The sequence below is a fragment of the Microcaecilia unicolor genome, chromosome 6 (assembly GCF_901765095.1).
Source record: "Microcaecilia unicolor chromosome 6, aMicUni1.1, whole genome shotgun sequence".
Taxonomy (NCBI): Eukaryota; Metazoa; Chordata; class Amphibia; order Gymnophiona; family Siphonopidae; genus Microcaecilia; species Microcaecilia unicolor.
Window position 1 is genome coordinate 330,257,804 of NC_044036.1, and position 103,449 is coordinate 330,361,252.

Genomic DNA, 103,449 nt, shown 5'->3' on the forward strand with positions numbered 1-103,449 from the left:
TTCAAATTAGCTTTGTTTTATGTTTAAAATTTTAAATGGTTTGGCCCTAGAAAATATATCTTAACTAGTAACTTTTCCTATTACTAGAGATTTCTTCAGGACAAGAGATTCTTGCATGTTGATATTTCCATCCTTTAAGGCTGTTCGATTTAAAAAGATCCTGGAATCAACTTTTTCTTATAGAGCATTGGAATGTGAAATGATATTCCTTTATCTGTGAAGAAGCAATTTTCGTAAGATTCTTTTCACAAATGCCTTAAGACCTATTTATTTCAAAACTTCTTGATTAATTGTTAATACTGTATATACTATCGGTGTAGTTTTTTTTATTGTAAAACACTCTGGACCTTTGAGGGATACAGCGGTCTATCGGTGCAGGGTTAGCTTAGAAAATGAGGACAAGACAAAATATGCAAATTGTATGTAATGGTTAACCTTAATTTTTAATTTGCATATGTGTGAGCCTTCTTTTACTTCTGTGTAGCGTTGTCTTTAACATTTTTCTGTTTGGGACATTGTTTCAATTACCAGAAATGTTACATTAATATTTTTCTTGTAATTTTGCTTTTACCTATTGTTTCCTCTGAAGTTGAAGTGCCTAAGTGGTTTGAATCATATTTTTTTTTTATTGATATAGGCTACTTGCCCTTGTTTTTAACAAAAGACTTGTTTCGGGGCAAGCTGCATGGGAGAGACCTGGATCTAACCCTAGTATCAATGAGCACAAGGAGGTTAGATGTTTCAGTTGTTAACCTTGCTAGTTTTGGTAGATGTTTGGGGAATTAATTACTGAGCTTTGAGATAAGACGTGGGAGAGGGTCTGTTGGATTAAGTATGAGCATTGTAAGAAGCAGCAGATGAGCTAGAGAGCTCCACTGTAAAAAAAAATTTAAACATGCTTGGGAGACACATAGAATAAGGTTGAGAGGCTGAGTAAATGATATGGGAGAGCTCATGTTGGTTAAGTATAGGAGGGTTACTTTAAGTCATCTATCCAAAGTGATAGAGACCTAGAGAGGAAGACAAGTGAGCACACTAGCTGGGTTGTTGCAAGGGTATTGGTATTGGTCATCTGAGGCAGACCTTCAATCTTATACCCTCCCTCCATTAACCTTCAGCCCCTTAATCCTTTTTTTTGTTTTTTTTTGTTACATTTGTACCCCGCGCTTTCCCACTCATGGCAGGCTCAATGCGGCTTACATGGGGCAATGGAGGGTTAAGTGACTTGCCCAGAGTCACAAGGAGTGGGAATTCAACTCAGTTCCTCAGGACCAGAGTCCACCACCCTAACCACTAGGCCACTCCTCCACTGTTGCTACTATTTGAGATTCTACATGGAATGTTGCTACTATTGGAGATTCTACATGGAATGTTGCTATTCCACTAGCAACATTCCATGTAGAAGTCAGCCCTTGCAGATCACCAATATGGCCGCGCAGGCTTCTTCATGGAATGTTGCTAGTGGAATAGCAACATTCCATGTAGAATCTCCAATAGTATCTATTTTATTTTTGTTACATTTGTACCCTGCGCTTTCCCACTCATGGCAGGCTCAATGCGGCTTACATGGGGCAATGGAGGGTTAAGTGACTTGCCCAGAGTCACAAGGAGCTGCCTGTGCCTGAAGTGGGAATCGAACTCAGTTCCTCAGTTCCCCAGGACCAAAGTCCACCACCCTAACCACTAGGCCACTCCTCCACTCCAATGCCCCCATCAATCTGTTCCCATATGGCTTATTACGGGAACATTGGACACTAAAGGGGTTTTAATCTGCTCCCCCCCCCCCCCCCCCCACAAGACATCATACTTATATATCACATTCGCACAAATAAAAAGGACAGTTTTCAAAAGTCATTTACCTAAGTAAATGGGCTATTTGAAAATTGCTGCATTTTTGCTGTAGTCCTCTTCCCCCCCCCCCCCATGTTGTTGCCCTAAGAGACTGCCTAGTCTTGCCTAATGATTGGGCCAGCCCTGCACACTGGATGAGCCAGTTCATCTGCTGTGCTACTATTTAAGCATGTTTATGGTTCTTCTGTTCCAATCATAATGTAGTTAAAATCAGGAGTGTTACTTTGCATGTCCAAAAAAAAGATCTGGAGGATTCAGTATTAGAGGCTGACTGAAACTGCTTTTTTCAGTTTCAGCCAAACCGAAACTGCAGCCAAAACTCATCACCTTGTTTCAGCTGAAGCCAGGCCCGAAACAAAAAACTCAAGTTTGGTTGTGTGAATGTGAACCAAAGAGGTCCACTGGGGATTGTCAGAGCTTGTAGTCTGCATTCCTCTGCTAAACCCACAGAATCCAAGCCAGAATATAATATTGTAAGTAAGGAAAGACTGTATTTTGCCTCCAAGAAAAATACCCTGTATACAATAAATGTAAACCATTTTGGGTGTACCACAGAAAGGCAATATATCAAATCAATGACCTTTTACATGGATCGCAGTTAATGAAAACTGAAACTAAAAACCACGGTGCCTTTATGGTGGCTGATTTTGTACCACACTTGGAATGACAGCTGACATAACTCCACAAAAAAAGCTAATTCTTAAGAATTTTATTATCCCAAATTTACGGACTTAAATTTCTGCTAAAATTTTATATCAAAAATATTTATTTGGAGTATTCTGCTTACCATATTGTGCAAGACTATAACTATATCACTTGCAATTGCGTTACCAAAAAAAAACCAAATCAAAACACACACCCCAAGGCTACCTTAAGTTCCATAGTGGTCTAGTAGTATAGTCAGAGCAGGAGCAATGCCTCAAGACCACTAGGGCTTGTAAGCTAGGCCCAGATTGACTCATGGACTGGGGGGTAGGTACTTGTAGAGGGTCCAGGAGGAGGGACAACTCCTGGGGGGTGGGAGACAAATGGAACAAAGCACAAATTTTCGGCTTCTACCGAAAATATATGGTCATTTTTGGCCAAAACAGAAACCAGGCAGAAAATGGATTTTGGGCCAGTTTTGGTGCCATAATCGAAACTAAAAATGCAATTTGGTCGGCCTCTATTCAATATATTCTATTGAAGACAACAAGGATATACAGTTTGGAGTGGTAAACACCATAAAATTCTTGCATATGATGGGCTTTGTTTGGTTCTCCTAAGATATGCAAGCCCCCAGAGTTAACTGATCACTATTATTTGGGAAAAATTGACAAGTAACATTCAACTAGAAGTTTTTCCAAGTTCTGATTTTGGGTGAATTGAGCCCTAAGTGTGGCTATGGTGCTCCGTAAGCCTGACAAATCCTGCCATTCTCTTTTTGGTGCCTGAGGGTAATATTTCTTTAAGAGTTCAGGTTCTTTTGCATTTTATAATAAAGGTCAAGTCTAGAAAATGGGTAATAGCTTATAAACTTTGTCTTTTTTCCCTAACGGAAAAGGATTAGTTGACATGGACTGCTACTTTTGGTCTAAAATAGCATTTTGTTTGTTGGTGCTTTGTAATAGCATTCAAATCCACAAATCTAATACTTCTTAAATTCATGGCTTTTGGTAGTATGTTCTTACCTGCCGTCCATGGCCTGGCTGGCTTGATTTTACACTTTAAAATGCTGTTGCATATGTTTTGGAAATAATCAAGTGGCTCATGATTCTTGATTAGGTAGCCCAAACTGATGATTTTATTTTGTAAAATAAGTGGATTGTAGAGGCCTTAAAATGCATGTAGAAAGTGGCAAAGTTTTTTTTTAAATCAATATAAAAACTAATTCTTATATTTAATAGAAAATAAAACCAGCCTCCCATACAAGTACAGTGCAACTGTCCATAATCATTCCATTTTTTGCGAAGATGTGTCTTTTGGAAAAAGTGTTGCAACCTTCAGTCGTTCCAGTGAACAGATTAGCTAGACACCCCAACCTCTTTTATAATTAAACCTCCGTTAATTTTGTGAAACGTCTTGTTGCACTCCTTTTTAAAAGATTAATAGTAACAGTAAACGTATTCTACTGTACTTAAACTGTATTTATAATAAACAGATGCCTTTTTAAAGAAATTAATAAAATTAACTGTTATATTTACACTGCATCATTGCTGGATGTATCGCTGAAGGCAATGTAACTTCATTTAAATTATGCTTTTATTTTGTTAGGAAAAACGTTGATCATGCATTATAGAGAAGAAAAACTAAATAATTGAATATATAATAGAAACTATTTAATGGCATTTTTCCTTTAAGTTAAAGCTGTGTTTGAAATCTCCAGAAAGGAACAACAGTAATAAAAGTACCTACGTAATCCGTAACTTTTTTCTTAAAACTAAAAGCCCCACCCCACATGCACATTCAGACATGGGAAGCATTTCTTTCGATCTGTAAGCAAGGTAGAATTCCTAATTCTGTTATTGGAAAGGAAGCTAGTCCAGCTTCACTCACTGGAAACCTGCAAGGCTTAGGGTGGTCTCGGGGCTACACTGACCCTGTTTGACACAGTTGTTCTAGTTCACAAGGACCCATACAAATCTCTGTGAGTATGGATCTGAGCCTGATCAGTAAAGTACTTATGGGGTCCATTGCACACGTAAAAAGGGCACTTCTGTAAGCTTGGTGCTAGCATTCATGTGCCCATTGCACATGAAAACGTTTAAAATAGTCCCCAATTCAAATCACTTTAACCAAAGACCTCAGCGGTGCACCATTAGCTTATACCAGTAAGACTTACGCGCCAGCCTCCCCACTGGCCGATTAGTATAAAGCTCAAACACTCTAAACTTTTTTTTTCCTTTCTTTTTAAATTTTTATATATAAACTTTCAATCGTTTATTTAACTCTTAAATATTGATTCCAGTTGGGTTTAAAACACCAGATACTCATCGTAGAGATGATGTCTGTATCAGCCAGGGTTTTTTAAAGCCGACGTAGGCTGTATTTCGCTCTTCAGGTGTATCAAGGCATTCCCCTGCTTAGAACGGTGCCAGTATTTATTACTACTACTTAACATTTCTAAAGTGCTACTAGGGTTACGCAGCGCTGTACAATTTAACATGGAAGGACAGTCCCTGCTCGAAGAGCTTACAATTTCTCAGCCAACATCTCTCCCGGCCTGTGAAATACAGCCTACGTCTGCTTTAAAATCCCCACCAGATAGAGAGAATACTAAGATGAGTATTTGGTGTTTTAAAACCAATTGAAATCAATATTTACGAGGTAAATGAATGATTGAAAGTTTATATATAAACATTTTTAAAAGAAAGGAAAAGAATTTAGAGCGTTTGAACTTTATACCAAATGGCCAATGAGGAGATGGGTGCGTAAGTCTTACTGGTATAAAGCTAATGGTGCACGGCTGAGGTGTTTGGTTAAAGCAATTTGAATTTGAGGTTATTGCATATATTGGAGGATCTCTAATAAAAAAAATTCTTTTGGTGCGTTATTAGAATGTTTAAAGTCGTAGCATATACACACGTACAAGCCAGTATGCGAGTATCTTGTAAGCGTGTATTTGCAAGGGAAGGGCGAAAACATAACTTACAAAGCACTGTAAGTTAGGAGCATCCTTCAACAATTAGGTGCCTGCTCTTAAGCCAGTTCTATGGCTGGTGCAGCTGCTTAAATCTTAGGTGCACTGATACCGGGTTATGCTAGTGTTCTAGAACGGAACCCCGGGGGGGGGGGGCCTAGATTGCGTTCTAGAATCGGAAAGTACTGCGTGGCCTCGGGGCACATAAATGGAGGCACCCAGTTATAGACTTGCCCACAAAGTGCCTATGTGCTGGCTGAATGTCCAGTTCAAATTAAGTAGCCTGGTTGCTTGGCAGCTACACAGGATAGTTTGCATGTAGGGAAAATGAAACAATTAGATTGCCAGGTTTTTGTACAATATTAATCATCCAGAGTGGCTAATATCTGGCCTAAATAGTTTCTGCTGTTGAATTTGGTCTCTTTATGTAAATGATATTTTGTAGTTTGTTGGCATCTCCTATCCTATATCTCTCCAAGAGCAAAATTAACTTAAAAACAAACATCTTAGTATGTGGATAGATGCATCTTTTTATAAAGATGTTTAAAGATGTGAGTTTTTAGGGCTCCAGAGGCCCTCAGGCATTGACAATTTAGGGGCCCTTTTACTAAGTAACATAAGCGTCTACCGCGTGGCTCTTGTGGTAATTTCATTTTTTGGCGCGCATCTGAAAAATAATTCTTATTTTCGGACGCGTGCCAACTGGCACTTGACGCGTATAGGTCATTACTGCCCAGTTACTGTGTGAGTCTTTACGGCTAGGTCAATGGCTGGTGGTAAGGTCTCAGACCCAAAATGGATGCGCAGCAATTTTGATTTTGCCACACGTCCATTTCTGGCAAAAATTTTAAAAAGGCCTTTTTTTTTTACAGGCACGCTGAAAAATGGATCGGCGCACGCCCAAAACCCGCGCCTACACTACCACAATCCATTTTTTCAGCGCACCTTAGTAAAAGGACCCCTTAAATCCATTGACATTATTTGCTTTAGCATATAGCTGGGCTTCCCAAACCTGTCCTGGGGACCCCACTCGGTTGGCTTTTCAGGATATCTGCAATGAATATGCATGAGATTAATTTGCATGCATGCGTTTGAGAGTCAGTATATGCAAATTGATTTTATGCATACTCATTGTAGATTTTGTATATAGTGAGTCTCTAGTGTCCTCTTGCATCTTTGCAGAAATACTGAAAATCTGACTGACCGGAAGCCCTGGTATATGGGAAGAAATGCAGAGGGAAATTTTGATATCATGAGCTGTGCCACACTTACATACTGTGACATGGTATGGTGGAAGTATAATATCATGCAACCTGTGCTTTTCCTGCATACGATGACATCATTGGGTACTTGTGTGAAGTCACAGGCATTGAATCTAGGAATGTATTACAAACTACTATAAAAGCAGCATAGAGACTGTCTCATACCATCAAGTCCTCACAGACAGAATTTGCCCTCATTGTGAAATGTTATTAAAAGTTTTTTTTTGTACTATAAAACTGTCTTAAATGTACAAAATTTTCTGTGAATAAAAATGGGAATTAAATTATAATGAAACAGGTTAGTGTACAGTAGTTATACTGGAATTATTCTTTCAGGAGGTCACAGCTTAAACTTCTGGATTTTTCTTTTTGCAGTGTATATATTGTATTTGGTGTTGCAAATGCTGAAATCATATTTATGGTCACTAGTAATGTTACATCCACTAGTCATGATTAGAAACACCCATTTTAATTCTTAGGTAATGGTTAAACAAATGCTTACTGTTGGAAAATACTTTTTCTATTTAAATTTTTGGTTTATTTTGAAAATAGATTATTTGTAATGTGCATCATTTGCTTCTCAACAGTTTGTTACAAAGTTTCATTTAATTTATGTTTGATAAAGTTTTATGTTTTGTGTGCTTTTTTTAACTGACTTGTTTTCCATTCCTTGCCATAATGCTTGTTAATAGCCGGTGATAACTAATCTGCTGGTTATTTTTGTAAGTTTTTTTTTTCTCATTTGTTACTCTGAGTATTCCAGAGGATACAAAGCAATTTTCTGCTCTGCTTCTTTTCCATTTCCTCCCCGTGGCCTCTTTATTAAAGTATTTTATTGCAATTTCTCTGTTGGTGCTCTTTTTAGTAGGGGTGGGAAAGAAGATAGAAGAATCAGAGAGGTCTTGAGGCAGTTCAGTAACGTCTTTCTTACACTTGATCTTTTCCGAGCAATCCTGGGTTTTGATCAGATAACAGGACTGTCATTTCTACAGTAGTTTTGCAGTGAAATTGTGGAAATGAAATTATTTCAGTGAAAATAGCATTTAAAGGACAATTTCCAAGTCCCTTTTTATGGGTAAAACAGGCCTGTCTGAAAATCGCCTTTCTCTGCCTAGCTAAAAGTCTGTGCAGGTTTCCTTCCAATGTGGACTTTTTAGCTAGGTTAAGAAGAGGCTTCTCTGTGAGTGTGCAGAAGTCACAGAAGTAAAACAGCGGGTGTGTGCATGCTGTTTTCAAATGCCTGGATGCCCGTTTGCTTCCCTTCAGCTGCCCATACAAACAGCAGTTTCAGAGGGCTTTGCAGCTGGTGCTTTCACTTTCAAAATTATCTGCAATGTATATGGGCGAAAATTGCCAGTATACATTGCAAACAATGCAGGTCATATTTTAGAAATATTAACCACACCCAAGCAATCTTGGACATGGAGCTGTGCCTTGTCTACCTGCCTCACGGTAACTGTGACTTCGATCTAGTGCAGAATTAAAACCAGTGATTGGTACTGTTCTCTCCAGTCATGGCAGAATATCTGCATGCACCATAAAACCCCTACCTGGGAAGAATCAGTGAGTACATGTAGCAGAAACTACTCCCATTTCGATACCATTAGGGTTGCTCATTTGTAGCTATTTTCTCGTGCCTCCTATATTCTTTAAAACATAAACCAGAGTGGTTCTTGCCTGGTTAATTTTGGAGCCCTTTTACTAAGCTGGGTTAAGTGCTAGTGTGTGATTAACACAGGAAAAATGGCCTAATGCATGTCACACTAAAACACACTGCATTAGTTTTGCCATTTGCATGTGGTGTGTGTTTATTTTGGGGGGGGGGGGGGGGGGGGGGAGGAGACATGTCAGGGACAGAATTGGCATAGAAGCACTATTTGGTTAGCACGCTGACATCACTGCGTTAACTGATTAGCACGTCCTTAGCATGGGAACCCTCAGCGCCTCTTAAATAGGAGGCAGTAAGTGCTCCCGCATTAGTTTTTCATTGGTCGCAGGCTAATATTACATTAGCACATAGCAGGGACGGACTGAGGGTGGTCTGAGCCCCCCGCCCGGCCCCTGCCCCAGTCCTGCCTGAGGGGTCCTGGTAGTCTGGTGGCCTCTGGGGGGGGGGGGGGGGATGTTCTTTCCTGCCTGCTGCGCTGCCGCTATTCCTCTGCTGGCATTGCCGTGTTTTCAAAATGGCAGTCGAGACTCTCCATGGTAGTTTCGCAAGACTTCCACAGGGAGATTCGGCGCCATTTTTAAATAACAGGAGGGGGGAATAGGCCGTGCAGGAAAGAACATGTCCCCCATCCCCTCCCCCCACCCGCTGAGGCCACTAGATCACCAGTGGCGCAACGGGCATCCGGGCCTCCTAGAGCCTCTGGGCCCTTGGGCACTGCCTGGTTGCCTGAATGGTCAGTCCTCCCCTGGCATATGACCAGAACAAGATCTAACTGAAAAATGCCTGTGTGAAAGCCAAGAGCTATGTGCTTTAAATACATTATTTAATGTTTGAGTATATCACAGTGAGAATCAATAATATTGGAAATAGTTTGGCGTGCACAATAGAGAAAAATTATAATAAACAGTTTTAAAGGAGGCTTTTTAGACCAATGAGAAAACTGGAGTCCACTGAATGATGGCACTAAGAATTTATCGCTTGCTGCAAAGCTGGGATATTTGAGGTCTTTCCCCTCCTTTTTAAAGAACTTTAAGTGAGAAATAGATAGCGATTGTAAGATTTGCAAACGTCTATGAGCTTTCAGCTTCTACAATTGTTTTACGGCTGCACCAGAAATGGGCTTAACATGCAGGGAAAGTCCCATATTGGAATGCACCAAGTTAATTTCCTAGCACAGCTTAGTAAAAGGACCCCTTTTCGGGTCCTTTTGTAGCACTTAACACTGAGTGCGGGCAGTGAGTTTGTGAGTCTTCGTGGGGCACTCGTATATCACACAGGAAATACTGCACCAGGTATCCAGGGCTGCTTTAACCACTTATGGGGCACTGGGCAAATTTTTCTGGATGCCCCAATCCAGTAGTGCCTTCCTCCCCTCCCCCCAGCCCAGTGTCACTGTTTTTGTACCCTTTATCAGCCAAGATGTTTCCCAGCAAAAAAAATAAATGGGTATTAAGGCATGAAGCTGCTGTCAGCCCGTGTCACTGATGGCTTTGTTGGTTCTGTGGTTGCCAGATGGGAAAAATTTCCCCCCCCCCCCCCCCCCCAAAATCAGCCTTAAACCAGCCCAAAACCCGCCCAATGTCAAACCCCGCCTCCAACGTCACCGCCCCTGACGTCACCTCTGATGTCATTTCCCCGCCCCCAACGACACCTCTGGCGTCATAAACCCCGCCCCCGATGTCAACCCCGCCCCGGAAAAGCTTCTATTGGACCAATAGAAGCCCCGGAAAAGCTTCTATTGGACCAAATTAGACCAATAGAAGCCCCGAAAAAAGAGCCCACACCCTGCACAGCTGCAGTGAAAAAGAAGCCCAATTTCCCGCAGCCCGCAACCTTCGATAATTTCCCGCATCCAGGCTTAAAAACCAGCCCAATTGGGTGGGAAACCAGCCCACCTGGCAACTTTGGTTCTGCCTCTCAGAAACCGGAAGGCCGTGTCAGAAGAGGTGGAACCAGTACAGCCATTAGCAGCTGCCTCCTTATGCCACTTTTTTTCACTGGGAAGTGGTAGGGCTGGTGTGGGTGGGAAGGTCAGGAAGCTGCTGGACCAGAGAAGGGGGGGGGGGGGGAGTGAGGGAAGGAAGATACTGGCCTGGGATGAGCCCTGTGCTCTGGGTTGTTTTTACCAATGGACCTCTTTTTTTTTTTTTAATCTGGGCCTGGGGCAGCTCCCCACCCCCCTTTCCTCATAGGTAGAAGTGGCCCTGCAGTATCTTCAGAGATTCTCCTTATTGTGTACACCTTTGCCGGCAGATAAGCAACTGTGTGCTCAGTCAGGTCTCCAGCTGAAAAAATAAATGTTGAATTTCAGCAGTATGTGACTGTTGGCACAGAATTGCCATTTTCTTATATAGACATGAAATACACTAGAACTTGTGGTCTTTGTATTAATAGTGGATTTCATCTTCAGCTAAAGTTTTGATGAAATATTGATACAGAAATAAAACCCATCATTAGGTGTTCCCAAAACACATCACAAATATGTTTTTTTACAGCAAATCATTTATAGGTGAGTGAATTGAGTTCACAGCATCCTCAGAGCAACATCACAGCTGATTTTTTTTTTTTATGTTATATTTTTCACCCGGCAATTTCCTCCTCCTTTGAACTTCACATTCAGTTGGAAGGAGGGTTGGGATCTAACAGCATGAACCTACATTTATAATAAAACCCAGGGATTTCTACCCTGTTCTGTTCTTCCAACTCACTCAATCCAGTCATTTCAAGGACAATCTTGGGCTTGAGTCAGTTTTCCAGGACACCCTCAGGAACTCTGTCTTGGACCCTAAAAGTCTGGCCACTGAATACCATTCTACAGTCACTAGAGTGCCCTCCTACCTTAGGGGGCTATGAACACTGGCTTCATAATTCCTGCAGCTGGTTCAGGGAACAAAGTCATGACTTGGAAATTGAAACCATGGAGCCCTGCCACCAACTGGCCTAATGCAATTGTTATGTCTGGGAACATTTTGGAGGACAAAAGCCCTGGTTTCTGTAAACTTCACAGTGGGAATTTCAAAGCCCTTAAATCTTTCATCCCATAAAGCAAATAGGAATCTGAGAGGAAAAGTGGCAAGTGGACCAATTTACAAGCACGCTAATGAATCATTAAAAAGAGTAAAACTTGCTGCTGGTTTTTCATAAGTGTTCCCTTTGGAGGTGAGCGAGTTGGTTGTCTTTACAACTTTATACATGCTTTTCAGTTTCTCTTTGAAGTGTCCATTCTTAAAGAAGTATATAGTGTGAGGGATGAAAGCTATTGTTTTAAGTTTCTTCTGATGTTATCTTGTTTTCCCTGAACATTATTACTTATTAAAGGATCTGACAGCACATTATCACCTCCACTCTATTTCCTGGTTTCTTGCAAGTTGTTAAAAGCAGTGAACAGTAAAAGCCATTTCTAGCAAACAAGTTGCAGTGTCACATGGCCGAAAGGCTGATTAAAAGGGCAGAGTAAATTTGCTGAAAGCAAAACAGGTCACATTGATGACTTTGAACATTCTAAGGGAAACAAATGAGGGGAAAATGAGTTAGAAAACATCTATAGAACACCAGAAAACTGTGATATTGGGTACCAGAAAGAATCTGGTTGGTTACTGTTGGAAATACATTTATTGTCTTTATACAGTGCTTCTCGTGGAGTCATATCTAAGCAGTCATGTTTACAAGATTATTGCAATAGATATGCATAACATACATTTGTATATATTTAAGATCCGTTGTATGCATTTGCAATTCTTTCTCGTGCATATTCATTGCAAGTAATCTTGAAACCTCTGCCTGGTTAGGTGGTACGTCTAGGACAGTAGTTCTCAACTGAGTCTTTGACACACCTAGCTGATTTAGTTTTGAGGCTATCCTCAATAAGTATGCATGAGATTGATTTGCTAGAATGGAGGCAGTGGATGCAAAATTATCATGCATATTTATTGGGGGATATCCTGAAAGCCAGACTGACTAGGTGTGTCCTGAGGACTGGGCTGAGAACCCATGTTGCAGGAGATTGAGGAACATTGTCTTAAAGGCAGTACTTTATTTCTGTGAACGCACCCTAGAGTTGTAATAGAAATGACAATTATCTGTAGAGATGACAGATAATTTGTTGTAGATCTGACATGGGTATAGCTTGGTTCACACTTAGCTATAATAAGGTTCCTCCCCACCCCATACCCACGCACTGTCAGTTTTGTGGCGCTTCCATTATTTGTTCAAATATGCCCCTTACCTATCCTGTCTTCTGAATGATAGATGAATGAGGCACCTGTCAACATCCAATTGACTTCACACATTTGTACTGAAAAAGCTAACTGTTCATATAAAATGAATAATCTACTGCTCTAATCTGTGCTACAGCACTGAAGATAAATCGTACACATTTGTGTGCAGGGGTTTCTAATTAAGCAATATACCACATGTCAACGTAGCAAGGCTTATACTAGGAGACAAGAAAATATATTTTGTTATGCTGTATCACATTTATCTAGGATGGGGGTTCTCAACCCAGTCCTCGGGGCATACCAAACCAGTCTTGGTTTTCAAGATACCCACAATGAATATGCATGAGATAAATTTGCATGCACTGCGTCCATAGGATGCAATTCAATCTCACACATCTTTATGGCAGGGGGAAGAGGGGTTGGTGGTTGAGAGGCTAGGATGGGGGAGGGCAGATTTTTATACGGGGTCTGTGCCGGAGCCGGTGATGGGAGGCGGGACTGGTGGTTGGGAGGCGGGAAATACTGCTGCACAGATTTATATGGTCTGTGCCCTGAAAAAGACAGGTACAAATCAAGGTAAGGTATACACATATGAGTTTATCGTGGGCAGACTAGATGGACCGTGCAGGTCTTTTTCTGCCGTCATCTACTATGTTACTATGTTATTGTGGATAGCCTCATCCCAAGGACTCAGTTGAGAACTACTGTCCTAGAGGTACCACCTAACTAGTCAGTTTCAGTGCTTCTCAAACCTGTGCATGGGCCACATCCAGCCAACTGGGTGTTCAGGGTATCCACAATGGATATGCAAGAGAGAGATTTGCATGCACAGCGTCCATTGTGTGCAATTCTCTATCATTCATATGCGTTGTGGGTATCCAAGGATTGGGTTCAGAATCCCTGATCAAGAAGATATATATCCATTCATAAAGGTGATTTTTTTCCATCAAAAGCTTTTCTAATCTTATTTTTAAAGAAGCCCTATGGATAAGAGTTTTACAGATAAGGCTCTTCTGTGCCTTACAAGCTATACCTGTTCAGCTCACTAGTTAAAATAGCAGTCATAGGAGCCAACTTTTCAAAATTATTGGGGGTTCTAATCCCAATGAAAATAACCCCTCCCTGCACACACACAAGGAATTTTCTCAACACTGGGGATGCTCAAGCACCCACAGCACCGGCTCCAATGATAGCAGTTACTGAGGCACTGGAACTCAGCATGATTCTTTCAAGAGTGACATCATTAGACAAGGAATTCTTATTGTTTTCAATGAACCGGGATTCAGAATCATTTTCAGCTTTGCCTTGTCTTGCAGTTACATTTGTTGCATGGAGTAAAAGAATCATGGAAAGTGTCAACAGAAGGACCAGTTGGTCTACCCCATTGCCCACTTCTGCTTGCCTACTGTGCTGTCCCAGGTCTGTCTTAATCTGCTGTCTTCGCTCTCTATCTGCCACTAAGGCCCTATTTGTCTGTGTCCTGGGCATGCTTAAAGTCTGCCACTGTTGTGACATCTATATGTTGCTCTGAAAGTTTGTTCCTAGATGTCTGCTAGTCTCTTGAGATAAAGTATTAACTCGCATTCCTTTGAGCCTCTCTCCGTTCAGCTTTTTATCATGGCCCCATGTCCATACATTTTCCACTTCTAAGGTCAGATGTTTCAGGCCAGTCTGGTGACTTGCAGTGGTGCTGCCATGTGAGAGGACATGAGTTTGATTCCTGAGTCGGGTATTCAACTCCCTGAGCCGAAAACAGCTAGTGGCTGGATTTAAGGCCCATGATTGTAGGGTGCTAGAAGGAAGCCTGGTGTGTGACCCTTAGTGGATGAATGTGGCTGCAATTACTGGACTAGATAAACTCAGAAGGGATATAAAATGTAGGAAAACGTCTGGGTAGATGGGCGTAAAGGTTCATGGTACCTCACAATCTCCATTCCTGTTCTGATTCAGTTGGTAATTTAGAGTTCTGCTGCTCGGCTTCATCCTGGAGAAAACTGGAATTGTGGTAGGTGCTCAAGGCTTTTATTGAATTAAGAAAAAAAAGATAGTGTGATACAAGAGTAGTCAAGGTAACCTTTTAATCCCCATCAACCTGGCAGTGACAGCTGAAGAAAGAACTTACTTACATATGGTCTTCAATGCCCGAATATATCATCATCTTTGTTAGGCCAATAAACATTCTTTTCTGTCAGCAGGTTGATGGTTGATGAGCTGTTTACCACCTTTGTTTTACACTAAAACAGGATAGGACTACCCAATGAGCTCATATAAACCAGGTTTAAGTAGTATTGAACACCTTTAATTTGGTTACATGGGGGATGATGTTTTCAGTGTGTTGATCGTCTCTGAAAACTTGTGTGTGTAATGTGCACATAGGGTAGCAATCTTGAGTTCATCTTTTATTTCTTACACATTCTTAGTTTAAAAAAGATTTTTTTATTTTTACAAAATTCAGAAAATTGAGCAGAGTACTTAGCAGAAGATTAGCTGCTGAGTATGTCAACCAAATCAGCATCTTTAATTTGCTGCTCTAACTGCCATTGTTTTATCCATTAATGAAAAGCCTTTAGAAATATACTATGCAAACATTCTTGCTAGTGCAGGGTACATTTACGTAACTCTGGACGAATTCTCTGATACTACTTTGTTTTATAGCAACAGAAAATGTGTATTTTTTATGCTTAGAGTTTATAATAGGCAGACTTCTTCCCCCTTTTCTTCAGTAAAAAGTGTCCTGTTCTTAAATGCCTCTGAAAAATGTTAGCACTGAGTCTACGTGTGAACAGCTCCCTTTATATCTTGAGAAGGGTCAGTCAGTATTTCAGTAGCACAAGTTAAGGCAAAATGTGTAGCCTAGAATGTTTGGGGGGGTGAACAACCTGTGCACAGATGCAGGTTTGTGAGTTTATGACCACTGGTTGGTATTGAAACTGTTAGCTCAGTCATCTGGTTAAATTACGAAAACTTAGGACTTCTGTGTTGCCATCCAGTTATCTTTCTTCCTGGAGTGCTTCAGCAGCATCCCTGAGTGGAACGTTTTAGTTCTCTGGTTCTGCATCCATGCAAGTCTCCCATGGGTTCCTGGGCATGCGAGGCAAGGAGATTAAGAGGAGAGCAATGCCACAGATGAACAGTAGGGCGAAGGCTGAACAGGCACAGGAAAAAGACCAAGAATAATAATATTCAATCCAGACCGTGTCCTCGCTAGCCACCATCCTCTTCACCGATTGTCTGATAACTTCAACAGCAATGATGATGCAAAGGCCTGTGACAGAAGAGACGACAAACGGTAACATATGGGCATGGAAAGAGTTCATCTGATCTTTGTTTATTGCTGTGCCCCTCGCACAAGATGAGAGTCTGTGCATGGACTGCTGAGAGAGATGATGAAATTACTCATTGAGGGGCCCCTTTTCCAAAAGTGTGCTAGCATTTTTAGTGCATGCTAAAAATAAGCGTGTGCTAAACCCCCTTATATTCCATTAGGTAGCTCTAGCATTTAGCGTGCACAAAAAATGCTAGCATGTCTTTCTAAAAGACCTAAGTGCAAAAAGGATAGAAAAATAAAAGGGAGGCTAGCATCTGAGCACAAACTGACCACTACCTTATGTCTTTTGTAAATGTCCATACAATCAATGATCTGGTGGCTAATTTTTGGAGCTCAGAGACAGTAACTTTAGTTTGGGGCCTGGACTTCTATTGATTCTCTAACGCACTTTGAACAAGGTGCTTTAGTAGTAGAAAGATGAACCAAAACAGACCAGAAAAACCATAGGGAGTAAGAGCACCAGAAAAGTTTAATAGGACCCTACACGGTCCGTGTTTCGGCCAACAGGCCTTCCTCAGGGGTCTAAAATAAAACAAACCAAACAAATCAACATGTACAACTTAAATATAAAAATACAAATATTTCAAATACAGAATTAAAAAACATAAAGAATATGAAATAAAAAAAGAGTTAAAAACAGATTAAAAACAAATTAGATTAAAAACTAATCCAAAAATATCAAGAAAATACCGAAACATATAAGCATACATCACAAACTTACTAAAAGTATCAGAACCATGTGATAAAAACAATACAATAAAGATAAATTATGCCATGTAAAATGTAAAAAAATAGGTTATATACTAAAAAGACAGTAACGATACTAGTATGTAATGGCATAATTTGTCATTACATACATAGTTTTTAATCTAATTTGTTTTTAACTCTGTTTTTATTTCGTATTCTTTATGTTTTTAAATTCTGTATTTGAAATATTTGTATTTTTATATTTAAGTTGTACATATGTTGATTTGTTTGTTTTATTTTAGACCCCTGAGGAAGGCCTGTTGGCCGAAACACGGACCGTGTAGGGTCCTATTAAACTTTTCTGGTGCTCTTACTCCCTATGGTTTTTCTGGTCTGTTTTGGTTCATCTTCCGCCTTTTTTGTGGTTTGTGTCTTACTTTACGGGAGATTTGGGCCTTCCTTTTGTTTGTTTGGCTTTAGTAGTAGATACATTAATATACCCAACTTTAGTGTTTGGGATTGGTTATGTGAGGGTGAGGGTGGTATTGTATTTGCTATAGGATCTATTTTTATGAATGTTTGTTTTACCCAACTTGGGTGGGCTAAAACTGAAATAAATATATTGCTCTTTGCAAGTGTAATACACAAGGTGGATTACATAAAGATATGAAATAAAATGTGCAGAGAAATAATGCAGGCATAATACAGGAGTAAATTGAGAATTCAAGGCACAATGATTGTCACTCCTCATTCTAAGATGCTCTATCAGGCCTTCGCACTCTGTGGCAAACCTTTGTGCTGTGCACAAAAAGACAACCTCTCCCTTCTGCAATATTATGCATTAAGATACTGAACAGAAGCAGAACTGCCCCTAGGCTCACAGCCTCTGAGGCACTGCACTAATCTTGCCTTTCTTAGTATGCAGAGTGAATACCGTTCACCACTTCCCTTTATCATCCATCACTCAACCAGTTTCTAATCCAGTCCACCAGTTTGGTCCCCCCTCCCCCCCCCCCCCCCCCCATCACCTGCTAAGGTTATTTATGAGCCTCCTAAGCTTTACTGAAAGGCAAGTGTGATTGGATGCTTGTTCCCTTCTGAGTCAGGGTTACCAGAGTCCTGCCTAAAGTGTCTTTTACCCTCTGACATCATACTGCAAAGATCCATATTGACAGATGGTTCTAAACCGGAGGTTAGATTGAGAACAGGAGAGGGTACGAGGCTATCTAGCCCATTATATAGGTTGAAGCCAGTAGGCGGAGTGGCAAGTACACCCAAAATAATAGCAAACGTTATTTAAAGCAATGGTAAAAGATTATTAGCAATAATGGACTGCCTATGTGTGGTCCATCTGTAAAAAGTCAAAAGCTGTTCCAGTTGGATAGGCAGTGCCTTAAAAGGTGGACAAAAGATTTTTTTTTTTACATATTTGTAGATATAAATATCATGAAATCAAAACCGAATATCATTAAAATAGCTTCAAAAATTATTGTAGCTGGTGGAAACGTTACTAATAAATGCAGTATTTTGTGCTAATTGTTCTACATTGTTCTATATAATACAATAAAACATGGCCAAATTTCAGTGAGGATATCCTGTTTATTGATGGGTTCATCTTAACTGTTGTTGTAATCTGCCTTGGGAAGCCTGGTGTTATAAAGATTGGAAGTAAAATAAAACTCTTCTTTCATTGGGACACATGGAATCACATCTTCACCTCATCTCTTTTGTACAAATGGATTATTCTGTTTTGAGCATGTTTCAAGGACAAGTCAAGTGGTTTTCATAAGTAAAATGATAAAAAACAAACATTTTATTTCATGCAGATCTCTCATAACTAAATGGGCTATAAGTCCCTAATGCAGTCCATTAGTTTTCTTATATTTTGTTCTTGTGATGACTGCTACTGTGCCAAAACTGGAAATACAGTGAGACAGAATAATAAAATCCACAAACATCCAAAACGTATTAATTAGCATTATAATTGTGTTTGCGTTGGGGTAACAGCTGAGAAAATGCTGTTGAAAACTGACTTGAAGAAATTTATCAGAGAACTGGAAAATGTTGGCACTTTTAGACTTGACTCTGGACTTCTGCATGAAGGTAGCTCTGCCCTCATTATTTAATATGTTTCTTTTAAATAGTGATAATAAACAATATTTTATAATTTACCACTGCATTCCATAAACCAAAGGAGCAAATTCCCACAAACCATCTTTGTCTTTTGATCTAGGCACAGGAAAAATAAAGATTTTAAATGCTCCCAGGTTTCAACCTAATTCATTTTTAATGTGGGACATAACTGCTATAAATAAGTACATAAATAAATAGATATAAACTCAGAATGTTGAGCACCTAATTCTCTTAATATAATGTCTGTTTTAGTGGCCCTTTACCAGGAGAAAAGAAATCTCTAAAATTCTGTAAATAAATAGATCTGCAAACCCAATTTCAGCATGGGCTCATGAAACAGTCTCTATACAAGCAATTAGCACATTAGTGGTAAAAATAATGTAAGAAATATAATTGATACACTAGTCTTATGCAAGGAAACCTGAATATTCACTGAGGCCACGCCCACTAGTGCAGGGGGTGGAAAACTTCTGTCCCTGAGGGCTGTATTCAGTGGATTTTTCAGGATTTCCCCAATGAATATCCATGAGATTATTTGCATGCACTGCTTCCATTGTATGCAAATTGATCCAATGCTTATTCATTGGGGAAATCCTGAAAACCCAACTAGGTTGTGGACCTGGAGGACCTGGAGGACCGAGGTTGCCCACCCCTGAACCAGCGGGAGCATACTAAATTGGAACAAGCTCAGTTCTATTTTCATCTTGGTCCCCCATGTTAGTTCCTAGAGGAATATAACTAAGCCTAGGATATGGATGTTGCTGAATAGTGCAGGGAGTGGCAAGGAGGTCAAAAGAAAACTGACATGACTGTGTGTTTAATACCAAGGAGAAAGGATTGAAAACAGGAGACGGCATGACATCAAGAAGTTGAAGCCACTTGTGTTTCCCCGTTCTGTGTACACTCAAAACAAAGCAAACCTATGAGCTGCTGCATCCATGTTGTTCGGTTGTCGTTCTTTATTGCTGGTAGCATTTTTATTTAATCTCATTTGTATTTTGTGCAGCATACGGATGTACACAGAGGAAGTATAATAGTGGAATAACTTTTCATAGGTAGCGTAGTAATCAGTGTGTCATTTGGAGGGGCTGGTTATAGGGATGCCCACACAAAGTTATTTGTGGCCATACTAGGGGAAAAGATAATGTGTTATTGTATAGGGTCTCTACTGTTGTTTTTTCTCTTCCCTTTGGAAAATATCTTGGACTTAGTGTTATAAACCTGGGGCCCTGTTTACTAAGCTGCGCTGTAGGCAGGTTAGTGTTTTTAGCATTTGCTAAAACCTAGTGCTCGCTAATGCTAGAGACACCCATAGGAATATATTGGTGTCTAGCATTAGCACACGCTAAATTTTAACACATGCTAAAAACGCTAGTGCGCCTTAGTAAACAGGGTCCCCGGTAATATATCTCAGAGGGGATTACATGCATATTTGGATGAAAGGTACCATATAAATCCATAGGTACATACGTATTGCCACACTGGGACAGACCAAAGGTCCATCAAGGCCAGCATCCTGTTTCCAGCAGTGGCCAATCCAGGTCACAAGTACCTGGCAGAAACCCAAACAGTAGCAACATTCCATGTAGAACCCCAAAGAGTAGCAAGATTCTAGAATTCTAAAGAATAACAAGAATTCCATGCAGAATTTCAAAGTGTACAGCAACATTCCATTTAGAACCCTAAAGAGTAGCAAGATTCCATTCAGAATCCCAAGTACGTAAGTGTTGCCATCAAGCCCAGTATCCTGTTTCCAACAGTGGCCAATCCAGGTCATAAGTACCTGGCAAGATCCCAAAAAAGTACAGCACATGTTATACCTGCTTATCCCAGTCTCACAGTGCATATATAATTTGAAAGCCATTAACTTTGAGTATTGGAGGTCTATTTTTTTGTGCTGTTCCTGCAGTATGGGGCGGACGCTGTTCACTTTAGTGCCAGAGCTTTGATCATCAGGGCCTTAGATATGTAAGCCAATTTGGGCAGGGGAATAATTCATGTACCTCAATCAGTTACTCACCTTGACCTCAGATTTGAAAAAGTTGATTAAATAACCATAAAGTCATCCATAGTTATTTTCAGCACCAAGTACTTAGCTTAGGGCCCTTTTTACTTGTAGCGTGCAAAGTCACTGTTGACTCTTAAGTACTTAAGTATTGCCACAATGGGACAGACCAAAGGTCCATCAAACCCAGTATGGTGTTTCCAACAGTGGCCAATCCAGGTCACAAATACCTGGCAAGATCCCAGAAAAGCTCAATACGTTTTATGACGCTTATCCCAGAAATAAGCAGTGGATTTTCCCAAGTCAATTTAATAATAATGGTCTATGAACTTTTCCTTTAGGAAGCCATCCAGACCGTTTTTAAACCCTGCTAAGCTAACCGCCTTTACCACATTCTCTGGCAAAGAGGTCCAGAGTTTTTAATCCAAATTATGACTATGCAAACACTTTTATTCTCATTCATATCTATTACAAAGATTAGACAAAAGTCTCACCTGCAAATGTATAGAACATTGCTGCCGGCTTCAGCAAATAGTTCCTCTTTGGATTGAAGGCTAAGATGGTGCAGACGGTTCCCATTGCCATGAAACCAACTCCAATGATAGCAAGAGCTGCTGCTGAGATGCTGTATTCTAACAAGACATAAAATGCAGAAGAAAGGCTTTAATTAAGAATTATGATTTTATTTATTTATTTATTGCATTTCTATCCCACATTTTCCCACCTCTTTGCAGGCTCAATGTGACTTACAATACATCATGGATAGTGGAAATATAATAGAAAAATAGGCATTTAGTGTTACAGAAAATTTTTGGTAACATGATAATGATAAGACATGATAGTAGTATGACAAGCAGATATTATAAGACATTTCTAACTACCTGGAGTATTGTGTTCAGTTTTGGAGGCCGTACCTTGCGAAGGATGTTAAAAAAATGGAAGCGGTACAAAGAAAAGCTACGAGGATGGTATGGGAGTTGCGTTCCAAGACGTATGAAGAGAGACTTGCTGACCTGAACATGTATACTCTGGAGGAGAGGAGGAACAGGGGTGATATGATACAGACGTTCAAATATTTGAAAGGTATTAATCCGCAAACGAATCTTTTCTGGAGATGGGAAGGCGGTAGAACGAGAGGACATGAAATGAGATTGAAGGGGGGCAGCCTCAGGAAAGATGTCAGGAAGTATTTCTTCACGGAGAGGGTGGTGAACGCTTGGAATGCCCTCCCGCGGGAGGTGGTGGAGATGAAAACGGTAACGGAATTCAAACATGCATGAGATAGGCATAAAGGAATCCTGTACAGAAGGAATGGATCCACAGACGCTTAGCTGAAATTGGGTGGCGGGGGGAAGAGGGGTTGGTGGTTGAGAGGCTAGGATAGGGGAGGGCAGACTTACACGGGGTCTGTGCCAGAGCCGGTGATGGGAGGCGGGACTGGTGGTTGGGAGGCGGGAAATACTGCTGGACAGACTTATATGGTCTGTGCCCTGAAAAAGACAGGTACAAATCAAGGTAAGGTATACACATATGAGTTTATCGTGGGCAGACTAGATGGACCGTGCAGGTCTTTTTCTGCCGTCATCTACTATGTTACTATGTTACTATGTATGTATATTCACATTGGTTGATCTTTGTGGTAAGCCTTGTTAAAGAGATGGGTCTTCAGTAGTTTGCGGAAGTTCGTTAGTTCGTAGGTCATTTTTAAGTTGCGCGGCAGTGCGTTCCATAACTGTGTGCTTAAGTAGGTGAAGTTTGACGCGTGCATTAATTTGTACTTTAGACCTTTGCAGTTAGGGAAGTGCAGATCAAGGAATGTGCGGGATGATCTTTTGGCACTCCTGGGTGGTAAGTCTATCAGGTCTGACATGTAGGGCTGGTGCATCTCCGTGAATGATTTTGTGAACTAGGGAGCAAATTTTGAACGTGATGCGTTCTTTGAGTGGGAGCCAGTGTAGTTTTTCTCGTAGGGGCTTAGCACTTTCATATTTTGTTTTGCCGAATATGAGTCTAGCTGCAGTGGTGTGCTACGATCATACTTTGCAAGAATTACTTTTCCAAGTAAATATAGGAAATTATGGCTGATAATGACCACCAGGTCCATCCAACCAGGGCCGACGTTAGGGGCGACAGGGGCGGTCGCACAGGCCCCCGCATTTCTGGCACATCTGTCCTCCTGTCTCAGAACACCTCCCTGTTCCATACCTTAATGCGCACATCCACATTTCAGTAGAGAGCATCAGGCAGCGATTTTTATATCCAGTCAGCCGCTGAGCCCCGAGCCTCCTCGTTGCTGCATCCCCGCCCCCTTTTGATGCCACTGCCCACTTCTGCAAGGGCAGGATGCAGCAGTTAGGAGGCCCTGGGCTCGGCAGCTGACGGGATATGAAAATTGCTGCCGCTGTCTACTGAAACGTGGTGGATGCATATCAAGGTATGGGTGAGGTGGGGTTCCGAGAGCTCTAAACCTCCTTTTAAACTGATAAATTATGGCTTATTATTATTCTACATGGAATGTTAATGTTGCTATTCCACTAGCAACATTCCATGTAGAAGCCTGCCCTTGCAGATCAGCAGTGCGGCCACACAGGCTTCTGTTTCTGTGAGTCTGACGTCCTGCACGTACATGCAGGTCGTCAGACTCAAAGAAACAGAAGTCTGTGCGGCCATGTTGCTGATCTGCAAGGGCAGGCTTCTACATGGACTGTTGCTACTGGAATGGCAACATTCCATGTAGAATCTCTAATAGTAGCAACAGAGTCTCAATAGTAGCAACATTCCATGTAGAATCTACAAATAGTTTCAACATTCCACAGGAACAGAAGTCTGCGTGGCTGCGTTGCTGATCTGCAAGGGCAGGCTTCTACATGGACTGTTGCTACTGGAATAGCAACATTTCATGTAGAATCTCAAATAATAGCAACATTCCATGTAGAATCTACAAATAGTTTCAACATTCCACAGGAACAGAAGTCTGCGCGGCTGCGTTGCTGATCTGCAAGGGCAGGCTTCTACATGGAATGTTGCTAGTGGGGGAGTAGCCTCGTGGTTAGTGCAGTGGACTTTGATCCTGGGGAACTGAGCTCGTAGGTACAGGTGGTCGCAGGTGAGGGGGTGGGCACGGGCGGGGGGGGGGGCCCACTGAACTGGTCTGCACAGGGTCCCGCAATTGCTAAGACTGGCCCTGCATCCAACTGCTTTCCATGTTCCCCTTACCACCTCATTGACAGAGGATAATCTGTCTGACTCATCTTTTCTTGAATTCTGATAAAGTTTTGCCTCTCTTCCATTTCTCAACTCCACTTTCTGTGAAGAAATGCTTTCTTATTATTGAGACTGATGTCATGGACATGTACAGTATAGAAGATACTGGATCGAAGCAGCTGAAAAATTGGCATGCATCTGAGTATAAGAAAAATCCATCAGGCAGGACAGCAGATGAATGTGATGTCGATTGGTTTGATGCTACAAATAAGCCCTTGACCTTCCAATGGGAGATTAAAAGAAATTGATACCCAATGCATGCGTCAAACTTTAGCTACCTGAGCACACAGTTATGGAACGCATTGCCGCGCAGCTTAAAATTGATCTACGAAAGAACAAACTTCCGCATATCACTGAAGACCCATCTCTTTAATAAAGCATACCACAAAGATCAACAACTGTGAATATGCACAACTCGCCTATATTTGTTTAGAACTGTTTCTCAATTATCTGCTTGCATACTATAACTTAGTTTAATTTATCATTATGATGGCTAATACTTTGTAATACTAAATGTTTATTTACTAACATTCTTCCACTACTCAAGATGTATTGTAAGCCACTTTGAGCCTGCAAAGAGGTGGGATAAGGTGAGATACAAATGCAATAAATAATAATAATAATATTAAAAAAATATTCTTATGATCCTGAGAGGAAAAGTAAAACCACAAAACTGTAAAAAAGGGTTTTCATTTTATTATATGAAGCCCTTCATAATTATAGGAACATAAATCAGTCCTAACCAAAGGGGACTTGAACACAGATTGGTAGGTAGCCGGTGAATGAAAGAAGACCACAGAAATAGAAATTGGACCAAACTGGAAACAGAGTGGCTAGACAGTGGGTTACAGTAGCGCTTCCCAAATCTGTCATGGGATCCCACAACCAGTCAGGTTTTCTGGATATCCACAATGAAAAATGCATGAGAAATAGGCATACATTGGAAATTAAGTCAGTACTAATTTATTTCATGCATATATACTGAGGATTTCCTGAAAACCTGATTGGCTGTGGACGCCCCATGACAGGTTGGGAAGCTCTAAGTTGTTGAAGTAACCAAATCAGAGCTTTCTCTTTATGAACTTTCACAATTCACTTGTCTAACTTTGTTCGAAGCAAAGACCATAAAATTCGTTAGCTCCAAATCTGATAGATATGGAGGGGCATTTTCGATATGGCACCTAAATCCGATTTTGGACATTTTGTGAAAAACGTTCAAAAATCCAGTAGCGAACATGGCTATTTTCAAGCCAGAAAAACGTCCACATTTTTTGTTTTTCAAATGGGCATTTGCTAGACACTTTTGTGCTCAGCGCGTCTATATTTTAGGACCATTTTGGGGGGAAAAAAACGTCCAAGAGAAAAATGCACGAGAAAAAGCCATTTTGGGGGGGGGGGGGTAACATTCTTAGTAAACATGGAGGGGCATAATCGAACGGGGCGTCCAAGTTTTCCTGAGGGCGTCCTCGCAGGACGTCCCAGCGAAGGGGCGGGGAAACCCGTATTATCGAAACAAGCTGGGAGGCCATCTTTTGTTTCGATAATACGGTCGGGGACACCCAAATCGCCACATTTAGGTCGACCTTAGAGATGGTTGTCCCTAGAGATGGTCATCCCCGATTTTCGGCGATAATGGAACCCGAGGACGCCCATCTCAGAAATGACCAAATCCAAGCCCTTTGGTCGTGGCAGGAGCCAGCATTCGTAGTACACTGGTGCCCCTGACATGCCAGGACACCAACCGGGCACCCTAGGGGGCACTGCAGTGGACTTCAGAAAAAGCTCCTAGGTGCATAGCTCCCTTACCTTGTGTGCTGAGCCCCCCCCCCCCAAACCCACTCCCCACAACTGTACACCACTACCATAGCCCTTAGGGAACTGTGGAGCAAAAGGTCTAAAACCGGAGTGCCAAAAATCACAACTTGAACATAAAATATCCTTCTGCCACCTTATGATGTTTGTCCTGTTTGTCTGTCCTAATTAGATTGTAAGCTGTCGAGCAGGGACTGTCTCTTCGTGTTCAAGTGTACAGCGCTGCGTACATCTAGTAGTGCTATAGACATGATACGTAGTAGTAGTAGTTTGCGTAACACTGTATATGTTGCTATGCTGAAGCACATTTTTAAAAAGCACCTTAAAGAGCAGACATTCTAGAACCTGCTGAGACATGTGACAATCCTTAACTTGTACCCTAAGTTTGTTATACGAGGCTTCTCCATCCTGCTGCTGTGCACATTCATCAGGATTTATTTTAATTGTTCTGCACCATTGAGAGTTCAGGAACTAAATCAGAAACAACTGAAGAAGTCAGTCTTATGCTCTGGTTTGCTTGGCTTTCTGGCTCAAGAGTTATTGGTTAGGCCTGTACAATAGGACCAATAGCCTTCCTCCTTGGGCATCCAGGTCAGGTAGAGGGTGCAGCAGACCTGAACACCTGCTGATGTCAGAGAGATGTACAAACAGCACTCAGGGCTGCCGAGAGACTGAGCCGGGCCCCCCCTGACCATTGCTGCCGGACCCCCCTTGGACCGCCGCATAGCCAGACCACAAAAAGTTTTTGGGGGGTCCATATCCCAAAGTATGTGTGGGGGTACATTTTGCCCCACCTCCCTGCGCCCCGCTACAACTCCACATGCCTTGGCTGGCGGGGGTCCCCAAGCTCCGCCAGGAGAAGCCTTCCTCCAGCGCTGTTCTCCGCTGCACTGCCTGCCCTGTGGCTGTGACATGAGGGGAAAAGCAGCCGCGTGGCAGAGAACAGCGCTGAAGTAAGGCCTCTGCTGCCGGGGCTTGGAGACACCCACCAGCCAAACCAGAGGCCCCGAAGCTCTGTGTCTGTTCCTCCTGAGCCTCTAAAGGGCAGTGGCGATCCTAGGTTGGCTGCCACCCGGGGTGGATCGCCGCTGCACCCCCCCCCCCGGGTGCAGCGGCATCTGTCCCACCAGGATGCAGCAGCAGCATGACACCCCCCCTGGCGCATCAAGGCCCCCCCCCCCGGGTGCATTCTTAGCTGCTGGGAGCAGCCGCACGTCTGTCGGCTCCACTAGCTCCTTGCTCCCTCTGCCCCGGAACAGGAAGTAACCTGTTTCGGGGCAGAGGGAGCAGGGAACCAGCAGAGCCGACAGGCGCGCGGCTGCTCTCTGCACCCTCCAGCAGCGTGCACCCGGGACGGACCACCCCCACCGCCCTGCCCTTGGTACGCCACTGCTAAAGGGGGCCCGGCGCTAGAGTTTTATCTCTCCTGCTCTTGTCGGTAACAGGACAGAGACTGACCCTGGCACCGGGTGCCCCTCGGAGCCTGGGCCCGGGGGAATCTTGCCCCCTGTCCCCACTCTCGGTGGCCCTGGCAGTACTACCACCAAGTCTTCAGAAGGCTCTTTAAAAGAAACACATAGTAGTACACTGGCATGCAAAAGACCTGAATTCGATTTCCATGGCAGGTTTAGGCTCCCTGGGTGAGAAGATGTAAAGCCCATCACTCATCTGTGACACCCACCTGCCAGACTTCGGATCTATATTAGCCAGGCTTGGGAGAAAGTGATGGCTGGCCCTAGAGGTGGGTATTAAAATGTAGGGAAAGGAGGGTGGAAATTCTTAGATAGTTGTGAAAACAAACTAATGTCACTGAAGAGCAGCAAAACCACCTCCTCTCCTCCTGCTCCCAACTCCACAAATCTGATTCTCTTCCACTAATGAAAGCAAAGGTGCTTGTTGCTTATTGATCAGATGGGTGAATCTGTGGATCAGGGGCGTATCTGCGTGGGGCCACAGGGGCCTGGGCCTCCGCAGATTTCGCCCTGGACCCCCCTACCACCGACCCTCTCCACCTCCCCCTCCCGCCCGCCCGCCTCCAACCCGTCGCCGATCTTTGCTGGCAGGGGACCCCAAGCCCCCGCCAGCCGAAGTCCTCTCTTCCATGCAGGATGCAAGTTGCAACGCTTCCTGTTCTTCTGAGTCTGACGTTGTACGTGCAGGACGTCAGACTCAGAATTTGGAACTCAGTCTGACATCCTGCGTGTTGTATGTGCAGGACGTCAGACTCAGAAGAACAGGAAGCATTGCAACTTGCAGCCTGCATGGAAGAGAGGACCTCGGCTGGCGGGGGGTTGGGGTCCCCCGCCAGCAAAGGTAAGTGACAGCAGCGGGGGAGGGTTGGCGGGGCGGGAGGGGGTGGAGAGTGTCATTGGTGGCGAGGGGGGGGTCTGGCAGTGGCGGGGGGGGGGGGTCCGGAAATGGCGGGGGGGGGGGGGGGGATCGGTGGTGCCGGGGGGGGGGGGGCTAAAATGTGCGCTCTCCCTTTGGCTCTGGCCCCCCCCTACCGCCAGAGTCCAGATACGCCCCTGCTGTGGATACAGCTGTTTTGTTCACTCTGAGCTTCCTTTGGAGGCTCTGAATTGTTCTAGATGGATGTACCTTTGGTCTTACACAGATGGTCCTTCCGTGAGCATTTACAAAGCTGCCAGTCTTACAAATTAAAATAAATCCTGATGAATGTGCACAGCAGCAGGATGGAGAAGCCTCGTATAACAAACTTAGGGTACAAGTTAAGGATTGTCACATGTCTCAGCAGGTTCTAGAATGTCTGCTCTTTAAGGTGCTTTTTAAAAATGTACTTCAGCATAGCAACATATACAGTGTTACGCAAACTACTACTACTACGTATCATTTCTATAGCGCTACTAGACGTACGCAGCGCTGTACACTTGAACACGAAGAGTCAGTCCCTGCTCGACAGAGCTTACAATCTAATTAGGACAGACAAACAGGACAAACAAGAGATAAGGGAATATTAATGTGAGGATGATAAAATAAGGGTTCTGAACAAATGAATAAGGGTTAGGAGTTAAAAGCAGCATCAAAAAGGTGGGCTTTTAGCTTAGATTTGAAGACGGCCAGAGATGGAGCTTGACGTACCGGCTCAGAAAGTCTATTCCAGGCATATGGTGCAGCAAGATAAAAGGAACGGAGTCTGGAGTTGGCAGTGGAGGAGACTGGGGTACAAGATAAGAGAGATTTACCCAATGAATGGAGTTCCCGGGGAGGAGTGTAGCCAGGGAGAGATAAGAGTGGAGAGGTACTGAGGAGCTGCAGAGTGAATGCACTTGTAGGTCAATAAGAGGAGTTTGAATTGTATGATTTATGGAGGCTGCCACGAGTGACAGTTTCTTTGTAGACTGTTAAGTAGATAATGACACGGGGGCAATGCGGGAATGTCCCCGTGTCATTTTCTACTTTGAAGCCTGTTAATGAACTGGACTGTTATTTATGTTTGATTGATGCTGAAGGCCTCATCTCCCAAATTTCTGTTGCATCCTGTCCTACTACAACAGGGGTTCTCAGCCCAGTCCTCAGGACACACAAAGCCAGTCTGGTTTTCAAGATCTTCACAACAAAATATTCAGGAGATAAATTTGCATGCGCTGTCTCCGTTGTATGCAAATATATTTCATGCATATTCGTTGTGGGTCTTCTGAAACCCTGACTAGCTTGGTGTGTTCTGAGGACTTGGTTTGAGAGACCCCTGTACCACAACGTGCAAAACACCTTTGCAACAGTTCAGCTCAGAGACCAAAGGGACCATTGTATGGTAAAGGCAAAGCATTGATGAAGGCAAGAATGAAAATAACTTATCCCTGATGAAGAATGTCATTTACTGACAGGCTCATGTTTGTGTTGTTCCAAATGTAGACAGCATTTTCCTGCTACTCACTGAATAAAAAGCTCAGGAATAGTCATTGACCAGGATTCAGAAGGGATACCATCGATGAACTGACAATTCCATGTGAGCAGAGGGTTCATTTTACACCACTGACTGTTGAATCCAGGGGCGTAGCCAGACCTCGGCGGCAGGGGGGTCCAGAGCACAAAGTGTGGAGGGGGGGCACATTTTAGCCTGCCTCCCCCACCGCTTCCGACCCCCCCCCCCCCCGCCACCGCTGCTGACAATGCCCCTCCCCCCCGCTGCCACCGCCACAAGGTACCTTTGCTGGTGGGGGTCCCCAACCCCCGCCAGCTGAAACGTTTATTGTCCCGCGCTGGTCTTGCACTTGCTTCCTCTCCTGTTTCATTAAAACGAGAGCATGCACGGCGCGACTCGAAACAGGAGAGGAGGCAAGCGCGAGACCAGCGCGGGACAGATAAACGCTTCAGCTGGCGGGGGTTAGGGTCGGGGACTCCCCACCAGCCAAAATGGCGGCACCAGAGCCAATTTGGGGGGGCCCAGGCCACCGTGCCCCCCCCCATAGCTACACCACTGGTTGAATCATCCTGTCCCTTGCTTCTCACTCACAGTCTGCAAGGGTCAGGTTTTCAGGCTATTCTTAGTGAATATGCATGAGTTAAATTTTAGTATGCGAATTTGTTATGCATATTTATGAGGGATATCCTGAAAACCAGCCCTGTTGGCAGCCCTCAAGGAGTGAATACTTATCTTCTCTGAATCTATCAGACTTGAGGAGAATAAATAAGAAAAAATAACCCCCTCCCCCCAAATAAATTCCCTGTTTTTTCTTTTTTTTTTTTTCTGTGCAGAAAAAAATGATGTGAATTAGAAGGGAGAAAAAACTCTTGGGTGGTCCAATCTCCCCATCAATTTAGAGCCATATTTTCAGAAAATGTACACTGAAACTCAACATACAAATCTTCTGCAAATTCTTACCCTTTTGGGTGGTCACTTCAAATATCTCTTCATTCTCCCCTGAGGTGAAATGTTTGAAGTATGAGCAGTTGTGATCTGAAAAAAAAAAATAATTTGGACAGCTTTAGCTTCAGATTACAGTACGATAAGTTACCCAATAGAAAGATGAGCCAGGAAAACGAAGGGTGCATTTGAAACAGGTGGAAGCGCGGTTACAGCTCTGTTTTATTGGATGAGGCTTTGAGAATCTTAATGGAAGGAAGTATTGGACAGCTGGTGAGAGAAATGTTTTCACTTCAGCCAGATCCAGAAGTGAAGGACAAGGTTTCTTTATACCACACTCAAAGGACATCAACAAAAGCAACAGCAAGGAGACAGTCAATGTTTCCTTGTATGACACACACAGCTCAAGAGAACAGTAACAGGCGATAGTAAACGAACCCTTAAATACAAGTACTGTCAGCGAATGATAGGATGAAGCCCTCAGACTTTCTAAAAAGCATCTATAGCAATGAGACCAGATCAAAATCTGAGTATCACTATATGCCAAGGGTGGACAACCACGATCCTTGAGGGCCACAAGTTCAAGCATGTACATACATGCCACTGTTCTGCCAATGTGCATGTCTTGGATAGCACATATTTGCAAGGGGCTCTATTGAGGGTCAGAGCCAGGGTGAACAGGGGCAGGCCCACGGGTGACGCTAGGGAGGGCTTGCAGGCCATCTCTCTTTCAACTTCAGGCAGGTATGAGGCCCCCTTTAACATGGGGGTCCAGGGCAATTGCCCTGTTTTCCCACCCCTAACGCCAATCCTGGGCAGGCCACCTACTTATAGGCATAATCTATAGTCAATGGTGTGCTGGAGCCGGTTCACGAGAGCCGTCTGTTAAGTTTTTAAGAATTTGGGGAGGTGGTTGTTACAATAGGCCCCCTCCCCCCAGGGCTACTTCAACAACTAGCTCCCAAAATTAGGGCTTGGGGCCCCCTTCTGAACTCCTTTTTACTTTGCTGGTGGGGATGCTGAGCCCTGCCAGCCAAATAAATAGATTGCCACTGCGAGAACATAGTAACATAGTAGATGACGGCAGAAAAATACCTGTACGGTCCACCCAGTCTGCCCAACAAGACAACTCATATGTGCCACTTTTTGTGTATACCGTACCTTGATTTGTACCTGTGCTCTTCAGGGCACAGACCGTATAAGTCTGCCCAGCACTATCCCCGCCTCCCAACCACCAGCCCCGCCTCCCACCACCGGCTCTGGCACAGATTGTATAAGTCTGCCCAGCATTATCCCCGCCTCCCAACCACCAGTCCCGCCTCTCACCACCGGCTCTGGCACAGACCGTATAACTCTGCCCAGCATTATCCCCGCCTCCCAACCACCAGTCCCGCCTCTCACCACCGGCTCTGGCACAGACCGTATAAGTCTGCCCAGCACTATCCCCGCCTCCCAACCACCAGCCCCGCCTCCCACCACCGGCTCTGGCACAGACCATATAAGTCTGCCCAGCACTATCCCCACCTCCCAACCACCAGCTCCGCCTCCCAACCACCGGCTCTGGCACAGACCGTATAAGTCTGCCCAGCACTATCCCCGCCTCCCAACCACCAGCCCCGCCTCCCACCACCGGCTCTGGCACAGACTGTATAAGTCTGCCCAGCACTATCCCCGCCTCCCAACCACCAGCCCCGCCTCCCGATCTCAACTAAGCTCCTGAGAAGTCCCTGCATGCTGCTCAGAGCCAGAAACAAACAGCAAGGAGTGGCAGCCGTTCATTTGTTTGACTGGTGAGGCTTGGCATCCCTGCCAGCAAAGGTATGCCTAGCGCATGGGGGACAGAGAGAGAGGAATGCGTTGCCCTCCCAGTCCAACCCTGGGCCCCCCTCAAATTGCAGGGCTGGCTGCACCCAGAGAGAAAGAGCCTGTTGTTAAAAATTTACCAGCACACCACTGGGCCCACAACCCAGTCTGGTTTTCAAGATTTCCATAACAACTATGCAAGAGATGGAAGCAGTCCATGCAAATCAATTATTTGCAAATAGATGCCATGCATATGTGACCCGCTCAGCGAAAAGGTACCAAAAGTGAGGTTATAAATAACAGAGATAAAGGCTATAAAGTTGGAGGGGTAGATTTGGGCAACTTTCATTTTTGAAAGTTTTGTGTACTATAGGGTCCGTAGAAAGAGATGATACAAGTTTTCAGCTGGCGGAGCTTGGGATTCCCCACTTGCTACTGCTAAACGTGCGCTACTGTTGGGTGGGCCTGAGCCCTAAATGGGTGGGCCCCAGTCCACCCTGGCACACCTGTGGCTACGCCACTGTCAGACACAGGTTTCATGCAGCAGAGCAGGACACAGGACTTGTTAAGCCTTGGGGCTAGGCCCGGCGTCTGCTCTCTTGCATCTTGTAATGGGTGCAAATGGACAGAAAATTCTGGCTCTCTTTTGGGAGCAAGTTGTGTAGCTAATGCAGGAGCAAGAGGGCTGTAGAATGTAAAAAAACTGAGAACTGCATTATCACTGCGTGAGTTTCTTTCATCTAATTAAAAGAAAGTTGGGAGAAAGGGTGCGGATGTTGGAAAAGATGGAAGAAAGTGGACTGACCTAACAAGCGAGTTAAGGTAAGAAAGCTCGGGCTCATTTAAAAATAAAAAAAGGATCCTGAGCTATAAATACTGCAGCTCAGTTCACCACCTGCTTCTCATTTACAGGCTTGACGGCCACCCCTCAAAGAGGAATTAGGTTTAGTAATGACTATAGCAAATAGAGGTCCAGCATATTAGCCAGAGCTAGTTATTACCCTAGGACAGGTCACAGCTCAGACCAGGGGCGTAGGCAGACCTGCCATTTTGAGTGGGCCCAGCGTTAACCTGGGTGGGCCCTTCTCACCCCCAATGCTACCCCTGTACATACATGCAATAGAGTGTGTGTGTGTGTGTGGGCGGGGGGGGGGGGGGGTTAATGACCCAACGTCTGCCCGTTTTTCTCTGAACCCCCTCCCCCGGTCCTACATCAGAGCCATTGTCCGTCGCAATTCCTAAAGGCATCGTGCGCCGGCTCTGCAGGCTTCTCTCTACCACATTCCCACCAAAAAAACAAGAAGTGACATCGTTGAGGGCGGGACATGATAGAGAGAAGCCTGCTGGGCCGGCGCAGGATGCTGCTAGCAGTAGCTCTGAGATAGACTGGGAGGGGGGTAGAGAGACGGGCAGATGCCAGGCCACAAGTGAAGAGGGAGAGAGCGTAGTGAGGTGCTGCCACTGGAGAGTTTTGGGGGGCCTCATGGGCTGCTGACTGGGTGTGCCTGAGGCAAGAATGGGTGGTCCTGTGCCCACCCAGGCCCACCCTTAGCTACGCCACTGGCTCGGACGCTGGAATAGGAGTGATGGAAAACATGACAAACTGGGTTCGTGTACCCTCCATAGGGCTCCAAGCAAACCCCCTTCCTAAGGAGACCTTACTCATTTTTAAATTCAGTAAAGTACACGTAAACTTTGATTTCCACGTGTTTTATCGTGCAGTTTTCCATTTGGAAACGAAACGGGCAAGGAGAAACGGAAAAAAAAGGCTTCTGACAATTAGGTTTATATCATATATTTTTCTCTTTTTTTTTTTTTTTTAGTTCAAATCGTTTTTATAATTTTTTTTTTAAAGTAAAGTAACAAAACATGTATGCAAAATGATGTTTCATCAGAGATATGTTAGGATACGTCAGGCAGTTAGAGCCACAAGTGCTGTCAGTACAAAGAAACCCCGCCATCCGGGACCCTGAAGCAACTGAGCGAAACGTTGGCCATCGTTGGCCTGGGGGTGAGGAGACTTTGAAGACTTGTTTCATTCCATATCCTACAAGTGCCTTATAAAGAAAAGTGCTTTTACTTTTGCATTAGCAGCAATGGATGGACTTTGAAAGCTAGAAGTAGCTAAGAACAACACCATAAGAGATTTTCTTTTCTGACTGACATAAAATAACAAAATAAAAGAAGATTAAAAAAAAGATTTAAAGAATAGACAGAAGTATTTATTTATTTATTTGGTTCACTTGTATCCCACATTTTCACAGCTTTTGCAGGCTCAATGTGGCTAACAAAGTTACTAGAAAATTACATAATACAACAGGATAAAATTGTTCCAGAAAAAAGTGACAAATACAAGTTCAGAAGCAGCGGAAAAAGAGAAATGGATGGGAATACAGGAGCAACAAAAGGGAAGCAGACAGAAGGGAAAAAGCGGGAAAAAAAAGGGGTTTAAAGAGCATTGTGGACGTCGGGGTAGGCTTTTCTAAACAAATACGTTTTTAGTAATTTTTTAAATGTTTGATGATCCGGAGTCTCTTTCAGGAGTCTCGGCAAAGCATTCCAGGTTCGCGGGCTGATGAACGAAAAGGAAGAAGCGTAGATCATCTAGTATTTTAGATTCCTGCAAGAAGGATAGTGCAGATTAAGATAAGTTCGAGATGACGCCAATGAATTTCTAGGTGGTAAATCAAGCAAATCACACATGTAAACTGGTGCTTCTCTGTAAATGATCATATGAGTTAAGGCGCAGATCTTGAAATCAATACGGTCTTTAATGGGAAGCCAGCGAAGAGTCTCACGGAGAGGCTGCGCACTGTCGAGACAAGATTTTCAAAAGAATAGTCTGGCTGCGGTTTTTTGAACCGTCTGAAACTTCTTCAGAATATAGTGTGTACAACCAGCGTAAATTCCACTGCAGTAATCGATGTGGCTGAGGATCATGGAATGTATCAGGGTTCGAAATATATCTTTTGGCAGGAGTTGTTTGATGCGTTTAAGCTTCCACAAAGAAAAAAACATTTTTTTTCAAAATCTGCTTAACATGACAATCAAGTGACAGATGGTTGTTCAGCGTGACCCCAAGAATTTTCAAACTGTATTGGGAAGGTTTTTTTTTGCCGATGAAGTGAAGATCGTTTGATCAAATTAGCTCTTTAAATCTGTATGATTTTGAGCTCTTTGAGGCTTTTCCTTCCCTTTATGAATATCTTGATATAAGTAACATTTTCGTGCCATGGATTTTTTTATTTTATTTTTTTTATTTATAAATTTTACAAACATTTATTCAAGATACAACTTGAAGGATAGTATTACATCATAGGAACAAAAAAAAAATCAACAGAACAAAATAAGTATGATCATTATTTCCAAAATAAAATATTTCTGAGATAATACTCAAGTCCTAACAATAAAAGGATCCAAGATTCTAATTTATGAGGAGATTCAGGAAAATACAAAATAAGAAATCGTACACTTATGAAGAGAATGCTAACTTTCTTTAAAGCTACTAGAAGTTCTTTTAGACACGATAAAGGCCGAGAGCTGAGAAGGATCTAGAAAGACATACTTAACAGACAGGCCCGTGCCAAGGGTCTATGCCGCCCCCCCGCAGACGAAATGTTGGCGCCCCCCCCCCCCCGCAGAAGAACAGTTGGCGCGCGCCCCTCTCCCCCCCTTCCCCCCGTGAAGATGATCGCTGCGCGCCCTGGGGGCCTTTAAATCTTTTACTTGCAGTCGCAGCAGCATCTGTGAAAACGGAGCGCTGCCAACGTCTCCCTTCCCTTGCACTCGTTGGTTCCCTCAGTGTCCCGCCTTCTTCTGACGTCAGAAGAAGGCGGGACACTGAGGGAACCAAGAGCGCGAAGGGAAGGGAGACGTCGGCAGCGCTCCGTTTTCACAGACGCTGCTGTGACTGCAAGTAAAAGTTTAAAGGCCTCGGCGTCGCGGGGCGAGGGTAAGCACTGCGGCGGCGCCCTCCAGAGGTGGGCGCCCTCCTGCGGTGCTTACCCCGCTTACCACATCGGCATGGGCCTGTTAACAGAGTCAATCCCCACAATACATTTGCATGAGTATCTCAGAAAGAAAACACCTCCCAACTGTTGAATCGCCATGCCGTGGATTTTTTAAATGTTGCTTTATTCTAGCGAATGTGTAATTCCACACCCATTTTTTTTGTTGTTTTAGTTGATTCTCATCAGAGAGAAATACATTACATGCTCAAATGAATAGAACTATAAAAAAACAATTATAGAAAGAAAACAGTACTAAAATACTAAGGGGGCCTTTTACTAAGCTGCAGTAAAAAGGGCCCTGCGGTAGCGACGGGAGCCATTTTTGCCATGCGCTGAGGCTCTTTGTACTGCAGTGGGTAAAAAGGCCGAAAAAAAAAAAAACATGTAGAGAATACAAAAGCAGATAATAATATAAAACCAAGTTTATTTAAACAGAACCCAGAGGTAAATAAAACAATACCCGACGTGGCCACGTTTTGCCCTCAGGCTGCGTCAGGGGTAAAACTATAAAATAAAAAAACAATAAACACATATAGATCAAATCATTATATGAAAATATACATTGATAAAAATCATCCATATAAAAAAATTATTTTTAAAAGAAATTATAAAAGACATAAAATCAACATTTGTGAATCATATACATATATATAAAAAATCAATAGAACGTATCATTACTTCAAAAACATCCATAACATAATTTAAAACAGAAGATCAAATATCAAAATACTCAGCCATAGACGTAAGTACATAAGTAATGCCAAACTGGGAAAAGACCAAGGGTCCATCGAGCCCAGCAGCCTGTCCACGACAGCGGCCAATCCAGGCCAAGGGTACCTGGCAAGCTTCCCAAACGTACAAACATTCTATACAATCAAGCCATTGTGACATCACTAATGAGGTTGGCTCTTATTGGTGGAATGAGCCACTATGACATCACAATAGGTTAAATCACTGCTCTATGTAATAAAAGTGAGCCAAGTAGAGGACATAAGTACATAAGTAATGCCACACTGGGAAAAGACCAAGGGTCCATCGAGCCCAGCATCGTGTCCACGACAGCAGCCAATCCAGGCCAAAGGCACCTGGCGAGCTTCCCAAACGTACAAACATTCTATACATGTTATTCCTGGAATTGTGGATTTTTCCCAAGTCCATTTAGTAGTGGTTTATGGACTTGTCCTTTAGAAAACCGTCTAACCCCTTTTTAAACTCTGCTAAGCTAACCGCCTTCACCACGTTCTCCGGCAAAGAATTACAGAGTTTAATTATGCGTTGGGTGAAGAAAACGTTTCTCCGATTTGTTTTAAATTTACTACACTGTAGTTTCATCGCATGCCCCCTAGTCCTAGTATTTTTGGAAAGCGTGAACAGACGCTTCACATCCACCTGTTCCACTATTAGCAGATAAATATGACTCTAAATAAAGTCAAGACATATAAAAGGAGAGGTGAATACGGTATGCTCTGTGTGGCATGCAAATTAAAATGAAGTGTATACATACCTAAAAAAAAAGGGGGTTTTCATAATTGTACCCCCCAAAAAAGACATGGCCATGTGGTAAGATTGCTCACAGTGTGGCCATGTGGGGTGGGGGTGGGGGAGCACTTACTGAGATGGCAGTAAGGGCTCCCGCGCTAACCCGGCAGTAACCTGTTAACCAGGATCGACCCTACAGGTGTCCCGGGGAAAAAATGGCGCCGATGCTAGCATGAATATGCATGAGAGATTTCTGTACAATACAGGTGGTATGTATGCAAATCTCCGTCATGCATGTTTATTAGAGAGATGCTGAAAACCTGATCCTCTGGTAGCCCTTGAGATCTGGGGATGAAGACCACCAACCCATTTTAACATTCTCTCCCCATACCTCCCATGTAGGTAGTCTGGTTAACGCAGTGACTGTCCTGGGCCAAGGTCCATGGGCCAGTGGCGTAGCCAAGGGTGGGCTTGAGTAGTGTGTATTAGTTGCTCCTCACTTGCGGTGAAAATCTGAAATTTAAAAGGTGTGCAGGAGAAGGGGAATATTTGAGAGACCATATGGCATGCAGGCGAGAGGAGAGACCAAATCACCTATGGGATGGGGTGGGGTTCTTCTGCCCACCCATCTTGGGCCCAGGCCCACCCAAAATTGGGTGTCTGGCTATGCCCCTGCCATGGGCTCTGAATTTAGCTACTAGATTTCATTCTTAAGCCATGACCATCTCCCCTCCAACTACCCCAAGGCCTCTAATGCTGTCTCTGCGGATGCCAACTCTAGATGACGCTGACCGTGGAAGCCCCTGACCCGGGGGGGCTGTTTGCAGAATGGTTCACAGGACTGCTGCTGAGCCCCTGAGCTGCCTTAGGTCTAATGATTTTAAATTTGCTATCAGGGTGTTTAGTATTGACTTTAAAAGAAACTTCCAAGGCGGTGTAAGCTTGTATGTAATGCTGTGAACTGTGCGGTCTTGTTCCTTTGGTGATTGTGTGGGTTTTGTTTTACAGTTGGCATTTCAACCATGATGTGAAAGTGGGAGGGAAGATCTCAGCCAAATGGGGGTCATATATCACTAGCTGAGGGATATTAATGCATCCCCTAAACAGGGATCAACAAGTCATTTATAATAGGTCGGGAAAAACTGGGGTAGATATTTGGCTGGCGTTAGTCTGTGTACTTTCTTTTTTTTTTGGATGCCACAATACTGAATGCCAGGCCATGTCCAGACACCGGCAATAAATAGCCAAGCCTATGGGGATGGGGACGTGAGTGTGAGGAGTGAGTGATCGATATGAGTGATCTGGGGTGCGAGTGGGTGAAAAGGAACTGTAGATGTTCTATGTAACACATAATATCCAAGCCTACACAGCCAGATAAAACTTAGCCAGTTAATTGCGATATTTGGCGCTTAACCGGCTAAGGTGAACACATAAAGATAAGACTGCCGAGTGCCAGGGCCCTTTTTACGCAGTGGGTAAAATGCCCCCCTCGCCAAAATGGCCATGTGGCAAGATAACTTTTACTTAGGGCTGCGGGGGGGGGGGGGGGGGGGGGGGGGGGGGGGGCAAAATTTCCCTGGCCCAGGCCTCCAAGGGGGGCCCGGCGCCCAGGGTCAGGCCGCAAGCGCTGCAGTCCCCGGTCTCACTTGCCTGCCTCCTTGGCTCCGGGCCCCCTGCATTTGAAGCGGCAGTCACAGATCGCCTCCCTTCGGGTCTTCCCTCCCTGTGTCGTGCCCTCATGGAAACCGGAAGTTACATCAGACGAGGGCAGGACACAGGGAGGGAAGGCCAAAAGAGATGCAATCTGCGACTGCCGCTTTGAATGCAGGGGGCCCGGAGCCGTGGAGGCAGGCAGGTGAGACTGCGGACTGCAGCGGCGGGGGGAGCGACGGGGAGGGGGGCGACAGTGGCAGGGGGGGGGCAGAGGCGGAGCGGCCTTGCCCCGGGCCCGACCTTGTCTCTCGGCGGCTCTTACTGTATGACCATGTGGTGGGGAGCACTTACGCCACCTATTGAGGTGACGGTAAGGGCTCCCGCGGTAACCGGGCAGCACGCACTGATGCCCGATGACTGCCGGGTTAGTGTAATGCTAGAAAAAAAGATTTTTTCCAGTGTGCTGAAAATGGCGTGCACTCGAGTCAGAACTACCGCCAGTGATCACGTTGGGCCCAGCAGTTGTTCTGATTAAGCCTCTGACAAGCCCGCAATTGGGCTTACTGATGCCTTGTAAAAGGGGCCCTAAATGCTTAATATCAGTACCTGAGCACATAAAAGCCAACTCCGTCATAAGACATAAGACATAAGCATCGCCACACTGGGACAGACCAAAGGTCCATCTAGCCCAGCACCCTGTCTCCAACAGTGGCCAATCCAAGGTCACAATCACCCGACAAGATCCACGGAGCAAAGCATTTTGTACTGCTTGTCCCAGGAATAGTGGATTTTTCCCTACGTCCATTTAATAACATTCTATGGCCTTTTCCTTCAGGAAGCTGTCCAAGCCTTTTGACTCGTAACCACTTGTAACCACTCGCCTCCACCTACCCCCTCCTCTCTTCCTTCCCGTTCACATTAATTGATTTGATTTGCTTACTTTATTTATTTTTTGTCTATTAGATTGTAAGCTCTTTGAGCAGGGACTGTCTTTCTTCTATGTTTGTACAGCGCTGCGTATGCCTTGTAGCGCTATAGAAATGCTAAATAGTAGTAGTAGTAGTAGTTCTTAAACTCTGCTAAGCTAACCGCCTTAACCATATTCTCTGGCAACGAATTCCAGAGTCGAATTACGCGCTGAGTAAAGAAAAATTTTCTCTTATTTGTTTTAAACTTACTGCACTCCAGCTTCATCGCATGCCCCCTTGTCCTAGTATTTTTGGAAAGCGTAAACAGACGCTCCATATCTATCTTTTCCACTCCAGGCCTCCCACAAAATGTTTAGGCAGTAACCAGGCATTTTCAGCAGTACTGAAAACCAGGGCCAGTCTTAGGCAGGGGCAACACGGGTGTTCGCACAGGGCCTCGCCCTCCCAGAGGCCCCACGGTGGCCTTGGCATCTCCCTCCTGCTCCCTGCTATTGCCTTCTTCTCTCCAGCTTAGAGGGCTGCACAGAACCGGGGGGGAATGCACGGCGATCTAAGCTTTGTCTCTCCTCCGCGAGCTGCAGGAGCCCTCCTGGCACATACCTCAAGCCAACCTGGTAGACTCGTGGATTCTTCGGGACAGGAAAGATCCCCAGTCTTTCCTGACCGCTACTGCTGACCTTCTTGCTGCCGTATCGCTTTTTTAAAATGGCTGCCGAGACTTCCAGCGGTGGCCTCGTGAGACTTCCGCTGAAGTCTTGTGAGACCGCCGTTGGAAGTCTCATGCTCAGTTAGCCCAAAACAAGCAATTTCAATTGCCAGGAGCCTCTCCTGGGTGTTTTAATCATTTCGAATATTGACCCCACTGTCTTCTGAGTTATGCCTCTATCTTGTAACATAGTAACATAGTAACATAGTAGATGACGGCAGAAAAAGACCTGCATGGTCCATCTAGTCTGCCCAAGATAAACTCATATCTTGAATTTGTACCTGTCTTTTTCAGGGCACAAACCGTATAAGTCTGCCCAGCAGTATTTCCCACCTCCCAACCACCAGTCCCGTCTCCCATCACTGGCTCTGGTACAGACAGTATAAGTCTGCCCTCCCCTATCCTAGCCTCCCAACCACCAACCCCTCTTCCCCCCACCTGCTCCGTGGGAAGCAGCCTGGCATAATCAGCATTTGATACTAGCAGGATAAGCTTTGCTAACACAACATTGCCTCATTTTGTGCATGGAACTATAGTTCCATGATATTCTGCAAAATATCATTTCACAAAGTACGATGCACTGTTTTGGGGCTGAGGAAGGCGAAGCTGCCTTCGTGCCATAACAGTGAGCTTGCATCTTCTAGTTTTCAGGTATTCTGATAGGGAGGGCAGCTCATACTGGCAGTGAAAGACAGTAATGATCCTAGGTTGGCTGCCACCCGGGGCGGATCGCCGATGTGCACCCCCCCCGGGTGCAGCACGACACCCCCGCTTGGCGCAATGACCCCCCCCCCCCCAGTGCATTAACTCCTCCCCCCCCCCCCCCCCCGGGTGCATTCTTGGCTGCTGGGAGCAGCCGCACGGCTTTTGGCTCCGCTGGCTGCCTGCTCCCTCTGCCCCGGAACAGGAAGTAACCTGTTCTGGGGCAGAGGGAGCAGGGAAACAGCGGAGTCAACAGGCGTGCGGCACCTCTCTGCACACCTCCAGCGGCGAGCACCTGGGGCGGACCGCCCCCACCACCCCACCCTCGCAACGCCGCTGGTGAAATGAGATATAGTGCTCATGTAAATTAATTTTCATTTGTATCAAAAATGTCTGGTGATGTGCTTTTTTTTGAAGTATTGATTTTACTTATTCCCAAGTTAGTGACTTAGAAGCGCATCTTTCCATCTGTTTGTGCCATTTGGCGTCAGATTTCTAGGGGGTCCTTTTACTAAGGCGCGTAGGCACTTACGTGCATCCAACACACGTCAATTTGGAACTGTCGCCCAGCTACAGTGAGCCCTGGGTGGCAGTGGCTTAGGTACGTGGGGCCACGGGGGCCTGGGCCCCCATAGATTTGGCTCTGGGCCACCCTGCCGACAACCCTCTCGACTCCCCCTCCCGCCGCCAACCCGCCGTCGCCTACCTTTGCTGGCGGGGGACCCCAACCCCCGCCAGCCGAGGTCCTCTTCTTCCGGCACAAGGCTTCATTCTGTTTCTGACGTCCTGCATGTGCAATGTGCAGGACATCAGACTCAGAAACAGAATGAAGCCTTGCACCGGAAGGACCTCGGCTGGAGGGGGTTGGGGTCAACGTTGGTGGTGGTGGTGGTGGCGGCGGGGGGGGGGGGGGGGTCAGCAATGGCGAGGGGGGGCTAAAAGTGCCCCCTCACCTCAGGCTCTGGACCCCCCCCCCACCGGTCTGGCTACGCCCCTGCCAGGTGGTAATTCCATTTTTTAAGGACGTCCGATACGCGTGGAAGAAAATATTTTTTATTTTCTACCGCGTGGTGCTAACTGGGCGGTAACTGGCAGTGGACGTCCATTGACAATTACCGCCCGGTTAACGAGTGAGACCTTACCGCTAAGTCAATGGGTGGTGGTAAGGTCTCAGGCTCAAAACGGATGCGCACCAGTTTTTTTATTTTGCTTCATGTTGAATGGGGGCAGACTCAAGAAAAATGTCAGGATGTATTTTTTCACGGAGAGAGTGGTGGATACTTGGAATGCCCTCCCGCGGGAGGTGGTGGAGATGAAAAGGGTAACAGAATTCTAGAATGCTTGGGATAAACATAAAGGAATCCTGTTCAGAAGGAATGGATCCTCAGAAGCTTAGCAGAGATTGGGTGGCAGCACCACTGTTTGGGAGGCGGGGCAAGTACTGGGCAGACTTCTACGGTCTGTGCCGTGAAAATGGCAAGGATAAATCAAGGTCAGGTATAGATACAAAGAAGCACATATGAGTTTATCTTGTTGGACAGACTGGATGGACCGTACAGGTCTTTATCTGCCGTCACCTACTATGTTACTATGTTCATTTTTGACCCCCCAAAAAGGCATTTTTTGAAGGTGTGCGGAAAATGGACCTGCGCACGTCCAATACACGCGCCTACAACAGCGCAGGCCATTTACAGCTCACCTTAGTAAAAGGACCCCTACATAAGTACATAAGTAATGCCATACTGGGAAAAGACCAAAGGCCCATCAAGCCCAGCATCCTGTCCCCGACAGCGGCCAATCCAGGTCAAGGGCACCTGGCAGCTTCCCAAACATACAAACATTCCCTTAGGTGTGTCTATGCCAAAGAGAAAGTTACTTGTGCATCCATTTGGCTTTTCCTAGAGCTCGATACAGAGGAAGCCTGGGGGTAATATGATAATTGAAGATTCAGAAAAATTTGAATCGTGTATGTGTCTTTTTTTTTTTTTTGTATGTGGCAGGGAGTGAGAAAGAAGATGCTAACCAGAAAAACAAATCAGCTAGTCAATGTTTAAACAAATCTTATTACCTTGAGGCATCATATGAGGGGAGAGGGGGAGGGGTGTTGGAAAATTCCCACAGGAAATTTTACACTGGAACAGATGGTTAAGGTGAATTTGGGAAATTGTCTTTTCTGAGTTTGTTCTGATAAGGCAGGGGTGGACTGATAGTGATCTGCCCCCCCCCCCTGGGCACTAAGGGTCATGGGCCCCTAGCCACCTATCAATAGGGTTACCATATGGCTCCAGAAAAAGGAGGACAGATTGAGTCAGTCTGGGTGTTACTTTCATTGCTTTCAATGGAAGCAAAACCCGGATTGGATCAACCCACCTATCAACAGCGGTTACATTAGATGGAAGGTAGGGGAGAGGGGGCCCCTTACTGCTGTGGACCCCTCGGGCACTGTTTATTGTTACAACGGTCAGTCCACCCCTGTGATAAGAGCTAAAATCATGTTAAGAAAAAGTGATTTTTTTAAAACATGGATCTGAAATGGACTAAGAGGTATGATGGTTCTGTGAATTATATGACCTAATGTATGTTACAATCCAATCTATCACTTGGGAACCAATATGCATTACCATAACGGATTCTTCTTTACCATGTATGTATGCACATGGTATATATATATATATATATATATATATATATATATATATATATATATATATATATATATATATATATATATATATATAAAATTACTAATTAGGGGATAACTCTTTTAATTCCAGAGTCACTTTTAATATCTAATACACAAAGACTCCAGTATTTTTTTCATATCACAAAAACGTTTTATTGTATTGCAATGCCCACTAACCTCACCAGCACTGCTACCTATTGTTAAAACCTCACACATTCATTCCTCCACTCACCTTGCACCACCTGTATTTGAGTGGACTGTTGGTGGACTGTTGAGTTAGTCACCGAGCACACAGCACTTGTATTGTGATGCATACAGATGATTGGAGGTGGCGTATTTAATCAGCCAACGGAGGGTCAACAGACATACAGTGTTTTTCCATGAAGAGCAGTCATCTAGCGTTTACGTGGAAACACTTTTACAGCGTCCAAGCGGAAGGCGTGGCGTCTGTAGGAAAAGGACTATCTAGCTGGCAGGACTGAGTTTTGATCATTTGTGCATGATATAATGTATGGTAAAACATATGTAAAATAAGAAACAGCATAATGTATGCAGTTTAAAATGTAAAACCAGTTGTTTTGTTTTTAAATGCAGGTGGTGCAAGGTGAGTGGAGGAATGAATGTGTGAGGTTTTAACATTAGGTAGCAGTGCTGGTGAGGTTAGTGGGCATTGCAATACAATAAAACGTTTTTGTGATATGAAAAAAATACTGGAGTCTTTGTGTATTATATATATATATATATACATACATGATCTGTTCCATATATGCCATGTTCCATGTATGTTACCATGTATGTATGCACCTTAACGCAATACCATTTGTAATTCTGTTACCCGGAAATGGCAACCGCCATTACAGCAAATGTAAGCCACATTGAGCCTGCAAATTGGTGGGAAAATGTGGGATACAAATGCTACAAATAAATAAATAAATAAATATGCTCAAGTTTGGCAAAAATGCATTAATATCTGATAGAGGGTCTGGTGTTATTTGATGTGTCTTTAGTCAAAATGTGTGCTTTTTGCTCTCTCAAAGGTGTGGACAGAGATTAATTGCATGTTTTCTGGAAAGGTGAAAATGAGATGGGATTCTGGTGTTCAGTGAATAAAACAAAAACCTGACATGGACTTGTTATCAGGAGATCATGAGCCACTTATTTCAGAAACTCTGTTTGAAGCTGCTTTTTCTACTTCAATTTTGTGGAAAATCTGGTGCTTACTGTAGGATGGTACTGTGTTTTAGTTGTACATTTGACTATATAGCATTGTATTTTGTGTGTACTGCTGGAAACCACCTCGCACCCTTTTTTTTTTTTTTTAGTGGTTAGGGTGGTGGACTTTGGTCCTGGGGAACTGAGTTCGATTCCCACTTCAGGCACAGGCAGCTCCTTGTGACTCTGGGCAAGTCGCTTAACCCTCCATTGCCCCATGTAAGCCGCATTGAGCCTGCCATGAGTGGGAAAGCGCAGGGTACAAATGTAACAAAAATAAAATAGATACTATTGGAGATTCTACATGGAATGTTGCTATTCCACTAGCGACTTGGGTGATAAATTGATCACCGGAATGTCGGTGGTCTGTTGTGCTACTGATTGAAGCTGGACGTTCTCTGTCCTCGGCCCCTCCATATTCCTCCTCTCCCTCTGCCTCGTCCCCTTCCACGGTAGGGATAAGTCGGATACTGATATTTTCTGTTGTTTGTTGTTGAATATCGGTTCTCTCTGTTGTTCTTCACAGGTTGGTTCATGTCCCAAATCTTGTCTAAAAAATGATCTTGCTGACTCTCCTCAATTCTTCTGTTAATAACAGTTGAATTCTGTCTTGGAGTTGAACAAGGAGATGTAAATAGTTCGTCTGAGTCATTTCTAATTCTTTTCCTTGATTTTTCTGGGGGCATCCTGGAAGTCCCTTCATCAGCTTGTATGTTATCTTGATGTGATGTCAGATCCACCCTGTGACTCAGTTTACGTCTATTGGCTTTACTAGTGTATTTAGGAACAGCCCACGGGTATATATTACCACTCTTGTAATCGTTCTCATCACGTTTAAATTTGTCATATTTGTGACGTTTAATATCTTTTCGAAAAGTGTCAATCTTCTTTTGTAAAGAAGACATGTGTTGATCGAAGTTTGAATCTTCAACAGACAACACATCAGTTCTAATTTGAATTTCCTTTTTCAAAATGTCAACTCTTTCTTTGGATGTTTCTATAAGTAAAATCATTAGATCTAGCGAACATTTATTCAAAATTGCACACCACTTGTCCAAGAAAATTTTATTGTCTCTAAACATCTGTGGTTCTTTCTTAATTCTTAAACCACGTGGTATGCGTTGTACCCTACAATATTGTATCAGGGTTGCATAATGTAATTCGTTTCTTATCAAATTTTGTTTATGATTAATAACATCATGCCACTTATCAGATAACGTTTCATCCTCATTCTCATCGAAAATTGGTGGTTCCTGAAATAAATTATTTAGTCGATCCTCAGAATAACTGAGTACATTGTCCCAATTTTTAAAGGCCATCCCTCACTCGTGACTTGGGTACAGAAAGTGAAGGTGCCTTGGTGCTTTATAACTTTTGCTACGTGAGACGTGGGGTAAGGAATATTGTAGATGAAAATATTCGAGTTATTCCCCAAGTTTTCCACGTCATCACTGTGACCCCTGACGCAGGTGCTAGTCACCGAAACACGGCCCGTGTCGGGTCAAGGCTCATTCATTAAAGAACTTTGTTCCATTTTAAAGGCCCGTGGTGCTGTTTTTTTGTTTGCTATTCCACTAGCAACATTCCATGTAGAAGGCTGCGCAGGCTTCTGTTTCTGTGAGTCTTTTTTTTTTTTTGAAAATTTCTTTATTGCATCATGAAGACAAATACAAACATCTGCTGTCACCTGCAGCTCAGCATCACTCAAAACATTACAATCAGGAAAAAAAAAAAAAAAAAAACATTACAGGTTTTGCACCTACAAACCTATACATTTGATCTCCATGTGCTTTTTCTTATTTTTTCCCCCCCCCCCCCCCCTTACTAAACCCTACCCTTGTGTGTGAGACTTCCCCCCCTCCCCCCATGTACCCTCCCTCCTCTTCCCCTTTCTGGCTATCCATTACTTTGCAAATCAGGGTCTGGTGTCATGAGCAAGTCCCGTGCTCTCCCCCATATATCTTTGTACTGGCGGTTACTGAGCACTGTTGTAAATTTTAATGTCATATGCACCCATTGGGCCATTTCCTTCATATGAGCCTTCCACCGTTCCAGAGATGGAGGCGACGCATCAACCCAAGTTTGTAAAATGCATTTCTTAACTAATAATGTAGCCAACAGCACAAATTTACACTGAGCTACACCCAGTCTTTGCTGTCCAAGAGACTCCCCACATCCCATCAGAATAGCCGAATATTTCCACTCCATTTCGCGCTGCAGCGTCTTTTCAATGACTTCCAGTGCACCTACCCACAGTTTATGTAGGCACGGGCACTCCATGAATGAGTGCAGGAAGCCTCCCACACTCTTCCCACACTTATTACAAGTATCGTCCTCCCACATCCCCATAATCTTGCCTCTCTCTTTAGTGATGTGTATCCTGTATAAAATCCTGTATTGTATGTCCTGCAGAGCTGCGTTCGGGGTAATTTTGCTTAATCCCCCAAAAACCGCTCCCAGTCGTTTCACCGATATCTCCTCACCTGTGTCCCTACTCCAAATCTCTGCTAATTGTGGAATATGTAGCGCCTCCTGGGAGTCCCGAATTAGCTGGCACCATTGTGACAGTCTGTTAAGTTTGGGCGGAATTTGCAAAAACAACTTGTCTAGCTGCGTGAAATGCACTCGCCCCCGGCTCCTGCGTTCCACGCTCAGCACATAGTCTCTAATTTGAAGGTATGCAAAGAACTGCGAGCCCGGTAATTGTAATTCATCCCTAACTTCAGTGAACGCTGGGAAAGCCTCCTCGTCCGTTGCCCTAAATTGTCCTATAAATCTACAACCCTTTTCGCGCCATTCCCTAAATACTGACACTCCCTGACCTGCCGGAAAGGCCATGTTGCCCGTTAATGGCAGGAATGGGCTAGCTCCTCTCACTATACCTCCATGCCCCCTCCACCATCTCCAGGCCCGCTGTAGGGCTGCCACATATGGGTTATTTACTATCTTTTTGGCTCCTTTCACTACCCATGATTCTAACACTGCGAACGGATCGTTCTGACCACACCAACTCTCCCAGAAGCCCCTAGTGGCATAAAAACTCTCTCCCGACTGCAGCTCATGAATCCACCGCAGCAATGCTGCCACATTATATGTTCTTAAATCTGGTAACTTTAGACCTCCCTGCTTGCGAGTATGAGTAAGTTTCACATAGGAGATCCGTGCACGCTTCGCTCGCCAAATAAAGGTACTTATCACACTTCTATACAAACAATCCTCCCTTTTCTGTACCCAAAGGGGAAGCATTTGTAAAGGATATATTAATTTAGGCAGCATTACCATCTTGACCAAAGCGATCCTACCCATAAAATTTATAGGCAAGTCTTTCCACCTGCTACAAAGTCGTTTTACTTCCTCCACTCGGTCTGTCACATTCTTTTTATAGATCCAGCTCTGATCTGCACTTAAGAACACCCCTAAATATTTAATGCCCCTTTGGGCCCACATCAGAGGAAACTCTACGCGTGTCCTACATGTGCAGGGATCGCTGATGGGCAACGCTTCTGATTTCCCAAAGTTAATGCTAAGCCCTGAAAATTCCCCGTATTCCTTAATAATATCCATCACCAGAGGTAGCGTTTGAGACGCCTTATCTAACATCAGAAGCATGTCGTCAGCAAACAAATTTATTCTATGTTCTGCACCCCCTACTCTTAACCCTGTTAATCTGGATTCTTGCCGTATTTTTGCCGCCAGGGGTTCCAATGTCAGGATAAATAATAACGGTGACAGCGGGCACCCCTGTCGGGTACCACCCCGTAATGGGAAAGCATCCGTGAGGGAGTCATTTATGATAATCTGCGCGGTTGGGTTGCTATACAGAGCTCTAATCCATTGTAAGAATTCTCCCTGTATGCCAAAGCGCCTCAGGACCCAAAACAGATACTCCCACACTACTTTATCGAATGCTTTCTCAGCATCCAGGCTGGCCAGAATGGCATCTCCTGCTCTCCCCCTGCCTTCAATTAGCACTCGACTTACTTTCAGTATATTGGCCGACGCGTATCTTCCCTTAACAAAACCCACTTGATCGGGGTGAACTAGACAGGGGACTACCTGACTCAATCGATCTGCCAACACTGCCGCCAACAATTTAAGATCTTGATTGAGCAATGAAATGGGTCTATAAGACCCAACTTGTTCCCTATCTTTCCCTGGTTTAGGTATGACTGTGATATGGGCATGGTTCAGTACAGGTCCCATCCCGCCCGTTTCCTTCACCTCATTGCACATATGTATGAGGGGTTCGATAAGTAGATCCTGCAATATTTTATAATATTCCGTCCCTAGGCCGTCCGGTCCTGGGGCTTTGGCCAGCTGCAAGCGTTTAATTACTCGTTGCACCTCTTTCCCTTGCAGTGGTGCTTCCAGCATCTCTTTCTGACTTTCAGTTAGCGTGGGGAGATCTACATCTCTATGGAATTCTATACACTTTTCCTCTGAAAAAGGGCCCTCTTTGTAAAGTGCTGCGTAATAGCGCACAAATTCCCTTTCTACTGCCCTTTGGTCTGTTGTTACCGTTCCCCCCGTTTCTCGGATCTTACCTATATACTGCTTCCCTGATCTCTGCCTCACCAAAGCCGCCAAAAGCTTGCCTGTTTTATTCCCCCATTGATGCAGCTTATACTTGTATAGCTTGATATTGTATAACGCTCCTGCATCCAGTATATCTTGCATTGCTTTCCTACACTCAGCATATGCTTGTCTATTATTTTCTGTGGGAGAGACAATAACGTTTCTGTGAGTCTGACGTCCTGCATGTACGTGCAGGACGTCAGACTCACAGAAGCAGAAGCCTGCGCGGCCACATTGGTGATCTGCAAGGGCCGACATCTACATGGAATGTTGCTAGTGGAATAGCAACATTCCATGTAGAATCTCAAATAGTAGCAACAGTGGAGGAGTGGCCTAGTGGTTAGGGTGGTGGACTTTGGTCCTGAGGAACTGAGTTTGATTCCCACTTCCGGCACAGGCAGCTCCTTGTGACTCTGGGCAAGTCACTTAACCCTCCATTGCCATATTAAGCCTGCCATGAGTGGGAAAGCACAGGGTACAAATGTAACAAAAACAAAACATTTGACTATATAGTATTGTATTTTGTGTGTACTGCTGTAAACCACCTCACACCCTTTGAGAGGGCAGTGAAAGAATTAGGTAAATGAAAAGCACTTTCTGAGCATTGCCAAAACACGGGGGTTCCCCTGCGCTTCTTGGTGGAGTGGAAATGGATCAGGATTTAGATTTAAATGTTTGCTTTTTTAAAAATTTGAGTTCCAGCTGAGATACAGTTGGTAGGTCCCTGCCTCAGAGGGCTTACATCTGATGCCTGTTTTCCAAGCTGTGCTAGGGATCCATTGAGATGTCCTGGGTAAAAATGCCGTAGTAAATTTTGCTTTGTGTGGCTCTTGATGGGAAGATTGTGTGATAGGAGGACCAGTAAGGGCCATTTTTTTTTAAAGATGTCTGTTTTTCATTAAATAAAAGCCTCTATCCCCTCATCCCAAGCATTAATCCCTAATGATGTAGCATGCATGAGTCATGTCTCCTCCCTGTTCTGCACACCATTTTTCAAAATGAAGCTGCTTGGGCAGGAGTGCCCAGAGGTTTAAGCATGTGTTCCCAAAAGGAGATGGCCTGGAAAGCAATAAAGATTTGGTAATTTGAATCACTTGCAGTAGAAAGGAATCTATAGAAAACGATATCTTAGGATTCCTTTTATTAAGGAGTGCTGAAAAATGGCCTGCGGTAGTGTAGGTGCGTGTTTTGAGCATGCGCAGAACCACTTTTCAGCGCTCCTGCAAAAAAATGCCTTTTTAAAATTTTTTGCCAAAAATGGACGTGCGGCAAAATCAAAATTGGTGCGCGTCCAGTTTGCCATTGATCTAGCAGTAAAGACTCACGCGGTAACCAGGCGGTAATGACCTACGTGCGTGAAATGCCACTTGGTGCGTGTCCGATACGTGCATCCGAAAATAATTTTTCAGATGCGCATATCAGACACGCACCAAAAATGAAATTATCGCAAGAGCCATGTGGTAGCCGGGCAGTAACTCCGTTTTGGCGCACGTAGATGCTTACGCGGCGTAGTAAAAGATCCCCTTAATGTATGTTGTGTTGACGTTGTAAGTAGCGCAGTCTGCCATAATGTGTGGAGTCTGAATACGTTTTCCACTGCAATTGGCTCTTGCCTAGGTTCAGCTGATTCTCGGCTGTAAACCACTTCGGGTGAATTTCTTCAAAAAGGTGGGATATACATTTTAATATATAGCACCAAGGGGGTAGACTATGGAGAAATGTTGGGAAGTTTATATAAACCGAAGAAGTGGTGGATATGTGAAACACCCTCCTGGAGCAGGTGATACAGCCTAAAATGGTGACAGACTGCAAGACGGCAGGGGATAGACACAGAGGCAGTGCATTTGAGTACTGGCAAAAAAGGTGCCGGTACTCAAATGCTAGGCCACTCTTCAGGGGTGGGGTGATCACTGAGGGACCCACCCCACAATAGCCAGGTCCCCTGCAACCAGTCACAGAATCTATGACAAGGCAGAATTGGTGTGTAGAGCCTGAGCTCTTTCATTAAAACGTGGGGTCCATGCAGGCCCGTGCCGATGCGGTAAGCGGGGTAAGCACAGCAGGAGGGCGCCCACCTCTGGAGGGCGCCGCCGCAGTGCTTACCCTCGCCCCGCGACGCCGAGGCCTTTAAATCTTTTACTTGCAGTCGCAGCAGCGTCTGTGAAAACGGAGAGCTGCCGACGTCTCCCTTCCCTTGCACTCGTTGGTTCCCTCAGTGTCCCGCCTTCTTCTGACATCAGAAGAAGGCGGGACACTGAGGGAACTAAAAGCGCGAAGGGAAGGGAGATGTCGGCAGCGCTCCATTTTCACAGACGCTGCTGCGACTGCAAGTAAAAGATTTAAAGGCCCCCAGGGCGCGCAGCGATCATCTTCACGGGGGGAAGGGGGGGGGGAGAGGGGCACGCGCGCGTGCCAACTGTTCTTCGGGGGGGGGGGGGGGGGGCGCCAACATTTCATCTGCGGGGGGGGGGGGGGGGGCGGCGGCATAGACCCTTGGCATGGGCCTGGGTCCATGGGTCAATTTTAGCAGACAATGGAAAAGGTGAACTTGCGGAGCTACTGTTAGAAATATGCAATCTGTCCCTAAAATCGAGTGTAGTACCGGAAGACTGGAGGGTAGCCAATGTTACTCCGATTTTTAAGAAGGGTTCCAGAGGAGATCCGGGAAATTATAGACCGGTGAGTCTAACGTCGGTGCCGGGCAAGATGGTGGAGGCTATTATTAAGAATAAAATTGCAGAGCATATACAAAAACATGGACTGATGAGACAAAGTCAGCACGGATTTAGTGAAGGGAAGTCTTGCCTCACCAATCTAATGCATTTTTTTTGAGGGGGTAAGCAAACATGTGGACAATGGGGAGCCGGTTGATATTGTATATCTGGATTTTCAGAAGGCGTTTGACAAAGTGCCGCACGAAAGACTCCTGAAGAAATTGCAGAGTCATGGAATCGGAGGTAGGGTATTATTATGGATTAAGAACTGGTTGAAAGATAGGAAGCAGAGAGTAGGATTGCGTGGCCAGTATTCTCAGTGGAGGAGGGTAGTTAGTGGGGTCCCGCAGGGGTCTGTGCTGGGTCCGTTGCTTTTTAATGTATTTATAAATGACCTAGAGATGGGAATAACTAGTGAGGTAATTAAATTCGCCGATGACACAAAATTATTCAGGGTCGTCAAGTCGCAGGAGGAATGTGAACGATTACAGGAGGACCTTGCGAGACTGGGAGAATGGGCGTGCAAGTGGCAGATGAAGTTCAATGTTGACAAGTGCAAAGTGATGCATGTGGGTAAGAGGAACCCGAATTATAGCTACGTCTTGCAAGGTTCCGCGTTAGGAGTTACGGATCAAGAAAGGGATCTGGGTGTCGTCGTCGATGATACGCTGAAACCTTCTGCTCAGTGTGCTGCTGCGGCTAGGAAAGCGAATAGAATGTTGGGTGTTATTAGGAAGGGTATGGAGTCCAGGTGTGCGGATGTTATAATGCGTTGTATCGCTCCATGGTGCGACCGCACCTGGAGTATTGTGTTCAGTACTGGTCTCCGTATCTCAAAAAAGATATAGTAGAATTGGAAAAGGTACAGCGAAGGGCGACGAAAATGATAGTGGGGATGGGACGACTTTCCTATGAAGAGAGGCTGAGAAGGCTAGGGCTTTTCAGCTTGGAGAAGAGACGGCTGAGGGGAGATATGATAGAAGTGTATAAATAATGAGTGGAATGGATCGGGTGGATGTGAAGCGACTGTTCACGCTATCCAAAAATACTAGGACTAGAGGGCATGAATTGAAGCTACAGTGTGGTAAATTTAAAACGAATCGGAGAAAATTTTTCTTCACCCAACGTGTAATTAGACTCTGGAATTCGTTGCCGGAGAACGTGGTACGGGCGGTTAGCTTGACGGAGTTTAAAAAGGGGTTAGATAGATTCCTAAAAGACAAGTCCATAGACCGCTATTAAATGGACTTGGAAAAATTCCGCATTTTTAGGTATAACTTGTCTGGAATGTTTTTACGTTTGGGGAGCGTGCCAGGTGCCCTTGACCTGGATTGGCCACTGTCGGTGACAGGATGCTGGGCTAGATGGACCTTTGGTCTTTCCCAGTATGGCACTACTTATGTACTTATGTACTTATGTACTCAGTTCCCCCAAGTACCCCCTCAAAAAAAGCCCTTAGTTCCAAACTAGCAAATAGAGTGCAAAAAATAAGAATGAAAGAAATATGTACTGGTCTTTTTCTAAATTTTAATTTCAGAAATGGAATAGTCTGAAGCTGGCGAGAGAGCAGCTGATAGATTCCACCAGGTCTGAAAATCCTCTAAGTACATCAGCGTCAGACAGCCAGTAATATGCCAGTTGCATGATTCATTCTAGACATCCTGAGCCAGCTGAGCTGGGAGCACCAGTATGATGGCAGCTGTCTCCTGAAACCAGAATATTAATTTCCGTACTAGCAGGAGGGGGAGGGGTGGAAGTGTAGCGACTGTTAAAAAGTTATTAGTAAATAAGGCTTCAGAAAATTGCAAATTAATTTATGTAAAAGCCAAGTGTTCGAGGAGTATCATTTTCTTGTTTTAAAGGCATGGATGGACTGTACAGGTCTTTTTTATCTGCCGTCATTTACTATGTTACTATCCTAGGTAGCTCTAAAAATGGCTGTGTCTGTTAACATGGGAAACCCCCTACCCCGAACTGTTGTCTTCTCTTGGCTGTGGTCCACCGTCACTGCCACAAACAAGAAAGCAAGTCACTGCACAGTTTCTATAGACAGTGATTTTTGTGAATAGGTTTGAACAGCTTGTTTGGAAAACTTGGACAGAAAATAAGCAAAAAACGGGAGCAATCTTGTCGCACTGATCTTAGGTTTTGATGTAGAGACGATGTGGTTTTACTCTGTGGGTTCCATGATCTTTGTCAAAGGTTTGTAATGACAACCAGCTGTGGTTTTCTTCTATTACTGTGTAGCTTAATGGAAGATTATCAACCTAACAATTTTTACAGTATTTCTTTTTATCGGTTTTTTTTAGAAGTTTTAAAATTTGTATTATTTTTATTTTTTTATATATTATTTTGTTGTTAGGAAATGAGATTTAAAAGAGGGAAAACGCCTCGGTATGTCGGCGGTCTGAATATTTTTCTAAAATGGATGTTTAAACTGCAGCACCCGGTGTATAAACGTCCATTTATCTTGTATTTTAGAACGGGCTCTACTTTGGCAGATTCTGTTCTAAAATATTGTTGAAATACGACAAACTGGCTTGTACATCTCAATTTCTACTTCTACAATGGGGCTGCCCATACATTGGCATCTATAACTTACTTGACTTTTTATTTCTTCAAGTCCTAGTGGTATAAACACAGTAACCATAGTAACCCAGTAAATGATGGCAGGTGAAGACCTGTAGGGTCCATTCAGTGTGCCTAATCAGAGCACAGAGAGATGCGGCCCTCGCAAAGTGTGAAAGTCGTTTGATTGTGCTTTGATTCCATGTTCTTTCTCTATAGAGAGCGGCTTTTCTCAAACGCCGAGGGAGACGTGTCGATGGGTAAAAGCCTTTATTACAAAACATCAAATGCGACTCGACACAGCAGCTGTGTTTCGGCGCCTAAGCGCCTGCCTCAGGAGTCCTATGATGTAATGCTGATATTAAAAGAAGATATTCTTATCAAATTTTGTATTCGAAATGGGTATGGACAAAACCCCAACAACTGCTTTGGCAGTCCACGAAGATTCCTTCCTAGTTTTGGGGTTTTGAAAATTTTGTTCCGTTCAGCTGAAACCCACTGATTATTTTTGGCGGTGGCCAAAATCTTCCTCCCACCTGAAATAGGAGTAGCCAGCCTCCCTCCCTCCCTCTCCCAAACAAGAGTAGCCCCCTTTCCCCGACCCATCTTACAATCCTTGGTCTAGGGCTGTAGTTGTGTCAGAAGCGATTCCCGGTTGCTCCTTCCCATGTCAGCTCTGCTCTCAAAATGGCTGCCGTGACCTCTAGTGGGGAGTTTTGCAGCCTGAGAAGTCACATAAATTCTCTATAGCTGCTTGAGTCACACATGTCCTCCTCAAACTGCTCAAACTTCATCGCCAAAATTTGGATAGAGCGATAGACAAAAAACTGAAGGCCCATCCTTCTGCATTTTGAGCCTGACATTTTTGCTGTTATCTGATGTGATGTGTGTAATAGGTTTAAGAACCTTATCAAACACATTTGAAGAAATCTCTCTTCACCCCATGGTCATTGACCCTGTCCGGAGGTCCTGGAGAACTGTTGGAGTGGATTTATCTAGACACTGCTGTGCAATACCATATGGGAGGTGTTTCAAAGATTAGCATGACTGACTAACGAATTCTAAAACATTTTATTAGCAAGAACATCCCAAACTGAAATCGTGCCCTGTGTGATACACCCTTTAGCATCTCCACCACAGTGGAGGAGACGATGGATGGGGAGCAGTTCTTTTGCTCCATGTGCCCCATGTGGCCACACCACTTGCACCAACTGCCCTGGGGGCAGTGGCATAGCCAGACAGCTGATTTAGGGTGGGCCCAAGACTAAAGCGGGAATCTCCACCAGCCACAGTAAGAGAGAAAAAGTTTTGGGTGGGCCTGAGCCTAAAGTGGGTGGGCCCAGGCCCACCCATGGCTACACCACAGCCTGTGGGTTAGGGCAGGAAATGAGGAATTTTCCATTTCAGAGATAATATTTCTTCAAGAATCAAAATTATTTATTATTTATTGCATTTGTATCCCACTTTTCCCCACCTATTTGCAGGCTCAATGTGGCTTACATAGTTTTGCTAACAATGTCATTCCAAGATATCAGATAGAGTTAGTATCGTGCAGAGATTACGTAGGGAAGAGAGAAGAAGGAAGGGAGTGATTAGGGTAATTATAGAGGTGGATTTTCATAACTGAGTGGGTTGGTGAGGTGAATTAGTGAGGTTATCGGTTATCGGTTTTCATTGTAGGCTTTGTTGAAGTATGTCTTCAGAAATTTGCGAAAGATAGTTATGTGGCCCAGATCAATAAATACCCTCGGGGTGGTGCTTATAAGAACTAGTAACTTGGTGTCTTGTGTGTTAAGGTTAAGGTAAGAATGGCTCCTCCCATGAGTTTGCCAACGCAGACCCTGCTTGGGGCAGCATTCTAGTAATCATTGTGTCCTCTGAAGGAGGGACCTTGGTGGCCTCATTAGCTCTTAAATTATTATTCCAGCTTATCCAGTGCATGTAGGCAGTGAGACTCTGAGCTAAAACCAGGCGACTAGATGCTGTCATCAGACAATAGGATGACACCTAAATGAGGTCATACAAGAACACATTCTGGGCTTCATCCTTTACTTTCTCTTTGCAGTAACTGATCACAAGATTGGGATTTTTGTCCAGTAAATTGACAAACAGCAGCACTATACAGGCAAACCAGGGTCATTGTTCTTCTCTGTGTGCAGGGACATTTTAAAGCATGGAAGTACCCTGGTGGTAATTTTATTTTTTCCTGGTCATTTGCTGTAAGCCCTTATGATCATGTTGTGTAATATAGCATCCAGCACCAATTAAGAGAGAGGAAAACACAGACTAAAACCATTAGGGTCTGGAACAGCTCTCTGAGCAAAGATAAAACAAAATGATTGGAGAAATGGTCCAGCTGAGGTCACAGAAACCTGGAAAGGCAGGTTCTTTGAAAGTGCTGTGATATACCGCCAAAATAATGCCTTTTATTTATCGGTAGAGGAATTACAAATCTCATTTACTGTCTGTCTGACAAACGACTCCATCTGGCAGCGAAGAAATTAGAGACAAACATATGGTCTTCAACCACAGATAGTAAACTACAGCTAGGAAAGAAACCCCTGTGACTTTAAACTTTGCTTAAAATTGAGGAGCAACTCTGCAGCCATCTAGAAACCAGGCACGTTACAAGAAAATGCTGTAAAGGAACCCACATCCCCGCTGCAAGTCTTGCTCTATTGTTTTAGGGGCCCCCTTTTATTAAGCTGCGGTAAAAAGCTCCCTGTGCTAGCAGCAAGGGCTGTTTTTGCTGCACGCTGAGGCCCTTTTTTACCTCAGTGGGTAAAAAGGCTGAAAAAAGACACGGCCGTGCAGTAAAATTGCTCTTACCATGGAGCCATGTTGGGGGGAGACCTTACTGCCACCTATTGAGGTGGTGGCAAGAGCTCCCGTGCTAACCCAGCGGCAGGGGCGTGTCCAGACTTCGGTGGGAGGGGGGTCCAGAGCCCGAGGTGAGGGGGCACATTTTAGCCCCCCCCGGCGCCGCTGACCCCCCTGCCATTGTCGACCCCCCCGCTATTGCCGACCGCCGCTGCTGCCGCCACCATCACCAACAACTTTGACCCTCCCCCCGCCGTTGACCCTCTCGACCCCCCTGCCACCCCAACCCTCCCCCGCCGCCGCCGTCACCTACCTTTGCTGGTGGGGGACCCCAACCCCCACCAGCCGAGGTCCTCTTCTTCCAGCGCAAGGCTTTCTTTCTGTTTTTGCAGGACGTCAGACTCAGAAACAGAACGTAGCCTTGCATCGGAAGAAGAGGTCCTCGGCTGGCGGGGGTTGGGGTCCCCCGCCAGCAAAGGTAGGTGATGGCGACAGCGGGTTGGCGGCGGGAGGGGGGTAGAGAGGGTCATTGGCAGGGGGATCCAAGGCCAAGTCTACGGGGGCCAAGGCCCCCGTGGCCCCACATAGCTACGCCACTGCCCAGCGGTAACTGGGTAGTGCACGGCACTGCCTGATTACCGCTGGTTAACCCCCTGGAAATATTTTTTTCACTACTCCCACTAGTGCTGGAGCCGCTGCACTGAGAGTGGAACTTCCGCCAATGCCCGCGGAGGGCCGGCGGTAGCTCCAGATTGGCATGCGGAAACCCCACAATGGGCTTACTGCCGCTTACTAAATGTGAAGTGGAATGGATAGTGCACGGCTCAATGTCCGTTCTGTTACCCGGCAGCTGACCGCTCTGCTCCATTACAGGGGTACAAAACACCGGCCTGCAAACATCAGTGGAATCTACAAAACCAGGACTGTTTGAGGTCTGTTATGCACCAGTAAAGTCCAGCATTTGGTGGGTGAGGTGAACCAGTCTAATTATCCATGCTCTGCATGTTCTGAAGTTGAGAACTCTGATGTCCTTGTGAGACGGGTTGTGTAGCTGAGACCATTGACATCACTGTACGTAAGTATTGCCATGCTGGGACAGACCAAAGGTCCTTCAAGCCCAGCATCCTGTTTCCAACAGTGGCCAATCCAGGTCACAAGTACCTGGCAGAAACCCAAAGAATAACAAGATTCCATGCAGAATTTCTAAGTGTAGCAACATTCCATGTAGAACCCCAAAGAGTAGCAAGATTCCATTCAGAATCCTAAGTACATAAGTATTGCCGTACTGGGACAGACCAAAGGTCCATCAAGCCCAGCATCCTGTTTCCAACAGTGGCCAAACCAGGTCACAAGTACCTGGCAGAAACCCAAAGAGTAGCAACATTCCATGTAGAACCCCAAAGAGTAGCAAGATTCCATTCAGAATCCCAAGTACATAAGTGTTGCCGTACTGGGACAGACCAAAGGTCCATCAAGCCCAGCATCTTGTTTCCAACAGTGGCCAATCCAGGTCACAAATACTTGGCAAGATCCCCAAAAAGTACAATACGTTTTATGCTGCTTAACCCAGAAATAGTGAATTTCCCCCAAGTCCAATTTAATAATGGTCTCAATGGACTTTTCCTTTAGGAAGCCGCCAAAACCTTTTTTTTTTTAAGTCTGTAAGCTAACTGCCTTTACCACATTTTCTGGCAATGAATTCCAGAGTTGAATTACACGTTGAGTGAAGAAAACTTTTTCTCAGATTCGTTTTAAATGTACTACTTTGTAGCTTCATCGCATGCCCCCTAGTCCTAGTATTTTTGGAAAGCGTAAATAGACGCTTCTCGTCTACCCGTTCCACTCCACTCCACTGTGCCGGAGTGGACAGGACTATAGGGCTCCTGTCCTTTCCTCTCTTGATAGGAGGGGGCTGCTGCCTTCTCTCAAGCTGGTGTCTGCATATTCTTGATTTCCAGGGAGATAACAGGCTCTCTGTCCAGGATGTGTCCCTGGGACTTACGGTACAGTAGCTCATGGTTAATTTAAGAAAAGGAGGTGATTTTCTACTCGCCTTGCCATATGTTTCCGTCAGAACAAAAGACTGAAAAACTGCTCCAGCTGTGAGACATTTAGTGCCAATTAAGCCAGTTCTGAGGCTGACATGGTAAAAAAAAAAAAAAGGGGGGTCCTTAAGTTGCAGGAAGTAATTTCTTTGTGACATATTCCGGAATTATCCCAGTGCTTCTTCATGTATTAAGTACGGAAGCAATCTATTCCCAGAATTGGTAGGAACTGAACATTATCACAGCCTGGTTTACATGGAAATGGTTGATGTTACCTGTCTGCAGGTGCCTGTAATACCACACGCTGCTCCCATAGAGAGCTGGCATTTCGTAGTTGAGAGGTTATCAATAGAAATCAAACAAAATAAAACATGGAAAAGAAAATAAGATGATACCTTTTTTATTGGACATAACTTAATACATTTCTTGATTAGCTTTCGAAGGTTGCCCTTCTTCGTCAGATCGGAAATAAGCAAATGTGGTAGCAGATAGTATATATGAGAGAAACATCAAAGCATTACTTTGACAGTCTGACAGAGTGGGAGGGTGGGGGTATGGATGGGGACATCAAAGCATTTCATTGATATTCTAACAGGATGGGTGTTGGTAGGTGAGAGGAGGGTAATAAACAGAGAAATAAACAGAGAAATACAGCTTTATGTTTTATAATGAGTTAGAAAACCCAGATCCTTATTAAGTCCTGTTTGTTGGGTGTCAAAATATTCAATCATTCTTATTTCAAAGGTCTTACGTTCCTGTATTGTTTTAAAATTACCTTTCAGTATTCTTACTGTGAAATCACTGGTGCAGTGTTCTGGTCTTGTGAAGTGTTGGCCCACAGGGGTGGGGGCTTGACTGGCACCGGCTATTTTCATGTGATGTCTGTGCAGATTGAATCTTGTCTTAAGCATCTGGCCTGTTTCTCCAATATAGCATCCTTCGTTACATTTCTTACACTGAATGATATATACCACATTGGAAGATGAGCATGTAAAATAGTCCTTTATGTTGAATATTTTTCCTTTGTGAATGACTGTGGGGTCTTGTGAAATGTTTTGGCATAGTTTGCAGCTGGTTGTGTTACACGGAAACGTGCCCTTTTGAGAGGTGAAGGTAGGGTAGCGTGTCCCTCAGGTGGTTCTGCTCTGGTTGAGTTGTGCAGTTCTACTCTGGCACTTAAGAGAAGTGATTTTAAGGCTTCCCTTCCCTTTTTGTTTTCTCTTAAAACGTTAGGGGTCCTTTTACGAAGGCGCGCTGAAAAATGGCCTGCGGTAGTGTAAGCTTGGGTTTGGGGTGTGCGCAGAATCATTTTTCAGTGCACCTGTAAAGAAGGCCTTTTTTTTTTTTGCTGAAAATGGACGTGCGGGAAAATCAAAATTTCCACGCATCCATTTTGGGTCTTAGACCTTACCGCCAGCCATAGACCTAGCGGTAAAAAATTTGGATGGTAATGACATGTGCGCGTCAGATGCCACTTGGCGCCAGAAAATAAAAAAAATATTTTTCAGACGCGCATAGCGGATGCGCGCCAAAAAATGAAATTCTCCGAGGACAAGCAGGCTGCTTGTTCTCACAAATGGGTCGACGTCCGCGTCGGCCCAGGAAAGGGCAAATTTTCCACAGTAAAATTTTAAAAGTTTTGTCAGAGTCTTCTGGCACGTGAGCAGTGTGCACCGCGCATGCACGGATGACTTCCCTCCCGTCGCGTGAGCGTGGCTCTTCAGTTTAATCATAAAGCATAGAAACAAACTAACAACAACTCCAAAGGGAAGGTGGGCGGGTTGGTGAGAACAATCAGCCTGCTGTCCTCGGAGAATGCCTGCTACAGGTAAGTATCTTCGCTTTACCGAAAGAGTCACGCGGTAGTCAGGCAGTAACTCCATTTTGGCACGCGTTGGGTGTGCGTAGACGCTTACGTGGCTTAATAAAATGACCCCTTAGTTTCTCTGACTTTATTTCCACTTTTCTACCTCTTTTCTTACATGAATGTTATTTGGGCACATATGTGTAATCCGGGCAAGTAACATAGTAACATAGTAGATGACGGCAGAAAAAGACCTGCATGGTCCATCCAGTCTGCCTAACAAGATAAACTCACATGTGCTACTTTTTGTGTATACCTTACCTTGATTTGTACCTGTCCTTTTCAGGGCACAGACCGTATAAGTCTGCCCAGCACTATCCCCGCCTCGCAACCACCAGTCCCGCCTCCCACCACCGGCTCTGGCACAGACCGTATAAGTCTGCCCAGCACTATCCCCGCCTCCCGCCACCGGCTCTGACACTAATCCGGGCAAGTGGTTCCTGTCTTCAACTAAAATCCACCTACTTAGGAATTATCACTTTCTCTTCCCAAAAGCCTGATTTCTCTTGTGAATCTGTCTTGAATAGACTGTATGATCTCTCATGTGTTTCTGTACGGCACAGGAAAGCTCTTATATAAGCCCAGAGATTGGCTATTAAAATGGTCAGTAGTCTTCTTTAAGTCTGCCCCCATAGGCTTTATGATGATCTCAGGGGCATAGCCAGATTTTGGAGGGAGGGGGGTCTAGAGCCCGAGGTAAGGGGGCACATTTTAGCCCCCTCCAGTGCTGCTGAACCCCCGCCGCCGCCAACTTTGACGATCCTCTCGACCCCCCTCCCGCCGCCAACCATCCCCCGCCGTCAACTACCTTTGCTGGTGGGGGACCCCAATCCCCGCCAGCTGAAAAGGTTCTCTTCTTCCCGCGAAGGCTTTGTTCTGTTTCTGACGTCCTGCACGTTGTACGTGCAGAACGTCAGACTCACAGAAACAGAACGAAGCCTGGCTGATCTGCAAATTGGAGTTACCGCCTGGTTACCGCATGGCCCTTGTGGTAATTTCAATTTTGGCGTGCGTCCACTATGCGCATCTGAAAAATATTTTTGTATTTTCCGGTGCGCGGCAGCTACGCATGTCAAGTGGCATTTTGATGTGCATAGACCATTACCGCCTGGTTACCGCGTGAGACCTTACCGCTAGGTCAATGGCTTGCGGTAAGGTCACAGACCCAAAATGGCTGCGCGGCAATTTTCATGTTGCCGCATGTCCGTTTTCGGCAAAAAATTTTTAAAAAGGCATTTTTTTTGTGGGTGCGCTAAAAAATAATTCTGCGTGCACTCCCAAAACACGCGTCTACACTACCGCAGACCATTTTTCAGCGCACCTTAGTAAAAGGACCCCTTAATCATGAGGTGGAAGCTATGTAGATTCAACTCTGGCCACCTTGATGGGCAGATTGGATGGACCATACGGGTCTTTATCTGCCGACATTTACTATGTTGCTATTGGCATCTGTTTTCCTAGTATTGGCAGTGGCCATCAGTCCTTTTTTTTAATTGCTGAACTCCAGTGGCTGAATTATGCCTGGATTTCAGTGCTAGGTATTGGCACTGAACAGCTGGGCAGTTGGTGGCCTGCCAGGAGATATCCAGGTACCCAAGAAACTGTCACGCAAGTGGCAGCTCCCATAAGTCATTCACAACTGGTACTTGCATACAGGGTTCTGTTTTTATCCACGTAGTACATAAGTACATAAGTATTGCCACACTGGGAAAGACCAAAGGTCCATCGAGCCCAGCATCCTGTTTCCAACAGTGGCCAATCCAGGTCACAAATACCCGGCAAGATCCCAAAAATGTACAAAACATTTTATACTGCTTATCCCAGAAATAGTGGGTTTTCCCCAAGTCCATTTAATAACGGTCTATGGACTTTTCCTTTAGGAAGCCGTCCAAACCTTTTTTAAACTCCGCTTAGCTAACCGCCTTTACCACATTCTCTGACAACGAATTCCAGAGTTTAATTACACGTTGAGTGAAGAAAAATTTTCTCCGATTCGTTTTAAATTTACTACATTGTAGCTTCATCGCATGCCCCCTAGTCCTAGTATTTTTTGAAAGCGTTAACTTAGGACAACCTTTATGCTGTCCTAAATTCACTGGAGAGTTAGCCAGGTAAAGATGGTCCCCCTGTATGCAAATACCAAGTAGTGAATGACATTGGGGGCTGCTTCTTGCGATGACGGTTTCTTGGAAGATAAGCAGCAGGGTGGTTTTACCATTGCCTTTACCGTCCGAGTACCACTGCTGAATTTCGGCAGTACGTGGGTATCTCCTTCCCAGATCACTCTGGCACTAGCCGGATAGAGTCTCAATGGTCTCGCTGTCTTTTTAGTAGCACTATACAGTTTTCTACTACTGAATATCTGTGACTAAGATGCTATTTAAAATTTACCATTGACTTAAAAAAACGAGTAAATATTTCTCCCCTTCCCACCTACCTTCTCGATCCAAGGTTTAACAGATAAGTAGGGTTTAATTTGTCATATAAATCAAAGCTTTAAAATTAAATATCCTCTATATGGTTTCCAAAGTTAAAGCTGAGTCCAGTGTAATTCCCCAAATTTTTACTGGTCAATATTCAGCCGGCAACGGGTTAGCATTTTATTTTTAGAAAAAGCTTACTGGGCGGACACCAGCATTGAATATCCCTGTCTGTTCTGCCAGAAAGCAGCTGCAGGGACCTATGTGGATCCCAACTGATTATTTCTTTATTTAACCAGACAACTGCATAAGACACTTAGGGCTAGGTTTACGTGGAGGGGCATAATCAAACGGGGACGACCATCTCTAAGGATGCCCATCTCTGAGGACGTCCCCGCGAATGGGCGGGGCATCCCATATTATCGAAACAAGATGGGTGTCCATCTTTCGTTTCGATAATACGGTCGGGGACCCCAAATCTCAACATTTAGGTCGACCTTAGAGACGGTCGACATAAATGTTGAGATGGTCGACCTTAGAGATTGGCGACCTCGATTTTCGCCGATAATGGAAACCGAGGACGCCCATCTCAAAAATGACCAAATCCGAGGCATTTGGTTGTGGGAGGAGCCAGCATTCGTAGTGCACTGGTCCCCCTCACATGCCAGGACACCAACCGGGCACCCTAGGGGGCACTGCAGTGGACTTCACAAATTGCTCCCAGGTGCATAGCTCCCTTACCTTCGGTGCTGAGCCCCCCAAACCCACTCCCCACAACTGTACACCACTACCATAGCCCTTAGAGGTGAAGGGGGGCACCTACATGTGGGTACAGTGGTTTTTGGGTGGGTTTTGGAGGGCTCACATTTACCACCACAAGTGTAACAGGTTGGGGGGGATGGGCCTGGGTTCGCCTGCCTGAAGTGTACTGCATCCACTAAAAACTGCTTCAGGGACCTGCATACTGCTGTGATGGAGCTGGGTATGACATTTGATGCTGGCATAGAGGCTGTCAAAAATGTTTTTAAATTTTTTTGGGGGGGTGGGAGGGGGTTGGTGACCACTGGGGGAGTAAGGGGAGGTCATCCCTGATTCCCTCTGGTGGTCATCTTCACTACGCTGCCTCCCTCCCTCCCTCCGAGTTTCAGGGTCCCTTCCTCCCTCCCAGTTCCAGGATCAGCGTCCCTCCCTTCCTCCCCTCATACGTGCTCCCGTTACGTGCTGGTGGGTCGTGTGCTCTTGTTAGCGGGAAAGGGCTTCCTTGCTTACAGTGGACTTCGCCATCCCCCCTCCCCCCCCCCGAGTTTTTAGAAAAAATGGTGCCTATGCGCCTCCCCTGCCTGCTCTCCCCGTCCGCATGGTCACCTTACTGCCCTGAAGTGCTGTTATCTCTCCGGCACCAGCGATTCCCATAGTCAGTGCTGTTTCAGGGTCCCTCTCTCCGAGTGTTCTTCCGGCGGCGGGTGCGGCTCCTGATCGCCGCTGCCTGGCTGCTGCTGCCCGCCCTGCTCTTTCCCATCGCCATCCCCGCCCCGCCCACTCCCAGGACAGCCCCGCCCCCCAGGGGTGTGGCCACAATGGCTACGGTGACTTCAGCCTGTGCTACGGAGCCTAGCAGACCAACTCCGAAGAAGTCACGGACACAGGCAGCAAGACGCATAGAACGTTGGAGGTGAGAATTATTATATAGGATGTTATATGTATGTTTTTATACTTGTTTTTATTTTGTAGTTTTTACCCCTGATGCAGCCTTAGGGCAAAACGTGGCCACGCTGGGTAACCGTTTCAATAAATCACTTATTATTTTAATTGATCTGCCATTTTTTGTCACTTGTATCTGAGCAGATTTTGTTGTTTTAGTATCATGAAAATCTGACTGGCTGGGAAACCTCCAGGACCAGGTTTGGGAATCACTGCCTTAGATATTTATTTATTTATTTATTTATTGCATGTGTATCCCACATTTTCCCACCTTTTTGCGGGCTCAGTGTGGCTTACAATATGATATAAATGATGGAAATACAATATGTTACAACTTGGTTATGGATTACATTGTGCAGAGTTATGCGAGACAATCGAAGTAACGTTAAGGAATATAACAATGGAACACAAACATTGAAACATTGGAAGGAGACAATGGGAAGCTTACAGGGCAATGTTAAGGTATGAAGACATATGGTATATATATTTCTGTGAGTAGAGGTATAAGTGATGTGAGATTACGGGGATGAGAGTTCAGAAGTGGATGTATGATGCATTAGTGAACAGTGAGTGTGGACTTTATGTGTTTCGGCTCTTTCCGTAGATTTTTTCAAAAAGATGGGTCTTCAATAATTTGCGGAAGGAAGCTTGCTCGGGGATCGTTCTTAGGTTGCGCGGCAGTGTATTCCAGAACTGCGTGCCCATGTGAGAAAAGGTTGACGCGTGTAGCGTCTTATATTTCAAGCCCTTGCAATTGGGGAAGTGGAGGTTGAGGAAGGTTCGGGATGATCTTTTGGCGTTTCTGGGTGGTAAGTCTATTAACTCAGACATGTAGGCTGGGGCTTCGCCGTGAATGATTTTGTGGACTAATGTGCATACTTTAAAAGTGACGCGTTCCTTGAGTGGAAGCCAGTGTAGTTTCTCTCGTAATGGCTTTGCACTTTCATATTTTGGTTTTCCGAAGATGAGTCTGGCTGCTGTATTCTGGGCTGTTTGAAGTTTCTTCAGTATTTGCTCTTTGCAACCTGCTTATAGTGAGTTGCAGTAATCCAGATGGCTGAGTACGAGGGATTGCACTAGGCTGCGAAAGACGGATCTTGGGAAGAATGGTTCTTGCCCCCTGATAACAGGCATAAGCTGAAACATGGCCATATCAGGCACTATTAAATAGTGACTCTTTCTATACTGCTGTGGATTGTGTTCTGATATTCAACTCCTTCTCGGCTTTTGCCACTATTTTTCTATCTCATACAATTACCCTGGAGCCTGTATCATGGAAATCATTGCTGGGTTTTTTTTTTAAAAAGTACATAAGTATTGCCATACTGGGAAAGACCAAAGGTCCATCGAGCCCAGTGGAGGAGTGGCCTAGTGGTTACGGTGGTGGATTTGGTCCCGGGGAACTGAGGACGTGAGTTAAATTCTCACTTCAGGTACAGGCAGCTCCTTGTGACTCTGGGCAAGTCACTTAACCCTCCATTGCCCCATGTAAGCTGCATTGAGCCTGCCATGAGTGGGAAAGCGCAGTGTACAAATGTAACAAAAATAAAATAGATACTATTGGAGATTCTACATGGAATGTTGCTACTATTGGAGATTCTACATGGAATGTTGCTATTCCACTAGCAACATTCCATGTAGAAGGCTGCACAGGCTTCTGTTTCTGTGAGTCTGACGTCCTGCACGTATGTGCAGGACGTCAGACTCACAGAAGCAGAAGCCTGCGCGGCCACATTGGTGATCTGCAAGGGCCGACTTCTACATGGAATGTTGCTAGTGGAATAGCAACATTCCATGTAGAATCTCAAATAGTAGCAACAGTGGAGGAGTGGCCTAGTGGTTAGGGTGGTGGACTTTGGAACTGAGGAACTGAATTCGATTCCCACTTCAGGCACAGGCAGCTAGCTCCTTGTGACTCTGGGCAAGTCACTTAACCCTCCATTGCCCCATGTAAGCCATACTGAGCCTGCCATGAGTGGGAAAGCACGGGGTACAAATGTAACAAAAATAAAAAAAATCCTGTTTCCAACAGTGGCCAATCCAGGTCACAAATACCTGGCAGAAATCCCAAAAAGTACAAAACATTTTATACCGCTTATCCCAGAAATAGCAGTGGATTTTCCTCGTCCATTTAATAACGGTCTATGGACTTGTCCTTTAGGAAGACGTCCAAACCTTTTTTAAACTCCGCTAAGCTAACCGCCTTTACCACATTCTCTGGCAACGAATTCCAGAGTTTAATTACACGTTGAGTGAAGAAACATTTTCTCTGATTCGTTTTAAATTTACTACATTGTAGCTTCATCGCATGCCCCCTAGTCCCAGTATTTTTGGAAAGCGTATACAGACGCTTCACATCTACCCTTTCAACTCCACTCATTATTTTATAGACCTCTATCATATCTCCCCTCAGCCGCCTTGTCTCCAAGCTGAAGAGCCCTAGTCGCTTTAGCCTTTCCTCATAGGGAAGTCGTTCCATCCCCGCTATCATTTTAGTCGCCCTTCTCTGCATCTTTTCTAATTCCACTATATATCTTTTTTGAGATGTGGCGACCAGAATTGAACACAATATTCGAGGTGCGGTCGCACCATGGAGCGATACAAAGGCATCATAACAGCCTCATTTTTGTTTTCCATTCCTTTCCTAATAATACCTAACATTTTATTTGCTTTCTTAGCCGCAGCAGCACACTGAGCAGAAGGTTTCAATGTATCATCAACGACGACACCTAGATCTCTTTCTTGATCCGTGACTCCTAACGTGGAACCTTGCATGACGTAGCTATAATTCGGGTTCCTCTTTCCCACATGCATCATTTTGCACTTGCTCACATTAGACGCCCAGTCTCCCAGTCTCGTAAGGTCCTCTTGTAATTTTTCACAATCCTTCCGCGATTTAACGACTTTGAATAACTTTGTGTCATCAGCAAATTTAATTACCTCACTAGTTACTCCCATCTCTAGGTCATTTATAAATATGTTAAAAAGCAGCGGTCCCAGCACAGAGCCCTGGGGAACCCCACTAACTACCCTTCTCCATTGAGAATACTGACCATTTAGCCCTACTCTCTGTTTTCTATCTTTTAACCAGTTTTTAATCCACAATAGAACACTACCTCCTATCCCATGACTCTCCAATTTGTCTCTGGAGTCTTTCATGAGGTACTTTGTCAACCGGCTCCCCTTTATCCACATGTTTGTTCACCCCTTCAAAGAAATGTAGTAGATTGGTGAGGCAAGATTTCCCTTCACTAAATCCATGTTGACTTTGTCTCATTAATCCATGCTTTTGAATATGCTCTGTAATTTTGTTCTTAATAATAGTCTCTCCCATTTTGCCCGGCACCTACGTCAGACTCACCGGTCTATAATTTCCCGGATCTCCTTTGGAACCTTTTAAAAAAATCGGGGTTCCATTGGCCACCCTCCAACTTCCGGTACCACGCTCGATTTTAAGGATTAATTTCTTTATTTTGAGATGTTGGCATGGAAAGCATGTATTTAAATATAATTGGGAAAGAATCCACTTTACGATATCCTGCTTTCGGAGGCTTGTCTAGATAAAATGGTCAGATCACGACATCTTAAATGACGCAACATCAAGAAAACACGGCAAAAATCAAAACACAAGAGAAGCTGTAAAGAAGAAGAAAACTTCAAAATGTAGTTGCTATGATTTCCAAAACTCATAACTTGTAAACTACAAATGAAAGCTGGTTTATATATATATCGTATCACACTGGTGATCCTTATGAAAAATGCAACAAGAACGTTGTGAGGTCTGAATTAGGTTTTCTCTCAAGACATGTGAAAAAAATCCTTTAAGGGTGAGGCCCATGACTGTACGTCACATTGGCCTTCACATGAAAATGAATCTGTTGGTGAAAGGCGAGGGGGGGAATGTACAGTACTCATACACACAGACTCCAATTAAATCATTTACTTGGGCAGCTGCTAAGTTTCTGTGCCAAGAAAAGAAAACACAGTTGGTGGAGTTTAACTTCTGCTCGACCATAAATCTTGGATGCATGGCCCCTGTGCACTTGGGTGTAAGATTTGAGTAAAGCCTATATACTGTGACCTGCCAGTTAATTCAGCTTCTTGCTACTTAGATGTAATTAGGCAAGAAAAATGCATCCTTAAATGCATGGCTGTTTGGCTAAGGGCTGCTGCTTCTTCCTGGAGTGGGAAGGTCGCAACAGTCTCCACAGCCCCTGGAGAAGAAATTGCTGTGCAACGTTGACACCTAGTGGACGCACTTAGGGCCCATGACTGTAGGATTCTAGAAGAGGGACCCTGGTGTGGGATCCATTAACGCGTATCAAAGTAGGGGAAAAAAAATCCGTGGACGGTTACAGATGGGGCCAGATCCTACTCTTGGTTCAAATTGGTCAAGAAAATAACGACCGACTTTGTCACCGCAGCACAGTTGCCAGGTTTAATCCATGGTGTCCCTGCAAGATGGTTTCTGATCCTGTAAAGAGGGCACTAGTTAAGAACTTTGGGGCCCTTTTTTTTTAAAAGCTTAGGGGTCTTTTTACCAAGCTGCGGTCGTGAGGACATGTGTCTTCAGGGCCGCCAAGAGGGGGGGGACAGGGGGGACAAAATTCCCTGGGCCCAGGCCTCCAGGGGGGGCCTGGCCCGCCCGCCCTCCGTCGCTCCCTGGCATTGAACTTAAGCGCCTCACCTTCGAAAGCGCAGCAAGCAGCGGCAGACCACTCCTTCCTGCCGTGTCCCTCCCTCGCCTCATGTAACTTCCGCAAGGGCGGGACACGGAAGGAAGGAGTGGTCTGCCGCTGCTGGCTGCACTTTCGAAGGTGAGGCGCTTAAGGTCTGTGCAGTGGGTCCGGGATTGGAGAGAGGGCCCGGTGGCGGGTGGAGGGGGGCCCAGTGACCTCAGGTGGGGGGCCCCGGGGGCAGCCTTGTCCCGGGCCTGGCCCAGTCTCTTGGCGGCCCTGTGTGTCTTTGGCATGCGCTAGGCCATTTTTTGTTTACCGTGGCTGGGAAAAAAGGCATTTTTCAATGGAGCGGTAAATGGCCGTGCGCTAAAATGAAAGGCATTGCATGGCTATTTACTGCCCTGAGCCCTTACCGCCACCCAATGACCTAGCAGTAAGGGGTCACGTACTACTTGCGTGGTAATCGTGCAGCTCACACCAATGTGGGCACGCTGCCGATTACCGCTGGGAACACCCCCCCCCCTCCCCACGGTAGAAAATATAAAACTATTTTCTACCGTGGGAACCGGCACGTGCCAACTTTGGAATTACCACCGGACACCCTGGCAGTATTGCTGATTTGGCACGTGCTACCTGCGCATTCGCCCTACCGCTGCTTTGTAAAAGGACCCCTAACTGCGTTCTAAGAAACCCATTTTATACCTATGGGCTTCTTGGCGTTGTGCACATTAATTCCGTTGGAGCGCACTAACCTTTATTAAAAGGGACCCTTTGCGTTGGCAGCATCGTTGAAATGGTTGTCTAACACTAACTTTACCAGTTTGAACTCTGGTTTTATGTCCCAATCGGTTTGTTACCATGCTGTATCAGTAAAAGCCATAGAGATGAGGATTAGAATGTCCTTCCTCGGTCGCCAGTGTTTTCGCTTACTGTGCACATTCAGGAGATGTAGTGGGCAGTGTGGAGGTGTAAGTATTTCAGGTATGTGATCTACACACACATGCTAGTGTCTGTCAGAAAGGGGAGAGCAGAGTCGTGCTGTGCTTTTCTACAGAGATAGCTTTCTAGTCCAGCCATTCACATTTTCTAAAGCTATATTTCAGAAGATTTTTATGTACTTTAGGCAGAAACCTCTAAAGTTTCACCTTGGTTAGATGGCAGAGACCTCTAGTGGTGGTACTGAAATATTATATTGTGACCTGTTTGTACACTGGCAAGAGGGTTCTCCTGACCAGTGAGGTAATGGTAGGAGGAAACCTGTCTTTGGAGGGAAACTGGGTTATATATAAATACCAAGTCCATCACACATTGCCTATCTTTGGTTCACCAAGCATTGTATCATACAGCCAGTGGTAAAGGGTCTTTGGCAGGCCCTATCCATGGAACCACAATGCCTGGGTGATCTGGTGCAAAATAAAGTAACAGGAGAGAAAAAGAGAGAGTGAGCGTCTGTTGCATGCAGGGGAGCAGCAGGGAACCTCTGATCCTCGAAAAGGTCAGCAGACAATATAGCAGAGGTCCAGGGCCGGTCTTAGGGTCTCTGGCGCCCCCTGCAGGTGATGAGTTGGCGCCTGCGGGCCTCCCCTCCGGTGCCCGCGTGCCCCTGCCCCCCCAGCATCTCCTTTCTCTCTTCTCCCACCCTGCCCCTGTCCAGCGATTCTCCTTCGCCCGAATCGTCCCCATCCCCCGCCGCCCTTGGCGCTTTAAATCTTTAATTTACCTCCTTTCCAGCAGCCGCGTCATTTGAAAGCCCTGCCCCGTCTCTAGCCTTCCCTCCCTTCGTGAGTTCGTTCTGCAGTCCCGCCCTCGAGGAAATGACGTCAGAAGGCGGGACTGCGGAACGAACTCACGAAGGGAGGGAAGGCTAGAGACGGGGCAGGGCTTTCAAATGACGCGGCTGCTGGAACGGAGGTAAATTAAAAGATTTAAAGCACCAAGGGCGGCGCGGTATGGCGGCGCAGCACCGCAGCGGCACCCTTGAAGGCAGGCGCCCCCCTGCAGCGCTTACCCCGCTTACCGGGTTTGACCGGCCCTGCAGAGGTCCTCCGGATTTGAGCAAAGAGGACCAGGCAGTTGGAAGAAACACCATCTGCGTCGGCATCTGAATTCAGTCCAGTTCTGCAAGAACTTGGGAAAAGGAGATGGAGGAGAGGAATTCTTTGAGCTAAGATTGAGAGTCCAGGACTAAAAAGGGCCGTAACTGATCATTTTTTTCTAATCTGCTGTTGAATTTTTTTTTTTTTAATTCACCCCTTAAGACTTTGAGAAAGCCCTTGATTGAGAACAATATCAGGCCTGGACTATGCCATTTGGGGAAGGGGGTGAAGAGAGTATGGATTTTTTTTTTTTTAGCCAATGGTCTCCTAGTTTTACTGGTCTGATCTGGAGCCCTAAACTCCCAGAGTTAAACCTTCAACAGCTATGTTTACCTCCCTAAAGCTGTGTCCCCAGCAGTCAACCAGCCAGGTTAACGGCATAAATAGAACCAAATAAGTCAGGCTTATCTTTTAACCTACAGATGGCCCTGGAAACCTGGAAATTCACTGCTGGTGCCCAGAGATGGCTCGGCAATGAATTTCCAGGTTTAACACTGATTGCCGCTGGCTGAATACCAGACTTTCAGTTTCTTTTATCAGTGAATAATATAATCTGATGTTTCAGATGACTTTGTAAACACCTCTTCATTGCAATGTTTGTGTGGCTGACTAGGTTCTAATAAGCTTGCTAGATGGATTAATTGTGTTCAGCATTATTGTCAGTGAAGCACCCCCAGGGGTCTGTACTGGGACTGGTGCTTTTCTTTAAATACATATAAATGATCTGGAAATGGGAATAATGATGAAACCAAATAGTTAAATTGTACGCAGATTATGAGGAACTGCAGGAGGACTTGAGGAGATTGGGAGACCTGGGCATCCAAACAGCAGATGAGTTTTAATGTGGACAAGTGCCAAGTAATGAACATTGGAAAGACTAGCCTGAGTCACAGCTACACGATGCTAGGTTCCACATTGTTTATTTATTATGATTTATTCACCGCCTTTTTGAAATTAGAAGTCACTATCCAGAAAAAAGATCTAGGCGTCGTTATAGGCCATATGTTAATTTTCTGCCCAACAATGTCAGGGCCACCGAGAGACTAGGCCAGGCCCGGGGCAAGGCTGCCCCATTCTCCACCCCCCCCCCCCCCCCGCCGCTGCCATCCCCCCATCGCTCCCCCCGCCGCTGCAGTCCCCAGTCTCACCTGCCTCCACAGCTCCGGGACCCCTGCATTCAAACCAGCAGTTGCAGATCGCCTCTCTTCTGGCCTTCCCTCCCTGTGTCCCGCCCTCGTCTGATGTAACTTCCGGTTTCCGCGAGGGCGGGACACAGGGAGAGAAGGCCTGAAGGGAGGCGAACTGTGACTGCCGCTTCGAATGCAGGGGGCCCGGAGCCAAGGAGGCAGGCAGGTGAGACCGGGGACTGCAGTGCCAGCAGCCTGACCCTGGCGCCGGGCCCCCCTTGGAGGCCCGGGCCTGCGGAATTTTGTCCCCCCTGCCCCCCCTCTCGGCGGCCCTGAACAATGTTAAGAATTATTAGGAAAGGAATAGAAAAGAAAACAAAGAATATTATAATGGACTCTGCATCACTCCATGAGTATTGTGTGCAATTCTGGTCGCTGCTTCTCAAAAAAGATATAGCAGACTTAGAAAAGGTAGAGAGAAGAGTGACCAAACCTTCCCCCACCGTTGCCTACCTTTGCTGGCGGGGGACCCCAACCCCCACCAGCCGAGGTCCTCTTCTTCCTTCGTTCTGTTTCTGAGTTTGACGTCCTGCACCAGCAAAGGTAGGCGAAGGTGGGTTGATGGCAGGTTGGCGGCGGGAGGGGGGTCGAGAGTGTCGTCGGCAAGGAGGTCCAGGGCCAAATCTACGGGGGCCCAGGCCCCCGTGGCCCCACGTAGCTTCGCCCCTGCTTCACAGTTAATGCTTGTAGTGGCAGAAACCTCCATTTAGTTCAGCCTTAGGTTATTGAGCCCACCCAGGACACCCCCTCTCTGCACGGGTCCTGGTGGGGGTAGAAGCAACCAAAGACCATGTGCTCAGTGCAACCATAACTTTTGTAAATTCCAAACTCCACCCCTAGAGTCGTTCAATAACCAGAAACATTTCCCTCAGCAGCTTTCTCATAAACAGTCCCCTTGGGGCTGGGCCTCTTGCCCTAAGATCACTCCCTCCCCCTAGTGACTCTGAAGGAGGGGTCTCTCATCAGTTTAGTAATTCTCCATTATAATGGGGGATTACAAGGGGATAGACCAGGGGCGTAGCCAGCCTTCCGTGGGTGAGGGGTCCAGAGCCCGGGGGGAGGGGGCACATTTTAGCCCTCCCCCCGGCGCCGCCCCCCCACCGGCAACATTGCCGCCCCCCCTCCCGCCACGAACCCGCCGCCGCTGCAGCCTACCTTTACTTTTGCTGGCGGGGGATACCACTCCCCGCCAGCCGACGTCTTCTTCTCAGTCGCTTCCTGCTCTTCAATTACGTGTGCAGGACGTCAGCAAACAAATTGAAGAGCAGGAAGGACTGAGAAGACGTCGGCTGGCAGGGAGTGGGATCCCCCGCCAGCAAAAGTAAAGGTAGGCGGCGGCGGGGGCGGGTTTGCCGGGAGGGGGGTCCTGGGGTGAATCTGCGGGGGCCCCGGCCCCCTCAGGCCCCACGTAGCTACGCCACTGGGATAGACTGAATCTATACTATACTATAAAAACTACGCACGACTTGACAACCTTCCGGAAGTTACTGAAGACGTACCTGTTCAAAGAGACTTACAAAAAGAATCCTCCTTAATGACTTGTTTCCTAATCTATACCAGAACCAACCAATATTGATCCCTTCTGATTTGATTATTTTATCATATTATCATTATTGAACATTACACTTTTTCCTACTCTCACTTGTATGTTATATATTATCATTTTATTTACCCTACCTACCTGTTATTCTTGTACATTAACTGTGACAATATGCTGAACCTCTTACTCTGTTAATGCTGATGCCATTGCTATACAATGTAAGCCACATTGAGCCAAAGACACACAGGGCCGCCGAGAGACTGGGCCAGGCCCGGGACAAGGCCGCCCTCGGGCCCCCCCCCCCCCACCCAAGGTCACTGGGCCTCCCTCCACCCACCACCGGGCCCTCTCTCCACCTACGCGTTGCTGAATTGTTGACATATTGAGATTGAGCCATCATTTAATTGAGCAGCGGCGTGCAGTTGGGCGTTCTCTCCCTGATGAAGCTTGACCCAGCGAAACGGGACCGTTGGGGAGGCCCTCAGTATAAGCTGCAACAAAGCTAAGTGGCTTTGCTCTATATGTTTGGCTGCTTTTTTTGTATCACATTATATTCATGTATTTACATTTGTGTGAACACCATGGAAGGAGGTTGGTATGGACCTATGATTAAAATATGGTGGCATTATATGTAATCTTATTAAGTGAGATCAAGATTAAGTTGTCACCAGTCTGAGGTCCTGTCCTCCGGATACAAATGCAGCAAATAAATAAATAAATAAATATCTCCTATGAGAAAAAACTAGAGAAATTGGAACCAGCTTAGAGAGGAGATGGCTGAGGGGGGGGGGGGGGGGGGAGACGATAAAGATGTATAAAATCCTTAGTAGACTGAAACTGATAAATGCATATCAAATTGCTTATTCTTTCAAAAAATACAAAGACTAGGGGACATACCACAAGGTTACTAAGTACATTTAAAACAAATCAGGACAGCTTTTTTATTTTAATCACTCTGTATAATTTAAGCTCTGGAATCCATTGCTGGAGGATGCGTAAAAAAGATGGACAAGTTCTCAGAGGAAACGTCCATAAACTGTTAAATTGGAGAGTCATTGCATAATATATCAAGTTTCTGTCTTTAAGTTTTCTTTTCATTTTATTCTAATATTTGTTCCAAATGCTTTTGCTTGGAAGTGGATAATTGCATACAAAAAAAATAAAGGGGGAAAAAAATTCTCCCTGTAGATAAACGGTTACCCTTTGAGAAAAATGAACTTGGAGTGAGCCAGCCATGTGGCTTGGTGGCAGTAGCCCAGTTCATTTCTTGACTCTTGCCCCTTCGCAACCTGGTCTGTATGGAGAAGTCTTGGCCGTCGCCAAGGGTGGCACTGAGATAGAAGGTTCTGGAAGAAGCCCTGCTGGTGGTGTATGGCTCCCAATCTCAGGATTATTGCTGCCGTAAGCAGACAATGAACAGCGTCAGGGAGAGTATGTTAAAAATTATTCATGACCATCTAAACTCCAGGCGATCATTAAAGACCTATCTGTTTTGCAAGTCTACCCTACTGACCCAACTTAAATGCCTCAACTCTGCAATGCATCAAAACCTTACATCGTATTGGACATTATATATTCCTTATTTCCTTGACCCTTATTGTACTTGTATACCCTTACCTTACCCTTATTTTATACTGTATTTGTTTAACATCTTACATCTTACGGTATTATGTAAGCCACATTGAGCCTGCTATACCCTCCCAGTGCTCAGAACAGTGCACAAACAAATCCTGATCTTACCACTGGAAACATACTACAAGCTTCAGAGCTTTTTTGTGGGGGTACTTGGGGGTACTCAGTACCGGCAACTTTTCCATTGTCTGTTAAAATTGATCCATGGACCCCAAGTTTTAATGAAAGAGCTCAGGCTCTACACACCAATTCTGCCTTGCCATAGATTCTGTGACTGGTTGCAGGGGGCCTGGCTATTGTGAGGTGGGTCCCTCAATGATCTAGTGGGGGGTGGTGGGGAGGAGGAGGGTTGAAGAGAGGATTTCTTAAGAGATTCTGTTTAAAATCTTTGATTTGTTTCGGAAGTGGAAGGAAGCCTGTGCAAACCTTTAAGTGCTGGTACTGAGAAACAAATGTGTGCAAGCCTGAGCGAACCCAAAAGTGAAAACACACACTGATGCCCGTTTTCTGCACTTAAATATAAGCCTTTCAAATGAAAAAAAATTTAAAAGCTTATATTTAAAGCTGTAGAAGAGTGGCACTGATATGTGCTTCAGTTCAGGGTTTACCTGAGCATGCGAACGAGCTACGCTTACTACAAAACTCTTGTGCACACGTGCCAGGCACGTTCCTCCCCCTTGCTTTTTTTTTTTAATTAGTAGAAGTCGTCGATTGAGAAATCAGACACACATATACAATAACTAAAACCTCTACAAATGTATAAAAGGTAAGTACAGTGTCCAATCTGCACTACCCAAGCTGCAAAGGACTCAAATACAAATCAACTTACACATCCAGTTTCTCCTACATAAGCACACAACTGTGGAACGCATTACCAAAAGCCTTGAAAACTACGTACAACCACCTAAACTTCCGGAAAAAAATTAAAACTAACCTGTTTAAAAAGGTATACCCTACCGATCCAACATAAATGCCTGATCTCTGCAACATAAGAAAACTAAAGTACGTAATGGACATAACACAACTCTTCCGTTGAACGATTCCCTAGTGTGGCTGTGCCACATGAACTTTATCTTACCACAGTATCACTTTGTATTGGTTTACACCGGAGTCTGCAAACACCTCTCTGGTACTATGTAAGCCACATTGAGCCTACAAATAGGTGGGAAAATGTGGGATATAAATGTAACAAATAAACAAGTAATAAAATAAATCACTCCATAACAACAATTCTTTTATCTTTTTTTTTTTTCCGAACACAAAGGTCAGAATATAATGATACAAAAAATTAAAGAATATATATATCAGACCTGGAAAAGTTAGTCCCCCCTCAAACTACCCTTATCCACCTCCCCCTTACGTTTGGTCTCACGCATATAATTTGAATGCCATTAGCTCTGAGCATTGGAGGGCTACATTTCTGTGCTGTTCTTGCAGTATGGGATTGGCGCTGTTCACTTTAGCAGCGAGAGCTGTGAGCATTGGGATCTTGGTGTGTTAACATAGACCCTGAATGGCACCAGAATCCCAGCACTGGTTTCAGTTAAGCTGGCAAAAGTGTAAAGGAGGAAATACCGAGGCCCCCCACCTCAAAATGTACTAAGAAGCACTGTCTTCTCATGCAACTATCTCACTGATACGTGAAGGGGTTATTTTAGAAGTGTGGATCACGTAGAAGTACAAAAAGTGATTTTTGAAAGCTGCTATTCACAAGTGAAGATCCACATTTGCAGAGATTGAAAGGGTGGGGCAAAAGGCTACAAGCGTTTCCCATGTCACAAAGGGAATGTGTCTATGGAGAAAAATAACCCCCTTCCCCACTTAGGTTTTTCACCAGCTTAGAGCTGTGCATGGATTTTTAAAAAGTGCTCATTCAGCCAGGGTTTTGCATAAGGGATTAAGGGAGTCTTTTACTAAAATTTAGCTCAAGACCTCGAGTTATCTGCAGCAGGGCCCATAGGAATAAAATGGGCCCTGCTGCAGGTAACTTGAGCTAAGCTTTAGTAAAAGACCCCCTTAGGGAGTCACTTTCCTTAATCCCCCATTGTCTTTCTGTCTCCAAAGTGAAGCAACAAATATTGCAGTCTCTCTATTTACTTGGTAGCACTTACACATGTGCTTTTTTAATATTAATTTTTGCTGACACTCAATAAAAATTGCTTTAACTATAAAATGGGCTAACTACATGTGAAAGTGGTACCACTAAAACACAGACGTTGCAAAATTGCCACTTCACACGAAAGCTACTGATTTTATCTATGAGTATATTTCTAAAATGGCTGCTTCCTGCTTTGCATGCTGGAAAATACATGTGCACTCCCACAGGTATTTTGTCGTCCTCGCCTCTTCTAAAATACTGACGGAATTAAGAATGTCCTAACTTGAACTTCTCAAGTCTGATCTCTACGTTCTTTATAAAATGGGTTTCATAATTTATGAAAAATGATACATCTTGATCGGCTTTTCAGGAGTCTTACGTAGAGAGGTGTGGTAGCCGTGTTAGTCCACTCTTAAAGGTTATCAATAGAAATCAAACAAAATAAAACATGGCAAAGAAAATAAGATGATACCTTTTTTATTGGACATAACTTAATACATTTCTTGATTATCTTTCGAAGGTTGCCCTTCTTCATCAGATCGGAAGTCTTACTAAAGCGTGTTGAAGAATGGCTCTAATGGTGAATTTTGTAAACCAGAGATGAAAACTGAATGAATATAAAAAGCTATAGCATTTGTTCAAAAAGTGTAAAAAAAAACCAAACAAACTTTTGAAAATTATATTAAAGAATCAAGGATACTAACTATAAGATGGAAAAAGGAAGGAGGGGAGACAAATGGGCTAAGGATTTGAATAGTCTATGTACTACTGCTATTTAAAGGTGAAAAGCCACCCATGATGACACATGTTAAAAACTTTTTTTTTTTTTGCAAGGAATCATGAATCCAGGTCATGCTGAATGAAGGAATAACTTAATAGTGCAACAGGCTGAGAACCAGGGAAGACTCAGGACTCCCAATGTGACATTAAAGATGTTTATTGGGAGTCCTGAGCCTGTTTTCAAAGAGCTTGATCCAGGGGCGTAGCCAGACACCCAATTTTGGGTGGGCCTGGGCCCAACATGGGTGGGCAGAAGAACTCCATCCTGTCCCACAAGTGATTTGCTCTCTTGCCTGCATGTCATATGGTCTCTCAAACATCCCCCGCCCCTGCATACCTTTTAAGTAGCAGATTTCCACTGGCAGCAAGCAGCAACTAATACTACTGTTCATGTTGGCCCCACAGCCTTCCCTCTGATGCAACTTCCTGTTTTCACATAAATTGGAATACATCACAGGGAAGGCTGTGGGGCCAGTATGAACAGTATGTATCAGTCCCTGCTTGCTGCAGGCGAAGATCTGCCATTTACAAGGTATGCAGGAGGGACAATTGTTGGGAGTTTTTGGCTGGTGGGCCTTGGGGATCCCTGCAAGCCACATCATAGGTGTGCTGCTACTTGGTGGGCCCACCCTTGGCTACGCCACTGGCCTGATCCAGTTCCCACTCCTTGTTTTTTGTCTCTTGACCTATGCATGCCTAGAAGAGAACACGCACATTGTAGAACACTACACTTCTGGAGCAGCTTCTGCAGGTGAAATGCTTTTGTACCTGTAATAAAGCACTTTACAAACCCTCAAGTACATAATGAGGGTGCACTAGATTTACTAAAAAGCACTATCATGTGCTAATATGCATTTGTGACTGACTCTACATGCACGTCTGAATCTTCTATCGAATGAAAAGCTAAGTGCCTTTTTTCCTTTACCATGACTTTGGGTGGATCCATTAAAATGTAACTTTCTGTGGAGTTTAAGCAGAATCTAGCATGAAAGGGTTTTTTTTTAATGCCGATGAAGAGATTATGACCCAGTTTAAATCTTCTTTACCCTGCAAATGTTTATTGGGTGGTGGTGTGGGTGCAGATGCTTTTTCCCTTTCTTACGTTTCTGCACTCCGCAGAAATATAGCGTTTCAATAGTACTTTGCAGATTACAAAAGGGAAGTTGTAAAACTTATTTCCTGTAGGTCCCATATTAAGCATTGAGACCTCTGTTGATAATGAGGTAGCATAATTCAGTAAATCCTATATGTAGACATTTACCACCAGCACTTTATGAAGATCTAATAAAAATGAAGTGACGCTGTTGTGTTCAGAGCAATGTTACAGTAAAAACAATGTTAAGTTTCAACTGAACCCGGTGTCTTCTAGCACCTGAAATGAGTACAATGGTAGAAACAAGAAGCCCATTTCATATGTTCACTTCTCTCCCATCCACCTTACGGGTGAACCTTCACTAAATCCAGAAATAAATAGACAGGTCCTACCTCCGGGTAGACTGAGTGGTCCACACCCTTTGCTGTTGGGATCTGGCTCCTGGATAAATATCCGTTTTGTGCACAACCGCCACAGACCAAAGTGAGCTACCTCACAAGTGACGTTCAGCTTCTCCACTTTTGGACTTAACACTGCCCAATGATCAGTCACCACGGCTGCCAACATTAAGGAAATTCCAATCAAGATGAAACAGAATGCCACCCTGATTCTGATGGCCTTGCCTTCCATTGCTGCTAAGGATGTGGGTGCTCGCAGTTGGAATCTTTTGCTTCCCCTGTTTGCTGCTTTCTTGGTCAAGGAGCTGCAAAAGTGAAGCCCTCACAGGCTGGATCTTGGCAGGTCTGAGCACTTCCAAATGTCACTCCCCCATCCCTGGGGCACACAAGTAGGGCGGCTGGTAGGCTGGAATGAACTTGGGCTATCTGGACAGCTGCTGGGGTATATCAGGAAAGTTTTGCAGTCAGGCTCGTGAGTGTGGATTCTATTAATGCATCTAATGAGTGAAGCAGGAATGACTGGGGCTGCTCTGGTTACACTTCATGCTTCCATGGTTTGCTCTGGGGATTTTATAATCTACTGGAATTGAACCTGATGCTGAGTGAAATTAATAACTGGTTTCTCTGGATTGTGCTCTTACGTGGTATATGTACAATGCTCAGCTTAGGCCTGCTTCAAGGATATAATATTCATAATGAATATACCCTGCTCTGCTGACATCTGAGGGTATCAAAACACTTTAGAGGAGTTATTTAAAAGGATTTATTCAGGTAGAAGCATCTGATACCTGGATAAGTCCAGCCAAGGCCACTGAAGATTTTTACAGACCACTTCTGCATTATCCGGACAGTGCCGAGCTGGTCCGGGAGTGGAGCTGGAGAGGAGGTCCTTCTTACCTACAAATGCACTCAGTCTGCTGCCCCTCACTATCTTTCTGTTGGATTATTTGTAGTAAATAATTAGCAGATTTTAGTACACACAGCTTCAGCTTTAGAAATGTTAATTTCTTTCTTCATCTCTCTCTCATTCACCCCAGAATAATTCACTGCTGAGTCACTTTAAAGTTGAAGTAACAAAACATCTGTTTACTCACAGTTTGTAGTTAGATTATAATCAGACAGGCTTATATATACATATTACTATACATTTGTATTATCAGCTCCTTCCATGTGCTTAGATGGTAATGGATGCTCACACCACCATAGATCCTCTCAGGTTAGGAGAGATCATGAGCTCCATGTGCTCCATGTGCTGCATGTGCTGCATCTAACCCCCACAGGAAGTTGCATAGCTGTGTGACCTCTCTAAGTAATTCACATCAGAGGTCACAGAGTAATCACAGAGAAATAATAGGTGACAGGCAATGCATGTAAAATACAATTACATTCCAACAAACCCCTTCTCATGCATAACTGTCATGCAATTATTTATTCATACAAAGTCCAAGCTTTATACGCAGATTCACAAAATGTTCTCTGGGTAACGGTTTGGTCATGATGTCAGCTGTCATCTCACTGGTGTGACAATAGTGTAGACTGATGACCCCTTCTTTCGCCAACTCTCGCACGTTGTGGTATTTCGTTGCGATGTGCTTGGTGCGTGACTGAACCTTGTCATTCTGTGACAGTCGGATGCAGCTCTGATTATCTTCCATTATCTGGATTGGTCTCTTTTCAGCTATTCCGAAATCCAGCAAAAGTTTTTCAATCCACATCAGTTCTCTGCACGCTTCCGATGCTGCCACATATTCAGCTTCTGTAGAAGACAAACTCACAATACTTTGTTTATGACTGGCCCATGAAATTTGTACATTTCCATACATAAACACATATCCACTTGTGGATTTATAATCAGAATGATCCCCTGCCCAATCTGAATCACAGTAACATATTAGTTTTGGATTACTATTGGCTGAAATCTTTAATTTACAATCAATGGTACCCTTTAAATACCTTACCATCCTTTTAACTGCAGTCCAATCTGATTTGGTAGGTGAGCTGACCCTTCTGCTCAAAATTCCTACTGCATTTGCTATATCAGCCCTGTATGTGGTAGCTAGATATAAAAGCTTACCTATGGCTGATCTATATTGGATGTTATCTGGTAAAGGTTCTCTTACTGTTTCATCCTTCAGAAAATCAGTGATCATGGGAGTGCTTACAACTTGGGCATCTTGCATACCTAAACTTTCAATAAGCTCATTTATTTTCTGCTTCTGGCTTAGAAGATAAGAACCATCATTTTGTTTCTCAATTTCTATACCAAGATAGTATGACACATTACCAAGTTCTTTTATCTCAACATTGAGGTTTAAACATTTTACAATGTCCTTGTACTCTTGCTCACTTTTGCTTGCAATGAGCAGATCATCAACAAAAGCTAAAATGTATGCATATTGTCCATTTGTGCACCTAGTGTACAAGCATTTATCTGCTTCACCTTGTTTAAATCCTAAATTTGTCAATATTTCATGCAATTTTTCATTCCAACATTTTGCACTTTGCTTTAATCCATAAAGACCTTTGTTTAATTTACACACTAGCTGTCTTTGTTTTGTATTTATGAAACCTGTTGGCTGTTCCATGTACAAGTCTTCAGTTATATCTCCGTGAAGAAACGCTGTTTTCACATCAATGTGTTTGACTTGCATGCCTTTTGAGACTGCAATGCTCAGAAGTGTTCTTATTGTCGTGTGTTTCACTACAGGTGCAAACACTTCATCAAAATCTTCTCCATATTTTTGAAGATATCCCTTTGCCACTAATCTGGCTTTATACCTTTCCACTTTTCCTTGTGCATTCCTTTTTAACTTGAATACCCATTTGCATCCTATAGCTTTCTTGCCAGGAGGTAATTTTGTAAGAATCCAAGTATTATTTTTATCCAATGCATCAATTTCTTCTTGTGCAGCTTTATGCCATTCAGCAGCTTCTTCTGCTGGCATTTTCTCAATCTCATCCCATGTTAAGGGCTCTTGAGCTTCTGCTGACTTTGTTAGGTAAGACAGTCTTGGGGGTGGAACACCTTTGTTTTCCCTGGATGAGCGTCTGACAACAGGTTGGTCCGACCTTTCTGCATCCTCTATATCTGAGAGTTCTTCTCCAATTGATTCCCCTTCTCCAACTGTACTGTCTTCTTCAATGATCCTTTCTGTGTCTGTTTCCTCTGCCTGTTCCTCGTTAGATACAGATGAGTTGCTTTCAGACATCTGCCTTGGTATGGCATTTATATACACTGGCATGTCTATTATGGTTCTAGTTTCATATTCTGGATGATAAGGCTCATCTGGGATAATCCAGCCTTTATCAACCCTTTTGTTTTCATCAAAATATGTAACATGTCTTATGCCAACAATGCCAGTTTTCAGATTCAAAATTCTATATCCTTTGTGTCCTGGAGCATAGCCAACTAAAATGCCCCTTTCTGTTGTGGAATCCAGCTTATGCCTTCTTTGCTTTGGTATATGAGCATATGCTGTACTTCCAAATGTTCTTATGTGTGACAGGTTTGGCTTCCTACCATGCCATGTCTCATGTGGTGTGCGCTCAGCGCCTTTAGTTGGCATTCTGTTTTGTAGGTACACTGCTGTGAGAATGGCTTCCCCCCATAGTCTTTTAGGGAGATTGCTATCTGACAGCATACATCTGGTCATTTCCACAAGTGACCTAAATTTTCTCTCTGCAACAGAATTTTGCTCTGGTGTATAAGCTACTGTTGTGATATGCTGAATGCCTTCTTGTTCTAGAAATGTGCGCATGCTTTGTGAAGTGAACTCACCACCATTGTCGGTCTGAAGAACCTTTGGTTTTCTTTCAAATTTATTGCTCACCATGGCTACGTATTTCTTCAGCATGTCTGTGACTTGACTTTTTTCTTTCAGCAAATAGGCCACACAGTATCTAGAGAAATCATCCAAGAATATTAGCACAAATCTGTTATTTCCCAATGATGGGATATTAAACGGTCCACATAAGTCACTGTGTATTAAGTCCAGCACTTTATTACTCCTATTTCCTGTGTATGCAGGAAATGAGGGTCTCACACCTTTTTGAGTAACACAGTCTATGCATTTCTCCATTTTACCAGCATCTGCACTTATCTGAATGCCAGTGGCTAGTTGCTTACTGTAAAGATCCTGGATCACCTTAGAATCACGATGTCCCAGGCGGCGGTGCCAGATTTCCAGACTACATTTACCATCATTCTTCCTTACTTGCACCATATGTGAGGCTTCACCTGAAATGCTCAGTTTATAAACATCATTATGCATAAAAGCTTCAGCATACACTTCATCATTTTTAGAGATTGTGCACTTACTGTTTTCAAAATGAATCACAAATCCCTTCTTATCTAATGTAGATACACTAAGCATATTGCAAACTGCTTGGGGAATATACAAGACATCACTTACAGGAATTTCTTTAACTTCATTAGACACTTTGCATTTTAAGAATCCAATACCTTTTGCTTGGATCTTAGCAGTCCCTGCGTTTGCAGTTTTAAGAATACCTTCCTCTGGACACATTTCCTGAAAGAAATTCTTACAATTGGTTAAATGGCATGTGCTCCCTGAATCCAAAATCCAAGTACTTTCATTTGAATTATTATTTACCATAGTCAAAGATTTTTCTGCCATTAGAAAGCCCTTGTGTTTATCTTTGTCCTTCATACATTTCCTGGTTTGAAAATTCTTTAGTTCCATTGGCTTAGGTGAGCTAGAGGGAGTGTTTTGTGTTTCCTTACACCATTTAGATACATGTCCCTCCTTTCCACATGAGTAGCAAATCAGCTTGCCCTTGGGTGGAGTTTTCCCATAGCTCCGCCTTCCTCTGTTCTTTGCCAAGAAATTTGTTTCATTTCTCTCTGACTTGCTTTGAGAACACATCTCCTCAGAATCATTTATTATGCATTCCTGCCTTAGTTTTGATGTTGCCTGTTCAAAAGATTGCCCTTCAATGGCCTCATTTACAGACCTAAAAACATCAAACTTCTTTGATAGTGAGGTAAAAAGAAATGCTCTTTTCAATGCATCACACATGGGAATTCCAGAAAGTTCTAGCTTTTGAAATGAAGACATAAGATGCATAATGTGATCATTACATTTACTTTTATCCCTTAATTTGGTTTCATTCAACTCTGCCAGCCAAATTGGTTGCTGTTTTGCATATGTAGTTGCATACATAGTTCTCAGTTTATATAAAATGTCCTTTGGTGTATCTTTTCCCTCCACTAATATGGCTTGTTTCTCTGAGAGAGCTTCCAAAAGCATGCACTTCACATAATAGTTTGCATTGTCCCATTCAGCCATATTTTCATCTGTTCTGTCTTGGTCTAAGCATATATTTAATCCTTTTGCTCGAAGGAGACATATGAATCTTAGTTCCCACTGCCGATAATTAAACTCAGTTAATCTAGGCACCTTGAGAGAATAGAAAAATGGTGAATTTCCTCCCTCAGCCATTTTCTTAGCCTTCTGTCTGCTGTGTGGGGGGAGAGAGAGACAGACTGAATCTTTCCTTTAAAACTTAAGAGAAAAAATGTGGCCTTTTTTTCTGCCTGGTAATATTTCTCTTCTTTTTCAATTTCTGGACCCTGGGCCCATAACCCTTTTGTTGGATTATTTGTAGTAAATAATTAGCAGATTTAGTACACACAGCTTCAGCTTTAGAAATGTTAATTTCTTTCTTCATCTCTCTCTCATTCACCCCAGAATAATTCACTGCTGAGTCACTTTAAAGTTGAAGTAACAAAACATCTGTTTACTCACAGTTTGTAGTTAGATTATAATCAGACAGGCTTATATATACATATTACTATACATTTGTATTATCAGCTCCTTCCATGTGCTTAGATGGTAATGGATGCTCACACCACCATAGATCCTCTCAGGTTAGGAGAGATCATGAGCTCCATGTGCTCCATGTGCTGCATGTGCTGCATCTAACCCCCACAGGAAGTTGCATAGCTGTGTGACCTCTCTAAGTAATTCACATCAGAGGTCACAGAGTAATCACAGAGAAATAATAGGTGACAGGCAATGCATGTAAAATACAATTACATTCCAACACTTTCTACCCTCATCTCCCCTTACGTTCCCACCCATAACCTCCGTTCACAGGATAAATCCCTCCTCTCAGTACCCTTCTCCACCACTGCCAACTCCAGGCTCCGCTCATTCTGCCTCGCCTCACCCTATGCTTGGAACAACCTTCCTGAGCCCTTACGCCAAGCCCCCTCCCTGCCCGTCTTCAAGTCTTTGCTTAAAGCCCACCTCTTCAATGCTGCGTTCGGCACCTAACCCTTACCGTTCAGTGAATCCAGACTGCCCCAATTTGACTGCCCTTATCGGACCGACCGTTCACTTGTCTATTAGATTGTAAGCTCTTTGAGCAGGGACTGTCTCTCTTTGTTAAATTGTACAGCGCTGCGTAACCCTAGTAGCGCTCTAGAAATGTTAAGTAGTAGTAGTAGTAGTAGTAGTATTACATATAGCAGTGATTTAACCAGAGCTGAGATTATGATGTCATAATGCCTCATTCCACCAATGCCTGAGAGCCAGCCTCATCAGTGATGTCACAATGACTTGATTGTCCTATATTTGTCTCACTCTTGTCTATTAGATTGTAAGCTCTTTGAGTAGGGACTGTCTCTCTTTGTTAAATTGTACAGCGCTGCGTAACCCTAGTAGTGCTCTAGAAATGTTAAGTAGTAGTAGTAGTAGTATTACATATAGCAGTGATTTAACCAGAGCTGAGATTGTGATGTCATAATGCCTCATTCCACCAATGCCTGAGAGCCAACCTCATCAGTGATGTCACAATGGCTTGATTGTCCTATATTTGTCTCACTCTTATCTATTAGATTGTAAGCTCTTTGAGTAGGGACTGTCTCTCTTTGTAAAATTGTACAGCGCTGCGTAACCCTAGTAGCGCTCTAGAAATGTTAAGTAGTAGTAGTAGTAGTAGTAGTATTACATATAGCAGTGATTTAACCAGAGCTGAGATTGTGATGTCATAATGCCTCATTCCACCAATGCCTGAGAGCCAACCTCATCAGTGATGTCACAATGGCTTGATTGTCCTATATTTGTCTCACTCTTATCTATTAGATTGTAAGCTCTTTGAGCAGGGACTGTCTCTCTTTGTTAAATTGTACAGCGCTGCGTAACCCTAGTAGCGCTCTAGAAATGTTAAGTAGTAGTAGTAGTAGTAGGAGGCGAGTTAATCCGAGTACCAGTAATTTTTCAGCACAACTATCCAGATAACTTAAGATAGCAAAAGACCATCCTAAGTCTAGCCAAATAAGCTGCCTGAATGTTGCCCTGTCTGGATAGTGCTGGCATCTCACTGCTGTGTCTGGATATTCCACGGGTAGCCGCTGGCCAGATACTGCTGCTGTCTGCTGAAGATTTGTTTTTTTGCCTGTGGCAGCCAATGTTCAGAAAAACCACAGACTGTTGTGTGCTTAATATTGGGGAGGGTGGGTGTAACGCTTGCACATTTTTAGTAAGCTCAGTGGGGAAGGCAGCTGCTTTACTTGGTGTAACTGAATGCATGGTGCCAACTCATTGCATCCTTAACCCATTAGTGCCCAATGTTCCCATAATAAGCCATATGGGAACAAATTGATTTGTTAACACTGGGCACTAATGGGTTAATTCTTTCATCTGTCTTTCCTCTTGTACATCAGAGTGTCCAGTCCGCTTTATAAAAACAATTTTGTAAAATGAGGAATTCCACCTTGTACAATAATTTTCTGGAATTGACTAGGAACAGACTGAGATTGATTTTAGCATTCAGAAGCAAGAGGATTACAACCACAGTACAAAATAAATTCCTTTTATGATGGAAATGTGCTTACTGATGCTCTGTACAACACGATAGGGAGGAGATTGAGGGGCAAAGTGATGCAGACATCATTTCTCGATTAGGGTGGCCAAACCTTTTGGTTTGAGCACCCAGGGCCACAACTGGGGAGGGGGTCCCGGGGAGTGAGGCTGGCGGTCTAGCGAATGAGAAGTTGGAGCAGACAAGCCCAATTTCCGACAGTAACATTTTATTTTTTTTTTATTTGTTGCATTTGTATCCCACGTTTTCCCACCTTTTTGCAGGCTCAATGTGGCTTACATGGTGCCGTAATCGGCGTTAACCAATTTCGGTATGAACAAATACAAGTTGCGATTAATATCAAGGCGATATTATGGTAGAGTGAGATACATGTATGGTAAAGACAATTGGGGAGAACTTAGAGAGGGAAAGGAAGAGTTAGGATATGTCCGTTACGATCTTTGGTTAAGTTGTGTCACAGATGTCCAGGTTTTTTATGTTGGGTCGGTGGGGTATTGTCATGTATCCCGGTGCCTCGCCGTAGATGATTTTGTGAACTGTTGTACAGATTTTGAATGCGATACGTTCCTTAATTGGAAGCCAGTGCAGTTTATCTCGGAGTGGTTTGGCGCTGTCAAAACGTATTTTTCCATATATGTTTTTCCATATACATTTCACTGCAGCTGTGGCTGAGGTTCACTCCAAAAAGCTGAAAGAAGGGAGCTGCACAGGAGCTGGTATAAAGGTTAGACTGTTTGTCCTTTTAGTTGGGTGTTAAGTACAATTAGTAATAGACTTGTACACCAATGTATTGTATAGCCCAGGGGAGGGGAGCTACTGAAAGGGTTCAACGGGTTGGTTGGGTTTTCAGGATATCTCTAATGAATATGCATGAGAAAGATTTGCATATAATGGAGGTGGCAGACATGCAAATCTCTCTCATGCATATTCATTAGGGATAGCCTGAAAACCCAACTGGCCTGTCGACTCCTTTGTGTACCCCTGTTGTATAGCATTGCTTAGTCTAATTCTTTGTGTCAAATGCATTTCATGTTTGGTTGGCTTTTACCCCATCTTCTGTCATGAGGAACCAGAGACACCATAAGTAGTCCGGTTCACACCTCTTGAGTTGAATACCCAATTTCAGCGAGTACTGGATAACTAACACTGCACATTGCATTCTGGGTGCTGTGGTCCTTTTTTTCTTTTCTCCTGGTGATGAAATGGAACTGCAGTAAGGTCATATTTAGGACTGAAGAAATTTAGAGATTCGTGGATATAGGTAGGTCAGAGCTTTCCAAAATTACTCTGGGGACCCCACAGCCAGTTGAGGTCTTGGTATATTCGCTGTGGATATCCCGAGAACTTGGCTGGCTGTGAGGCCCTCTGGGTGGGTTTGGAAAGCCCTGAAGCCGATGAAATGTCTCACAGTCAATGGTTTACTTACGGCTGCTATGATTTCATTGGGGGTAATTCTTTGAAGTTGTTTCTGCATTTGAAGCCTGTTTCACATGTGGAATATGGCTGTTGTAAAATTGCATGACTACGTTTGCACATAAAACTGCCTTCCTAAGGGTTTATATATTGTAGAAAGTACACATGTAAATGTATGCAATTATTTTGGAGCAAGTGTAACTTTTGTCGGTATTTATGTGCTATTGAGGCAAGTTCTTGAAGTCAATATAGGCACCTATGTTGCTTTTATAAAATAGGCTTAAAGTAGGCGCCTTGCTGAAATTATATCAGGACACCTATGCCAGAAGTCGGTCCATTATGTCAAAGTTGGTCTAATGTTCTTTTCGAAAAGGCTCAGAAAAGACTGGGTACTGTGATTGATTGAGAAAATAGATGGGGCCAAACAATTCCTTTTGGGAGAGTGATGTCCACCTTACACTGACTGCCAATTTTAGCTTAAATAGGGTTTAGCTCTGTCTTTCTTTTAAAATATTAGTAACAACAAAACAATATGATCCACTCAAAAAATAGAGACTACTTTGTCAAAAATAGGAAGGTAAAGCCTCAAAGAGCTCCAATCCAAAGATTTATAGATCTAAATGTGATCAACAAGATCTACTCTTCATCATCGGCAAAAAACCTTCCAGTTAGGAGTTACGCATCAATTTTATGTGAAAATTTCACTAAACATTTCGGTGAAAGTGATATTCAGGTCTATTCATGCATCTGTAAGAAACGTTAAGTTCTGCTGATTCAAATATTCAGGAATCTTTTTTACAATATATTTTTTAAAGATATTCAACTGGAAGGTTTTCTTGCTATGATGAAGAGTAGGTCTTGTTATCACATTTAGCTCTATAAATCGTTGGATTTGGAGGTCTTTGAGTCTTTCTCTTCCTATTTTTGACGTGGAGGGGCATTTTCACACAGAGTTGACCATCTCTAAGGCCGCCCGCAAAGGGGCAGGGCAACGCATATTATCGAAACGAGATGGACGTCCATCTTTTGTTTCAATAATACGGTCAGGGACACCCAAATCTTGACATTTAGGTTGACTTTAGAGATGGTCGTCCTTGGTTTTCGGCGATAATGGAAACCAAAGACGTCTATCTCAAAAACGTCCAAATCCAAGCCCTTTGGTTGTGGGAGGAGCCAGCATTTGTAGTGCACTGGTCCCTCTCACATGCCAGGACACCAACCAGGCACCCTAGGGGGCACTGCAGTGGACTTCAGAAATTGCTCCCAGGTGCATAGCTCCCTTACCTTGGGTGCTGAGCCCCTCAACACCCCCCCAGGTCTGCCTGCCTTAAGTACACTGCACCCACTACAACTGCTGTGATGGACCTGAGTATGGCATTTGAGGCTGGCATAGAGGCTGGCAAAAAGTATTTTTAAACTTGTTTTTTTATGGTGGGAGGGGGCTACTGATCACTGGGGAGTAAGGGGAGGTCATCCCCGATTCCCTCCGGTGGTCATCTGGTCAGTTGGGGCACCTTTTTGAGGCTTGGTCGTGAAAAAAAAGGACCAAGTAAAGTTGTCCAAATGCTCGTCAGGGATGCCCTTCTTTTTTCTATTATCGGCCGAGGAAGACCATCTCCTAATCACGCCCCAGTCCTGTCTTCGCTACCCTGCTGATACACCCCCGTGAACTTTGGTCATCCCCGCGATGGAAAGCAGTCGAGGGTGTCAAAAAAATCGGCTTTTGATTATGCCGATTTGGACGACCTTGCGAGAAGGACGCCCATCTCCCGATTTGTGTCGAAAGATGGGCGTCCTTCTCTTTCGAAAATAAGCCTGATAGTAGTCTCTCTTTTTTGAGAGGACCATATTGTTTTGTTCTTACTATTATTGTTTTTGTGATTCCATGCCCATTTTTTGATGTTGTATTTTCTTTTAAAATATGGCATAGTCCTTTAGTCTCTGTTACAACTCCAGTTAAGATTACGTCCAGTGTTCCCTCTAAGCTGAGCGCGTGAGCGATCGTTCATAGAAACTGGGAGCGTCCCCCACGCTGCGTCAAACCTTCCCCAATACATGGAGCATGAGGGACGTAATTTACTTCCCTCATGTCCCACGTATTGAGGAAGGTTTGATCCACTTGCAGTTTCATCTTGTCAACGTGGAAGATGTCATTTAGCGTGAATGCTACTAGCCATTGAAATTCTTAGCCTTCAGACCTGAAAATTGAGAATAATGATTTGAAAATTCATAGGCTTTTAAAAACGTGGCTATTCAATAAGCTTTTTGGCTGACGTCTAGATTTAACTTGTTGACTCTTCATCTGCAAGCCGTCCAGAGCTACTGGTAGTGATGGTATATTTATTTATTTATTTATTGTATTTGTATCCCACATTATCCCACCTATTTGCAGGAACTGTGGTGTTCTTGTTGGTGGGACCTCCAGTATCTGACTGTACATAGGTTTCACTACTTCTATTTTTGAAATCGGCACCAAAATAAAACTGAAGAAAGTGCCAGGAAGGTTTAACCTCTAATTCTTCTCCAGAAACTGGGTCACTTGACACCTCTGGATGGCAAGAGGCATGGCATTACGTAAAAGGTTTTTTTAACCATCTCTTTGCTACTCCAGGCATGTTCCTCAGTGTCAAAATCAATGACAAGAGAACTTGGAACGTAATATTAATGAGGACTGTGGAACAGCATACGGGGTCATAATTAGCTGCACTTCACAACTGTGCCTGACAGGCTGCTCTGTGTTTTCCTCTTTAGACAAAGCCGCACTAGAAGGTTTGAACGCTTCTTGTCATTTATTCTATCTTACGTGTAATCTACCTTGTTGTTCTAACGATAAGCAGAAAATCAAATTTAGTAAATCTAGAATGCTGTGCCTTGCTTTCTGTGTGATTTTTTTCTCTATCTTTGATAAATGCCGTTTTGTGCTCAAAGAGTTATGCCTATGTGTAAGAAAACACCAAATATATGCATTTATTTTAGTTACATTTGTACCCCACGCTTTCCCACTCATGGCAGGCTCAATGTGGCTTACGTGGGGCAATGGAGGGTTAAGTGACTTGCCCAGAGTCACAAGGAGCTGCCTGTGCCTGAAGTGGGAATCAAACTCAGTTCCTCAGGACCAAAGTCCACCACCCTAACCACTAGGCCACTCCTCCACTGTTGCTACTATTTGAGATTCTACATGGAATGTTGCTATTCCACTAGAAGTCGGCCCTTGCAGATCACCAATGTGGCCGCGCAGGCTTCTACATGGAATGTTGCTAGTGGAATAGCAACATTCCACGTAGAATCTCCAATAGTGTCTATTTTATTTTTGTTACATTTGTACCCTGCGCTTTCCCACTCATGGCAGGCTCAATGCGGCAGGCTCAATAGGGCAATGGAGGGTTAAGTGACTTGCCCAGAGTCACAAGGAGCTGCCTGTGCCTGAAGTGGGAATTGAACTCAGTTCCTCAGGACCAAAGTCCACCACTCTAACCACTAGGCCACTCCTCCACTGTTGCTACTATTTGAGATTCTACATGGAATGTTGCTATTCCACTAGCAACATTCCATGTAGAAGTTGGCCCTTGCAGATCACCAATGTGGCTGCGCAGGCTTCTGCTTCTGTGAGTCTGACGTCCTGCAGGTACGTGCAGGACGTCAGACTCGCAGAAACAGAAGCCTGCGCAGCCTTCTACATGGAATGTTGCTAGTGGAATAGCAACATTCCATGTAGAATCTCCAATAGTATCCATTTTATTTTTGTTACATTTGTACCCTGCGCTTTCCCACTCATGGCAGGCTCAATGCGGCTTACATGGGGCAATGGAGGGTTAAGTGACTTGCCCAGAGTCACAAGGAGCTGCCTGTGCCTAAAGTGGGAATCCAACTCAGTTCCTCAGTTCCCCAGGACCAAAGTCCACCACCCTAACCACTAGGCCACTCCTCCGCTCCCCACTAGGCCACTCCTCCGCTCCTCTGCTTGGGGTTGGCAGTGAAGGTATGAAAGAGAAAGATTTCTGCTGAATCGCCCTCTGCCTGTTTGTTTTCTAAGTGGATGGTAGCCTGTGCCGCGTAGCGCTTATACGAAAAGCCCACTGCAGAAGGATTACACAAGTGTGACAAGTGTGAAAAGGATAGCTGCTTGAAGAATTTTCAGGAGGGGTTGCTCGGGAAGTTAGCCTAAAAGTTTCCATCTTTTGAAATATTTGCCTGAGCAATACCATCCCTGCTATCACCGCCTCCTGTTTCTGGTTCTGACTGAGCTGGTGTACAAGACCTGTGCTTGCTGCACAGCTGTTCTGTGCATGCACCAGACAAGTGAACATAAGAGTAGCCATACTGTGTCAGACCAGTGGTTTTTCTAGCCCAGTATCCTGTTTTCCAAACAGTGGCCAAGCCAGGTCAAAAGTACCTTGGCAGAAACCCAAATCGTGGCAACATTCCACGTAGAACCCAAAAGAATAGCAAGATTCTGGAATCCTAGAGAATAACAAGATTCCATGCAGAACATAGTAACATAGTAACATAGTAGATGACGGCAGAAAAAGACCTGCATGGTCCATCTAGTCTGCCCAAGACAAACTCATATGTGTATACCTTACCTTGAATTTGTACCTGTCCTTTTCAGGGCACAGACCATATAAGTCTGCCCAGCAGTATTTCCCATCTCCCAACCACCAGTCCCGCCTCCTATCAGCGGCTCTGGTACAGACCGTATAAGTCCGCCCTCCCCTATCCTCGCCTCCCAACCACCACCCCCTCTTCCCCCCAACTGCTCCGCCACCCAATTCAACATTCCATGTAGAACCAAAGAATAGCAAGATTCTGGGATCCTAAAGTGTGACAAGATTCCATGCAGAGTAGCAACATTCCATACTACAAATCCCAGGGCAAGCAGCTGCTCCCAATGTCTGTCTCAATAGCAGACTATGGACTTTTCCTCCGGGAATTTGTCCAAACCTTTTTAAAACCCAGATACAATAACTGCTGTTACCACATCCTCCGGCAAAGAGTTCATGAGCTTAACTATTCGTTGAGTGAAAAAATATTTCCTCCTATTTGTTTTAAAAGTATTTCCATGTAACTTCCTGGAGTGTCCCCTAGTCTTTGTACTTTTGGAACGAGTAAAAAATCGATTCACATCTACTCGTTCTACACCACTCAGGATTTGGTAGACCTCAATCGTATCTCCCCTCATCCATCTCTTTTCCAAGGCGAAGAGCCCTAACCTCTTTAGCTTTTCCTCATACGAGAGGAGTTCCATCCCCTTTATCATTTTGGTTGCTCTTCTTTGAACCTTTTCTGTGCACATTCTTCCCCCCTTAACTTCCCAATGCTCAACGCTAACAGCATGCATATAATTTGAATGATATTAGTGTTGAGCATTGCAAAGTTATTTCCCAGCACTGTTCCCTTTATCAACAGAGAATCAGCCCCATTGTTAACAGGAATTATTTCCCTACAGAGGAGTTGTTTGTATTGCGTAGTGTTATCAAATGGTTTCATGCCATCAGGGACAGGAGGGAGATTAAATGTAGGGAATTGCAGTTCCAGATTGTAATAATGTGCCTCTTCTTCAGGGCTCCCTTATTTTTCTCCCAGTCCTTCCTTTTTAGGGCTTTCAGTTAATGCTGGTATGTTCTAGGAATACTATTCATTTAGGGGTTTTTCCAAGCATTCCAGGCAATGGGGAGGATGCATAAGTACATAAGTATTGCCATACTAGGAAAGACCAAAGGTCCATCGAGCCCAGCATCCTGTTTCCAACAGTGGCCAGTCCAGGTCACAAATACCTGGCAAGATCCCAAAAATGTACAAAACATTTTATACTGCTTATCCCAGAAATAGTGGATTTTCCCCAAGTCCATTTAATAACGGTCTATGGACTTTTCCTTTAGGAAGCTGTCCAAACCTTTTTTAAACTCTGTTAAGCTAACCGCCTTTACCACATTCTCTGGCAACGAATCCCAGAGTTTAATTACACGTTGAGTGAAGAAAAACTTTCTCCGATTCGTTTTAAATTTACTACATTGTAGCTTCATCGCATGCCCCCTAGTCCTAGTATTTTTGGAAAGCGTGAACAGACACTGCAGTGAGCAGCTATTAAATGAACCAGTGGTGATGTGCTTTATGAATGTTTATTTGATCAACTATCTTTCAACATCAAGGTATACATAAAAAAAGAGTTGAAAATTACACACTTAGAGCAACATAAGCTATACTAGGTCAGACCGATAGTTCATATAACCTAGTATCCTGCTTCCAACAGTGGCCAAGCCAGGTCACAAATACCTGGCAAAATTCCAAAATGTAGTAAAATTCCATGTTACTTACCTCCAGGAATAAGCTTTGGCTGCCCCCCAGGTCTTTCTTTAACAATTTATAGACTTTTCCACTGGGAATTTGCCCAATTTGTTTTTAAACCCAGCTATGCTAACTTCTTTTACCATATCCGGCAATGTGCACCAGAGCTTAACTATTGGTTGAACGAAATAAAATATTTTCTCATGTTTGTTTGAAATGTATCACTTTGTAATTTCAGTGTGTTCCCTAGTTAAGCTTTTTCTACCTTTTGAAAAAGTAAAGTGTATCCCTTTCCAAAACATACACGAGGTGGACATCTTAGTCCATCCTTCATTCTAGTTTGGCTTGTGGGGGTCCCCAACCCCCACCAGTCGAAGCCTTCTTCAGCGCGGTCTCCGGCGCAGCCGTGTTCGCTGCCTGCCCCCTGCTCTTCTTTCTTCTTGCTCCTCCTGTGCACGCTGACGCTCAGCGGTCTCCAGCGCAGCCGGGTTCGCTGCCTGCCCCCTACTCTTCTTTATTCTTGCTCCTCCTGTGCATGCTGATGCTCAGTGGTCTCCAGCGCAACCACGAACGCAGCTGCGCCGGACACCGCACTGAAGAAGGCTTCAGCAAAGGTATTTGTTTGTGAGGGGGCAAGGCGAGGTGGTGGTGGGGCAAGGAGGCGAGACGAGGTGAGGCAAGGTGTGGCAGTGGGGGGGGGGACGGCGGGGCGGCACTCAAAATGTGCCTCCAACCTCTGGCTCCCTCCCACCATGAGGTCTGGCTACGCCCCTATCTTTAACAAGGAGAATATCACCCAATGAGTAGCCACAGGTAGGCCTGGGCCCACCCACAGTGGTGATGCAACCTTTCAGGGCTGGGTCTCACAGCTACTTCAGGGGCGTAGCCAGACAACAGATTTTTGGTAGTCCTAGGCAAGAGGTGGGTGGGCACCAAGTGTTCTACCTCCCCCCCCCCCCACCAAAAAATATCTCAGTTGGCGGGAAAACGCTTCTTTCCACCTTGGCAGTCTGCAGCAGGCATGCGCTGAAAACTGAGCATGTGCAGATGCCGGTATCGTGGAGAGTAGCGTTTTAGTTACCATCAGGGGGAAGTCCTCAGCTGGCGGAGCTTGGGATCCCCACCAGCTACCACTAAACATGTGCTACTGTTGAGTGGGCCTGAGCCCTAAGTGGGTGGGCCCTGGCCCACCCAGGCTCATCTGTGGCTACGCCGCTGCTTGGTCTGGCATGTCCCTTCCTCCCTGCTACACTAACCATTAGGCCAATCCTCCATAGTCTACTGTGCTCTTTCTGTGCATATTTCTGACACTATATCATAGTGTTGCCACAAGCAAATTAAATCCTAGTTATCTCCAAGTTTACCTCATTGATTTAATTGTTTTATGCTGACACTTGGTCATATTATGATTATGATAATACAAAGTTTAATGAGTTGTACCTGTTGAACTGTACCTTGGGTGAATCATTTTATAAAAGAGGTTAATAAATCCTAATAAATAAAGAGACATCAGTTGACCCTACCTACTGGCCATTTGTTCTGTCTTGTAGTTGTGGGAAACTGCTGTCATGGTTTTCATACGTTTCTAGACTCCTTATCCACAAGAGGCGGCTGGGCTCATATAGATTCCTGTTAGAGGAATAATGAGGGGGGGGGGAGGAAAATAGTCTCACTTAGTTATCTGCTCCCCCTTCCTTTATCATATCCTGGATTCAGGTGGCTTCATTAGCACCTGCCTTTGCTACGTGGAATTTGGAAAAAAAGAAAGCGTGCTTTAGTGGAAACCAGTCTTGCATTGGGCAGCCAGATTTGCTCTGGGTGGTCATCAATTTTTTGTCGCTGGCATCACAGACAGAATGGTCCCTCTGTCCAGCTATTTCAATGCCACCATTCAGGCTCTGTGTTGTAGGTGGGCCTGATTGATTTATGTAGAAACTGGAAATTCTCTTTTTGGCTGCTTCGTTCGATGCATGGCACTCAATACTTCCAGCTTCACTGGATTCTTACAAAGGACATGAACTTCCTGTCACTTTAGAGTACTTCATTTTTGAGTGACACGTGTTGGCATAAACATACCGAAAAAAAAAAGATTTGTTTGTTTCAAGTTCAATTTAAGTGCAAATGCAATAACTCAAAAAGCAGCTACAGTCTAGGTCTACCAATCAAACCCATGCTTACATTTGGAGGCAGGGGTGGCAGTGTAGATCTCCGTGTTCCATGGGGGGGGGGGGGGGGGGGGGGGGGGGTTAACCTATTTTTTTCATACACTCAATAAGATCAAGGAATGACAAAGATGTTTTTCCAAGCTGTTAACAGAAGCTACAACATTCTGTAAATATTTAATGGAGCATTCATACATCAAATGAAATCTTTTTTATTGGACATAACTTAATACATTTCTTGATTAGCTTTCGAAGGTTGCCCTTCTTCGTCAGATCGGAAATAAGCAAATGTGCTAGCTGACAGTGTATATAAGTGAAAACATTCAAGCATTACTACGACAGTAAAATAGATACCATTGGAGATTCTACATGGAATGTTGCTACTATTGGAGATTCTACATGGAATGTTGCTATTCCACTAGCAACATTCCATGTAGAAGTCGGCCCTTGTAGATCACCAATGTGGCCGCGCAGGCTTCTGCTTCTGTGAGTCTGACGTCCTGCACGTACGTGCAGGACGTCAGACTCACAGAAACAGAAGCCTGCGCAGCCTTCTACATGGAATGTTGTTAGTGGAATAGCAACATTCCATGTAGAATCTCCAATGGTATCTATTTTACTGTCATAGTAATGCTTGAATGTTTTCACTTATATACACTGTCAGCTAGCACATTTGCTTATTTCCGATCTGACGAAGAAGGGCAACCTTCGAAAGCTAATCAAGAAATGTATTAGATTATGTCCAATAAAAAAAGGTATCATCTTATTTTCTTTTCCATGTTTTCTTTTGTTTGATTTCTATTGATAACCTTAAGAGTGGACTGACACGGCTACCACACTCCTATACATCAAATGAAAATGAGTAGAGGTACAGTTCAGAAAAATGCATTTATTTGAAAAAAAAAAAGTGTCTAAGTATCATATACACAGTCCTGATATTGTGATAAAACAAGGTTGATAATGTTCAAGATATTTTTAAGAACACAGAAACACAAGTCTCAAGGGACACTGCAAAAATAGCCCTTGTGGGATTGATGACTTGACAGGAAATAAACACTGTAGGAAAACGCAGGTGTTGATGGTAATTTACTAGAAAATGCAGACACTGGATAGTGTAGGTCATCTGTTACGCCTCCCAGTAGGCTAATGCTCACAATCTATTTGAAAAAAAAAAACTTACATGGAATATGTTCATTAAATGCATGTAGGGCTTTAGACAGGCATATCTTTTACATTTACCAAACACTACCCACATACTTAAAACTTAAAGGATGAATTGTTAGGGTTAAATCACAGAAGTGGCATCAGGGGCGTAGCCAGATGGTCAAATTTGGGTGGGCCTGAGCCCAAGGTGGGTGGGCATTGAATTCACCCCCCCCCCCAATGCCCCTCTGGTTTGCTCCTCTCTCCACCCTTCCCTGCCCACAGACCCCAAATATTAAATACTTGAGCAGGCGGGGATCCCCAAACCCTGCTTCCTGAAGATTTCCTCCTCCTCCTTGAGCAGCCAGCACCAGTGGCATTCCTAGGGGGGGCTGACACCCGCGGCGGATCGCCGATGCGCCCCCCGGGTTCAACGCGACCCCCCCCCAGCGAAACGCAACTATCCCCCCTCCCCTTACTCTGCTATCCCAATCCCTGGTGGTCTAGAGGTACCTCTTCGGGGCAGGAAAGAGCCCCCTCTTTCCTGCCTGGAGCTGCTAGCTGCCCTGCATCCTCCTGTCCTGTGGTGAGTCCGGCTCTCGGTGTTTCAAAATGGCTGCCGAGAGTTGAAGCAGCCTCGTGAGACTTCAACTCTCGGCGGCCATTTTGAAATGCCGAGAGCCGGACTCCCCACAGGACAGGAGGATGCAGGGCAGCTAGCAGCTCCGAGCAGGAAAGAGGGGGCTCTTTCCTGCCCCGAAGAGGTACCTCTAGACCACCAGGGATTGGGATAGTAGAGTAAGGGGAGGGGAGGGGGAGGAGAGATGACAGGGGGGAGGTGAGGGGGTAGAAGGGGTGGGACAGGGGACGAGAATGGGGCAGCTCCCCCCAGCGAAATGACACCCCCCCCGGTGCATCTTTACCTGCTGGGAGGGGGGGTGGCGGCGCGCGTCTGTCAGCAACGCTCGTTCCTTGCTCCCTCTGCCCCGTTACAGGAAATAACCCGTTCCGGGGCCAGAGGGAGCAGAGAACGAGTTGCCGACAGACGCGCGGCACCCCCCCAGCGGCGTGCACCCGGGGCGAACCGCCCCCACCGCCCCCCCCCCTTAGTATGCCACTGGCCAGCACTCTTCCAAACGGCAGCCGGCAGCACTTGCCTCAAACTGATGCTGCTACCAGCTTGTCGTGCATGCTCAGTGCTTATGCATGTGTGAAAACTGAGCATGTGCAGAAGGGCCAGTCTCCAGGCAAATGCCGCTGGCTGACATTTGGAAGAGCGCTGGTGCCCAAGGAGAGAAAATCTTCAGCTGGCAAGGTTTGGGGATCCCCACCAGCCACAGCAAGAGTGTTACAATTTTGGGTGGGCCTGAGTCCAAAGTGGGTGGGCCCTGGCCCACCCAGGCCCACCTGTGGCTACACCACCGAGTGGCATTAGTAACTCTTTAGTTTGAGGAGATTGACATGTACATATGAAGACAGGTTTACATATGTGACTTTAGACCTGGGATTAAAGCCAAACTGTAAATGCTGCAACACAGGTAGCAGGTCACTCAATCTGATTTCAATATAGTTTTTCCAAAAAGATACCACACTGGGTGTGGAGGTACCACACAGAGTGTGGAGGTGCACTTAATCCCCACGAGACAAAGTAAAAAAAAACAGGGCGGGGGGGGGGGGGGGGGGGAAGTTGGTTCTTTCCAAACAATGGAGAAGACGTATGATTTTAAATAAAAAGTAATGTTTATTATAACGATACAACACAGCCGTGTTTCGGCGCTGTGGCGCCTTCTTCAGGAGTGTTCCAAAGGTATAACAGCTGCTTGAATAGTTAACACACCAAAAGACAATGTACTTTAGGGATACACAATTCCTTCTCCAGTCCTCCACTCCAACTAGCACCACGCAAAAACCGCAGTTACTTCCGGTGTAAAAGGGAACGGACTGGAGAAGGAATTGTGTATCTTTAAGTACGTTGTCTTTTGGTGCACTAACTATTCAAGCAGCTGTTATATCTTTGGAAGACTCCTGAAGAAGGCGCTGTGTTGTATCAACTTGTTATAATAAACATTACTTTTTATTCAAAATCATACATCTTCTCCATTGTTTGGAAAGAGTCTATCTTCCCCCCCCCCCCCCTCTGTTTTTCAATATAGTTTTACCAGTCCCCAGGTCAGGTTGCTGCTTGGTTTTGTATTGCATGGGCTGATCTTGCCTGAGATAAATGGCACCTACCTACTAGATTGACAGACACTTTGGATCCATTGTAAGATGATAACTATCAAAGGGTTAGAGGGAATATTGCCCTACTTTTGATGAGATTTGCCCCTCTTTATAACATTTTTTTTCTAGGAACAAAAAATAAAAACCTGTCCCTTTGGGTTCATAGGTGAATTTATAATTTATGAAACAGAATGGAAAGAAATTAAAAATAAATTAGGGGTCCTTTTAGTAAGCCTTGTAGACACCTAAGTGGAATTACCGCCCGGCTACTGCATGGCCCGGGTGGTGATTTCATTTTTTACGTGTGTCCACTACGTGC

General features: G+C 44.6%; 1 protein-coding gene across 1 annotated transcript; it reads right to left on the reverse strand.

Annotated features, from left to right (window-relative positions):
* Positions 1-15,096: 15,096 nt before the first annotated feature.
* Positions 15,097-82,478, reverse strand: CACNG1 (calcium voltage-gated channel auxiliary subunit gamma 1). Its single transcript, XM_030208452.1, has 4 exons — positions 82,054-82,478; positions 30,691-30,765; positions 21,266-21,403; positions 15,097-15,883 (listed from the first exon to the last, which is right to left on the reverse strand). The coding sequence occupies exons 1-4, from the start codon at positions 82,289-82,291 to the stop codon at positions 15,657-15,659; spliced, it is 678 nt and encodes a 225-aa protein (XP_030064312.1). The 5' UTR covers positions 82,292-82,478; the 3' UTR covers positions 15,097-15,656.
* Between the last annotated feature and the right edge of the window lie 20,971 nt (positions 82,479-103,449).

Bases quoted from the DNA above. Each gene is read 5' to 3' on its own strand.
- CACNG1 (XM_030208452.1), bottom strand. From the start codon at position 82,291: ATGGAAGGCAAGGCCATCAGAATCAGGGTGGCATTCTGTTTCATCTTG. The intron at 21,404-30,690 runs GTAAGAATTTGC...ATGTCTTGTTAG, and splicing joins TGAAGTGACCACCCAAAAGG to AATACAGCATCTCAGCAGCA. The intron at 15,884-21,265 runs GTGAGACTTTTG...CTTCTGTCACAG, and splicing joins AATGTTCTATACATTTGCAG to GCCTTTGCATCATCATTGCT.